At 41.8% G+C, this 144,179-nt stretch overlaps 7 protein-coding genes and 2 pseudogenes across 13 annotated transcripts in view; 5 read left to right on the top strand and 4 right to left on the bottom strand.

The window, feature by feature from the left end:
• LOC307098940 (14-3-3 protein beta/alpha-like) overlaps positions 1-165 on the top strand; it is a 1,461-nt pseudogene extending 1,296 nt beyond the window's left edge. Inside the window, exon 2 of the transcript in view lies at positions 1-165. This exon is cut by the window's left edge and continues 272 nt beyond it. The product of the transcript in view is annotated as a 14-3-3 protein beta/alpha-like (transcript).
• Positions 166-6,063: 5,898 nt separating this feature from the next.
• LOC307098915 (olfactory receptor 7G3) lies at positions 6,064-7,002 on the bottom strand (the record flags this gene model as incomplete). The annotated part of the gene is made up of 1 exon (XM_079770052.1): positions 6,064-7,002. One exon carries the CDS (start codon positions 7,000-7,002, stop codon positions 6,064-6,066), a length of 939 nt encoding a protein of 312 aa, XP_079626178.1.
• Positions 7,003-34,375: 27,373 nt separating this feature from the next.
• ZNF317 (zinc finger protein 317) lies at positions 34,376-50,930 on the top strand. 5 transcript variants are annotated; one of them, XM_079770038.1, is made up of 9 exons: positions 34,376-34,557; positions 38,873-38,949; positions 43,832-43,907; positions 44,806-44,927; positions 45,466-45,605; positions 46,076-46,202; positions 46,632-46,727; positions 47,204-47,286; positions 47,778-50,930. In XM_079770038.1, exons 4-9 carry the CDS (start codon positions 44,897-44,899, stop codon positions 49,095-49,097), a joined length of 1,797 nt encoding a protein of 598 aa, XP_079626164.1. In that variant the 5' UTR covers positions 34,376-34,557; positions 38,873-38,949; positions 43,832-43,907; positions 44,806-44,896; the 3' UTR covers positions 49,098-50,930. The 5 variants fall into 5 exon arrangements, with proteins under 5 accessions (XP_079626164.1, XP_079626163.1, XP_079626165.1 ...); XM_079770037.1 differs by lacking the exon at positions 38,873-38,949; XM_079770039.1 differs by lacking the exons at positions 38,873-38,949; positions 43,832-43,907.
• Positions 50,869-100,081, top strand: LOC307098917 (olfactory receptor 7D2). The gene is made up of 2 exons (XM_079770054.1): positions 50,869-50,959; positions 99,105-100,081. Exon 2 carries the CDS (start codon positions 99,118-99,120, stop codon positions 100,054-100,056), a length of 939 nt encoding a protein of 312 aa, XP_079626180.1. The 5' UTR covers positions 50,869-50,959; positions 99,105-99,117; the 3' UTR covers positions 100,057-100,081.
• Positions 54,818-56,670, bottom strand: LOC307098926 (U1 small nuclear ribonucleoprotein A-like; annotated as a pseudogene). The gene has a single exon. The product of its transcript is annotated as a U1 small nuclear ribonucleoprotein A-like (transcript).
• LOC307098922 (olfactory receptor 7D4-like) lies at positions 63,846-68,588 on the bottom strand. The gene has a single exon (XM_079770059.1). It carries the CDS (start codon positions 65,156-65,158, stop codon positions 64,226-64,228), a length of 933 nt encoding a protein of 310 aa, XP_079626185.1. The 5' UTR covers positions 65,159-68,588; the 3' UTR covers positions 63,846-64,225.
• Positions 76,531-77,929, bottom strand: LOC307098921 (olfactory receptor 7D4-like). Its single transcript, XM_079770058.1, has one exon. The coding sequence runs from the start codon at positions 77,715-77,717 to the stop codon at positions 76,785-76,787; it is 933 nt and encodes a 310-aa protein (XP_079626184.1). The 5' UTR covers positions 77,718-77,929; the 3' UTR covers positions 76,531-76,784.
• A 13,092-nt stretch (positions 100,082-113,173) lies between the features above and the next one.
• On the top strand, positions 113,174-114,139 carry LOC307098929 (olfactory receptor 7D4-like; the record flags this gene model as incomplete). The annotated part of the gene is made up of 1 exon (XM_079770065.1): positions 113,174-114,139. Exon 1 carries the CDS (start codon positions 113,201-113,203, stop codon positions 114,137-114,139), a length of 939 nt encoding a protein of 312 aa, XP_079626191.1. The 5' UTR covers positions 113,174-113,200.
• A 16,457-nt stretch (positions 114,140-130,596) lies between these two features.
• Positions 130,597-135,814, top strand: LOC307100598 (uncharacterized protein; the record flags this gene model as incomplete). Its single annotated transcript, XM_079773070.1, is given in 4 exon segments — positions 130,597-131,531; positions 134,865-135,106; positions 135,109-135,180; positions 135,183-135,814. Coding segments are annotated over 4 exon segments (1,881 nt in total).
• Positions 135,815-144,179: the final 8,365 nt, after the last annotated feature.

Genomic DNA, 144,179 nt, shown 5'->3' with positions numbered 1-144,179 from the left:
TGCAGTTGCTTAGGGACAATCTCACTCTGTGGACGTCGGTAAACCAGGGAGATGAAGGAGATGCTGGGGAGGGAGAGAACTAATGTCTATTGTGCTCCGTGATCTGTTCAGTGTCACTCTGTACCCTCCACATATATCCCTTTGTGCGATAAAAAAAAAAAAGAATTGTACATTGACTTTTCGATTTTTCACAGCCTCAGCCTAGCAAAAATGGTCCATGGGATAAAAGCTGGTATTTGTATCTTAAACTCAGATTGGTCACATAAATGCCACGGCATTCTGAAGTTTTGATTTTTAACATGGATAGGATTACTGTGTGTTTAATTTTTTTAAAAACTGAACACTGTGATTATGGGGTTTTGTAACTAAGCAGAACTCTTACTGGTAGAAAAAATAGACCTGCATTATCTGTAACTTTGGGGAAAGTTTAAACAGTCACTGAAATACTGCTCCATTGTAAAGTTGTACAGAAAGTTGTAGTGATTATATTGTGATGCTGGGACTTGGAGTGAGATACCTGTCATTTCGCATTCGAGTTTAATGGCAATTCACAGTAATTATGCCTGTTCAGGGCTTATAGACACTTGACCAGTTGGGGCTCTTGCCACTCAAAAGTTCCTGACCGCAGATGTCCAGGGTCTTCCTCTGAGGAAACTTGAAGCCGAAAATTGAAATTCTTTGTGGCAGTTAACTGGGTTAGGACACCATGAGAAGGTCCAGTGCTCATACAACACACGTGACTAAAACCCCTGTCCTACAACAATGTCACTGATTTGCAACTTGTGCTTCAGTCGTGGGATCTATTTTCCTTGTAACCATGAGCTAAAGAAGAAAGCAAGCCGTGTATCTTATGAATGGCCTTATCTGTCTCCGGGGTAGTAACTTTATGAATAATGTTCTGCAGAGATTGCCTTTTCACACGAGGAGTACTCAGTCTTTGGGTTCTTCCTAGCTCCGGGCTTTTAAATTCTGAAATCTAAACAATTCTTTCCCACTGTCTTTTTGACTGTTGTTGACTTTGTTTTTTTTCTCTTCCTTTTTAAGTTTCTGTCCTGCTGTTTTACCTTTTTTTTTTTTTCTTTTTGAAATTTATCTTTATTTTTCTTTTGTTCACAGTTTAATGCTATATAGACAGGGATAGGAGGCCTGGAGGGGGTGAGAAGGGAAATTGGTGAGCACTTTGGTGAGCAGGCCTTGTTTCAGTCAAGAAGAGCTTCCAGCACCGCAGCTCTGTCTTCTTCCAGTTTTCAGCACAGTTGTTCTTCCGTCACCAAGATCTGAATCAAAAAGTATTTTTAAATATCCATGACTCCTCTCTGTATTAACAGCCAGCCCTGATAATGCTTGTTGGTACCTGATCTCCCAACTGTACTCATCCAGCCAAGTTCACAGACGTGTTTAAACAAGACCCTCTGATGCAGGGAAGTTGCATGATCACTGCATTGGGGAGAATCCAGAATACCCAGGCCTACCAGTCTCACAGTATCCCCCCTCTCTTTAACATTCCACATAGCTGTGTTGTGGGGTCAAACCCTGGAGTCAAAAATAAGACCACCGGAGGCTGCTGATTGATTAAAAAAAGCAGGCAAGGATTTATTGAACTGGCCAGGACGGCCGCGAGAGCACCACCCGCAGGTGGAGTCCACACGACCGCGCTGTCCCAGGTGTAGGCAGTCCTTTTAAAGGTCCAAACCACAAAAATTTTCCTTTGTTCTAAATTCTAAATTCTAAAGTCTGGGAACAGCCTGCAGGGGGGTTCCCAGCCCCTGCTGGACATTATTGGAATGTGGCCCTATCTTGGGAAAGCAGGTTTTTACAGAAGCAGACCCAAGCGGAGTCAGTAATCTCTAAAGGTTATCTACAGTTTCTACTCCTGGAGCTACTGAGTCAGTGGGAATCAATCTCCTGTAGTCCTGGTCCACAGGCACAGGAAAATTACCTCTGTGAGTCTCCAGGTCTCAGTCTGGAAGCTGAGGTAACCACCCTATTGTCCAAGCAAGCAAGTGTGTACAGAAGCCAGAATAGCAGGGTTAAAATTCAAACAGCAGTTTTTACCTAAGTATGGTTGCTACCATACTTCAGCTGTAGTATCCATCTGTTTGTCCATCTGCTGAAATGAGAAAAGAAACCTTCATGCACTGATGAAAACAAACCAAAAAAAAAAAAGAAAAAAAAATTCCTCCTTTCTAGCTGAACAAAAATGTGCAGTTAAATACTTGGCACTTGAAAATGCAGTAGTGAACGTGGAACGAGCCTGTCTGTATATCTGGTAGCTCTTTCTTGCTTTGTTTTTCCTTACCAGTATTCTGCCTCACGTTTGCTTCTGTGATGGTTATATTGCCTAGCAAGCACACCTGTGGTTGTGAAAATAGTATAGCAAAAAAAGAAAATCTCCGGTTATTGATGTATTAGATTTGTGTATGTCTTTTAAACAGTTCTAGTTTCCACCTTACACGGAATAATCAGGAAATGTGTAAAGATTCAAAAGTGAAAACAAAATTTTTTTATCAGTTAAAAAAAAAGAAAAAAAAGACATTATACAGATGGCCAGCAGGTATATGAAAAGATATTGAACATCACTAATCAAAACCACAAAATATTATCTCATACCTATTAGAATGACTTTCATAAAAAAGACAAAAGGTGCTCTAGCCTGTTTAGCTCAGTGGATAGAGCGTTGGCCTGTGGACTGAAGGGTCCAGGGTTCAATTCCAGCCAAGGGCACATGCCTGGGTTGCGGGCTCGGTCCCCAGGAGGGGGCATGCAAGAGGCAGCCAATCAATGATTCCCTCTCATCATTGATGTTTCTATTTCTCTCCCTCTCCCTTCCTCTCTGAAATCAATAAAGAAATATATATATTTTTTAAAAGACAAAAGGTAAAATTTAGTGAGGATATGGAGAAAAGAGAGCCCTTGTGCAATATCGTTGGGAATGTAAATTAGTACAGTATGGAAATAGTATGAATGTCCCTCAAAAATTAGGAATAGAACTACCATATGATTCAGTCATCCCCTGCAGAGTATATATCTAAAAGGAATAAAAAAAAATCTTGAAGAGATAGTTGCATACTCGTATTCTTTACAGCATTATTCACAATACCTAAAATATAATAAAAGCTAAGTGTCCATCAATAGATGATTATATAAAGAAGATATATAAGTCAGTCATGAGAAAGAAGGAAATACCACCATTGGTGACCCCATGAATGGAATTTGAGGGCAGTATGCTAAGTGAAAGACAAATATTATATATTACTCATATGTGAAATCTAAAAAAGCTGAACTCATAGAAAAAGAGAATAGCATGGTGGTTACCAGGGGCAGGGCGTGGATGAAGGATATTTAGGTCAAAGGCACAAACTCCCAATTGTAAGATGGGTAAGTTCTGGGGAACTAAGTCACAGTATACTGATTGTAGTAAATAATATTGTATTATATACTTGAAGGTTGCTAAAACAGTATATCTTCAAAATCCTCATTACAAAAAGAAATGGTAATGATGTATGGTGATGGAAGTGTTAACTAATCCTATTGTGGTAATCGTTTCACAATATATTTGTGTTAAATTAGCAAATTGTACACCTTAGGACTTCCCGTCAAGATGGCGGATTAGGTAGACACTTTGCTTTCCTTTTGGGGGGTCCCATGTGTGGACTTGCTCCCTGACAAACTCACTCACTCTGAGCTTCCGCCCTGGGGCAGTAGCTCAAAACCACCAGGGACATACAGAAAGAGCTAAATTGTGTGGTGTCAGGGTGAGAGCTGATGGGGCAGCTCTGGCTGGGACAGAAGTGTTGACAGGCGATATTGTTCCTTTGTGAGTCCTTCTCCCCTCAACACACAGCAGGCAGGCAGGTACCATTGTTTCTTTGCTGAGCTGTCACTCCACTGGGCCTGCAAGTGCAGGTAGGTCCAAATTTGCATCTCCTTCAAACTCACCTCACCCTAGTAATTTCCCAAGGACCAACCCCACCCATCTCACACACAGGCCTGAAATTCTTTCAGTAGCTGGTCCTCACAAGCTCAGCTCAAGCTGAAAACTTTCCTAAAATCTCTCAAAGGTTCACAACCACAAAAAAGCAATAGCTGGACTTGGCATGCCCTTTATCACTTGCTAAGATGCCTCAAGAATATAGCAATACTGCTAGGTTCAAAATCACTATACAAATACCAGTTCCTTTTTTATAAGGTGAAATTTGTTTAGAATTGTGATAACTTTAACAACATTAGATAAATACTACCTGGAAATTGTTGTAAAAAAAAAAAAAAAAAAAAGATGTGATAGCCTGGCTGATTTTGCTCAGTGGTTGAGCATCAACCTGTGAACTAGAAGGTCACAGTTAGGTTCCTGGTCAGGGCTCATGCCCAAGTTGTGGGCTCATTCCCCAGGGGGTGGGGGGGACCTGTGGGAGGCAGCTGATCAATGATTCTCTATCATCATTGATGTTTCTATCTCTCCCTCCCTCTCTCTTTCTCTCTGAAATCAATTAAAAAAAATATTTTAAAGAAAAGAAATGAAAGTATACTAAGGGAAAATCTCTAACATGTTACTGAAGGACATGTTATAAAGAAGACCTAAATAAATTGAAAGAATATTTTCTTTTTGAAAAAATATATATATACAAATAATAGCACAGAGCTTTTATTTGCCTTAAATATCATTATAGATTTAATAATGAGCCGCCTTTCTGCCTTCCCATGCTGCCCAGAGGCCCGGAACTGCTAGGGGGATGCAGAATGCCGACGAGGCAAATATCCCGCCCCCGGCCGCTCAGTGTCTGAGTATGCAAATTAACCCACCATCTTTGTTGGGTTAATTTGCATACTCACTCCTGATTGGCTGGTGGGCGTTGTGAAGGTATGGTCAATTTGCATCTTTCTCTTTTATTAGTGTATATATATATATATATATATATATATATATATATATGAGCAATGGAGAAAAATATTTGACTTGATGGCAAAGAAGAGCAAAGTAGAGTAATCGCTTTACAAAATAACAAGATTAATTATGGTGCTATAGCAATATTGAGGATGGGGGAACTTTCCCTTTTCCCTCTTAGTTCTTCTGGTGGTTGAATACTTTAAATTACATTAGGCAAATTAACAGGATAATATCATCTTTTAATATGTAAGCAAGGAGAATTCACATTAGCATGAATATTTCCAAGACAGTAGGCAAAATGAGGTATGTATATCATTCTGGATTAAGAAGGGTAAGGGAGGTGTCCAAGATTTATTACTTGAGATGCGAAACAATAGCTATTCAGGAAGCAGTGATTTAGGCAGAAACCAAAATATTGTTTCAACTAGGAGGTAAAGGTATGGGATATTTATGAGAAATGAAAGGGGAATATTTACATGAAAAGAAGGAAGTAATTTCTATGGGTGCTAATAGGCTACGGAAGGAATTTCTCCAGGTCTAAATAAACTCACAGTGAAGGTGAAAATGGACTCTGTAATAAATGTAATTGAAAGTAACCTCACGGGGTGACCTGATCATAAATTCCTCACTTGGCAAGTCATGATGGGTAGTCATGACTCAAGCCTATACAAAGCTTATTTTCAGCTTAAGCAGGGCAGGCCCTGTCCATTGTTTTGTGCATCGAGGAAGAAGCCAACACATGGCAGAGTGAAGTGCAGCCCTGTGGTTTTGTGCCTGGACCTACCTGATCTCAGAAGTTTTTGTTGGGGAAGATACTTGTTTTTATCATTTGATGCTATTGGGGTTGAGACTTTTGCCTTATTACAGCTGAAGACATAAATCCTCACTGATAGAAATGAAGTATCTCAAATATTCTCAATATGTAAACTACTGTAATTATGCCAATTTCATAGATGAGGAAACTGAGTTTAGAGAGTTGAAATAAATTACCAAAGACCCAGAACTATGATTTAACAGAGGGAGGATTCAAATTCAGAGGGTCTGATTCCAAAATTCTCACCCTTAACCAATTGATCTCTGGTATGGGGAATTCAGAGGTTGGTTAGGTTCTCTGGATCTCTCATTATTTCTTTCTCTCTGTCATATTCCAGCAGTGTAAGCCCAAAGCAGCTGATGTATCAATGAAAAGATGATATTCTAGAGATGAGCTTACTCAAAGCCCCTATCATGTCCTTGTTCCTCAGACTATAGATAAATGGATTCATCATAGGGGTGACCACTGTATATATCACTGATACTATTGCACTTTTCCTGGAAGAGTGTGTAGCCTCAGAACTGAGGTATACCCCAAAACCCGTCCCATAGAACAAGGAAACAACTATTAAGTGAGACCCACAGGTGGAAAATGCCTTATACTTTCCACCAGCTGATGGGATTTTCAAAATGGAGGACACAATTCGGGTATAAGAGAAAATTATCCCAGAGAGAGGAACAACACCCAACAAACTGGTCACTAAATACACAAAGATGTTATTGATGAAGATATCTGAACAAGCGAGTTTAAGAATATGAGCTAATTCACAGAAAAAGTGGGGGATTTTCAGGTCTGTGCAGAAGGACAGCCGTAGTGCCATCAAAGTGTGGAGCAGAGCATCCAGAACACTAATAAGAAATGACAGCAGAACCAGCAGCCCACAGAGTCTGGGGCTCATGATGATGTTGTACCTCAGTGGGTGGCAGATGGCTACAAATCGATCATAGGCCATCATTATCAGAATTCCATTTTCCAATCCAGCAAAAGTCAGGACAAAGCAGATTTGGGTGAGGCAGCCCGTGTAGCTAATGGCTTTGCTCTGTGTCTGGATGTTCACCAGCATCTTTGGGATCGTGGTGGTGGTGAAACAGATGTCAACAAAGGACAGGTTGGAGAGGAAGAAGTACATGGGTGTGTGCAGGTGGGAGTCATAGATAATGGCCATGATGATGAGTAGGTTGCCAAGCACAGTGACCAGGTACATGGACAGGAACAGGCAGAAGAGGATGGGTTGCAGTTCTGGATCCTCTGACAATCCCAGGAGGAGGAATTCTGCAGTATCAGAGAGGTTTCCTGATTTCATGTTGTTGATGATCCTGATAGAAAAGATGGAGGTGATGAGAAAACACTACTTAAGGAAACTTCCTTAAACTTGTCTATATTTTTAGACCAAATCAGTTACAGATGTCTTCTCATGCTTCCTTCTCTTACTCTCTCTTCTTCTTTCCTTGCTTTATATTTCCATACAACCTACCTCATACCAGCCTCTGTCCCAAGGTTTTATTTTCCATCTATTTTTTGTATATTTAATTCATCAACTTTTAAAAATATATTTTTATTGATTTCAGAGAGGAAGGGAGAGGGAGAAAGAGAGAGAAACATCAATGATGAGAGAATCATTGATCAGTTGCCTCCTGCATGCCCCCTACTGGGGCATGCAATCCAAGGAATGTGTCCTTGACTGGAATTGAACCCAGGACCTCAGTCCGCAAGCTGACGCTCTATCCAGTGAGCCAAACCAGCTAGGGCCAGCAACTTTGTTTTTGGCTTAACATTGTGGTTCCTATATTTATCAAGATTGATATAAGGAGGTCTGGTTCATTAATTTTAACATACATTCTCTCACATCAATGGAGAAGTATTTATAGAGACACATTCACATGTAATAATAGTGTTAGAATAAGCATGGCAAATACCCACCAAATTCCACAGAGTGGTAACATCTGATGAAAGGAGGAAATAAACAATAATAAAGAGGACTTTTCCATGATGACATAAGTTATCCCTGTATGAAGGCAAAGAAAGGCCTTTCTGTGTAGATGTTGGATGTCTGAAACTCAGTTAAAAATAAAATAAAATAAAGAAGACTTTATGTAATGTGTAATACTTTATTATTTTTAAACTAGTGGCCCAGTGCATGAAATTCATACACATTAAAAGGGGATTAATTAGAGGAAATATTTTAATATTGCTATTTGCCCTTTCTCTATAATAGAAGTGTTGGAGATGAAAGAAAATTAGTAAAATGTATATGAAAATCCTCCTGTCAGAATCTGGGGCACACCATGGGACCCAGAGTCAAGTTCCCGTCCACCCACAGTACCTCAAAATCATGCAAGACCCAGACCCAGACAGCTTTACCCCCATTGGGCAAGATTCAGACCCGGCCGGCCCCACCCTTGTCAAGCCCTGCCTGGCAAGGGGCGCAGCCTCAGGTCCCCCGGCCTGGCACTGGGTGGGGGCGTGGCCTGAGGTCCCCCATTAAGCCCTACCGGGCCAGGGGGCACAGCCTGAGGTCCCCTGGCCTAGTGCTGGGGAGGGGTCGGGTGCGGCCTGAGGTCCCCTGTCAAGCCCTACTGGGTGGGGGGCCCAGTGCCACACATCCTCAGGTCCCTGCTGTTTGCTCATTAAGGCTCATTATGGGAACTCGACCTCCGCTGTAGGCGCAGCCATCTTGTGTTACAGAATCCCTGCCTCCGCTGTGGGTGCAGCCATCTTGATGGTTATGGCATGATGGTCAATTTGTATATTCCCTCTTTATTAGATAAGAAGGTGCCTGAGGCATATAGGGCAAAATTTCAGCATTAATTCTGGAAAGTGGTTGCATACTGTTTATTTACTGCTCATTTGCTCTGGTGGTTTAAAATATTTATTTTTATTTAAAATAATGTTTTGTGTAGGTTTTTGTTTTTGTTTTTGTTTTCAAAGAAAGACTGAAAATGTAAAAGAGTGAATCTCAATCTCCAATCCTGGAGTCCACACAGTAAAGAGATAGGGATGAGACTTGATTCTCCTCTAAGAATGAAATCTGAGGATCATACCTCAACATAATAAAAGCCATATATGATAAACCCACAGCAAACATCATACTCAATGGGCAAAAATTAAACCATTTCCTCTAAGAACAGGAACAAGACAGGGATGCCTGCTCTCACCACTTTTGTTTGACATAGTACTGGAAGTATTAGCCATTGTGATTGGACAACAAGAAGAAATAAAAGGCATCCAAATTGGAAAAGAAGAAGTAAAGCTGTCCTTATTTGCAGATGACATGATATTGTACATAAAAACCCGAAAGACTCCATCAAAAAACTAACAGACTTAATAAATTAATTCGGCAATGTAGCAGGATACAAAATTAACGCCAAGAAATCTATGGCATTTCTATACACCAATAGTGAACTTACAGAAAGAGAGACTAAAAAAGCAATCCCATTTACCATTGCACCAAAAAAATTAAGATACCTAGGAATAAACTTAACCAAGGAGGTAAAAGACCTATATGCGGAAAACTACAGGACACTGAATAAAGAGATAGAAGAGGATGTAAACAGATGGAAGAACATACTATGTTCATGGATTGGTAGAATTAACATCATTAAAATGTCCATACTACCCAAAGCAATCTATAGATTCAATACACTCCCCATTAAAATACCAACGGCATATTTCACAGACCTAGAAAGAACTCTCCAAAAATTCATCTTGAATAAAAAAAAAATCCCCAAATAGCCACAGCAATCCTGAGAAAGAAGAACAAAGTATACGGAATCTCAATACCAGATTTCAAGCTGTATTACAAAGCCACTGTTCTCAAAAGAGCCTGGTACTGTCACAAGAACAGACATATACCAGGGGTCCTCAAACTTTTTAAACAGGGAGGCCAGTTCACTGTCCCTCAGACAGTTGGAGGGCCGGACTATAGTTTTAAAAAAACTACGAACAAATCCCTATGCACACTGCACATATCTTATTTTGAAGTAAAAAAACAAAATGGCAAAAACACCCTCATGTGGCCCGCGGGCCGTAGTTTGAGGACGCCTGATATAGACCAATGGAATAGAATAGAGAACCCAAATATCGACCCAAACCACTATGCTCAATTAATATTTGACAAAGGAGGCATGAACATACAATGGAGTCAAGACAGTCTCTTCAATAAATGGTGTTGGGAAAATTGGACAGATACATGCAAAAAAATGAAACTAGATCACCAACTTACACCATACACAAAAATAAACTCAAAATGGATACAGGACTTAAACATAAGACGGGAAACCATAAAAATACTAGAGGAATCCACAGGCAACAAAATCTCAGACATATGCCAAAAGAACTTCTTCACTGACACTGCCCCTAGGGCAATGGAAGCTAAAGAGAAAATTAACAAATGGGACTACATCAAAATAAAAAGCTTTTTTACTGCAAAAGAAACCATCAACAAAACAACAAGAAAGCCCACTCTATGGGAGAACATATTTGCAAATGCTATCACTGATAAAGGTTTAATCTCCAACATCTACAGGCAGCTTATGCAACTTAATTGAAGGAAGATAAATGATCCAATAAAAAAATGGGCAACAGACCTAAATAGAATCTTTTCAAAAGAAGACAGAAGGAAGGCCAAGAAACATATGAAAACATGCTCAAAGTCACTAATTATTCGAGAGATACAAATCAAAACGACAATGGGGTACCATCTCACACCTGTCAGAATGGCAATCATCAACAAATCAACAAACAACAAGTGATGGCGAGGATGTGGAGAAAAAGGAACCCTCGTGCACTGCTGGTGGGAATGCAGACTGGTGCAGCCACTGTGGAGAACAGTATGGAGTTTCCTCAAAAAACTGAAAATGGAACTCCCATTTGACCCAGTAATCCCACTTCTAGGAATATATCTCAAGAAACTAGAAACACCAATCAAAAAGGATATAAGCACCCCTATGTTCATAGCTAAGATTTGGAAACAGCCTAAATGCCCATCAGCAGATGAGTGGATTAGAAAACTATGGTACATCTACACAATGGGATGCCACGCTGCTATAAAAAAGAAGGAATTCTTACCATTTGCAGCAGCATGGATGGACCTGGCTAGTATTATGTTAAGTGAAATAAGTCAGGCAATGAAAGGAAAATACCACATGATCTCACTCATTTATGGAAAATAAAGAACATTATAACCTGATGAACAAAAAGATAGATACAGAGGTAGTAAAGCACTGAACAGACTGTCAAATTACAACGGGAAGGCTGGGAAGTGTTGGGGAGGTGAGGAAAGAGATCAACCAAAGGACTTGTATGCATGCATATAAGCACAACCAATGGGCACAAGACACTGGGGGGCGGGGGTGGGATGAGGGCATGGGGAAAGGGGTCGGGGAGGCTGGGGAAAAGTCAATAGGGGGGAAAAAGGAGATATATGTACTACTATATATAATACTTTAAACAATAAAAAAATATCTATTCTCTCAAAAACAAAAAAGAATGAAATCTGAACCAAATATGGAAAAATTGAGAAGCCAAACTTACCCCACCCTTGCCCCACTCAAGACCAAATAAATGAGGGAAACCAGAGAATTGTAGAATATGTCTGGTTTTTGAAGAGGCTAAGTCATGCTCAGGTAGGGAAAGAGTCCCTAGAATTTAGAAGACACAATAGGAGCCAGAAATGATGAAAGCTGATTGCAAATTAGATGAAAGAGGGAAAGTAAATATATGAAATTAGTTTCAATTTTTACTTACAAGTTAATCCTACTGAACTTTCTCTTACCTCTTGGATGCCCTCCAGATAGGCTGGTTGAAAAAACAAGACAAAACAAAAAAAACCACAAAACTGGCCAATATCTCATAGCATTTACTGGGGTACTTAAGATTACCTAGGAACCATCAATGAGTAACTCATCTTTCCTCTGGAAATTCAAGTGTGTAGATGGGAAATCTGTCCCCAGGAAGGGCAGGTGGACCAAGAAGGTAGCTGGGCTTCTGGGAAAGAAGGATCATCTCAGGAGACTCGGGTGTGCTGGTTTTTGACCTGGGATGGGCTGTTGAGTAGAAAGGTCACAGGTAGACTATTTGTGGTCTTGGGGGCTCAATTCCCAAAACTCCTCATTATCCAAATGTGTACTGTCATATTTCACCCAAGGCAGTTCATATCCTAAGGAGCACAGCTCATAGAAAAGAACTCCTGGGTGACTGATTGCTGACCCTGAGAAGACAGGTATATACGTAATTCTCTTCCTACATGTTTCCTCTTACCTCCAGGGAATCTCATGCTTGAGGGAACTGGTAGGCTTCTCCTTAGACCAATTCCCAGCTTTATCTGAGTATCATTAAAGGACTAGAGAACCAGAGTGTATGTCTCCACAGAGACTCAGAGATGCAGAGAAGGTATCATGGGACCATCTCCACAAAGTCACTCTAAGAAAATTTTCTCTTTTCTTAATTAAAGTCCTTTCATAAATGAGGTTGGTACTATTGCAAAAAAGGGGGCGCAAAGAAACCAATTTAGTAGTTACTTGGCCGGGTTTTTAGAGGTTGCCTGAAAAATAGATACTAAAACCAACACTCTTATAGAGATCACAAAAAAGCACTATCTATAAAGGAAGCAATTGATAAAATGACTGCATTAACACTGGTAAACTTTGAATAATATAAAGGAACTCTCTGTATTATTACTTCAACTTTTCTGTATGTGTGATAGTAGTTCAATAAAAGTTTTAAAAAGTCAAAAAAATTAAAACCCAAAGTTGTAGTCCTGGCCCTGACCAGTGTTATGGGGTCGAACCCTGGAGCCAAAATAAGACCACCGGAGGCTGCTGATTGATTAAAAAAAACAGGCAAGGATTTATTCAACTGGCCAGGACGGCCTCGAGATCACCAAATGCAGGTGGAGTCCACACGACCGCCCCGTTTCAGGTCTCACCAGACTTTTTAAAGGTCCAAACCACAAAAATTTTCCTTTGTTTTAAATTCTAAATTCTAAATGCTGGGAACAACCTGCGGGGGGGGGGGGGGGGGGGGGAGGGGGGGGTGGGAGGGGGGAGGGGGGGTTCCCAGCCCCTGCTGGACATTATTGGAATGTGGCCCTATCTTGCGAAAGCAGGTTTTACAGAAGCAGACCCAAGCGGAGTCAGTAATCTCTAAAGGTTATCTACAGTTTCTACTCCTGGAGCCACTGAGTCAGTGGGAATCAATCTCCTGTAGTCCTGGTCCACAGGCACAGGAAAATTACCTCTGTGTCTCCAGGTCTCAGTCTGGAAGCTGAGTTAACTACCCTATTATTTAAGCAAGTAAATGAGTGTAGAAACCAGGATAGCAGGGTTAAAATTCAGACAGCAGTTTTTACCTGAGATGAATATTCTTAAGGTCTTACTTCACCAGGTAGCTCAGTTATTAGAGTGTTCTCCTGATATACCATGGTTTTGATTCCCACTCAGGATACATATAAGAAAGAAGTAGAACAATAAATTGATATCTCTCTCTCTCTCTCTCTCTCTCTCTCTCTCTCTCTCTCCCTTCTTCCTCTCTCTGTCTTTTCCTCTCTATCTCTAAAATCAATAAATTAAAAATTTTTTTCAAGTGGTATGGCTACATACTCATTAAAATGGCCAAAGTGAAAAAGACAATGTAAAATATTGGCAAGATAGTGGAGTTGTATATTGGTTGGTTTCCAAACTACTTTGGAAAATTGTTTGGTTGTATTAATTAAATGTGACCATGTGTATTCCCTGGGCCCCATAAATTGCACTCATAAATATATTTCCAACAAAAATACATACAACTGTGAACCAAAAATATGTATACAAATGTTTATAGTAGAACTATTTGTAAATTACTCCAACTATAAACAACTTAAATGCCCAAAACAATGGAATGAGTAAATTGGGCTGGAATCAAGCAGAACCTGACAGAATCCTCTCCCTCATCCCACACAACAGTTGAAATTTTAAAATATAGGCATACATTCTCCCCACCCCCCAAAGGCAGCAGCAGTTAACTGAAACCCAAAACCTTCCCTTGATAGGCTTCTCTATCCAAATACTTGGCAGAAATCAATTAAAATGCAGACATTCAGACTACACCAAGCCACACCCTTCTCTCTCTGTGCACATGGGTAAGTATTTCTTTTTGTGTTTTCTGTCCATTCAAATGTCATTTCATCAAAATTACATTCATTGTGAGCCCAACATCCAATATAAAGCCAGTCTTCTCTTATTTCACTGAGAGCTCTCTCTTCTTCCTATGTAGCCCTTGTCATGATATGTAATTATACATTTAGTTCTTTGTTTACTTATCATCTTTCTCTTCCTCTAGATTGCAATGTCCAAAAGTATAAAATAGTGGTCTTTTCGCTTTAAAATCCTATACCCAATCACCAGCACATCATTAGCCATATGGTAAGTGTCCAATATTCTGAGTGAAGAAATAAATGGGTCACCAAATGATCAATTCTGCCTTCCATCTGGCCCCCAAATCATCCCTTGGTTCTACATTGCAACCATCAAGAATCTTCCTAAACCCTGTGGACAAAAACGGGGTCACATACTAAACCTGACAATCTCAGAAGAGGCCAGCATGGTAGGATTTATAAACGCAGAGACTGAAATTAACCACATTGGGTGGTCTAAACATAAAATTCTCTAACTAAAAGCAACTCATGGTGTTATTGTCTAGTTATTAGCTAGTTATTAATATTAATAATAGAAAGCAAAAGGGGAAAATGGACACATGGGCAGTGAAGTCAGGGATGATGTAGGAAAGTGCTTGTCTGTCAGTCTAACCTGGGAAAAAGGTAAGTGGCTAGAGGGGTGGAGGAATCCTGAAGGATTCATTGGTTAAGCTCCCAGTTACAATCCCCAGACAAAGAAGTCTCTCTCTCTCTCTCTTGCTTGTTTGCTCTTGTGCTCCTGTTTCTCTCTTGCTCTGTGACCTACCCTCACCTGTGCCCCTCCTTAGCCATGTGGCCATGCGGACCCCACATGCAGTGAACTGAAACTAGCCTAGCAAATGTTGGGCTCGACTGTGCTTTAATATGGAGCAGAGACCCTGGGCAGTGGCTTTAATCCTAGCTCTGCTGAAAACAGATGGACTTTTATGGCCAGGTGGAAGGAAATTGGACCTTCAAAACCCAAGGGTTTAATTCCACAGAAATAAATAGCATTCATCTTCCCATGTGAATCTCAGGAAATTCCTTTTCTTGTGGCATCACAAGAATTCCACTTCCACAGGCAACAGGTGGGGACACAAAGGACACCCCACCAATAACAATGATGGGGGTCGTGGCCTGGGCCTGTAACTTTTGACAAAGGTCACTCTTTACCTTAAGTAAACCTGCCATTGGCTTTTTGCATTTAAGATAAGATACCCTTGGAATGTCAGAGTAATCCCCTATTTCTGAACCCCTCAGGGTATGTCAATGTGAGAAACATCTAAACCTGTAAGAATTTTTTAGTTTATTTGAGCCAAACTGGTGATCAGTGCTGGAAAGCAAAATCTCAACAGAATGAGAAAATGCTTCAGAAAATGTTATTTTTTGCACCTTATCTTATACATTAGAATCAAAAGAGAAGATCCAAGTGGACTCCATGAAATCCATTGATGATAGATGAAGGAGGTGGGAGAATGCAAAGTGGGGAAATCTCTGGGACTGGGTAAAAAGTAAAAGGAATAGATGCATACTTCTTTTATATAGGTGGGTACAGAATAGTTAACCGTTAACAATTAACTTGATAACAATGACAGCGAGGGGTTCTGTGGTCTCCTGCTCCGGTGGGAGATTGTGCCCAGTGGGGTCTGGAAAAGGAAATTACCCTGACAATTCCAAAGGTATGTTATCAGTTGATGCAAAAAGTCAGGTAGATGCAACAACACAATAGACAGGCTAAGTTAAGATAAAGATTGACCTTTGTTGAAGAAGATACCTGCCATGATTCTTTTAGGTAGGAAGTGTTTTTGTTGTTTTTTAATATATTTTTATGGATTTCAAAGAGGAAGGGAGAGGGAGAGAGAGAGATAGAAACATCAATGATGATAGAGAATCATTGATCAGCTGCCTCCAGCACACCCCTACTGGGGATCGAGCCCGAAACCCAGGCATGTGCCCTTGACCGGAATTGAATCCAGGACCCTTCAGTCTGCAGACCGACGCTCTATCCACTGAGCCAAACCAGCTAGGGCTAGTTAGGAAGTTTTAATTCCACGACCATCCTATGTGGTTACTTTAGGTCTCTGAGTTTGTAAGACTCACTATGAAGGCCTCCCCTGAGCTTGTCAGATTTAGTAGGTAGCCTCTTTTTCATCCACAGTTACAAACTCACACCAGAACACAAGATGACAGAGCCCCTCATTGTTATCTTGGTCCAGGAATACCAACTCTAAGTGCTGTAAATGTTTAATTAGCGCCGAAACTGGTTTGGCTCAGTGGATAGAGTGTCGGCCTGTGGACTGAAGGGTCCCGGTTCGATTCCAGTCAAGGGCACATACCTTGGTTGCAGGCACATTCCCGGTGGGGGGTGTGCAGGAGGCAGCTGATCGATGTTTCTAACTCTCTATCCCTCTCCCTCTCTGTAAAAAATCAATAAAATATATTTTTTTAAAATGTTAATTAGCAACTACCCTGTACCCACCAATGAAAAAGAACCTTGAAAGTAAGTTAAGGGCTTAATTCTAAGGCTAGTGGGAAGCCATTGTGAGCAGGGTGTCACATGGTTAGACTTGCATGTAGCAGAGCTAGTTCATGGTGAAGATGGAACACAGGAAGAACAAGCTTGACTTCGTTCTACTCTGTATCCAATCTCAGATATTTCCCCACTTCGCTTTCTCCAGCCCCCTTAACCTACCACTAAAAGATTTCATATAACCTCCCTTGTCTCCTCCTTTGATTCTAATGTATAAAATAAGCTGCAAAACTGTCAATCTTTGGAACATTTTCTCAATCTGTTGGGTTTTGCTTCCCACCAATTGCCATTAGTTTGGCTCAAATAAACTCATAAAGATGACCCACAGGTTTGGATGTTTCTTAGGGATGTTCCACAACTCTACTATGAAACCTTAAATCTTTTCTACATTCAGCTTATTCTTCCTTCGTTCCATCTTCACCATGCAGCTAGCTCTGCTACATGCAAGTCTAACCATGTTAAGAAGGCTAACCCCTATTTTGTAAAACTGCTGTTTGGAATTCTCTGCTATTATTTAGACGGCCTCTTATTCTAAAAAAAAATAACTTTGCTTTCTAGCCTGCTTGAATAATGAGGAAGATAAACTTAGCTGTCTGACCTTGTAGGCCAGAGACTAGATATGCCCATACTCTCAATGCCATGCCAGGTGTATTTTTTAATTGGATAGAACTGTGTTGTTTTCAAGGCCACGAGCAAGATAACCACTAAGCACACATAGGGCTGGCTCTTTAATAAAAAGGGAAGTTCTGCTTGTAGCTTTGCTTGAAATTTGAATTCCTTTTCTCTAAGCCCACCACGGTGAATAAAATGTAACTCAAAACTCTGAGCATTGCTTGATTTATTCCGGTTCTCTGTAACATTATTGGTTCCCTGAGACTCCCGGAAAACCAACCCATGCTTGGCCTTTTGGCCTCTGGTGAGTGGACCGGGTTTGGGGCCCGGGGACGCTGGACAGGCCTCCGGGAGGCACCACTCTGCTGATTTAGCAGAATTAAACCAGAGGACTCTGGGCGCTCCTAGACCTCAGCCTAGGACCCGGCCGGCATCTGGAGAGAGTGGACGGACACTTCTGGACCTGTCAACAGAATCAGTAAGGTAGGGGCCCCAGTCAGTCAGGCCCACGCCAAGTGAATGGAAGGGGGAGCTTGATCACCTCCCCAGAAGCCATAGGGCTTCCTTAGGCAATTAGTCAGGAATTGGGTGGATTGTTTAAACTCTGAGTGAATGACTGGTGAAAGTGTGTGAGTGTGAAAGGAAAGAGCCTGCCCTCTTCTCTCCTTTGTGTGGCTCCACAACTTCAGTTACATAGTCCGAGTGGGCCCCAACCTGTGGTTCCACGATTTGTCATATGGCATAACGGTGACTCACCCCCACTCGGAGGTGACCAGGCCCTGGGTTTATACAGGTGCACCTTAGCTAAGACGAATCTAAGCTCCCAAGGGACACGGCCAGGTGGGCATCTGAGTGAGGATCTGTGAACACAGGTCACCCCCTCCCTTGTCTGTCTCTCGACACTGATCATCATGGGGTCTGGACAGAGTAAATCCACTGTTCTTAATTGCATGTTGAAAAATTTTAAAAAGGGATTCAACGGGGATTATGGAATTAAAATGAATTCTGAAACACTGAGGAAATTCTGTGAAGTAGAATGGGCAGCCTTCGGGGTCAGCTGGCCCTTGGAAGGCTCTTTAGATGAAGGATTGGTCAGGGCGGTCTGGAAAGTAGTCACCAGAGACCCTGGACACCCAGATCAGTTTCCCTACATAGACAGCTGGTTAGAAATTGCTCAAACCTTGCCGCCTTGGGTCCAGTTCTGCGTGTGTAAGAAGGGACAGAGTAAGGTTTTAGTAGCAGGAGTGAAGAGGCAGGCAGGGCAGGTGCAGGCTAAGGAGAGGCAGGCAGGACAGGAGCAGGCAAAGGAGAGGCAGGCAGGGCAGGAGCTGGCTAAGGAGAGGCAGGCAGGGCAGGAGCAGGCTAAGGAGAGGCAGGCAGGGCAGGAGCAGGCTAAGGAGAGGCAGGCAGGGCAGGAGCTGGCTAAGGAGAGGCAGGCAGGGCAGGGGCAGGCTAAGGAGAGGCAGGCAGGGCAGGAGCAGGCTAAGGAGAGGCAGGCAGGGCAGGAGCAGGCTAAGGAGAGGCAGGCAGGGCAGGAGCAGGCTAAGGAGAGGCAGGCAGGGCAGGAGCAGGCTAAGGAGAGGCAGGCAGGGCAGGAGCAGGCTAAGGAGAGGCAGGCAGGGCAGGAGCAGGCTAAGGAGAGGCAGGCAGGACAGGAGCAGGCTAAGACGAGGCAGGCAGGGCAGGAGCAGGGTAAGGAGAGGCAGGCAGGGCAGGAGCAGGCTAAGGAGAGGCAGGCAGGGCAGGAGCAGGCAAAGGAGAGGCAGGCAGGACAGGAGCAGGCAAAGGAGAGGCAGGCAGGACAGGAGCAGGCTAAGGAGAGGCAGGCAGGGCAGGAGCAGGCAAGGGAGAAGCAGGCAGGAGAAGAAAGGCAGGTCCCTCAGAAGGAAGCTCAGCCCCCTATTCTACAGAACCCGCCCCCCCCCAAGAAGTCCCACCAGTTTTACCACCTCCATATGAGCCACAGGCAGCAGCAAGTGCTCCCCCTGCTAGCCTGGAAGGTCCGGAAAGTCTGGAAACACTGCCTCCCCCGCCCCCCACCCACCCAGTCTCTCCTCAACCAGGCTCTTCAGAGCTGGTTGGGCGGCTTTGCACTCAGCTGATCAAGGGCCCAAACAACAACCAGCACATCAGATGCCTCTCAGGGAGATTCGGGGGGCCCAAGTGCTTGGCAAAGATGGGACCTTATAGGAAGGAAGGCCTGTCTATTATTATCAGCCCTTTACCACAAGTGACATTCTGAATTGGAAGCAACACATCCCAGCTCATTCTGAAAAACCTCAGGCCATGGTAGAATATGCATGGTTAAAGCAGACATCCCTGTGTTGTTCCTGATCTTAAGGGAAACACTTTTAGCTTTTACCTGCTGAATATGATGTTGGCTGTATGTTTGTTATATACTAGAGGCCCAGTGCATGATTTAATCATGCACCTGGTGCACCAGCTGGCTGGCTGTCCGCCGGTGCACCAGGCCTTCCGAAAGCCTCCTGCGCGGCGGAGGCTTTCGAAAGGCCTTGTGCCGGAGCAGACAGCCGGCCAGCTCCCCCGCTTTGGCTTTTGATCGCGGGGGAGCTGGCCGGCTGTCCGCCGGTGCACCAGGCCTTCCGAAAGCCTCCGGCGCAGCCATGGCACGGACGCTGAGCTCGCGGCGCCAGTGGCGCCACGAGTTCAGCATCCTGCTGGCCCAATCAGCTACCCCGGCCACCCTGAGTCCCGCCCCCTGCGCCTCCTGCTGGCCCAATCGTGGGCGTAGTGGAGTGATGGTAATTTACATATTACCATTTTATTATGTAGGATGGCTTTATTATATTGAGGTATGTTCTCTTTATTCCCACTTTGCTGATAGTTTTTATCATAAATGGGTGCTGTACTTTATTAAATGCATTTTCTGCATCAATTGATATGATCATGTGGATTTTATCCTTTATTCTGTTTATGTGGTGTATCATGTTTATTGATTTGTGGATGTTGTACCAATTTTGTATCCCTGTAATATACCTCACTTGATCATGGCATATGATCTTTTTTATGTATTGCTGGATCCAACTTGCTAAAATTTTGTTAAAGATATTAGCATCTATGTTCATCAGAAATATTGGCCTATAATTTTCTTTCTTTGTAGTGTCTTTATTTGATTTTGAAACTAGGATAATTCTGGCCTCATAAAATGAGCTTGGGAATTTTTCCTCCTCTTGAGTTTTTTTGGAATAGTTTGAGACGGATAGGTATTATAGTTCTTTGAATGTTTGGTAAAATTCACCTGTGAATTCATCTGGTCAAGGATTTTTGTTTGTTGGGAGTTTTTAATTACTGCTTCAATTTCACTAGTTGTAATCTGTGTAATCCAATTTCCTGACTCAATTTTGGAAGATTATATCTTTCTAGGAATTAATCCCTTTCTTCCAGATTTTCCAATTTTTTGGTATATAATTACATCTCCTCTATGTTTCTGATCTTATTTATTTTTTTCTGATGATTCTGGTTAAAGGCTTTCAATCTTGCTTATCTTCTCAAAGAACCAGCTCTTGGTTTCATTGATCTTTTATATTGCTTTTTAGACTCTATTTGGTTTATTTCTGCTCTGATCTTTATTATTTCCTTCCTTCTACTCACTTCAGGCTTTATTTTGTTGTTGTTTCCAAGTTCCTTTAAGTATAAAGTTAGAATGTTTGAGTTTTTCCTTGTTTCCCGAGGTAGGCCTGTAATGCTATGAATTTCCCTCTTATGACTCCTTTCACTGTGTCCCATAGATTTTGGGTTGTTGTGTTCTCATTTTCATTTGATTCAAGGTACCTTTTGATTTATTCCTGGATCTCATTATTAACCCATTCATTGTTTAGTAATATGGTATTTAGCCTCCATGATTCTGTGTGTTTTTTTTCAGTTTTTATTTCTTGTGGTTGATTTCTAGTTTCATAGCATTATGGTCAAAGATGCTTGATATGATTTCAATCTTCTTAAACTTATTGAGACTTGTATCGTGTCCTAATATGTGGTCTGACCTAGAAAATGTTCCATGTGCACCAGAGAAGAATCTCCATTCTGCTGCTTTGGTGTGCAATACTCTGAAGATATCAATTGAATTGATTTGATTTAGTGTGTCATTTAAAGCCACTGTTTTCTTGTTGATTTTCTGTCTAGAAGATCTATCCAGTGATGTCAATGGAGTGTTAAAATCCCCTACTGTGACTGTATTACTTTTATGTCCATCAAGATTTGCTTTATATATTTATGTGATCCTCTTGTTGGATTGTTCCTTTTAGTATCAGTATGTAGTGTCCTTTGTCTCTTCCTATAGCCTTTGTTTTAGTCTATTTTGTCAGATATAACTATTGCTACCCCAGCTTTTTTTCTATTTGCGTGATATATCTTTTCCCATCCCTTTACTTTTTAGTCTGTGTGTATCTTTCATTCTGAAGTGGGTCTCTTGTAGAGAGCATATATATGGGCCTTCCTTCCTTTCTTCCTTCCTTCCTTCCCTCCCTCCCTCCTTCCTTTTTTTTTTTCTTTCTTTTGTTAATCCTTACCCAAGGATATTTTTCCATTGAATTTTTTTTTTTTTAGAGAGAGTGGAAGGAAGGGGGAGAAAGAGAGAGAGAAACATTGATGTGAGAGAGACACATCAATTGGTTGCCTCCCACACACACCCCAACCAGGGCCAGGGATCAAAGCTACAACTAAGGTACATGCCATTGACTGAAATCGAACCTGCAACCCTCCGGTGCACAGGCTGATGCTCTAACCACTTATCCATGCTGGCCAGTTGCTACCCGATGTATTTTGATTGAAACGTTAAAGTGATTATTGATAGGTACGTATTTGTGACCATTTTATTCTGTGGGAGATTCTCCTGCGTCTGAGATGTTTAGCTGCATTTCCAGATTCCACCATTAGATGCCAGTAGCACCCTACCAAAACCCAGTTGTGACACCACAAAATAATCTCCAGCACTACAAAATGTTCTCAGTTGAGAACCACTGCTCAAAAATTAAATAAAATGTTTTCATTGAAGACAGGTAAGGTGTCTCAGAGTAAAGTAGGCATTTGTATCTGTGTTTCAAATAAGGCAGAGGAACAGTATTGAACTTTACCTGTGCTGTTGGAAAACCACGTTTCAGGAATGACTTACTACTATAAAGAACCTCCCTTTCCCAGGTGACATGGATAAGACTCACTGATGACCAGCTTGTTTTCCTATAACAGGGCCAGACACACCCCCTCCAAATTCCCACTCTTTTGTCTCATAAATGAGTAGGTGAAATGTTTGTCCCCTTTCCGACAAACCTTCTAGACCTGTGGTCGGCAAACTGCGGCTCGAGAGCCACATGCGGCTCTTTGTCCCCTTGAGTTTTAGCAAAGGCCAGCTTAGGAGTACCCTAATTAAGTTAATAACAATGTACCTACCTATATAGTTTAAGTTTAAAAAATTTGGCTCTCAAAAGAAATTTCAATCGTTGTACTGTTGATATTTGGCTCTGTAGACTAATGAGTTTGCCGACCACTGATCTAGACACAGTGGTAAACATTTCTTGTTCAGCTAACAGACTCCCCTGATTACAGTAATAATTCCAAATGTGCAATCCTTTCACCTATAACTCGCCTATTTTTTCCTATAAAAGTTTAAAACAAAACCACTCTTCGGATACACTCTGATTTTCAAATATGGGTAGTTTTCCCTATTGCAATAGCCTTTAAAATCAATCTTACTTGCTCAGTTTTGTTGTGGAGCGAACTCGAGTAAATGACCACTGGAGTCCAGACAAAATTCAAATTTAGGGAGCCTTTTAATAACTGGCCAGCTGACTGCTCTCTCTCCACGCAGCCCAGAGAGCAGCCCCGACCCTTTGTGTTCGACCGTGTTTAAACCCATTCACTACCTCCTGTTTTTGTAGAGCAAACAATTTAAAACAAAGTACGGTAGTTTTTCTTAGATAATGTCAACATGTCATTTACATGGTCCGGGCACCTGGTGGAGTAAGTAACTGCATCTCGTTATCAGGAAAGTTGACAGGGATCTATCTTGTAAGGCTATTTTGTTAGTTGCAGCTGGGATTTATGGCCAAGTCGACTAGGAGAAAGCATGCTCAAAAATTCCCACTCTCTAAATGTTTTTGTTGTTTGCCTTTGACAAAGAAAGGAAGGAAGGAAGGAAGGAAGGAAGGAAGGAAGGAAGGAAGGAAGGAAGGAAGGAAGGAAGGAAGAAAATACCACAAAATGAGGTGAAAGAGAGAGTGAGCTCAACTGAAAAAAGCACAAACTTACAGTTACCAGATTAACAACTTTGGGGTTGTAATGTATAGCAATGCAATTATACTAATAATGCTACATCTTGTATTTGAATGTTTCTAAAAGAGTAGATCTCAAATGTTCTCATCATGAAAAAATAAATGGTAACTACATGGCTATGTGATAGGATGGAGGTGGTAGCTAATAGTATGGTGGTGTGAAAGAAAAACACTAGCCCAAAATGGAGTCACTTGTGCTAAAGCTAATGCTACCAAACCTAGATTTAATACCTCACCTAATTGCTGCTTCAACCTCTCCCAGACATTTAATAAAAAAACTCGAATTTTCTGGTCAACACCATGATATCACCTGTCACATGGGCCCTCTCTAACCCCAATAGAAATAGCAGGAAATCCATATGATGAAAATGGTTACCATTCCCTTCCCCCCAGTAGTAGATGTCCTGGTCTAAAAGTAACCCATTCTTTTCTTTTGTTAGTAACCCTCTTGCCCACCTTTCTTCCTATAAAAACCTTCCATTTTGTACAACCCCTTGGAACACCCTTCTGGTTGCTACATGAGATGCTGCCTGATTCACGAATAGCTTATTAAAGCCAATTAGATCTTCAAATGTACTTAGTTGAATTTTGTTTTTTAACAACTATTATTAGTATACTCAGAAAATATCATTGCAGTTGTTCTTTTCTTTTATTGGAGGTGAGATTCACAACTTTTAATATTTTCCTTTTCCTGTGTGTGTGTCTCTCTCTGGCTGTCTTAAGCGAGGGATTCTACAAATATTATAACATGACTAGAGGCCCGATGCACGAAATTCATGCAAGAGTAGGCCTTCCTTCTCCGGGCTACTTGCACCAGTTTCCCTCTGGCACCCAGGACCCCAGCTTCCCTCACAGCCCTAGCTTCATCCTGAAGGACGTCCAGTCTAATTAGCATATTACGCTTTTAGTATTACAGATTATTGCCACAGCAATGAGTGGGTACTGCATCACTTGCTTTTCCAGTGCTTTCACCTGCACCTCATACAATACTAACATTGATGATAACTTGAGTAATTGTGATGCCACTTTCTGCTATGTGTTACCCATGCCCCATTTTCCCCTCACAAAGAGGTTATTCCTAAGCTTTTCAAAGTATAACCAACCCGGTCCTAGACTCCTATTTTGAGAGTTTCTTTTTTGGTGCCAATCCTGCTACCCTTTACCATATCCATCAAGTCCCAATAGGATTCAGATGACACACTGAATTTAGAATAACTTGAGAAGAGTTTAACAAGACCATATTTACAAAAGTATAGTCAGGGTTTAGGGAAATCACAAGGCATTGTGCAGTAATTTATGGCTATTAAGAGGAATTTGCATTACAGGAGTAGAGAATTTGGTCTGATAGATGCAGCCAGCCCTCAGTGACCTGCAGGGAGGGAAGGGAATAAATATCTAAATTTCACTCTTCTTCCCTCTGGCTAATCCTACCCCATTGACACAACCCAACAGGAAGCCAGAGGGCAAAGAAATCTCTTGCTGTAGACTATAAGATTAGCCTTCCTGGGCAGGGTAGAATATGAGCTAGTAGCAAACAGAAAATACCCAACATCAGTGTGAGAAATGCTCACCTGTCTGAAATAAAACAATGGACTCGGAGACAGAAGTATGATGAAAACATGACTTTTAATAGTTCTTGAGAGCAGGCACACCTCGAGTAGCGAGCACAGCCTATTTATCTAGTCCCTCCTCCGGTTCCTCATTGGCTGCGTGATATGGGGTCACCTATTTCCTCCTATGTCACCTAGGTCTTATTGTCTCCCATTGGACCATTTTTAAAAATTGGGCAAATTGGGCTGAGGCTTTTACTAGTTGCCTCCCCCTGTCTAGTTGAGGCAGGTGGTGGTAGGTGGTGGGGTGGTGGGGCCTACCATGATGCTAGCTCACATCCAGTTTTTTGTTCTTAATGTCCTCTTCCCTTCTCCCTACCTTCTGTTTGCCCTGGGGTAATTCAGTAATCGTTTCCATTAAAAGTTGACTTTGTTGGAGATGGACCACAGGGGCCTTTTCCTCCAATCAGTGAGAAGCCAGTGGAGAGAGCCTGGGTGGGGCTGCTTTGGCTCACTGAGAAGTCAGAGAAAAGGGGCCTTGGAGACATGGTCAGGGGTTTAGCCCGGGGTGAGCTGCCTCTGCCTATCGCTATCATTGGTTGCAAGTCCCTCGGGGACCCTTAAAACTTAGCAGATGCATGCCTGTGAGGGAAGAAAGGTGTGGACATCCATGCTCCCAGGAGGGAGAGCGTACCAAGAAGGACTCCTTTTTCATTTGAACTGATAACAGTTGCCATTTTCTGAGATGGGGAGAATGTAGAGTTTAGCGGGTGGGGGTAGAATTAATTTTTTTCTTGAGCTATAATGTACATTCAGAAGAGGACACATATAAGTTGAAGAGTTTTTACAATCATGTTATCAGCATCCATCCAGATCAAGAAGTTGAACTCTATCAGCACCCAGGAAGCCCTCTGTTTCCCTTGCAGTCAACATCTCCCTGCCCCCCAGGTAATGACCATCCTACTTTCTAACAGATTATTTGGCCTGTTTTGTACTTTGTGTATCAATGAAATCATACACTGTGACTGGGTTTTTTACTCAACTCGTGATGTTTTGTGGATTAAAAGGGGCCACATGCTAGCCTGACTAACTCAGGGAAGGCCTGCATGGCGGCCTTGCAAACTAATAGGCCTAAAGTAACCACAAAGGATGGTCTGAAATTAAAACCTTTTGATTAAAAAGCAGTTTATAGGGGTAATCGTGTCTTAGGCCAGTATCTTCCCTGACAAAGATCAACTTCGATCTTTACTGAGCCTATTGTCTTTTTGCATCTAAGATAACATACCTGTGAAATGTCAGGGTAACTTGTAACTTCTCTTTTTCCGGACCCCTCAGGGTACAACCAAATGCGCCTGAGAGCTGGGACTGAGACCACAAATTCCTTCATTGTTATTGTTATCATTTTAATTGTTGACTATTAACTATCCTGTATCCACCTAAGTAAAAGGAATATGTGTCTATCATTTTACTTTTTATCCAATCCCAGAAGTTTCCTCCCCACCCCAAATCTATCACCAATGGATTTCAAGTAACCCACTTACTTACATCTCCTCCTTTGATTGTAGTAATGTATAAAACAAGGTAAAAAAAAAACCGCCATTCTATTGAGCACTATCTCAATACCTTGAGATTTTTGCTTCCTGGCAATTGTTGACAGTTTGGTTCAAATAAACTCACAAAAATTCTTCACAGGTTTGAATGTGTTTTACATTAACAGTTTCCAATATTCACTCAGAATTTACATATAGTGTCTGTCAGCTTGTTCATTCTCAGTGTGTGAATATGCTGCAATTTATTTATCCGTTCTTCTGTTAATGGGCACTTGGATAGTTTCCATATTTTGGCTACTAATTGTAGTGCTGCTGTGAAGATATTTGCACCTGTCTTTGGTTGAGGACTGGGATTTCTGGGTTATGGGAAATACATATGTGTAGCTATAGTAGATTCTGCCATTTTTCCAATGTGACTAACAAATTACCAGCATCCTGTGAGTTCTTCTTCCTTCATGGCCTCACAAACACTTGGCATTCTCAGCCTTTTTTCATTACAGTCATTCTTTTGGGTGAATAGTGCTCCCTTATTGTGGTTTACATGAGCACTTAATTAGAATTTCCCCCTTAAGTTGAAAACTTAAATATAAACAATATATTTACAGGCCATTTGGATATCATGTTTTGTGATGGGTTCAAACTTTGTTTTCTGCCTATTTTTAAGCTGAGTTGTTCTTTTTCTTTCTTTTTTTAAAATATATTTTATTGATTTTTTACAGAGAGGATGAGAGAGGGATAGAGAGTTAGAAACATCGATGAGAGAGAAACATCGATCAGCTGCCTCCTGCACACCCCCTACTGGGGATGTGCCCGCAACCAAGGTACATGCCCTTGACCGGAATCGAACCTGGGACCTTGAGTCCGAAGGCCGACGCTCTATCCACTGAGCCAAACCGGTTTCGGCTTCTTTTTCTTATTGATTAGTGAAAGTTCTTTACATATTCTGAATATAAATTATTTTTTCAGATATATGTGTTTTTCTTCACTTTGGTTGCTTTTCACCCTATCAATGATGTCTTATGATGAGCAGTTCTTAATTTTAATACATTACAGTTTATCAAGTCATGCTTCCCTTTTACCTCCTATTAAAGAAATCTCTACCTACTCCAAAACCATGAAGCCATGTTTGTGTCTCTTAATTTTTATGTTTTACCTTTCACATTTAGTTCTGCCATTATTCTGGAGTGATTTCTATATGTGGTATGAGAGTGTGATTGATTTAGTTTTTTTCCCATGTGAATATGCAATGAACCCAGCTTTATTGAAAAAACCATTTGTTTGGGGTTTTGGGGTTTGGGGATTTTCCCCCCACTGCAATCATTGCCATCATGCTCTTGGTGGCGCTGTGTGTGCTGGTCTGGTTTTTTATTTTTTGCATTAGTCGGTTTTCTTTGTTTAAATATATTTTTATTGATTTCAGAGAGGAAGGGAGAGAGAGATAGAAACATCAATGATGAGAGAGAATCATTGATTGGCTGCTTCCTGCACGCCCCCTATTGGGGATTGAGCCCACAACCAGGGCATGTGCCCTTGACCGGAATCAAACCTGGGACCTTTCAGTCTGCAGGCTGATGCTCTATCCACTGAGCCATACCGGCTAGGGCTTCATCAGTCAGTTTTCTACTCTTGCAAGAAAGGGGTTTAATTCTATTTAAAATTTAAAATAAAATATAAAACAACAGGCAAACTCTTCTATGATGTGTGTGTGCGTGCATGCAGGGTTTGGGGGGGAATCTTTCCTTCTACTCTTCTTGGCTAGGGTTCTGTAATAAAAGACAGATTAAGAAGAGGAGGGAAAAAGCATACAAATTTAAGTTTTACATGGCACTGGGTTTCATAGGAAATGAAGACACAAAGAAATGAGTGGTTAAATCTGACCATTTCTATGCTAGTTTTGAAAAAGTGGAAAGTTGTGGAAAAATGTGATGCACAAAAGGATATGAGCTAAGGGTAGTGAACGGAGGGAAATTTAACAGTCTTATTCATTTGTGTCCCTCTGATACGGAATTTTTGGACTGGAACCCAGATTCTTTGTCCGTTGGAGTCCCAGAATGAATCCACGGACTGAGGATGGTATAGCAAAGGTGGAGATTTATTGAAGAACAAGTACAGACTCCAACGTGAGGAGGGGGGAAAGGGTCCCACTGACTTCCTGTTTCCATGGTTTATAAAGGCTGCAGTTCCTGTGTCCTGATATCCCCTCTGATTGGTCAATATTCCCTTTTGAATTGGTTACTATAGTGATTCCTGAGGCCCTCCTCCCTCATTGACCACCTATTCCCTCTGGGCTTTCTTCCTCCTTCTTTATTTTGTAAATATAGACCTTTTTTGGCTACTCCCAGTTCCCTTGTCTTATGGAAATGTAACTGTGCCTAGCTTCCTTGTGCTATGGAAACCTCCATCTTCAGAGATCAGGGTGCTCCTTTCCTCTGGGGATAGAGAGGACACCTATCACATGGGGGTCTTGTGACCTGCTTCTGGGGAAGGTCAGAGTGTCCTAACATTGGAGGCAGCAGTAGAATAGTGGGGACTAGCTATGGTTATAAGAACTCATGCTCTGTTACCTGTGATTGTTTTGTTCTAATTAAAGACAGCACATTCTAACCTGGCTGGGAGTTGTACACCCTGGGACCTGAGTTAACCTTAGAATGCAGTCCATTCTCAACCAAAAACTGCCTATCATCATGGAAAGATTAAAGTGCTTACCCCCAGCCTGCATGGCCTATTATCTGTAACCATAATACCCATTCTTATTCCATTTGCCTGCTTCTCCATGTAATCTTTGTCCTTCTACTCAACCTAAGCGGCTGGCTTATGGAGGAGAGGGCAGAGCAGATTTTCATGGGAGACCTACTGCCAGCATTATTGGAATCAACACTCATATCTAACAGATTATTGGCTCAAGTAGTGACAGGCAGCCCAGACCCATTGGTTGTCCAATTTCACTTCATGAACCTGTCATTTATCAAGTTCCTTCTGCTCAAAATATTCCATATGCTAAGGATGCCATTAAAATAAACCTAGTTATTAATAACCAGAAAGGAGCAAAGGGGAGGCCAAATAGCAGAGGCATGCCATCTGTGCAGCTTTGCCAGGAAGCTGCTCTTCAACTCTCCCCAGGCAGCGACCAGTCCATGCCCCACAGATCCCAGGGGGGGAAGGGACTGGGCAGGGGACAAATAGATGCATGCCAGGAAAGTCTGGGTAGTACTTGTCTGTCAGTCACACCTGGGAACAGGTCACTGGCCAGAGTAAGCATGGCCAAAACAAGCATGGGAAGATTCGAGATACTTAATGTCCTAAACAAAAGAGTTCAAGTTCTTGCACTCTTGACTCTCTTGGGACTCTTGCTGCAGGGGGCATGATCTCTTGGCTCCCCTGCATTCACCCACATAGCCCACAGCCATGTGGACCCCACACAATGGCCTAATGAACTGCAACTAGTCTCATGCTAAACTGGACCCAACTCAACATGGAAAGGAAACTTTGGATGCTGGCTTTGCTTCTAGCCCTACTAAATCCCCAGCTGTATATCTTCCAGGACCGGATTAAGGGAAATGAGACTTTGGAAATCCAAGGATGTAAATCCACATAAAAATCCCTGTCCTCCCGTATGAGTCTCAGGAAATTCTTCTTTTTCTCAAGATTCATAAGAACCCCACCCCAAGCATGCACTTTCACCAATAACACCATATTTTAGAGTAGGTGTTTTGTAAACCCTATCAGGTGTTATAATAAGTCATTATAGGGTTTCTCGAGGAGGATGAGAGGTTGTAGTGACCAGCAGGACCATGACAAGGGCTTCTGGGTTATGGGTAATTTTTTTTTTTTAAACCTGGGTAGTGTTTGCATAGGCATGTTAATTTAAATATAAAAAGTCAACGTGAGAGGCAACAAGCGTTTTTTTGAGATCACAGCATTGCAATTCCAGGACACAAATTCAGGAGGAAACCCAAATGTGTCCAGATTTCAGGGTGAAGGCAAAAGGAGTTTTTATGGGGAAAAAAAAAAAAAAGGAACAACATTTTTCACTGGTGCTAGCAAGCTAAGTTACTCTTTAGCTACACATGGCTGGTTACTGATTCTAAAGAATGTCTGTAATAATCTGTTCTTGTAGTCAGGATGTCTGCTTTTCTGTTAGCTTCAAAAGCAGTTGTTCTAAAGACAATGTTGCTATGGTGCAGTTCAAAAGTTATTTTGCTCAGTTCAAACATTCTAAAGGTTCAAGGACCAAGACACAAGGTAGTTCCTCTGGAGTGGCTGCGATGGCTCCATTTTTTTTTTTCTTTCTTTATTTTTGTCACAGAGGTAGAAGAAGTGAATTTGGAAGAAGTGAGTCAACTGGGCTGCTTGAACTCAGGAAACAAGTTACAGAGGCAAAAGAAGGGCCCTAGGAGTTAAGGAAAAAGAGAGGAGAGAGAATGAACCTGGGTAAGAGAGAGGAAAAAAGCATGGTGTGTGTGTGTGTGTGTGTGTGTGTGTGTGTGTGTGTGTGTGAGAGAGAGAGAGAGAGAGAGAGAGAGAATCTCTGGCTCCATTTTAAAATGACTCCACTTATGTCACCATTTCATAGGCATGTGCCCTTTTTAGGATTTGTGCAAAATGTATGTGTTGACTTTCTGTATGTTTGTTATAATTAAACAAATATTTCCTTATTTTTAAATTACAGTTGAACTCAATATTATTTTATTTTAGTGTCAAGTGTATAGCATAGTGGTTATGTTAGACCAGTGGGTCAGACTGGGCCTTGGTTCAGCAACACCAATACTTGAGTTCTGGCTAGGAAAGAATTGAGAGCCAAGACTCAAAACTATAAGGACTGTTTATTTAGACAATTACCGAGGTGGAAGAAGTGAGTGGTAGAATAAATGTGTTTAGGAAACAAGTTACAAAGGCAAAAGAAGGGCTCTTAGATCTTGGAAATGAGGAAGGTAGTGGTAACACACCTGGGGGAAGAGAGAGGAGAAGGGGAGGGGGAGGCAGAGGAGGAAGGTACAGGTGTGCTCCCAGGAGGGAGGGCACCCTGGGTCCTCCATCCTAAGGGTTCTGAGGGTGGAGATTTTAGGGGAGGTCCCAGGGGAAGATCTCAATAGACTATTCAGCAGCTTTCCAGGTGTGTTCTTTCAGGGTTGGGGTCTCCACTGATTGATTCCTCGGTGCCAGGATCATTTATTCAATGCAGCTGGTCCTGAGGTCAACCTTGTCTGGTTTTGCTGCTTTGCTGGGCCTGGAGCTGAAATACAACTGAGACTTAGATGTGATCTCTAAGGAGGAAAGGTCAGAGGGTCTAAACGGAATGACCAGCATTATGAAAAGTGGGGGTTGGAGGTCTAAGCCGAATGACCAGAGATATGCTAGGGGGCTGAGGTCCCACTCTATAATAAGCAACTGAGGCTTTTTGCCCTGGTGACCTTTAGTACCTGGCTCATCTTCATTGCTTTGCTCATGTCTGTCTAATTGCCTATCATAATTAGACAGTTATATAATTTACTAGATGATTTTCCTGATAATTCTAGTACTCACCTGTCACCACATAGTTATTAAGGTATCATTGACTCTATTCCCTATGCTGTACTTTACATCCTGGGGACTATTTTGAAACTGCTAGTTTGAACTTCTTAACCTCTTCACTTTTTTCACCCAGACCTCCAACCCACTCCAATCCTGACTCAGCATTGTTAACTAATTTTAACTACCCAGTTTCTTCCCCGGGTCCTGCATGAATCCTAATGAACATTTTTCTTTTCTTCCTCCTTTGTCCTGGCTCCAGATCTTGAAGATCTGATCCGTTACCTCTCCAGGAGTTTTCCCAGCCTAACACTGAAACACCTTATAGGAACCACGCCAGGACCCCGGATAGTCAAGGCCAATGGGAGTACAGAGGCCTTGTTATCAATACACCAGAATGGCCAAAGGCCACTCTGAGCATGTGCCTAATCGGGATGTCCAAGGACTCTGAGCTTGGGAATCCTAATCAGGCCAAGATATCATGAGCGGGTGCAAGGAAACACGGTACACTGTGCCCTTCAGTAGCCAATATGATTGGTATAACTATTGGCACGAGGCCTACTTTGTCTAAATAGTGTAAAAGTAGGTTACCGACTAGCTAGTAGCCTGGAGTGTGTGAAGACATCTGCTAGAGAGAACAGCTGGGCAGAGCAGAGCTAGAGAGAGCTCAGAGTAGCAGAGGCGATAGGCATAGAGAATGTAGCTCCTATGTGTGCAAGGGAGACTAGAGAGCTCAGATGGAGCTGAGAGCTGGTACTGCTACGATGTAAAGCTAAGAGCTCACGGAGAGCTCAGATATAGCTACCATGTTAACCAGCCAGTGAGCTGGGCAGGGGAGACAGGAGAAGCTGCTGAACCAGAGAGCTCAGGTGCCCCTACAGTGTAAGGCAGTGAGTCTAGAGGCAGCATGCGGCTGCTCAGATAACAACTGGGTACAAAGACTGATGCTGCTTTATGGGAAAGATATGTATTTACCAGCCGGTGTCCGGCTGCCTGCCTTTATGGACTTTGCTGTGAGGACTGTTCTTGTCTGATGGCTATGTGGCCACTGGCTTCTGCATTAAAGACTCATTCTTATTTACCCCCAACCTCTCATGGCTTCTCTGTCTGCCCCGCCACCGAGAATTGATCTGTGTCTCTGATACTTGGTAATGGAGGAACTTGGACTAAGTTCCCAACAGTTAGTACAGTAGGCAGGGTTCAAGAAGGAATCTGCTGTGTGCTTGGCGAAGTCAAATGGGAGAATTTAGAAGAATATACATGGACTCAAAGCCAGTCAGACCAGCAGTGCTGAGCAGTGCTCCTGCTGTCTCTGACACTCCTGCCCCGGAGTCTTTCCACCTTTGCTCACCTCTCAAATTGGGCTTATGCTGCCAACTTCTGATGAGAAGTAATCAGTTATTTGCATTTCTCATTTGAGTCTTGCAACAACTTTAGGATGTGGACCTTTTATACAAAAGGAGAAACAGGTGGTAGGCAATTTACTGGAGATGTCAGTCTCTTGGTAGAGTTAGGGTTAGAACTTTTGTTAGGAGGTGGATTTCTCTTTGTGCTCCATTAATGCTCACACCACCTAGATAAACGTCTTTACCTGGAAGTTGTGCCTCCTAAATTTCTGGCTCAGATATTATAAAAGAGGACCATGAAATGCTAACCCCGACTTTTCTGAGTCCCGCCATGACCTCTCTTTTTTTTTTTTTAAATATATATTTTATTGATTTTTTACAGAGAGGAAGGGAGAGGGATAGAAAGCTAGAATCATCGATGAGAGAGAAACATCGACCAGCTGCCTCCTGCACATCCCCCACTGGGGACATGCCCGCAACCAATGTACATGCCCTTGCCCGGAATCGAACCTGGGACCTTCCAGTCCGCAGACCGACGCTCTATCCACTGAGCCAAACCGATTTCGGCGCCATGACCTCTCTTGAGTTGGCACAGGGGCATGGAAAACATTTATGGCAAAGTGATCAGGTTCTGGGTTACCAGTCAAGGTAGAACTAACCATTCCCTGATGGATCAATGGGACAAACAAAAGGGTCGAGGGTGTTGCCCAGGTTTACAAGTGGAAAGATAAGGTTCCTGTTATTTGAGTTTGAGAAGGTGGAGTCTGGAGTTGGACGTGTGACATTTTAAAGTGTTTATAAAATATCCAAGTGGAGAATGTCTCATTCTGTTTGGAATTCAGGTTAGAGTTGTAGGGCTGTAGGTGGACATTTGAGTCTTAAGTGTATATATTGTATTTAAAACAGTGAGACTGTTGCGAGCATAGACAGAACAATGATAAGAAGCTTGAAAAGTGAGTCCCAAGGCTCTCAAACAATTAGCAGTTGGGGGCAGGTGCTCAACCATCAGAATCCCCCTGGGCATACTGACCAGCATGCCCGCCTAAGCTCAGAACTACATTTCCCAGAATCCTCTCCGCCCTGTGCTTCCGGGTTAAAGCAGCCAATGAGTCACGCGTGACTTAGAAGGCGGAAGTGAAACGGAAGCCATTATTCTCGGGAGGCGATAGTCGCTTTACACATAGGCTGTAGAGAGCTCCCCTGCGATTTCCTCCAGTTGTTGGTGACCTTCCGCCTCCCTGCGGCAGACTGGACCTTCCGTTTGAATTTCTCGGCCCTTCGGCGGCAGCTTCCGTGACCTCTGCTCCCCCCGATTTTACCCTCAGTAGGGTAAGCCCGGCTTTCCTCCTTTAACCCTTTACTCCCGGCTTTTCTGAGAACACCAGAGGCCTACAAGGCAAGGAGTTATGGGGGACCTGGGCTTGGGACTGGGAAGCCAGGTAGCCCCGCCAGTAGTGTGTTTTAGTCCCTGTGGAGACGCCAGGACTGAAATTTAGAACCATATTTAGCGACATATTTGGGCGCTGATGACTGGTCAAAAAACAAACAAAAACCCAACACCTGACACCTTGGGGTGGAGACAGAAAAGCCAGGCCCAGTGAGTTCAGGATATTATGGAGGCTCAGGAAATAGAGACCTTGAGGATGAATTACCTTTCTTTTGCTTTTGTGGTCAATTTTCTTTGTGGTTAGTTTTGTCTTAATATTAATACAGGCACATTGTTTTTGGCAGCATTTGTCCTTAATGCTTTTTATACTCAAACTTTTGGTGCACTTGTCTATTTTTATGTTACTAACTTTAGTTGACTCGCATGTAAATAGCCTATAACTAGATTTAAAAATTCAGTTGGGCATTGTTACTTAACTTGAGAGTTAGTCCATTAATAGTTATTGTGATTACTAACACTTTGCATTGATTTTTACCATCTTATTTGGTTCCATTTATTTATCTTTCTATAGGACATATGCGCAAAAAATGTATGAAAACACATACTGGTACACACAGTTAAAAGGACAGCAATAAAGCAAATCAGGCCAAGAAAATATTATGAAACCTCAGAAACCTGTGTGCTCCTGAATTGCATCCTCCTCCAAGATTTTCTTTATGGATTCTACTGTTTATATGCATTTCCCCCAAAATACATTTCCTAATTTTAATACTTTTTTTTAATGTACTCACACGCTAAAGTATTTTCATACACATCCTTTTTCCATACTGATGCCACTACACATTCTAATTTAGAGATTTCTAAATATCTTGTAGGTGGAATTTGTACACATACCCATTGTTTTTTAGTACCTTGTGACTTAAATTTTATTTTCTCAGAAAGTTTTTATTGATTTTGAGAGAGAGAGAAACATCGATTTGTTGTTCCTCGTATTAATGCATTCATTGGTTGTTTCTTATATGTGCCCTGACCAGGGATGGAACCTGAAATCTTGGTGTATCTGACAAAGCTTTAACTAATGGAGCTACCCGGCCAGGGTCTGGAAGCTTTTTTAAGATAGTATTTATTAGGTCAAGGAAGCTCCCTTCTTTCCCTGGTTTAAGAGCTTTTCTTTTTTCTCATGAGCAGCTGTAGCTTTTTACCAGTGATTATTTTTTTCTAGCATCTACTTGGATATCTGTTGATGTATTTCAAACACCTAGGGATGCCTGGCTTGTGATAGGTGCATGGAATGAATGAGTGAATAATATGCTTTTCTTATTTGTCTGATAGAGTGGTGAATTATATCAATGAACACTTCTAATATGACATTAAAGATGCATTGGTAAATAAATTACTTGGAAAGGATACTTATTATTGTATCATTTTTTGGTGATTTGTGCTTGTGTTTGTGATTTGTGTTTTCCTGTCCTATTCAGGTTTATGCCAGCCATATAAACTTTTTTCTAAACCCTGGAGTATTTTGCCTGAGAATAGATTGACTTGTTCCATAAAGGGAGCTGTACCAAGAAAAACCATTTAGGTCTGAAGTTTTCTTTGTGGGAAGTTTTAAAGCTGTTGTTTCAATTCCTTTAAGGTCATAGGGCATCTAAATTCTCTATTTTATTATGGTAAATAAAATTTCTTTTCATTCCATCTAAGGTTTAAATTGCATAGTCAAAGTTGTTAATAATGTGCTCATATTTTGAAATGCTTGCTACATCTGTAATGTTATCTTTTTTCACACACACACACACACACACACACACACACACACACACACATTTCTTTTAATAATATAAATCCTGTCAGAATTTGGTCAATTTTGTTTTCTCAAAGAACTTTTGAGTGATTGAGGCACTTTATAATACGTGTTTTATTTTTAATTTCATAACTTTCTATTCTTTATAACTTTCTTCCTTTTACTTTATTTGGGATGTTTCTAATTTCTTTCATTGGGTATCTGTACATCCCACAGAAGTGCAGTATGTAGTATTAGATTTCAGTTCTAAATATTATGACTTCCTTGACCTATGAATCACTTAGAATTTTCTCTTTTAATTTTCAAACTTTCATTCCTATGACTTTGTTGTTGTCGTTGTCTTTAGTCATAGTTTGCTTAACTTCATTGCACTGGTCAGACTGATGCCATTTACATTGTGCTTGTATGATTTTATAGTTAGGAAATACTGTTTCATCTTAATCAGACTATGTATAGTTATTGAATTATCTGCCTGAACTATATTAGTGAGAGCTCTGGTGGTGCTTTTTAATTTTTTTCATACTTTTGAGACTGTGTCATAACATGCAGGTATACACAGCATTTTCTTCAGTTATACTTTTCACTGTAATATCTTGGTTTTCTCTCTGAGCTTTATTGCCTTAATCCATTTTGCCTTGTGTTAATATTTTTAAACCAGCTTAAAAAAAAAAGTGTGTGCCTTATATATTTTTTTAATTTTCATTCTTGTTATATCCCTATGTGTTAGATATTTCTTAGAAACAGCATATAACTGAATTACTTTTAATCCATTTTGAGAATATCTATCTTAGTTGAAGCATTTTCATTTCTTTTTAAATTTTTAAATATATTTTTATTGATTTCAGAGAGAGGAAAAGAGAGGGAGAGAGGGGCCAGGCCAGGGAGAGGGAGAGAGAGATAGAAACATCAATGATAAGGGAGAATAATTGATGGGCTGCCTCCTGCACACCCCCTACAGGGGAAGGAGCCTGCAACCTGGGCATGTGCCCTGACCGGGAATCAAACCGTCACCTCCTGGTTCATGGGAATCACTGAGCCACACCCTCCGGGCTGAAGCATTTAGTCCATTAACATTTTATGTGTTAATATATTTGGTTCTTGAATTTGCCTTATCTTTTTCCATTTATTTTTTCTTCCTTTGATTTGAGTATTTTTTATTCTACTTTTTTCTTTGAACATTTTGAATTTATTTTACATACGTATTTACTCTGAAGACATTGGCCTTAGAAAGGAGAGCAGACATCTCTTGTTTGTAATAGGAGAGGAGAAGATAATAGATTAGTTGTGGGAGGAATTTTTGTATAACTAGAGACCAGAAAGTAAGAAAATTTTCTTTTAACTTTTAAGTATAGATTACAGGAAAATGCACAGATCTTAGGTGATCAGTTTGATTAATTTTTTTGATAGTTGTGTACATTGTATAACCACTAACTAAAAAAATACATGTAGTTTTTCCTCAGTTTATCCAATACCATCTCATGTTCTCCATCAAGGCAACCACTTTTTTACTATGGACTTAAACAATTTTTTTCATTGACTTAAATAAGTTTTGCCTATTCACGAACATCATGCAATTGGAATCAGAAAATTTCTTGTATCTATCTTCTGTTTGTCAGCATATATTGTGTGTCTCGGTAGTTTCTTTTTATTGCTGAGGAGTATTTCATTGTACATGTCACAGTTTGTTTTTTCTCTCGTTGATGGATATTTACAATGTTTACACCTTTTGGCTATTGTGAATCAGAATGTTTCTTGGGTAAATATCTAGATGTGGAATTAGTTGGCCAAATAGTAGGTCTACTATTTAAGAAACTGGCAAATTGTTTACCAAAATGTTTGAACCATTTCACATTTCCACCATCATTATATGAGAATTAGAGGCCTGGTGCACGAAATTTGTGCACAGGTAGGGTCCCTAGGCCAGACAGGTGATCAGAGCTGATCTGTGGGGCGATTGGCAGGGTGATCGGGGGACCCTGCTGGCACCTGCCTTGGCCGGCCTGGCACCACCTGCTCGCCAGTCCTACCCCCCCCCCCCCCCGTCCGCCCCCCTGCTGCCGCCGCTGGTTGTCTTCCTCTGCGGGGTGACCAGAGGGGCGATTGGGGACCCCTGCTCACACCTGCCTTGGCTGAGGGCAGCTCCTGCGTTGAGTGTCTGGCCTCTGGTGGTCAGTGCACTTCATAGTGACTGGTTGTTCTGCCGGTCGTTCCACCATTCCGTCGATTTGCATATTAGGCTTTTATTATATAGGATAGGGTGTATGCCACATCCTTGGGAACATTTAATGCTGATGGTCTTTTATTTTGGCAACTCTGGTGGGTTGAAATGCTATATCATTAGTTTAACTTGCATTTATCTCATAACAAATGATGCTGAGTACCTTTTGTCATGCTTATTTTATTTGTCATTACATTTCATGAAGTGTCTTAGTTCTGGCTTTTTATTTGTTTTGCAGGAGTGCTTTAATCTGAATATGAAATTTTTGTCATCACCATACATAGTTTCAAGATCCACTCTTCTAGCTACTTTCAAGTATGCAATACAGTATTATTAACTACTAGAAGCCTGGTGCATGAAAATCGTGCACTGGGGGCGGGGGGGGGGTAGTTGTCTCTCAGCCCGGCCTGTGCCCTCTTGTAGTCCGGGAGCCCTGAGGGGATTTCTGACATCCTTAACACTGCTGCAGAGGCGGGAGAGGCTTCTGCCACTGCACTCACCAGCCGTGAGCCCGGCTTCTGGCTGAGTGGTGCCCCCTGGTGGTCAGTGCGCATCATAGCGACTGGTCATTCTGCCGTTTGATTTGCATATTAGCCTTTTATTATATAGGATAGTCACCATGCTATATATACATCACGTGACTTATTTTATAACTGGAAACTTGTACTCCTTTCCCTCCCTCTTTTTGTTGTTAATTCTCACCCAAAGATTTTTTTTTTTATTGATTTCTAGGCAGATTGGGGGGGGGGGCGGGGGGAGAGAGAAACAGGATGAGAGAGAGACTCGTGGATTGGTTGCCTCCCTCAGGCCCCCTGACCTCTTTTACCCATTTTACCCACCACAACTTCCTGAGGCAACCACCAGTCAGTTCTCCATATTCGTGACCTTGGTTTTTGTTTTGTTTTGCTTTTTTTACGTTTCTATATATAAGTGAGAATTTTTTTGTCAGACTTATTTCACTTAGCATGATATCCTCAAGGTTCATCTATATCACAAATGACAAGATTTTTTTTATAGCTGAATAGTATTCCATTATGTGTGTGTGTGTGTGTGTGTGTGTGTGTGTGTGTGTGTGTGTATTTACTTCACATTTTCTTTGTCCATTCATTCATCAATAGACATTTAAGTTGTTTCCATGCCTTGGCCATTTTAAATAATGCTGTAATGAGCATGGAGTTGGAGATATCTTTTCAAATTAGTGTTTCCACTTTTAGATAAATACCCAGAAGTGGGATTGCTGGATCACATGGTAGTTCTATTTTTAATATTTTGAGGAAATTCCATACTGTTTTCCATAGTGGCTGTACCAATTTACATTCCCACCAAACAGCACAAGGGTTCCCTTTTCCCTATATCCTGGATAACACTTGCTGTCTCTTGTATTTTTTATAATAGTCATTCTAATAGGTGTAAGGTTTTGATTAGCATTTCCTGGATGATTGGTGATGTTAAGCACCTTTTCATGTGCCTTCTGGCCATTCGTATGTCTTTGGAAAAATATCTGGTTAGGTCCTCTGCCCATTTTTATTTGGATTGTTTGTTTTTTTGCTATTGAGTTGTATGAGTTCTTTACATGTTTTGAATATAAACCCCTTGTCAGATAAATGACTTGCAAATATTTTCTCCCATTCAGTAGGTTGCCTTTTCATTTTGTTGATGGTTTCCCTTGCTGTACAGAAACTTTGTAGTTGTTTTTTGTTTGTTTATTTTCTTTGTTTTATCTTCTCCCAAGGATATATTTTTAGGTAGTGGAAAGTAGTGATAGAAACATCAATCTGTTACCACCCATATGCACCCTGACTGGGGATTGAACCCGCAACCTAGGTATGTGCCCTGACAAAATCAAACCCACAATCTTTTGGTGTATAGCATGACATTCCAATCAACTGAGCCACAGGCCAGGGCAACCTTTTTTTTTTTTTTTAAGAAAAATTTTAAAAATATATATTTTTACTGATTTCAGAGAGGAAGGGAGAGGGAGAGAGAGATATAGAAACATCATTGAGAGAGAATCATTGATTGGCTGTCTCCTGCACGCCCCCTACTGGAGATTGAGCCCGCAACCTGGTCATGTACCCTTGACTGGAATCAAACCCTGGACCTTTCAGTCTGCAGGCCGAAGTTCTACCTACTTAACCAAATCAGCTAGGGCAGTGGTCGGCAAACTCATTAGTCAACAGAGCCAAATATCAATAGTACAACGATTGAAATTTCTTTTGAGAGCCGAAAACCAACTTCTGCGCATGGGCCATGAAGTTTCGCACTGTGCGTGCGCGCCCGCATGTGGTATTTTGTGGAAGAGCCACACTCAAGGGGCCAAAGAGCCGCATGTGGCTCGTGAGCCGCAGTTTGCCAACCACTGAGCTAGGGCAGGGCGAGCTTTTTAATTTGATGTAGTCCCACTTGTTCATTTTTTCTTGCTTTTGGTGTCAAATCCAAGAAAATCATTGCCAAGACTTTTGCCAAGGAGCTTACTGCCTGTTTTCTTCTGGGACTTTTACGGTTTCAGGTCTTACATTCAAGTGTTTAGTCTGTTTTGAGTTAATTTTTGTGTACAGTGTAAGATAATGGTCCAGTTTCATTCTTTAGCACATGGCTGCCCAGTTTTCCCAACAGCATTTTCTGACTGTCCTTTCCCATGGTATATTCTTGGCTACTTTGTCTTAAAATTAGTTGAGCATGTATGTGTGGATTTATTTCTGGGCTCTCAATTCTGTTTCATTGATCTGTCTGTTTTTATGTCAGCTTATTCATTTTTTAAATAATGTTATTTGATGATTAAAATTTTTTAAATTTGGTAGAGTTCAGCTTATTGCTTTTTTTTTAGTCTAGTTCTATTTGTGTCTAGTCTAAAATATTGTTATGTAACTCAAGGGTCATTAAAATAGTCTGTGGATTTTATTTTCTGGTGTCTAATTCATCTTAAACAGTTTTTTTTTAACTCAAATTTTTGTGTATGTAGTGATAATATAAGTCAAAGTTTCTTTTTTCCATTGAGTCTTTCAACACCATTTATTAAAAAGATAGCTGTCCTGTTTTGCTCTGTTAAGTCAATAATCCTATATAATAAAAGGGTAATATGGAAATCTACCAAACAGTGGAATGACCGGTTGCTGTGACGCACACTGACCACCATGGGGCAGATGCTCAACACAGGGGCTGCCCCCTGGTGGTCAGTGTGCTCCCACAGAGGGAGCGCTGCTCAGCCACAAGCCGGGTTGATGGCGGGTGAACGCAGCGGTGGTGGCGGGAGCCTTTCCTGCCTCCACGGCAGCTCTAAGTATGTCCAACTGCATCTTAGGCCCGCTCCCAGCCTAAGCTGTCAGTTGGACATCCCCCGAGGGCTCCTGGACAGGTAAAGGTCGCAGGCTGGGCTGAGGGCCCCCCCCCCCCACCAGTGTATGAATGTCATGCACCAGGCCTCTAGTATTGTAATAACTGTGTATGGTGTTAGATGGGTACTAGACTTATAATGGTGATCACTTTGTAAGTTATGTAAATGTTTGATCACAATGTTGTACCCCTGACACTAATATAATATTACATCCTATAGAATAAAGAGGTATAATGCAAATTGACCATCACTCCAGCACACAAGATGGCCGCCCCCATGTGGACACAAGATGGCCGCCACAAGATGGCCAGCAGGGGAGGGCAGTTGCAGGCGATCAGGCCAGCAGGGGAGGGCAGTTGGGGGGAACCAGGCCTGCAGGGGAGGGCAGTTGGGGGCGTCCAGGCCTGCAGGGGAGAGCAGTTAGGTGTGACCAGGCCAGCAGGGAAGGGCAGTTAGGGGCAATTGGCCCAGCAGGGAAGGCAGTTAGGGGCAACCAGGCTGGCAGGGGAGGGAAGTTAGGGGTGACTGGACCAGCAGGGAGGGTAGTTGGGGGTGACCAGGCCTGTAGGGGAGGGCAGTTAGGGGCGACCAGGCTGGCAAGGGAGGGCAGTTAGGGGTGATCAGGCCAGCAGGGGAGGGCAATTAGGGGAAACCAGACCGGCAGGGGAGCAGTTAGGCGTTGATCAGGCTGACAGGGGAGGGGTTAGGGGGTGATCAGGCTGGCGGGCAGAAGCAGTTAGGGGCAATCAGGCAGGCAGACAGGCAAGCGGTTGGGAGCCAGCAGTCCTGGATTGTGAGAGGGATGTCCGACTGCCCATTTAGGCCTGATCCTGGGCAAGTCAGACATCCCTCGAGAGGTCCCAGATTGGAGAGAGTGCAGGCTGGGCTGAGGGACATGAGAGACACTCCCCCACCCCACCCCCCTGCCACGTGAACGAATTTCGTGCATCGGGCCTCTAGTGTCAAGTATAATTTTAAAATGAATTTTTTAAAAAGACGGCTTTCCTACCCAGCCAGTGTGGCTCAGTGGTTGAGTATCGACCTGTGAACCCGGAGGTCATGGTTCAATTCCTGGTTGGTCAGGGCACATGCCTGGGTTGCTGGTTCAATCCCCATAGGGGGTGTGCAGGAGGCAACTGATCCATGATTCTCTCTTTTCACTGATGTTTCTCTCTCTTCCTCTCCTTTCCTCACTCTGAAATCAATAAAAACATATATATATATATATATATATATATATATATATATATATATATATGTGTATATATATATATATATATATATATAAACATATATATATATATATATGTGTGTGTATATATATATATATATATATATATATATATGTATATATATATATATTTAAAGACTGCTTCTCTTATCGAATTGCTTTGTTCTTTTATCGAAAATTATTTGACTCTGCACTTGTATTTCTATTTCTAACTCTCTTCTGTCCTGTAGACCTATTTATCTATACTTATTTCAATAACGCTTCATTACTGGTGAAGTTCATAGTATGAATCATTCAAGTTTGTTTTTCTTAATATTGTTCTGGCTCTTCTAGATCCTTTGCATTTTAATACACATTTTAGATTTGGCTTGTCAATTTCTAGAAAAAAGCCTGTAGGGGTTTTGCTAGGAACTGTATTCTATCTGCAGGTGAATTAGTATAGCATGAATACTCTAATAATGGCTCTTGTAGTCCATGAAAGTGATATTCTTCCCCACTTATTTAGGTCTTTAACTTCTTTCGTCAGTGTTTTCAATTTTTTATTGTAAAGGTCATACACAGATTTTGATTTATTACTAGATACTTTGCTTTCTGCTATCATATATGGAATTGTTTTTTGTTTCATTTTCTAGTCCTTGCTGAGGTCCATTTTCCTGGTTGTGATTACTATGAAAGGAACATAAGATTATTTGCTGAAAGAGGATAATGGTAAGACAGTTCTTTTTTTGTTTGTTTTGTTTAGTTGTTTTTTTTGTTTGTTTGTTTTTTCAGAAAAACTGTTGAGATTTTTACCTGGTTATGGGGATATTGGAAGATTGGATTGCCTAGTGTGCTTTCCTTTAGTGTAGATGCTCCTTTAGGGTTAACGACTTTGAGTTTTGAAGGTGACCAGCTGTGTGTGGACTAATCTTCCCAACTATCTTAATAGAGAGGAGGTAGATGGTTGGAATCATCCAGGGCTGGTCTTTTGCTCATTCAGGGTTATAGGCAGAAGAATTTGGACAGATTGTAGAAGTGATGGATTGTGATGAATCTTGGCTTGATAGGTGGAGCAGTGAGAAGAGGAATTTGCTGTGAGGGAGCAAGATTGTAGAAGCATGAGTGGTTTGGAATCCTCTATAAAGTGAAAGAGTTCATGCAAGAAGAATGTTGTATAGAAGTGCAGAATTCTGAATCATTGTTTGTGAGATAAAGTTGGCAACTAGAGATGACAAGACCTGTGCATTGGCCTACAGTTGTATATGTTGATGTGGAGTGGGGGGGCCAAATAGCATTGGAGATTGGAACATGTAGTCCTAGATAGACCATCCTCATGGATACTTGAATGATCCTAAACCATGGCATGTATCAAAGTTGAAGAACAGAAGTCTGGGGCACAAATATTTAATGAGCGAGGGAGTTTAACAGAGTTGCTGACACAATACTTTGGAGTCAGGGTTGTCCACCGCATTGCCTGGAGGTTTTGCCTAAGCAAGGGAAAGGCTTAGGATCAGACAGAATTTGCTGTTCAAAAGGAGAAATACTGGAAAGCAGAAGTCAGATTGTCCCGTGAGCAGGAGAGATAGAACGCCTTGACTTCTAGTAATCTTTTTCTCATTTACTACAGATGCCTGCTCAAAGAGTCCCATAAGAACAAGAGAATAGCTTTCTGATACTAGTGCCCTGTTGTTCAGGCAAATTTATATCATTCTCATAGGATGGCAGCTCTTGATCTCTCTCCCACATGTGGTAAGTTCTAGGGGTGAAGAATGCTCTCAGAATTCAAGCTTAAGTGGCTACTGCCACTTCCCAAGGACAGAGGGAGGGTTGCCAGGAGATGAATCAACTGGAAAGTAGTGGGAGCAAAGTCCTGGGAGAGCCCCTTGAGGTGACTGTCTGATTTAGGCAAGCTCTTTGTGAGTTTGGGTGAGAGAGGGGAGTGTGTGTAATTGGTGTGAAAAGAAAATCACAGTATGGGTAGTAACCCTGAACTACCTCATTTATTATTTTGATAAATCTGAGCAAAGCTCTATCTCTTAGAGATTTAATTTCTTCTCTCATAAATTGAGAAAACATATTACTTTTGTTATAGGTATATTGACCCACCTCACTTTTCCTGTCCTTGAGTAGAGCAGGGCTGCTCTGGATTCTTACCAAATGTGGTGGTGGTGGTGGTGGTGGTGGTGTGTGTGTGTATTTTGATTGGGAATGTGCACTACACACTTATAGTTTAGTAGTTTGTGAGTGTTAAGCAAGCTTTTATTCTCATGGATTGTGTCTTCTCTAGCTATATCCATCCAGGAACCTGCCCATATCCAGGAGTCAGAAAGTCCTCTTGCTTCAAAAGACCATTCTTGTCACCAGAATGTGGACCTGTTTGCCTGTAATGGCCTGGAGCCTCATATGCCAACTAATGTTGTTTCCCAGGTACACCAATATCTCTGGGCCCCTGGAGCGGGGAGAGGCACTTCCTTGGACACCCCCAATATCACATAATGAAATTCTTTTAGATTTTTATTCTGGTTAATTGATGCCTGATCAGGGATCAAGAGAAAGAGCCAAATAATGTTTCAAGGCTGTCACGGTATCAAAGTTGTTAGGGAAAATGACTTACATACTAAATGTTTCTCAATAATATAGTTCAAGTGCTCAGGCCAGGCTAAAAGTGGAAAGAGATTTTGATCCCATGTCAGAGTTGCATTTGAAGCAGTGAGACAAGATAAGATCACCTCATAAGGAAAACAGAACAGCTGTTGACTGGCTTCTGGAATAAATTTTGAGACACCAGAACCCCAAACTGGAAATTCTATGATTTGAGTCTTTCATATTCAGTCTTCAGCCTCTACCATCTTTGAACACAAGCTATTTTCTCACTGACCCCAAATGTGGTGTTTCAGGACTCAGTGACTTTCCAGGATGTTGCAGTGGACTTTACTGAGAAGGAGTGGCCCTTGTTGGATTCTTCTCAGAGAAAACTATACAAAGATGTGATGCTGGAGAACTATAGCAACCTTGCCTCAGTGGGTAAGACCGGCATCATTTCTTCATTTATTAATCAAATGATTTTGTTTTAAGTAGTTGGCTGTAACCTAGGAGCAGGGTGGGGATTTGGAACACAATTGTTACCTGGTGCCTACCCTCTTGGTGTCTCCCATGGATATTGAGATCTGTTTATTGCATTGACCTTGGAGGTTGTCAAATGTGTCTGAGCTTGGGCATAGGTTTCTGAATTAAGAAATCCTTACCTTCTGAGTTAAGAAATCTTTTGAAGGGCAAAACATGTGGGTATTTGTGGTTTTGTTTTTTATGACAGCCTTTAACTGTGTCCCTTAGAAATTTGTCACCATCATTTTACTGCTTCTAAGTCAGTCTTGTCCATCTTCAGAACTCTGACTTCAGAACACGTGTCCTCTGCACAATTCTCCCTCAACATGTGTCTTTCCCCATGAGTAGGGTGTCAGGTGGGGAAACCCAGCCTCATCTTCCACTTGGAGCAAGAAGAGGAGCTGAGAACAGAGGAGAAGGGACTTCCCCAAGGCACATGTCCCGGTAAGGACCTGTAATCATAAGTGCTTCTTAGTAGTGGTTATTCACAGTATTTGGGGTGGAGGGAGATCCATTAGGAAATGTCACCCAGGGATATATAATATGCTCATTCCTTTCACTGCTCCTCCATTCTCTGACAGATTCTTTGGTTTCACTATCCTTTCACCTTTAAATTTGACATGTCCACACAGAACTTTTTTCTGTCCTTTTAAATTCAACATTCCTGATTATATTTTTTCTTTCATTAATGTTGGTCTTTGAAGAATGACTTCTTAGTGTGCTCACATGAATGTCTACCCCTTGTCATTGCCAAATACCACACAGTCAAATATTTCAGTCATTTTTACTCATGCATTCTTCCTTTTCACCTCATCTTTCCTTTTTAGGATTAGTATTTTTTTTAAAATTACCTATTTTTGTCACCAGCATTCTACCATTTTCTTTTATCAGCAAATTTACTTTTTTCCAATTTGTTTCAGATTGGGAGATTCCTTCTAAAATCAAGTGGTCTATTCTCATGGAAAATATTTTGGGGAATGAAACACCTAGTGGTGTGACAATGGTAAGATTTTTGGGGGGATAATTCTGGATCTTCCATATTAGGAGATGAGTGGGGCAGCTTAAGTTAGAAAAGGAGCTCAAGAACTAGGCAGGTGGCATTCCCCAAGAGGAAGCAGTGTTAGAGACACTAATATTACCAATTACTAACCCAAAACTTTCCACTTAGAGTTCTGATGAGTAAATATTTTTATAGCTATGTCTTAGATAATTGAGTGTTAGAGTTCAATTCAGATTTAAACAGTTAAAGTCTATTTTGTAAAAAGCTTTGTTATAGTTACACACATGGTACCTTAGGGCATACATAACATTCACCTATTCTACTTGATAGAACCCACAGGGGCAGGAGTAGTACTTTTACATCTATAATCATAATGATGACATCTATAGTCATAATGATGTGCTTTAATTTATGTCAGTTTATGTGGGGATAATTCTTAGGAATGAAATGAATATTGGAAATGCCTTAGTCAGCACACATCTTTAAATCAACAGGAAAGAACTCATCTTGGAGAGAAATCCACTGAATATGCTCACCTGTTTGAAGTCTTCAGTATGGGTACTCATCTTACTCAGCAAATGGGAAGACACACTAGTAAGAGGCCCTATCACCGCCGAGACTATGGGGTGGTTTTCAAGAACAGGCCACATCTAACACAACATGTGAGCATTTACAATGGGAGAAAAATGCATGAATGTCATCAGTGTCAAAAAGCCTTCACCACAAGTGCTTCTCTTACACGGCACAGGCGAATACACACTGGGGAGAAACCCTATGAATGCAGTGTCTGTGGGAAAGCTTTCAATGATCCCTCAGCCCTTAGGAGTCATGCAAGAACTCACCTCACAGAGAAGCCCTTTGATTGCAGTCAATGTGGAAATGCATTCCGAACCCTCTCCTCCCTAAAGATACACATGAGAGTTCACACTGGGGAGAGACCTTACAAGTGTGATGAATGTGGGAAGGCATACGGCAGGAGCTGCCACCTCATTGCACACAAAAGAACACACACTGGAGAGAGACCCTATGAATGTCAAGACTGTGGGAAAGCTTTCCAGCATCCGTCACATCTCAAAGAGCATGTCAGGAATCACACTGGGGAGAAACCCTATGAATGCACACAGTGTGGAAAAGCCTTTCGATGGAAGTCTAACTTTAATTTGCACAAGAAGAACCACATGGTAGAGAAAACATATGAATGTAAAGAATGCGGGAAATCCTTTGGTGATCTCTTATCACGGAGAAAACACATGCGAATTCATATTGTAAAGAAACCCGTTGAATGTAGACAGTGTGGGAAAACATTCAGAAACCAGTCCATCCTTAAGACACACATGAATTCTCACACTGGAGAGAAACCATACGGGTGTGATCTATGTGGGAAAGCCTTCAGCGCCAGCTCAAACCTAACAGCACACAGGAAAATACACACTCAAGAGAGACGCTATGAATGTGCTGCCTGTGGGAAAGTCTTTGGTGATTATTTATCCCGAAGGAGGCACATGAGCATTCATCTTGTAAAGAAACATGTTGAATGTAGACAGTGTGGGAAAGCCTTCAGAAACCAGTCAACTCTTAAGACACACATGAGAAGTCACACAGGAGAGAAGCCGTACGAGTGTGATCACTGTGGGAAAGCCTTCAGCATAGGCTCAAACCTTAATGTTCACAGGAGGATACACACTGGGGAGAAGCCCTATGAATGCTTGGCTTGTGGGAAAGCCTTCAGTGATCATTCATCTCTTCGGAGTCATGTTAAAACTCACCGGGGAGAAAAACTCATAGTGTCATCAGTGTGGAAGAGGCTCCAATGATACACCTTCTTTAAGAAACACAAGAGCTCAGACTGGAAGGAAACCTTGTAAGTTTCAGGAAGGCAGGAAAGCCTTTATTAACTCATCTTACTGAGCACAAGGGAATACATGTAACTGGAAGAAAGCTAGTTTGTGTAATGACTGAAATGACGAGTTTTTTTCTCATCTCTGAGAATTGACGCTGAGGGAGAAAATGTGTCTATGTTGTGGAAAAGCCATCAGTGTACATTTAGGTCTTAACAAATGTGACAGCTTAGGAAGAGAAACCCTAGCCTGATACTTAATGTTGAAATTACTGTTGTACCACCTGACACCTTCTGAGCATAGGAGTCAAGTAAGCACTCTAGGGAAACATGGAAAAGTCAGTAATGGGTCAGGAAACTACAGCCATCTGTCTATTTATGTACGGTTCTCAAGCTAAGAATAGTTTACATTTTTAAGGAAGAAAAATATGTGACAGAGACTGTGTGGCCCACAAAGTCAAAAATACTCATTGTCTGGCCCTTTACAGAAAAAAAATTGCCAATTCCTGTTGCAGAGCCGTGGTTATTACCAGGGAGTGGATATGCTCCCCAGGAGACATTTGGCAATTTCTGGAAACATTTTTGGTTGTTAAAACTGGGGAAGGCATTACCTTCATATAGTTGGAAGACATCAAGGATGTTGCTAAATAGACTACAATGCAGAGGAGCCCCCCAGAACAAAGATTTATATGCCCCAAAAGGTTAATATTGCCAAGGTTGAGAAACCTTGTCCTAGAAGAGCTCCTCGATTTTTATGAAACTTGAGTACTCTAGTACTCACGGTAGGTGAATTTCTATTTAAAACTTCAAAAGTATAACCAATGTAATTCAAGAAATGCAAGAACCCACACTGCAGGCAATCCCTATGTGGAAATGATTTCAGCCACAGCCCCCTCACTTTGCTTATGAGAATTCATTCACACCCCAAAGGAATTTTCTAGTGAGTGTGAAATTGCATTTGATGTATTTCATCATGAAAATAGACACTAGCTCATAAATATTTAATCTTTAAGGTTATGCTCTTAAATTACCCTTATACACATCACAATATGTTTGTATGTAGTATTTTAATTATAATTTCATTCTTAAGAATGTGTTAACTTCCTTTTGAATTATTTACTTGACCAATAGACTCTATAGAATCTATGTACTGTGAACCATTGATATTTTTAGTGCCTGTTTGTTTGAGTATCTAAATCAAATGCATTGTGATCAGACTATGATGTCTTCATCAGATGAGTCCTTTGGGATGTTCCAGCCAACAGTGGTATATACTTCTAGTTGCTTCTCTAATATCTCATCTTCCATGTCAAGAAAACTCAATTTTTGTCAGATTAGTAAGGTGTACTATTTTTAAAATCTCTTACAAGTTTCCTTACAATTCGTACAGTCCATGTTCCACAGCCTGTCTTATCAAATAAGCAGATGTTACTATACAGGCTTTGAGAAGACTCCTGAAAAAAGGGCCATTCTTACCTCAGTTATTCTCCACTTATTTTTTTTATTTTTGTTCTTCCCCCCACTTCTCATATAGTAAGGAGATCCAGTACCTAGTGTTAAAAGATCCATCTTGTGACCATGAGGATGCACAGGCTAAGAAAATTCACAAAGGATTCTGGCCTCCCCAGGGGCTTCTTTAGGTGTCTATACTAGCCCTAAATTTACTTCCAGACTTCCTATTACAAGGAAAAATAAAACTGATGATTGGTTTAAGCTGCTTTGGATAGTCTTTTTTTTTTTCCTATTAGTTTTTTTATTGGCAGAGGGAGGGTTCTGCCTCATCAAGCTGGATGCTGTTTAACCCATTCACCTGTGACAGAGACTGTGTGTGGCCCATAAGTGAGTTTTTATAACTGCTACACATGTGGGTATAATCTGCTTATGCTTTTAACTGTTGGATATGAACTTTTAACTTCTTCAAGCCAAGTTTTAAAATTGCATTTCATATCTTTGATCTATTTAAACATCTATTTTCCTTTATTCTTGTATTGAAGAACTGTATTTGTTTTCACAGAAGTGCTAAGTGGACATCTACTTTATTCAGTTTCTTCTTAAGGTGAAGAAAACTCTTTGTAAATGTCCTAGAGAAATATAGTAGCTTTCTGTTCACACTTTGCAAGTAAAAAGGGTGGATCGTTCCACTACTGACATATTAAAAAAAAAAAAAAAGTGCTGAGAAGCAGGTGCCATCAATTTCTTTTGCACGTAGAGAATTTGAGGCAAGGAAGTTTAGGTGACTTGTCTGAGGCCAACCTGTTAGCAGGCAGTAATGCTTGTATTTAAACTCTGGTGCTGGATTCCAGAGTCTATATTACTATCTCAGGCCTTGTTCTATGCCCCAGGTCTGTAGTGAATCAAGATATTTGCCTTCAGGTTGCTTACATTCTACTTGGGGTCGAGGCACCTGGTAAATGAGTAAATATATCTCTGATGGTGGTCAGTGTATGGAGGAAAAATTAAGCATGTGATAATGAGAATGTGGGATTCAGTGGAGTTGTGGTGTGTGTAAGGAAAACCTTTTGTGTAAGGTGATGTTTGCACAGATGTAAATGAGCTGTAAGTGTGGGCTGTATTGTAATGTGGGGAGGAGCACCTTCAACAAAAGTTCAAAGGCCATGAAAAATTTTGTGCTTGGGACAAAGGGGCCAGTGTGACTGGAGTGGATCAAACTTGTAAGTTGCTAAAGGTGATGTCAGAGCTAGATCAGGGTCCTGATCATGGGGACATCCTGTAGGTTTAACTGGAAGGACTTTGCCTTCATTCTCAATTTGGAGGGCTTAGAATGTGGCAAGTGTCCAACTTATAATTTTAAAAGATCACAGTCGCTTCTGGGTTGATAGGCTAAATAGAGGGACAAGGTACAAACTGTTAGGCCATTGCAGAATTCAAGTTACATATAATGGTGGTCAGATTAGTAGGGGTAGTGGTGGTTTGAGAGTCACATTAATGACAGTAGCCCTAGTTTCATTTTCAGATTTTGATTCTTTCTATTAGTATACCACAGTTATTTACCTGTTCTGCTAATGTACAGTTAGTTACTGGATGTTTTCACTTTTCTCAGTTATGAGCGATGCTGCTTTAAGAAATTTTGTCACATGTCTTCTGGAGTATTGGTGAATTATTCCAGGAGTGTGAAACTGCTGGGCTATAAGGTCTGCGCATGTTCTGTTTATTAGTGTAATGCCAAAGTCATTTCTAAAGTGTATAATGATACTTTGTGTATGTGTGGTAACATTTTAAAACAGGTTTTACTAAAATGCAGAAAAATACTTAATTCATACATGTACAACAGCTAAATTATCACATGAACACATCCATACGATCAGGCCAGAAAAAGTGCTACCAGCATTCCTGATACTCCTTCTTGCCTCTTTCAAATGACAAACCCTTCCCTACTCTCCGTAGGTGACCAAATATTCTGACTGAAAATATGGCTTGGGGTTTTTGTTTCTTACCCCTATACAAGTGGAACCATATAGTATATGTTCTTTTGTATCTATCTTAATTTTCCCTAATGTTTTGGTGAAATTGATGCATATTGTTTTGAGTATCTCCAGCTAGTACATTTTATTGTGTTGCATTGTTTTGAATATCCCACATTTTGTTTAAGCAGTTTGTGTTGATGGGCAGACATTTGACTTTTCAGCTTGGGACTGTTATGAATAATGCTGCTATGAGCATATTTTAATATTTCTGATAGTGCACAAGTGTATGTATTTCTCTTGGGTGTATACCCTGTACTGAAATTGCTGGTCATATAGGATGCATATGTTCACTTTTCATAGATGATGCCAATTTTCCAAAGTGGTTGTGCAAATTTGCTTTCCAAGAAGCTATTTTATTGAATTAACCTGCCTTTTTCTTACTATGAGCCCTATGGTTGGATATATTTTACAAATATTTTCTCCAACTTTGTGGCTTGTCTCTTCATTGTTTTAATTGGTATTTTTTTATGAAATGAATTAATGTTAATGTCATCTAATCTTTATGGACAGTACTCTTCTGTTCCTGAGTATTTGCCTACCCCAAAGGTAAGAAGCTATTCTACATTTTTTTCTGTAGTCCTCTATTGTTTCAATATGTACATTTAGATCTACAGTTCACCTACAATTGATTTTTGTGTATTTTTATCTTTTCCACATTGACCCAGATCATTTATTTTTTAAAAAACTACATCTTTACCCCAAGGTTTTGAGATACCACCTTTGTCATATACTGAGTTTTATGTGTTTTTACCCTAATTATGAACTTTATTTTTTTGCCGCAGTGTTTAAATTATAAGAAGCTTTGTAATACGTTTTAATGTCTATGTGAACGGGTTTCCCCTCACGGTTTTCCTTTTTCAGTGTTTCCCTAGGTATTCTTGCCCTTTTTTATATGCACTTTCATATTGTCCAACTCCATAAAATTAGCTTGTTGGTACTTTTATTGGCATTGCCTTGGATTTATAAGTTCACTTGGAGCGAACTAACATCTCTATATTGTTAAGTCGTCTTATCCAAGAACAGGGGATGTCTTTTCATTTAAGTCTACTTTTGTGTTTGTCAGTAATGTTTAAAAATATCTACTTTAGTGTTTGTCAGGATGTTTAAAAATTTTCCTTGTACAAGTTTTCCTTATAACAAATTTTTGTTGTTTCTCTTAATATTTAATTCTTTATTTAAGTGAGATTTTTCTATACCATTATGATTTCATAGTTTCTGTATATGAAAGCTACTGATTTTGTATCTTAATTTTATAACTTGCTACTTGACTGAATTCTTTTACTTTTTAAGTTTTGTTATTGCTTTTTTTTGGAGTTTTCCAGGCATAATACTGTGTCATCTGTAAATTATGATAGCTTTACTTGTTTACCAATTCTTATGCCTCTGATTGTTTTTGTTTGTCTAATTGCATTGGCTAATACCGCTAGTGTAGTGATAAGTAGTAGCAGAAATAGTAGGCATTCTTGCCTTGTTCTAGGGGTAAGGTCCCTTTTGTTTTTCTATTGATTAAGATAATGTTTTAGAGTAAATATTTATTTTATCATATTAGAAGGTACATTATACTCTTGGAAGTTTACCATGAATGGGTGGTGAATTTTGTCAAAGTTTTTCTGATTTATTAATAATAGTATATGATATTAATAAATTTCTCAGCATTCAAAAAGTCTTACATTCTGAATGACTTTCACTTGGTCATGGTGTATTATTTTCTTAATGTGGTTTTGGAATCTGTTTGTTAGTATTTTGTTTAGATAGAATTTGTTGATTTTCATGAATGATAATTGGTCCATAGTTTTCTTTGTCTTTATCTGGTTTAGGTATTTGTATTATACTTGCTTCATCAGAAGATATAGTAATATTTCTTTTTTTCAATGCTCTGGAATAGTTCATACAGCGTTAGTACTCTGTGGTTTTGGAAGATTTGGTAGAACTCACTGTGAAACCATCCTGGTCAACTGCTTTTCTAGTGGGATATTTCCTTAGTAACTTTATTTCTTTTATGGACATTGCTCTGTTTTAAGCTTTCTAACTTGAATGATGTCAATGTTGGTAATCTGTATTTTCCTAGGAAATTGCCTAATTTATCTAGTGTAGAGGTCAGCAAAATCATATTACGATTTAAAAAATGTTTTCTGACTCCGTGTGTCAACACCTGTTTTGTTTTTTTGTTTTTATATATATATATATATATATATATATATATATATATATATATATATATATATTTTTTTTTATATATGTATTTTTTTTTTATTGATTTTTCACAGAGAGAAAGGGAGAGGGATAGAGAGCTAGAAACATCGATGAGAGAGATACATCGACCAGCTGCCTCCTGCACACCCCCCACCGGGGATGTGCCCGCAACCCATATACATGCCCTTGACCGGAATCGAACCTGGGACCTTTCAGTCTGCAGACCGACGCTCTATCCACTGAGCCAAACCGGTTTTGGCTGTTTTTGTATATTTGCCTTTTCTTTTTCTGAATCAAATGAGTGGCTTATTTGTTTTAAAAAATACGGAATTTTGACTAGTTAGATCGATTGCTTTTCTGGTTTCCTCATTAATTTCTTTTTTGTTTTTCCAAACAAAAACCAAAAACCAAAATACCTTAATTCCAGCCTAACAGCACCAGGTTGCAATGTGTGGGGACAGATAAGGTACAATGCTGTGTGGCCACTCACTCACATGTACAGCTCTAAGAAGGCTCCTGAGGGGAACTTACCTCCAGGGGGCTGAATGAAGGGGAAGAGGGGAGTCCCCAATGAGGTATGGACAGGCATGGGGAAAAGGCGCTACTTCTTGACAAAGGAGATCTTTACGGGGTAGTTCTGGGTGATCTTGAACCCCTGTAGGGAGTCGCAAAGGGCCCCTGCATGTACCCCATTGTCAGACTCCACAAAGGCCATGTCATGCTGCCCTGGGACCAGCCAGACCTTGAAGATAGAGATCTGGTTGAAAAACATGGACAGCATGATCTTGTTGGTCTCTGGCAGGTTGGTGAGGAACAAGATGTTATTTAGTGGGTTTTCTGTAAGAGGCTGGGTAGGTGGCATCTGACCTGGCATAAACTGCTGTGGGGGCAGTGGCTCTCAGTGGGATCCGGCCATGTTAGAGACCTGGAGATGGGATCATGCCAGGGGACAGCATGTAGGGAGGCTGGTCCCAAATGTGCATGATGCGGGGCACCTGAGTCATGGCCCCATGCTCAGGACAGGCCCTGGGTCAGCCCCCACAATGAGAGTGACTGCCCTACCCTGTGCCACTTTCTTGGCAGCTGGGGTCTCCTGGCTCTTGGGCTTCCTCTTCTCCCACTTCTAGTCCTGCTTCACAAATGCGCCCTTCATCTTGGCAACGATATCCGAGTCAGTATTGGCATACGGGATGTGCATGGGTTTGTTGTAGAAAGGAAAACCTGCATGGAGCGCAGGGCACTGGTGCTGGCCTTTTTGAAGATGACAAGGGCCTGGCCCTCATCTTCAGGCTCTGTGACAGGATATTCAGAATCTGGCCAAACTGGGAGAAGATAGCATACAAGGACTTCTTCAGCTCATCCTTCTTGATCTTCTCATTGAGGTTGACAGTAAGGCTGGGGCAGGTCTGAGGAACTTCCATGAAGGGAGGTGTCATGGTAGGGTAACATAGTCACGAGTCTGGCAAGTGGCTTCTCAGTGCTCAGTGCCTTCCTCATTAATTTCTGCTTTTATCTCCATTATTTCTTTATGCTTTCTTTTGATTTATTTTTTTAAAAACTGGTAATTCTTTTTTTAAAAAAATACATTTTTATCGATTTCAGAGAGGAAGGGAGAGGGGAGGGAGATAGAAACATTGATGAGAGAGAACCATTGATTTGATCAGCTGCCTCCTGCACACCCCACACTGGGGATCGAGCCCACAACCCAGGCATGTACCCTTCAGTCCACAGGCCAATGCTCTATCCACTAAGCCAAACTGGCTAGGGCTGGTAATTGATTCTTAAATCTTTTTATTTTATTGACAAGTATTTTGTGCAGTGAGTGTCAAACTACAGTGGGAAGGTAGGGGAGGGTAAGTGATCAACCGAAGGACTTATATGCATGCGTATAAGCACAACCAACAGACTCAAGACACTGGGGGCGGGGGGACGAGGGCAAGTGCGGCGGGGGGGGGGGGGGGGGGGGGCGCGAGGAAGGTCAGTGGGGGGGGAAAAAAGAGACATATGTACTACTGTTTGTAATACCTTAAACAATAAAATTAAAAAAAATGATCACTGCTTTAAAATGCATCCTGTAGATTATAACATATGTCTTGGAAATCATTATTTCTTTAAAATTCTGTAATTTTAGTTTGTATTTCTCCTTTTGCTCAGGAGTTAATAAGAGGTTTTTAAATTTCCAGATAGAAGAGCCTTTTTTGTTTTTGTTAATAAATTCTAGGTGTATATATATGTTGATTTTCTGCAGTCTACCTAATAAAAGAGTAACATGCTAATTGACCGTACCTTCATGACGCCCACCAGCCAATCAGGAGTGAGTATGCAAATTAACCCAACAAAGATAGTGGGTTAATTTCATTCACAGGCACTGAGTGACTGGGGGCAGGGCGGGACGCTTGTGTCATCGCCATGGTGATGACACAGGCGTTCCGCACCACCCCAGCTGCTCCGGGCCTCTGGGCAGCATGGGAAGGCAGAAAGGCAGCTCCAGCCCGAGTGAAGGTGGTGCCTGTAGCCAGGGGAATGAAGGCCCATTCTTGCATAAATCTTCATTCGTGCATCAGGCCACTAGTTTAAATATAATATGCCTCAATGTAAATTTTCTTTGGTATTGATTCTGCTTGTTGATCTCTTAGCTTCCTGGTTTGGTGTTTGTAATTAATTTTGGAAAATTCTCATTCATTCTTACTTCAAATATTCTGGTCCTTTCTCTCATTCTTCTCCTAGTATTCCCATGACACATGTCACACCTTTTATAATTGCCCCACAGTTCTCAGATATACTGTTCATTTTTTTCTCTCCTTACATTTTCATTTGGACATTTTTTATTTCTAACATTTCCTTTTGATTCTTTCTTAGAGTTTCTCTTTGCTTACATTACCCATTTGTTTTTGCATGTTCACTTTTTCTATTAGAATCCTTTACATATTGACTATAGTTATTTTAAATTCCCCATCTCATAATTCCAAAATCTCTGCCATACCCAAGTCTGGTTCTGATGCTTGCTTGCCTTCTCATTTTAGACTTATTTTTTTCTCGCTTTTTAACATGCCTTGTTGAAAGCTTGACATGATGTGTTAGGTAAAAGGAACAGCAAGTAGACAGGCCTTTAGTGTGTTTTTTCTTGCTAGATGTTAGTCTTTTTACTGGTTGCTGTAGCTACTGTGTCAGAGACTAAAGCTTTCTCTAGTGTCCTTAGTTTTGTCTCCCCTGTTTTCTTTGGGTTCTTCTATAGACTCCTTAAATAGGGGCTAAGACTAGCAACTTTTTCAACTGTATTCCCATTATATAGGAGCTTAGACAAATCTTCTCACCCTTTAGTGTAAGCAACACAAGCTCTGTTATGTATTTAACTAGCCTACTGCTACTTTTCTGAATTCAGAATAAAAGCTGACTTTTTTCCAGCCTACCCAGTTACTCCTTGGGAATCTAAATAAATAAATCTGCTTCCTAAAGACAAGTTCCAGACTCAGACCCTTGACAATTGTTTTGACATAATGTTTTTCATAATTTTTAAAAACTGCCTTCCACACACCACAATAAGGTGATCATTCATCTGTAAAAGACAGGTGGGAAGAGTCAGCTTATCAGCTAGAAACGGACCCTTTGTCAGAGTGCTTACTCTGTTCAGACCCTGCTTCCTTTCTTGACTGCTCTGCTTTTCATGTCTGTATCAACTGATGAATCGGTTGGGCTGATGGTGCCTGATGTGGGGGGCACACAGTCACAGGTCACATGAATACATTAAAGCATTAATATCTTACACCTGCCTTTCTGAAATCTCTGCAACCTTCCTTTTCCCTTGGGATGCTTGTGTGTGCAGGTCTTTGGGTGAGTGGTGGGGGCACTTTCTCATCCTTGAATGAAGGTGCTGAATGTTGCATAAGCCTTAGTCAAAAGTTTTCCATACTCATTAGTGAAGAAATAGCAATCATTGCCGAGCTCTTGCGTAGGAAAAAGTAAATGTGTATACCCTAGATGTCAGGCCTAAGGGGAATAGAGCACTTCTCTCAGCATTGAGTAAAATAGGACTACTTCTTTAATTAGGAGCCTTGGAATCTAATGTAATTACTCCCTCTGTGCCCAATCTCTCTCACATTAATTAGTACAGGAGGAAACTCAATTCCCATCTCCACCTAAGTGTCCCAGAGCTCTTGAATCTCATTGCACTGCCTGCTAGTTCTTGGGACAGATGTCATAATCTTGCTCAATCTCTCTGGAGGGGACTTCTAATTATACTCTTACTTAGTGTTGCCTCATTATGGCTTTTTTCTTTGGGCCTCTCAGCAGTAAGCAGCTCTGCCTTGTGTAATGTTTGGGTAACACCAATTCACTCAGGATTTTTCCCTCTCTAGAGAACTAGTGAACATCAGTTCAGTGTCTAACATGTACTTAGGCTTTGGGAAAAAAGACAATAAGACATACTATTGTCCTTAAAGGAATAATGGTCAAGGTGAGACAGACATAAACAATAAATAAAATAGTCCATCCAGGAAGTCTCCATGAGAGGGTGCTGCGTGTGGAGTGGTCAGGGAAAACCATAGGGAGCAGGTGGTGCAAGCCAATGTGGATGGCTTATGTATCGTGTTGAATGAATATGTCAATCCCGAGTATAAGGCATGACAAAAACACATCACATTCTCTGACATGGAAAAGGACAATCTTAGAATTAGGAGATAAAGCTGAGGGGTAAAGTGAGATAGATTATAACACACACACACACAGAAACATACATTTACACTACATACCACTCAATTTAAATGTTAAAGTTGATGGAAATCCATTGACATTTGATGAGATTTTCAGTTGAGAAAGGTGACCTGTACCCCATAGTAGAATGGAATAAAGGGGTCTGTTTGTATTTGCTGCATAGTGAACTGCCCAAAGCACAGTGCTTTAATGCAACTACACTTTCTTTAGTTAACAGTGGTGTTGGCTGACAATTTGGGTTGTGCTTAGCTGGGCTTAATCATGTGTCTGTGCTCAGCTGCCAGTTTGGCTGGGGGGTTACTTGCTCTTTCCTGAGGTCGATCCTCCAGCCATCGAGGTGGGGCCTGTATGCATGCTGCTGGAAGGTTCAGGACAACTCAGGCTCCACTGTTCACGTGTTTGTCAAGTCCCTGCTTGTGTCCCGTTTGCCTTGTACCCTGATGCTCAGTGCAATCACATGGATAACCCCAGAGTGGACAGGTATTCAGAGTTATCCAGAAGGGGCGTAAACACAGGAAAGTGAATAAATGATAGCTATTTTTGCAGGCACCACAAGGCCAGTGTTTGTATGGCAAATGTCCAGTGGAGAGAGGATAGCTTTATATAGTTAAAATGGACATATAATAAATGTTAGGGGTTTGGCCAGTGATGCAGAGTGTGAAAGAATTCACAACTAAAAGAAGAGATGCAGAGAGGAAGTTTATTTTACTTTCCCAAAGGGAGGGGAAAGGGTGCATTGCCAATCAATACAAGGACAAGAAACAAAAAAGCAGCTTCCCCCTTTAAGCCCTGGTTATTGCTAAACGACAAGGGACAGAGGAGGATTTGGGGGCTGGAATTGAGCAGACATCAGGGTGGGGGGGTTTGGGGTTGTAGTTTGTTTGTTCTTCGGGAGACCGTCTGGGCAGGGCAGATGTCCTAGGGAGGTGTTTTACTGGTATTTTCCCCTCGCCTTTAAAACATGCTTAGAGCAGAAGTTATGAAAATTTCAAAACAGGCTTGTTTGAAGGGGAAGGAAGAAGGAAACTTTCTACTAATTATCCCTGAGTTGGAAAAACTGCAGGAGGCATATGCAGTACTGACTATAACCTTGAAAGTAACTTGTTCCTCAGTTTGAACGGAGGGGCTGTTTGAATCAGAGGAGCTAATAATCTTGAGATTTAATTACCAGGTGCTTCTCATAAATTGTGGAAGGCTACAGTAAGGAAAAAGAAAGGCCTTTTTTAGTATACTGATAAATTGCATTCTTAAAATATGCCACCTGATTAGCTTTGACCTCTGTGTACACTTGTGAAGCCATCACCACAATCCAGTGGTGAATTCCCACAGTCTCCTCATATCCCTTTGAATCCTATCAAGCAGCCATTGAACAGGCAAGGTTCTTGTCCTCTGAAGTTTTGAGGCACTAAAATTTGTTCATCTGTTTATTCAACCAGTGGCAGTGGTGCTTCTTTTCCAGACCTGAGGCCTTCTCCATGAGGACTCTCCTGACTAGAGACTGGTATCTTAGTTTTATTCTATTCTGGGCCATAGGAAGACCAAGGTCTTTCTTCCCCCTCACTTTATTTTTCCTGCACTTTCCGTTCCTCGAGTCTTCTGAGTTATGGTAGATCAGTGGTTCTCATCCAGCAGTGGTTTTGCCCCTTAGGGGTATTTGGCAATGTCTGAAGACATTTTTAAGTATTAAGACTGGGGCGTGAGGGTGGGGAAGCCACTGGCATCTAGTGTATAAGGCCTTGGATGCTGCTAAATTTTCTATGCATGGGATAACCCCCACCATAAAGAATTATCTGGTCCCAAATGTTGAAACAGATTGAAAAACTGTGATAGAATAATAATATTCCCTACCAGGAGCTAGTTGAAAGATGGGGGACAAATCAGATAGTGCTGTAGGTTCATTAGTATGGTCCTATGCTCTTGGCTTTATCTAATCTGCCCAAGGCACCAGGAACAGATGCTTGGTAAAATGGCTGGTAGTAAGACCTTGCACTGAAAAATGGGTTCTTTTTTTGTAGCATCCCGCCAATAGATCTACCTCTTTTTGGCATAAGATGGGATCACAAATAAATGCTGTATTCATAAATACGATGTCCACTACTTTTTGAGAATTTATATATTAGACAATAATAATTTTACACCCCAACTATTTACACATAAAGAATCTGAGGCTGGCCCTAACCGGTGGCTCAGTGGATAGAGCGTCAGCCTGCGGACTCAAGGGTCCCAGGTTCGATTCCGGTCAAGGGCATGTACCTTGGTTGAGGGCACATCCCCAGTAGGGGGTATGCAAGAAGCAGCTGATCGATGTTTCTCTCTCATCGATGTTTCTAACTCTCTATCCCTCTCCCTTCCTCTCTGTAAAAAATCAGTAAAATAAAAAATAAAAGAATCTGAGGCTGCATCCTAGCTGGTTTGGCGCAGTGGGTAGAGCGTCGGCCTGTGGACTGAAGTGTCCTGGTTCGATTCCAGTCAAGGGCATGTACCTCAGTTGCAGGCTTGATCTCCAGCTAATTGGGAGGTGTGGGGGACGCAACCAATCGATGTGTCTCTCTCATATCGATGTCTCCCCCTCCCTTCTGCTCTCTCTCAAAAAAATAAAAAAAGGAGGAAATATCCTTGGATGAGAATAAAGGAAGGGGGGGAGGGAGAATCTGAGGCTGCTTAGAGATAGAGTTCTAATAAGTGGTAAAGTGAGGATTCAAACATTGGAATCTGAAAACAGTGACCACCAAGAGGGTTCCACAGGCATCAAGACAATCCAAGACAGATATTTTGTTAAGTTTTTAATTTTTGCACAGTTTAAGAGATTCTTCCCATGGAGCTGAACCAGTATAAAGGATGCTTTGTTTTCCCAGGTCCCTGTTGTAGGGAGTCCTTGTCTGGGGCCATTTCCTGGTCTAATCCTTCGTCTCTAGGTCCAGTCTCTGACCAGCATGTGGTGCTCTTAGGATTGAGCTTGCACAGGACTCAGTCTCCTATGTGGCTTTCTTGGTGCTCAAAGTCAGAGTTCTGGAGATGTACTCAATCAACCCCATCTAAACCCATGGCCTGATAAACTCCAGCCAGTTTTTCTAACTCTGTTCTGCTGATAATGGATCCCTCTCCTGTATTGTGTGCCCCTTTTCTTCGCTACCCCTCTTCCCCCTTCTCCCCCCCCCCCCCCACACACACACACTATACATACACACACACTCACACGGCAGTGCAAGCTATAGTAGTTAATAGAGTTTAAGGGAGAAAGAGTCCCTGGCTGGCTGTTTATCATCTCTGCACCTTTGTGTGGTCAACGTAGACCTCCTCGGTGGTCCTCATGGCCTTATGATGGCTAACAATTACTGAGTGCTTGTGTCAGACACTGTTCTGAGCTCCCTTATGTGTAACATTTAATCCCTGCCAGAACTCTAGGAAATGTATTGTCATCATTATTATGGATGAGGCTATGGAGGCAGAAAGAAGTAACTTGAGCAAGATTATGCCACTTGTTAGTGAATGATGAAAATATTTGAGCCCAGAGCCCTCTTAGTCACTATGCTATGCTGCCCCTCAATATATAAGTGCTATGAAAACTGGAATGAGTAGGAGGATGGTGGCCAGGGTAGGCCTCTGAAGAGTGGATAGTTTTTTGTTTTGTTTTTAAATCTTTATTGTGGAAAGTACTACATATATGCCCTTTTTGCTCCCATTGACCGCTTATAGCCCGCCCCTGCTCCCGATCCCCCACCCCAGGCCTCCACGACCCTACTGTCTGTGTCAGAGTGGACAGTTTTGATTTGAAGCCTAACTTGTGAGAAGAAGCCAGGCACGAGCAGATTTGGTGAAGCATGATTCAGGCAAGGAAGGCAGAAAGTGAATTGCTTTGGACTCTCATTTCAGATCCGCTGGCTCATGAATCAACAAAAATCAGAATTTTCTCTTTTACAGTAGACACTACAAAGAAGTTTCTTATTAAAGTCCTCAATGTAGGTCAGTGGCCACCACATGCAAGATACACTAAGTAAAATTTTATGGGGTCACAGAGGTCAGTATGAGACAGTCCAGATAACAGTTCCAGACCAAGGAAAACATGGCCCAGCGGACATGGTGATTTGTTCTAGCTAGAACATAGCAGAGGGGTAAAGATGAGTTAATATGTGTAGACTTTGTTGTCATTCTCTTCTCCCTTGCTGCATTGCTTTACTTGCTTTCTCCTCCTTTGATGCTTGCAGGAATCTGCATTCTTTATTTTTTATTGATTTTAGAGAGAGGCAAGGAGAAAAAGAGAGAGGGAAGGTGGGAGGGAGGAAGAGAGGGAGAGAGAGAGAGAAAGAAAGAGAGAGAGAGACAGACAGACAGACAGACAGACAGACATTGATTAGCTGCCCCAGAGTGGGGATTGAACCCACAAACAGGGTATGTGTCCTGACTGGAAATTGAACCTCCACCTTTTGGTGCATAGGACAACGCTCCCACCAACCGAGCTGCACTAATCAGGACAGGAGTCTGTGTTCTTGAAATAGTTTATTTCCACAAGAGGTGTAGTAATTGGTTGGCCATTCTTTTTCCTTGGTAGATGGTGAGCCTTTGGGTGTGCTACTTCCAAGTTTGTCTTTGGTCAGGAATATCTTCTAGTATGTCATGATGATATTTCTTCTCTATGTCTTCAGGCTACGTATTTAGGAATACTAATTATCAGCCCTTTGGATCTCTGTTGTCCTTAACTTGCATGATCTCATCAAGATTATGCTCTGCTGAAAAATCTCCTCAGAGCTTCTTTTATGTCCCTGTTCCTCAGACTGTAGATGAAGGGGTTCAGCATGGGGGTGACCACCGTGTACATCACTGAGGCCACTGAACCCTTTCTGGAGGGTTGGTTTGTTCCAGATGTAAGATAGACAACAAGGCCGGCACCGTAGAACAAGGAGACAACTGAGAGGTGAGACCCACAGGTGGAAAAGACTTTATACTTTCCCCCAATAGATGAAATGCCCATTATGGAGGAGACGATTCTAGAATAAGAAAAAAGAATCCCAGTCAGGGGAATAACACCCATCAGGCTAGTTACAAAGTATTGTAGGATGTTGTTGGCAAGGGTGTCAGAGCAAGCAAGCTTGAGGATCTGAGCAAGTTCACAGAAGAAGTGAGGGATTTCTGTCTCTTTGCAAAAGGACACCCTCAATACCATCAGACATTGCAACAAAGAATAGCTCAGGCAGATTAACCAAGAAAGCAGAAGGAGGATATTACAAAGGCGAGGGTTCATGATGACTGTGTAGTGCAAGGGGTGACAGATGGCCACAAACCGGTCATAGGCCATCACTGTGAGGAGCAAATCATCTAGCCCAGCAAAAAGATTGAAGAAATACATCTGGGTGAGGCAGCCTTCAAACGTGAGGTCTTTGCTCTGTGTCTGGATGTTCACCAGCATTTTCGGGACAGTGGTGGAAGTGAAACAGATGTCAGTGAAGGACAGGTTGGAGAGGAAGAAGTACATGGGCGTGTGGAGGTGGGAGTCGGAGCTGATAGCCAGGATGATGAGCAGGTTTCCTATAACACAGACTAGGTACATGTAAAGGAACAACCCAAAGAGGAGGGGCTGCAGGTCCACATCTTCTGAAAGTCCCAGGAGAATGAACTTTGAAGTGGCTGTTTGATTTCCTGCTTCCATATACATTTATGGGAACTGCCTGGAGAGAGGCAACAACTATGTTAAAACAGTAAAAAGCAGGAATGTGCCATCTCTTTCAAACTTATTAAGTCTTAGGTTTTATCTGAGAGTTTTATTTTCTTAAGTTGATGAAAATGTCGTCAATAATACTGCTCCTTTCCTGCTTCCATCACTCCTACCTGGAACAGTGACTCTTTTTTTAAAATATATTTTTATTGATTTCAGAGAGGAAAAGAGAGGTAGAAACATCAATGATGAGAGAGAATCATCCATCAGCTGCCTCCTGCACGCCCCACACTGGGGATTGAGCCGTAACCCGAGCCTGTGCCCTGACCTGGAATGGAACCATGACCCCCTGGTTCATAGGTCGACACTCAACCATTGAGCCATGCCAGCTGGGCTGGAACAGCTACTCTTTAAAATTAATGTCCCACACTATTCAGGGTTCTTCTTTGCATTGTCCCTGACTACTGGCTAGTCCACCTCTATAATTCCTGTGAAAGGACAATCAGCCTCCTGAATGTCTCTTTTCTGCCTTGTAGCTGTGGTCCCTTTGGGTCCCAGGGAAATGTAGAGTATGGGAAGATCACTGGGAGTTGCATAATTTAATGCTTTTTAAAAAAGATATATTTTTATTGATTTCAGAGAGGAAGGGAGAGGGAGAGAGACATAGAAATATCAATGATGAGAGAATCATTGATCAGCTGCCTCCTGCACGCCCCATACTGGGGATCAATTCCGCAACGTGGGCATGTGCCCTTGACAGGAATCAAACCCGGGACCCTTCAGTCCACAGGCCAACGCTGTATCCACTGAGCCAAACCAGCTAGGGCTTTAATGCTTTTTTTGAAGAGAAAATTTATTTAGAAAGTTAGAGGTACTAAAAGTGAGCCTTAGAAGAAACGGGCTTGGGAAACCTGTTACAGAGGCAAAAGAAGGGTCTTGGAGCTTAGGAAGATACGTTCGAAGATTCCAGTGGGTGTGCTCTAGGGGGAGGGGGAGAGAGACACAGAAAGCTAATTGTGTTTTTTCTTTGCCCTCATGACATTTGCCAGTATCTTGAACTAGACCATTCTCCATCTCAAGATTGACCCAGAGTAGGTTATTGGGGAAAGATTTTATAGATAATTCTTACAATATTACAGTTACTTTATTACTGTCCCAATTTATTCCTCTGCCATTGTAATGATCAGTGTACCATAATACACTCAATTCCCAAGACAAATCAGACCATTTTGTGTCCTGTATGGTTGTGTTGTAGTTCTTTAACTTTCTTTAGGTTGGGAGAACTATGACTTTTCTGTTTCATTTTCATTCATATCCCAAGCACTTAGCACAGTACCTGGTACATAACAGGGGCTCATAAGTATGTGTTAGGAGAGATTTTCAGGGCAGAATAGAGGCAATTCCCTATCAAAACCCTTTAATCAAGAACAAAGACACATTTATCACGAAGGCTTTTCAGTTGAACTTAATGAGAATGAGAGCGTCCTTCCTAAGGAGACCAGTGAAAGTAATTACAAAGGAATAGATCAATAAAGTACATACAAGAAAGTTTTTAAAAGAGTAATGATGAGGAACAGGCACTTTAAGAATGGGAATAGACATAAATACAGGGATTGGCAAAAGTCGATTTATGGTTGTATGTGGAACAGTTTATTCTTTTTTTGTTGTTAGGATTGCTTGGTTAATATTCTTTTGTTGGAAAGGCATGGTTTGGGCAAGGGAAAAAAGGAAACCAGCCCTATAAAAGGGAATGTTTGATTGGACCGTTGCCACAGCAGAGAGGGGCAGGTGTGGTAAAGGTTCAGGCTGTCCCACAGGCAAGGATGTCTGTGTGTATGGGACACCAGAGGACACCTGTCACACTTGAAACACAATTGCAGAGCTTAGGAAGAATCACTGTTTTTAAAACTATTATTTCCCTGACATATAAAATATGCATACATATAAATATACATAACCTGTTCTGAGCTTCGCCTGCTCTCCACTTAATATTTGGCTATGGCCTTCTTTTCATGTCAATGAATTGGATGTACAGACAATTTTTAATGGCTAAAGTGTTATCCCTGACTGTTTGACATTACTATATGGTTTACTTCACTAACCCTTTATTGTGGGGCAGGTTGTTTCCGGTTTCCCCTGGCATCAACAACTACAGTAAACATAATTGCTTATTTGACTGTTTACTTAGGACACATTCACAGACATGGAACTCCTGGCCCAAAGCTAATTCACTTGAATTTTGATCCACATTCCCAAATTGACTTTCTAGAAAGTGCTTCTGTTTGTTTAGTCTAGTGGTCGGCAAACTCATTAGTCAACAGAGCCAAATATCAGCAGTACAACGATTGAAATTTCTTTTGAGAGCCAAATTTTTTAAACTTAAACTATATAGGTAGGTACATTGTTATTAACTTAATTAGGGTACTCCTAAGCTGGCCTTTGCTAAAAACTCAAGGGGCCAAAGAGCCGACGTTTGCCGACCACTGGTTTAGTCCATTGATTTTAAATCAGATTACACTCCCACAAACGGTTTAAGAGAAAACTGTTTAACGCGCCTTGGGCAAATTGCAAACTTGCTGAACTTGAGCAGCCCCGGGGCGCGGGACCTGGAGGATCTGGGCTGAAGGGAGAAGTCCAGGGTGGCGCAACCAAGGGCCCTGTGTGGGTGCGAACTTGTGAGTGTGTGTTGCTCAGGTCCACGCTTATGAACACACCCACACGCCCTCACTCCCACTGTGCACCCTTGGCCACCAGGAAACTCCGTGGAGCTTGCCATGAGTTCGGATGCATCCAGTCCCAGCACCATGCAAGTCTGAGAAAGTTTCCCCAGACTGACTCCCACCCGCACGGACGGGAGGTGGGACCAGGAGGGTCCGGGCTGTAGGGTGAAGCCCAGGGAGATGCTGGTGGCATTGCCGAGGGTCCTGTGTGGGTGCAGGCGTGTGAGTGTGTTTCGCTTGGGTCCACGCTCATGCACACACCCACACTCTGGCTCTGCACCTTTGGCCACCAGGAACCTCGTGGAGTTCAGCCCGCTTGCCAGTCCCCTCCCACTTGGTTGAGCCTTCAGTGGTTATGGACCCTGGCTCTTTATATAAATAGATAATTTGCAAATTGTATGATTTTCCATACAAACTACTGTAAACCTACCTTTGCCCACACCTGTATATAGAGGGATCAATGGAACAAATTGAACAGTCAAGGAACAGATACTAGCCAATATGAGAATTTAGTTTAATATATATCACAAATCACCCATAAAAGGTAAATGATATAATTAACAATGTTTAGAAAACTCAGTAACTTTTTAAACACCTCAAAATAACTAGTAAGAAAGAGAGTGACTGGCAACATTGAGAACAGAATACTATACTAATAAAAGGATAATATGCTAATTAGACCAAGAGACCTTCTGTACAAAGCCATGGTGGCGGGGCTGAGGCAGAGGCAGTTAGGGGCGATCAGGCCAGGAGGGGAGGGCAGTTGGGGGTGATCAGCCTGGCAGGGGGGGCAGTTGGGGGCGAGCAGGCCTGCAATGAGGGGCAGTTGGGGGTGATCAGACCAGCAGGGAGGGCAGTTGGGGACAAGCAGGCTGGTGGGGTAGCAGCTGGGGGCTATCAGACAGGCAGGTGAGTGGTTAGGGGCCAGCGGTCCCGGATTGCTAGAGGGATGTCCGACTGCCGGTTTAGGCCCAATCCTTGTGGTATCAGGCCTAAACCAGCAGTCAGACATCCCCCGAGGGGTTCCAGATTGGAGAGGTTGAAGGCCGGGTTGAAGGATACCCCCCTCCCCTGTGCACAAATTTTGTGCACCGGGCCACTAGTAGATAATATATTTATGTGACTTCCTGAAGTGTAAAAACTTCCTAAGTAGACCAGTGAAAGTAATTACATAGCAATAGATCAGTAGTTTAAAGTACATACAATAAATCATTTGTTTGTCAATGATACATGACATGAAAAGGCAAATTCAAATCTGAGGGAGGGAGAACTTATAACTTATGAGAAAATATAAAAGGGCAGTAACTTACAAAGCTCTTAAAAATAATAAGAAATAGAAAAAATAAGAGGATAAATACAAGTAGATAAAAACATGAAAAAGTGCTCAAATTTCATATTAAATCAATGAAAACTAAAATAGGACAAGGAATCAGGAATAGATGAGGATGGCTGTTGTTACAATACTTTTTCATAAAATAGATGAGTATACGAAGATTATTTAAGAAGACTCTGTCTATGGTATCAAAATGGCAAAATAAACTGCCACTGGACACTTTCTTCACTCCCAATGCTGCTTTAATCCAGGTCCTGCTAACCTCTCATCTGTGCTGCAAATAGATTGCCACCCATTTGGCTCATTCTGCAGGGGATGTCAGGATAGTTCCAATCTCAGCATTGTATGCATCTTAAAAATTACTCAGCGGCTCCTGATCCCTCTAGGGGAGAGCCCAAACACCATTGCCCTCCATGATCTGGCCCCTATCCTATTGCTCTGTCTTCATCTCCCATTCCGCCACCCCTTTTCCTGGCTTCTAATCCATCCTTTGCATTAAAGAGGGAATTCCCCAGAACTTTGCAGTGAGACAAAAGGATGACTCACTGAAGTGTCCCATGGCCTAATTCACTTTCTGATGGAATGTTCCTTTGTCTGCTTGGGACCTAGCCACTGAAGTTCCTAAATTGCTCATAGGAATTTAATATATTGCAAGTGATTTTTGTCCAGCATACATGCAGATTATTTTCAGGTAAAAGGATTACCCCAAAGTTATTGTTTATTGCCCTATGGGAGAAAAGATGACCCCAAAAGCTTTGATTTTATTTTTCTATATTTTTGCATCTAACTTAGCAAACTAATTCCATCATTTCTTTCCTGCCTATATAAATTTCTGTTCTTCAAATGCTCCTCAAACTAGCTTCACTCCCCTTCTCATTAATAAGTCTTTGGCATATGCTCTCTATGTATTCGTGTGAGTCACATTTTTATCCACATTTTATCCAAAGTGATGCTTTGACATTAGATACTCAACATCTTTTAATTCTGGGAACATTCTGTGCAGTTTCATACCTTTGGGCCTTTGCATTTACCAGTCCCTCTCACCCTGGATCCTCCTCCCTTCTTCACATGGAAGAGTCCTATTCCTCCTACCACACTGTCCTGAAATCTTTATTGACCTCCATGCTGCACTAACCACTCTCTCTTTGGACATTCTCTGTACCCTGGTAGACTAAACTGCACATGGGGCAAGCCATTACATTGCTTTATTGCACATACTAGAATTTTCATCCTCCCAGGAGAGCAACACATTACAGCTACCTCTTTATGTGCAGCACCTAGCTCAGTGTTAGGCACAGAAAGATGCTCTATAGATGTAGAAATGTCCCATTGGAGAAAAAATTGGGTGAGGGAAAGTTCAAGTGAGTGGAGAGAGGATTGTGAGTGTAAGACCCAGAACTGAGAGGCAGTGAAGGACAGTAGACATAAAGATAGAAGTAAGAGAACATGAGGTCTAGTGAGGCTTGGAAGAGCCCTGTCCAGAGCCGGGGACTTTTAACTTGATTTTGGCGGGCTTTTCCTCCTGTACATCCCTGCCTATGTGCCAGGAGAGCATGCAAGTAAAAATTTTGTCCCCCTCTTACCTCTTTGCCACAACAGTTTCTGAGAATGCTGGGGCATCACAATGGAATTTCTGAAGGTCTGGGCTCTATTATCTTTACTTCTCCCAGTGGAGGACAAATAATAAGGACAGGAAAAGGGATGAAACGCTAAGCACAGGGCCCAGGGATAGACTGACACCTGACGTAGCTCAAGGGAATTTCCTCCTGGCCTGGGAGAGGCGAGCCTGAAATGAAAGACACAAGAGGATTATTTGGTTCTGAATCATCTTGCTTCTCATTAAAGAAAATGCCGTTTTGATTGTTTGTTTCTAGAGACCTCCTCCCTGGTCAGTGGAGTGATCTCTTCTACCCACTGGGAGGAAGAGGGAGCCACGTGTTGGATCCTAAGTGCCAGGCTTTGAGTTCTGTGTACTATGTAACTTGTTTCATTTCATCTGCAAAATCTCCCTCAAAGTCTGTGCACAGTTTATTGTTTTATAGATTAGGAAAGGAGCATAGCATGTTTATGTAATCTGTACAGCTCATGAGGCAGAAAGGCGTAAAGCCAAGTTAAAATCCTCAGTCTGACTCCGGACCTGGGGCACCTGGCCAGTGTTCTGCCTCTGCCAACCCAACTAAGTTACTTCACTTCCCGGATGCTCTAGGAAGAGATCACCTATTCATTGTGCTCTTCCCTTTGGGGCTTTCTGGTAGACCACAGCAAAGAGCAGTGAGGGGTGCCTGCTGCATCAACTATATAGGATGTATGGATGGCTGAGGTCATAGGCAAAGAGCACAGAGTCGGCACACAGTAATTTAGGGCAAAGCCCCTGCTCCTGGATATCCCAATAGAGTTGTCCACTTCTTCCAGTCATGTAATTGGCCCAGACAATCTCAGAGAGACATAACATCAGGGTCTTAATCCTTGTCTGCTTTACTTGTCAGCTTTGTGACATGGGGCAAGTTCTTAATATCTCTGAGCCTGACTTGATTCCGAGTTGACACAACTGCATTGAGTAATGATTGACAGATAGCAATGTTCCCTGTGTGGTCAATATGTGGTGGGTGCATAAAGTAATGGGAAAATAAGTTTTAGATATTATCTTTAACAATATTAAGGCTGATCCTCATGTCATTTAACTTAAAAGTTCTGTGACCTGAAGTTATGATATCCTTTGATCCCTGAGAGGACATTTTATTTTTGTTCTCGTATAACTAGATATTTACTATTTGGAGAAAAGCTACTGAGTCTCATTTATTTTTTATTCTCTAAGCTTTGAATACAAAACAAAAATCTCAAATATTGAAAACACCCCTCTTCAGTTAATAAAAACAGCATAGACAGTATGGCTCCCACAAATTAGGTTCCTCCTTTTCAAGGATGCCCCATAGAACTAGAGAGAAGATAAAATAGTGTTTGCTTTAAATTGTCTATGTAATGGACACATTTTTGATGTACCAATGTAACATTATATCTTTATATAAATATAAAGCACAAGTTACAGTGATATTATGCACATTGTAATTGCTAATAAAATTGAATATTTTAAAATTACAATAAAATTAAACTTTTTTTTAATTTTAAAAGTAAGTATGAGTAAGATTTTGAATTTCAATTGAAGGCACACTAATGAAGAATTGAATGGAGATGCAGAAAGAGAAGGTATGTTGTAATTGATGGCATTTACAATTTTCTGCAACAGTGCAAAATGAAAAAGGTGTGTGTTTTGTAAAAATTTTTCAGAGACAACGTGGACACGAGGTATTTTTAAAGAAATAATTATTAAATTGGATAAGATTTCTAGTACCAGTCAAATAATTGATTAATTTTGGAGGAACCAAGATGGCGGCATGGTTAAACAACTAATCTGCTGCCTCGAACAACAATTTCAAAAATACAACTAAAAGACAAAACGTCTATCACCCAGAACCACGGGAAAGCTGGCTGAGTGGAAGATTTACAACTAAGGAGAGAAAGCACAAACGCTGAAAAGCTGAGGTACGGAGGCGTGCGAATCAGGCTGGCGGCGGGCGACTGGGCGCGCGGTTTTTCTTCAACCCGCAGGGAGACAAGCTCCCGATCACTCTGAAACCCAGTTTCTGGGGACTCGCGGGGGACCCAGACACCTACGGGGAAAAGCTGGACTCTCGGCCATCGGGTCAGAAAGTGAGAGTGACTTTTTTGCAGAGGTGCGCCCAGTAATCATTGTTTTACTGCGCTGGAACGCGGGGCGCAGGGACTTGGAAACATGGAAAGGCAGAGAAGGCTGACGCCAGCCATTGCCGTTGGCCACGCCCCAGCCTAGTGACGCCCTGAGACCCCGCCCCGCACATTCTACAAACCTGCCCAGGCTCCACACAGCGGCTTTTGCATATAAATGGCCTGTTCTGTGGCAGCTTAACCAAATAAACTGCAGCTCCAGTCAGACTGCTCCAAAACCGCCCAAGCAAAGGAAGAGAAAACTAGTTCTTGCTGTAGCTCCTGCTGGGGGGCACACAGTACACAAGGGTACACCAAGAGTGTCCACCTCAAGTAACTGAGAGGCTGACCCATTGAACCAATAGGACATCTAGTACACAAAGCTACCCTACCAATTCAGGGAAGCAGCGAAATGAGGAGGCAAGGAAACAGATCACAAACCAAAGAAATGGAGGAGAACAAGCGACTGGACATAGAGTTCAAAACCACGGTTATAAGGTTTTTCAAGAATTTCATGGAAAAGGCCGATAAATTCAATGAGACCCTCGAAGATATGAAAAAGGACCAACTAGAAATTAAACATACACTGACTGAGATAAAAAATATTATACAGAGACCCAACAGCAAACTAGAGGATCGCAAGCATCAACTCAAAGATTTGGAATACAAAGAGGCCAAGGACACTGCTCCAGAGAAGTATGAAGAGAGGAGAATTCAGAAAGTTGAAGATAGTGTAAGAAGCCTCTGGGACAACTTCAAGCGAACCAACATCTGAATTATGGGGGTGCCAGAAGAAGAGAGAGAGCAAGATGCTGAAAACCTATTTGAAGAAATAATGAATGAAAACTTCCCCCACCTGATGAAAGAAATAGACTTACAAGTCCAGGAAGCACACAGAACCCCAAACGAGGAATCCAAAGAGGACCACACCAAGACACATCATAATTAAAATGCCAAGGGCAAAAGACAAAGAGAGAATCTTACAAGCAGCAAGAGAAAAACAGTTAGTTACCTACAAGGGAGCTCCCATACGATTATCAGCTAATTTCTCAACAGAAACCATGCAGGCCAGACGGGAGTGGCAAGAAATATTCAAAGTGATGAATAGCAGGAACCTACAACCAAGACTACTCTACCCAGCAAAGCTATCATTCAGAATTGAAGGGCAGATAAAGAGCTTCACAGATAAGAAAAAGCTAAAGGAGTTCATAACCACCAAACCAGTATTATATGAAATGCTGAAAGGTATTCTTTAAAAAGAGGAAAAAGAAGAAGAAAGATAAAAATTATGAACAACAAATACATATCTATCAACAAGTGAATCTAAAAGTCAAGTGAATTAAAAATCTGAGGAACAGAATAAACTGGTGAACTTAATAGAATCAGAGGCATAGAATGGGAATGGATTGATAATTCTCAGGGGGAAAGGGGTGTCTGTGTGGGGGGTATGGGAAGAGACTGAACAAAAATCATACACCTATGGATAAGGACAGTGGTGGGGAGGTAAGGGCAGAGGGGGGGTGGGAACTGGGTGGTGGGAGATATGGGGGGAAAAAGGAGAAACAATTGTAATCTGAACAATAAAGATTCATTAAAAAAAATAAATAAATAAATAAAAATAATAATTGATTAATTTTGACATCAGAAGCATGGTGGTGTGAGAGGTCTCGGTCCCTGGAGTTACAACAGTTTTAACAATTATAATTCAACACAGGATTCGCTGCTCAATACACAAACATCTGAGAGATCTGCACATTGAAATATCTGGCGATGGGAAAATGGGAGCCAAGAGAAGGAGGGAAGGGTAAAGAGCAGAGCCTGGTGCCACAGACGCAGCCCAGTGCTCACTGCAGGGCTTGGGAGAGGGGAGAAATCAGGTTGTAGTCTGCACTCTGAAGAGCAGAGAGGTAGAGGAAGCATCTCTGCCTGAGTGGTCAGCACATACTTTGAACCCAGAAGACAGCAGTGCAAGAGAAACCTAAAAATTTGTACTTCGGCCGAAACCAGTTTGGCTCAATGGATAGAGCATCGGCCTGCGGACTCAAGGGTCCCAGGTTCGATTCTGGTCAGGGGCATGTACCTTAGTTGCAGGCACATCCCCAGTAGGGGGTGTGCAAGAGGCAGCTGATCGATGTTTCTCTCTCATCCATGTTTCTGACTCTCTATCCCTCTCTCTTCCTCTCTGTAAAAAATCAATAAAATATATTAAAAAATTTTTTTGTCCTTCCGCGCCACCTACTGGCAAACAAAAGAAAGACTATCAACCTAATAGAGAAGTGCTTCTCTCTCTCTCTCTCTCTCTCTCTCTCTCTCTCTCTCTCTCTCTCTCTCTCTCTCTCTCGGCAGTGCAAGCTATAGTAGTTAATAGAGTTTAAGGGAGAAAGAGTCCCTGGCTGGCTGTTTATCATCTCTGCACCTTTGTGTGGTCAACGTAGACCTCCTCGGTGGTCCTCATGGCCTTATGATGGCTAACAATTACGGAGTGCTTGTGTCAGACACTGTTCTGAGCTCCCTTATGTGTAACATTTAATCCCTGCCAGAACTCTAGGAAATGTATTGTCATCATTATTATGGATGAGGCTATGGAGGCAGAAAGAAGTAACTTGAGCAAGATTATGCCACTTGTTAGTGAATGATGAAAATATTTGAGCCCAGAGCCCTCTTAGTCACTATGCTATGCTGCCCCTCAATATATAAGTGCTATGAAAACTGGAATGAGTAGGAGGATGGTGGCCAGGGTAGGCCTCTGAAGAGTGGATAGTTTTTTGTTTTGTTTTTAAATCTTTATTGTGGAAAGTACTACATATATGCCCTTTTTGCTCCCATTGACCGCTTATAGCCCGCCCCTGCTCCCGATCCCCCACCCCAGGCCTCCACGACCCTACTGTCTGTGTCAGAGTGGACAGTTTTGATTTGAAGCCTAACTTGTGAGAAGAAGCCAGGCACGAGCAGATTTGGTGAAGCATGATTCAGGCAAGGAAGGCAGAAAGTGAATTGCTTTGGACTCTCATTTCAGATACGCTGGCTCATGAATCAACAAAAATCAGAATTTTCTCTTTTACAGTAGACACTACAAAGAAGTTTCTTATTAAAGTCCTCAATGTAGGTCAGTGGCCACCACAGGCAAGATACACTAAATAAAATTTTATGGGGTCACAGAGGTCAGTATGAGACAGTCCAGATAACAGTTCCAGACCAAGGAAAACATGGCCCAGCAGACATGGTGATTTGTTCTAGCTAGAACATAGCAGAGGGGTAAAGATGAGTTAATAATGTGTAGACTTTGTTGTCATTCTCTTCTCCCTTGCTGCATTGCTTTACTTGCTTTCTCCTTTGATGCTTGCAGGAATCTGCATTCTTTATTTTTTATTGGATTTTAGAGAGAGGCAAGGAGAAAAAGAGAGATGGTGAGGGAGGGAGAGAGAGAGAGACAGACAGACATACAGACATACAGACAGACATTGATTAGTTGCCCCAGAGTGGGGATTGAACCCACAAACAGGGTATGTGTCCTGACTGGGAATTGAACCCTCCACCTTTTGGTGCATAGGACAACGCTCCCACCAACCGAGCTGCACTAATCAGGACAGGAGTCTGTGTTCTTGAAATAGTTTATTTCCACAAGAGGTGTAGTAATTGGTTGGCCATTCTTTTTCCTTGGTAGATGGTGAGCCTTTGGGTGTGCTACTTCCAAGTTCGTCTTTGGTCAGGAATATCTTCTAGTATGTCATGATGATATTTCTTCTCTATGTCTTCAGGCTACATATTTAGGAATACTAATTATCAGCCCTTTGGATCTCTGTTGTCCTTAACTTGCATGATCTCACCAAGATTATGCTCTGCTGAAAAATCTCCTCAGAGCTTCTTTTATGTCCCTGTTCCTCAGACTGTAGATGAAGGGGTTCAGCATGGGGGTGACCACCGTGTACATCACTGAGGCCACTGAACCCTTTCTGGAGGGTTGGTTTGTTCCAGATGTAAGATAGACCCCAAGGCCGGCACCGTAGAACAAGGAGACAACTGAGAGGTGAGACCCACAGGTGGAAAAGACTTTATACTTTCCCCTAATAGATGGAATGCCCATTATGGAGGAGATAATTCTAGAATAAGAAAAAAGAATCCCAGTCAGGGGAATAACACCCAACAGGCTAGTTACAAAATATTGTAGGATGTTGTTGGCAAGGGTGTCAGAGCAAGCAAGCTTGAGGATCTGAGCAAGTTCACAGAAGAAGTGAGGGATTTCTGTCTCTTTGCAAAAGGACACCCTCAATACCATCAGACTTTGCAACAAAGAATAGCTCAGGCAGATTAACCAAGAAAGCAGAAGGAGGATACTACAAAGGCGAGGGTTCATGATGACTGTGTAGTGCAAGGGGTGACAGATGGCCACAAACCGGTCATAGGCCATCACTGTGAGGAGCAAATCATCTAGCCCAGCAAAAAGCATGAAGAAATACATCTGGGTGAGGCAGCCTTCATATGTGAGGTCTTTGCTCTGTGTCTGGATGTTCACCAGCATTTTCGGGACAGTGGTGGAAGTGAAACAGATGTCAGTGAAGGACAGGTTGGAGAGGAAGAAGTACATGGGCGTGTGGAGGTGGGAGTCGGAGCTGATAGCCAGGATGATGAGCAGGTTTCCTATAACACAGACTAGGTACATGTAAAGGAACAACCCAAAGAGGAGGGGCTGCAGGTCCACATCTTCTGAAAGTCCCAGGAGAATGAACTTTGAAGTGGCTGTTTGATTTCCTGCTTCCATATACATTTATGGGAACTGCCTGGAGAGAGGCAACAACTATGTTAAAACAGTAAAAAGCAGGAATGTGCCATCTCTTTCAAACTTATTAAGTTTTAGGTTTTATCTGAGAGTTTTATTTTCTTAAGTTGATGAAAATGTCAGTAATACTGCTCCTTTCCTGCTTCCATCAGTACTACCTGGAACAGTGACTCTTTTTTAAAAATATATTTTTATTGATTTCAGAGAGGAAAAGAGAGGTAGAAACATCAATGATGAGAGAGAATCATCCATCAGCTGCCTCCTGCACGCCCCACACTGGGGATTGAGCCGTAACCCGAGCATGTGCCCTGACCTGGAATGGAACCATGACCCCCTGGTTCATAGGTCGACACTCAACCATTGAGCCATGCCAGCTGGGCTGGAACAGCTACTCTTTAAAATTAATGTCCCACACTAATCAGGGTTCTTCTTTGCATTGTCCCTGACTACTGGCTAGTCCACCTCTATAATTCCTGTGAAAGGACAATCAGCCTGCTGAATGTCTCTTTTCTGCCTTGTAGCTGTGGTCCGTTTGGGTCCCAGGGAAATGTAGAGTATGGGAAAATCACTGGGAGTTGCATAATTTAATGCTTTTTAAAAAAGATATATTTTTATTGATTTCAGAGAGGAAGGGAGAGGGAGAGAGACACAGAAGTGTCAATGATGAGAGAATCATTGATTAGCTGCCTCCTGCACGCCCCATACTGGGGATCAATTCCGCAACGTGGGCATGTGCCCTTGACCGGAATCAAACCCGGGACCCTTCAGTCCACAGGCCAACGCTGTATCCACTGAGCCAAACCAGCTAGGGCTTTAATGCTTTTTTTAAAGAAAAAATTTATTTAGAAAGTTAGAGGTAGTAAAAGTGAGCCTTAGAAGAAACGGGCTTGGGAAACCTGTTACAGAGGCAAAAGAAGGGTCTTGGAGCTTAGGAAGATACGTTCGAAGATTCCAGTGGGTGTGCTCTAAGGGGAGGGGGAGAGAGACACAGAAAGCTAATTGTGTTTTTTCTTTGCCCTCATGACATTTGCCAGTATCTTGAACTAGACCATTCTCCATCTCAAGATTGACCCAGAGAAGGTTATTGGGGAAAGATTTTATAGATAATTCTTACAATATTACAGTTACTTTATTACTGTCCCAATTTATTCCTCTGCCATTGTAATGATCAGTGTACCATAATACACTCAATTCCCATTTTGTGTCCTGCATGGTTGTGTTGTAGTTCTTTAACTTTCTTTAGGTTGGGAGAACTATGACTTTTCTGTTTCATTTCCATTCATATCCCAAGCACTTAGCACAGTACCTGGTACATAACAGGGGCTCATAAGTATGTGTTAGGAGAGATTTTCAGGGCAGAGTAGAGGCAATTCCCTATCAAAACCCTTTAATCAAGAACAAAGACACCATTTATCACGAAGGCTTTTCAGTTGAACTTAATGAGAATGAGAGCGTCCTTCCTAAGGAGACCAGAGAAAGTAATTACAAAGGAATAGATCAGTAATTTAAAGTACATACAAGAAAGTTTTTAAAAGAGTAATGATGAGAAACTGGCACTTTAAGAATGGGAATAGACATGAATACAGGGATTGGCAAAAGTAGATTTATAGTTGTATGTGAAACATAGTTTATTCTTTTTGTTGTTGTTAGGATTGCTTGGTTAATAGTCTTTTGTTGGAAAGGCCTGGTTTGGGCAAAGGAGAAAAGGAAACCAGCCCAATAAAGGGGAATGTTTGATTGGACCGTTGCCACAGCAGAGAGGGGCAGGTGTGGTAAAGGTTCAGGCTGTCCCACAGGCAAGAATGTCTGTGTGTATGGGACACCAGAGGACACCTGTCACACCTGAATCACAATTGCAGAGCTTAGGAAGAATCACTGTTTTTAAAACCATTATTTCCCTGACATATGAAATATACATACATATAAATATACATAACCTGTTCTGAGCTTCACCTGCCCTCCACTTAATATTTGGCTATGGCCTTCTTTTCATGTCAATGAATTGGATGTACAGACAATTTTTAATGGCTACAGTGTTATTCCCGACTGTTTGACATTACTATATGGTTTACTTCACTAACCCTTTATTGTGGGGCAGGCTGTTTCCGGTTTCCCCTGGCATTAACAACTACTGTAAACATAATTGCTTATTTGACTGTTTACTTAGGACACATTCACAGACATGGAACTCCTGGCCCAAAGCTAATTCACTTGAATTTTGATCCACATTTCCAAACTTACTTTCTAGAAAGTGCTTCTGTTTGTTTAGTCTAGTGGTCGGCAAACTCATTAGTCAACAGAGCCAAATATCAACAGTACAACGATTGAAATTTCTTTTGAGAGCCAAATTTTTTAAACTTAAACTATATAGGTAGGTACATTGTTATTAACTTAATTAGGGTACTCCTAAGCTGGCCTTTGCTAAAAACTCAAGGGGCCAAAGAGCCGACGTTTGCCGACCACTGGTTTAGTCCATTGATTTTAAATCAGATTACACTCCCACAAACGGTTTAAGAGAAAACTGTTTAACGCACCTTGGGCAAATAGCAAACTCTTGCTGAGCTTGAGAAGCCCCGGGGCGCGGGACATGGAGGATCTGGGCTGTATGGTGAAGTCCAGGGAGGTGCCGGTGGCATTGCCGAGGGCCCTGTGTGGCTGCAGGCGTGTGAGTGTGTGTCACTCGTTCCACGCTCATGCACACACCCACACTCCAGCTCTGCACCTTTGGCCACCAGGAACCTTGCGGAGTTCAGCCCGCTCGCCAGTCCCCTCCCACTTGGTCGAGCCTTCAGTGGTTATGGACCCTGGCTCTTTATATAAATAGATTATTTGTAAATATTATTATTTTTCATACAAACTACTGTAAGCCTACTTTTGCCCACACCTGTATATAGAGGAATCAATGGAACAAATTGAACAGTTAAGGAACAAATACTAGCCAATATGAGAATTTAGTTTAATATATATCACAAATCACCCATAAAGGTAAGTGATATAAGTAACAATGTTTAGAAAACTCCTTAACTTTTTAAACACCTCAAAATAAATAGTAAGAAAGAGAGTGACTGGCAACATTGAGAACAGAACACTATACTAATAAAAGGATAATATGCTAATTAGATCAGGAGACCTTCTGTACAAAGCCATGGTGGTGGGGCTGAGGCAGAGGCAGTTAGGGGCGATCAGGCCAGGAGGGGAGGGCAGTTGGGGGTGATCAGCCTGGCAGGGGGGGCAGTTGGGGGCGAGCAGGCCTGCAATGGGGGGCCGTTGGGGGTGATCAGACCAGCAGGGGAGTGCAGTTGGGGACAAGCAGGCCGGTGGGGTAGCAGCTAGGGGCTATCAGACAGGCAGGTGAGTGGTTAGGGGCCAGCGGTCCCAGATTGCTAGAGGGATGTCCGACTGCCAGTTTAGGCCCGATCCTTGTGGTATCAGGCCTAAACCAGCAGTCAGACATCCCCCGAGGGGTTCCAGATTGCAGAGGGTGCAGGCCGGGTTGAAGGATACTCCCCTCCCCTGTGCACAAATTTTGTGCACCGGGCCTCTAGTAGATAATATATTTATGTGAGTTCCTGAAGTGTAAAAACTTCCTAAGTAGACCAGTGAAAGTAATTACATAGCAATAGATCAGTAGTTTAAAGTACATACAATAAATCATTTGTTTGTCAATGATACATGACATAAAAAGGCAAATTCAAATCTGAGGGAGGGAGAACTTATAACTTATGAGAAAATATAAAAGTGCAGTAACTTACAAAGCTCTTAAAAATAAGAAACAAATAGAAAAAATAAGAGGATAAATACAAGTAGATAAAAACATGAAAAAGTGCTCTAATTTCATACTAAATCAATGAAAACTAAAATAGGACAAGGAATCAGGAATAGATGAGGATGGCTGTTGTTACAATACTTTTTCATAAAATAGATGAGTATACGAAGATTATTTAAGAAGACTCTGTCTATGGTATCAAAATGGCAAAATAAACTGCCACTGGACACTTTCTTCACTCCCAATGCTGCTTTAATCCAGGTCCTGCTAACCTCTCATCTGTGCTGCAAATAGATTGCCACCCATTTGGCTCATTCTGCAGGGGATGTCAGGGTAGTTCCAATCTCAGCATTGTATGCATCTTAAAAATTACTCAGCGGCTCCTGATCCCTCTAGGGGAGAGCCCAAACACCATTGCCCTCCATGATCTGGCCCCTATCCTACTGCTCTGTCTTCATCTCCCATTCCGCCACCCCTTTTCCTGGCTTCTAATCCATCCTTTGCATTAAAGAGGGAATTCCCCAGAACTTTGCAGTGAGACAAAAGGATGACTCACTGAAGTGTCCCATGGCCTAATTCACTTTCTGATGGAATGTTCCTTTGTCTGCTTGGGACCTAGCCACTGAAGTTCCTAAATTGCTCATAGGAATTTAATAAATTGCAAGTGATTTTTGTCCAGCATACATGCAAATTATTTTCAGGTAAAAGGATTACCCCAAAGTTATTGTTTATTGCCCTATGGGAGAAAAGATGACCCCAAAAGCTTTGATTTTATTTTTCTATATTTTTGCATCTAACTTAGCAAACTAATTCCATCATTTCTTTCCTGCCTATATAAATTTCTGTTCTTCAAATGCTCCTCAAACTAGCTTCACTCCCCTTCTCATTAATAAGTCTTTGGCATATGCTCTCTATGTATTCGTGTGAGTCACATTTTTATCCACATTTTATCCAAATGCTTTGACATTAGATACTCAACGTCTTTTAATGCTGGGAACATTCTGTGCAGTTTCATAGCTTTGGGCCTTTTCATTTACCAGTCCCTCTCACCCTGGGTCCTCCTCCCTTCTTCACATGGAAGAGTCCTATTCCTCCTACCACACTGTCCTGAAATCTTTATTGACCTCCATGCTGCACTAACCACTCTCTCTTTGGACATTCTCTGTATCTTGGTAGACTAAACTGCACATGGGCCAAGCCATTACATTGCTTCATTGCACGTACTAGAATTTTCATCCTCCCAGGAGAGCAACACATTACAGCTACCTCTTTATGTGCAGCACCTAGCTCAGTGTTAGGCACAGAGAGATGCTCTATAGATGTAGAAATGTCCCATTGGAGAAAATATTGGGCGAGGGAAAGTTCAAGTGAGTGGATAGAGGATTGTGAGTGTAAGACCCAGAACTGAGAGGCAGTGAAGGACAGTAGACGTAAAGATAGAAGTAAGAGAACATGAGGTCTAGTGAGGCTTGGAAGAGCCCTGTCCAGAGCCGGGGACTTTTAACTTGATTTTGGCGGGCTTTTCCTCCTGTACATCCCTGCCTATGTGCCAGGAGAGCATGCAAGTAAAAATTTTGTCCCCCTCTTACCTCTTTGCCACAACAGTTTCTGAGAATGCTGGGGCATCACAATGGAATTTCTGAAGGTCTGGGCTCTATTATCTTTGCTTCTCCCAGTGGAGGACAAATAATAAGGACAGGAAAAGGGATGAAACGCTAAGCACAGGGCCCAGGGATAGACTGACACCTGACGTAGCTCAAGGGAATTTCCTCCTGGCCTGGGAGAGGCGAGCCTGAAATGAAAGACACAAGAGGATTATTTGGTTCTGAATCATTTTCCTTCTCATTAAAGAAAATGCCGTTTTGATTGTTTGTTTCTAGAGACCTCCTCCCTGGTCAGTGGAGTGATCTCTTCTACCCACTGGGAGGAAGAGGGAGCCACGTGTTGGATCCTAAGTGCCAGGCTTTGAGTTCTGTGTACTATGTAACTTGTTTCATTTCATCTGCAAAATCTCCCTCAAAGTCTGTGCCCAGTTTATTGTTTTATAGATTAGGAAAGGAGCATAGCATGCTTATGTAATCTGTACAGGTCATGAGGCAGAAAGGCGTAAAGCCAAGTTAAAATCCTCAGTCTGACTCCGGACCTGGGGCACCTGGCCAGTGTTCTGCCTCTGCCAACCCAACTAAGTTACTTCACTTCCCGGATGCTCTAGGAAGAGATCACCTATTCATTGTGCTCTTCCCTTTGGGGCTTTCTGGTAGACCACAGCAAAGAGCAGTGAGGGGTGCCTGTTGCATCAACTATATAGGATGTATGGATGGCTGAGGTCATAGGCAAAGAGCACAGAGTCGGCACACAGTAATTTAGGGCAAAGCCCCTGCTCCTGGATATCCCAATAAAGTTGTCCACTTCTTCTTGCAGTCATGTAATTGGCCCAGACAATCTCAGAGAGAGATAACACCAGGGTCTTAATCCTTGTCTGCTTTACTTGTCAGCTTTGTGACATGGGGCAAGTTCTTAATATCTTGATTCCAAGTTGACACAACTGCATTGAGTAGTGATTGACAGATAGCAATGCTCCCTGTGTGGTCAGTATGAGGTGGGTGCATAAAGTACGGGGAAAATAAGTTTTAGATATTATCTTTAACAATATTAAGGCTGATCCTCGTGTCATTTAACTTAAAAGTTCTGTGACCTGAAGTTATGATACCCTTTGATCCCTGAGAGGACATTTTATTTTTGTCCTCGTATAACTAGATATTTATTATTTGGAGAAAAACTACTGAGTCTCATTTTTTTATTTTCTAGGGCCTATACTTCCTGGTACAGAGGAAGCTTTGAATACAAAACAAAAATCTCTCTCAAATATTGAAAACACCCCTCTTCAGTTAATAAAAACAGCATAGACAGTATGGCTCCCACAAATTAGGTTCCTCCTTTTCAAGGATGCCCCATAGAACTAGAGAGAAGATAAAATAGTGTTTGCTTTAAATTGTCTATGTAATGGACACATTTTTGATGTACCAGTGTAACATTATATCTTTATATAAATATAAAGCACAAGTTACAGTGATACTATGCACATTGTAATTGCTAATTAAATTGAATATTTTAAAATTACAATAAAATTAAACTTTTTTAGTTTTAAAAGTAAGTATGGGTAAGATTTTGAATTTCAATTGAAGGCACACTAATGAAGAATTGAATGGAGATGCAGAAAGTAGTACTGTGCCTAGAATATAAAAGAAAGAGAAAGAAGGTATGTTGTAATTGATGGCATTTATAATTTTCTGCAACAGAGCAAAATGAAAAAGGTGTGTGTTTTGTAAAAATTTTTCAGTGACAACGTGGACACAAGAGGTATTTTTTAAGGAAATAATTAATAAATTTGATAAGATTTCTAGTACCAGTCAAATAATTGATTAATTTTGACATCAGAAGCATGGTGGTGTGAGAGGCTCCCCTGGTCTCTGTCCCTGGAATTACAACAGTTTTAACAATTATAATTCAACACAAGATTCCCTGCTCAATACACAAACATCTGAGAGATCTGCACATTGAAACATCTGGCGATGGAAAAATGGGAGCCAAGAGGAGGAGGGAAGAGTAAAGAGCAGAGCCTGGTGCCACAGAGGCAGCCCAGTGCTCACTGCAGGGCTTGGGAGAGGGGAGAAATCAGGTTGTAGTCTGCACTCTGAAGAGCAGAGAGGTAGAGGAAGCATCTCTGCCTGAGTGGTCAGCACATACTTTGAACCCAGTGACCTGGGCAGAGATGGAGTGTAGATATGCAGATGCATATCTGGTTGTCTGGCAGCTGCTCCTGGTTGGCAGAAAAACAGCCACAGAGCGTGGATGCCGCCCCTCACACTCCCAGAGCTAGCAGTGGGCCCCAGAAGAAGCTGTAGCAGTGAGTGTTGGGCTACAGAGCACACTATGCAGCCCTGAGAACTGGAGAGGCAGGAGCGTTTTCCCCCGAGGGGAAGATGCTTGCTTGGGCTAAATCTAGAGACGGGTGGAGACACAGAGGTAAGGGAGCTGAGGTCAGGCAGTTGGCATTACTGGGAGGAGAAAAAGCCACAAATGTACCCGCCAGCCTATCTCAGCTCACCCCTCACCCATTATGGCTGAGCCTGGTTGGGCCACCTCAGACTCCTCCAGCAGTGCAGCACTGCTGGCAGCATCTGGCTGCAGGGGACAGCACTGGGATTTCATGGGATCAGAACCCCATAGTCTATCACATTCCCCCACAGGGATGGTACCTTGAGACCTAGTAACCTGGTCACAAAGGAGGTACCCACCTCCCCAGGGAATCAGCTTTTTTCCACCTCTGTAAGGTAGCAGAGATCCAGAGAAGACAGCAGTGCAAGAGAAACTTAAAAATTTGTACTTCACCGCCACCTACTGGCAAACAAAAGAAAGATTATCAACCTAATTAGAGAAGTGCTACTCAAAACACACACACACACACACACACACACACACACACACACACACACACACACACACATCACATTTTATTCCCATGCTTAGGCAGAGAAAGAATTCATCAAATACTAGGAATAACCAAGGTAACAAGGCAGCTTAGAAAGAAAATGAAAATCTCTAGAAAATAAAAAGAGGATATGTAATTCAAAGGCAGAGAATTCAAAACTGAATTTCTAAAAAAACAAGGTACAAGAAAACATAGGAAGTTTAATGAACTCAGAAATAAAATTAATGAACCAAAGGAGTACTTTACCTAAGAGATTAAAACTTTAAGAGAGAACCAACTAAATCCTGGAGATAACTCAATAAAAGAGATGAAAATGAACTAGTAAGCTTAGGAAATAGAGCTAACCAGATGGAAGAAATAGTGATATTGAAGATAGAAATCTAGAAATGATGCTGATGGAAGAAGAGACTTCAGAGTAAAAAAAAATTAACTCTTGAGATCTGACTTCATCAGAAGGATATATATCATTTACATATGAAGGAGAAAGAAAGACTTCCAGACATACAGAAGCTGAGTGAATTTACCACCAGACCTGCATTTTAGGAAATAATAAAGGATCTATATATAAAAGGCTAAGTGTCTGTCCGTCTGACCAGTAGCTATGACGTGCACTGGCCACCAGGAGGCAGATGCTCAATGCAGGAGCTGCCATGATGTGCACTGGCCATTTAAAAATAAACTTCACCACAGACCTGACGCCAATAAACCAGCACTCGGCTTCCCCCTAGTGGGACACGGGCCCTGTTGCCACACCAGAGCAACACCGCACCACATCACAGCCACTGCTGCCAAGACCCCATGGTGCAAAATGCAGCCCCAAGCCCAGCCCAGCCTGGAAACAGTCACTGTGGGTGCCGGGTAATGACGTCACATAGCAACGCCAGGCTTCCTCCCCCTAGTGACTAGCCGCCTTGGAGTTTTTTCAGCCCAGGAACCCAACTTGCTTAATAGCTAGGTGCAAACATTTACAGTTTAACAAATGTTTGTGAAGCATTTTCACATGCCTCATCTCATTTGATCCTCACAGAAGTTCTGGAGTAGGTAGATAGGAGACTTGGTAGAATCCTATTTTCTTTTCATTAGCCAGAAAATAAAGATTTAGAACATTTAGAAACTTGACCCGACTTCAAATAAGTAAGAAATGGTTGAACTTGAAAATGACTTCAGGTTTTCTCACTGTGCAGAATATAATCAAACAATGCTGCAGTTAAAGATTTTACACTTTGTTCTCCCTGCATGATCTAAAATAATCTGTTTTGTGTTGATATTTACTGCTGTGTTGCTGACAATTACCTGAAAGAGAAGTTGGGGTGCTTCACTGGGCTGGAAAAAGTTTAGCTAAATCAGAAAGCAGGTCTAGTTAAGCAAGTTTATTCTCTCTATATAAAAGGCTAAGTTGACTCGCACATACACAATACATATAAGTTCTTGCTGGTGCCAATTGCACGCATGTGTTTTGATCTGTCATTGTTGATCATGAATTTGGTTGACACTTATAGAGAAAGGGTGAATAGCGATATTAAAATATTTCTTCTAATTAATTTCCTTTCAGTGTGCATGAATCTGTGCACTGGGACACTAGTGTTATTTGATCTGAAACAAAATATCAAAAGGTACAAAACTGTGAGTTAGATAACTAGCAGCCAGAAGCAGGAAATTGCAACTTTTATTCAGAATAGGGTATTACACTCTTAAGTATAATATAAAGGTTAAAGGAGGTAAAAATATTTTTTTCTAAGAGAAGAAAATTAGCTACTGCAGTTGGGAAATAAACTTAAGGCATAAATAGAGCTAATTTGTGACAATAAAAACAAAAGAGGAGAGAGCAAAGGTCTGAATTTATAAGGGAAATGGAGATTAAATGCATTCAAAAGAAAAAGACTGCCGTATTTATGGAACATTATTTTTTTTACATAAACCTAGTGGTAAACACACACAGACCAAAACTGAAGACATTTAACTTCAAAAAGAGGAAACAGAGGAAAAATTATGGAATACCACCAAACACAACTAACAGACAGAAACACAAAGGAAAACAACCAATGAGGCCATAGAACTACCAGAAAACAAAAGATAAAATGGCTATGTATCTTTATACAGCAACTAGAGGCCCAGTGCACGAAATTCATGCATGGGAGGGGGGGTGGTGGGAGGGAAGTTGTCCCTCAGCCCAGCCTGCACCCTCTCCAATTTGGGACCCCTCGAGGGTTGTCCGACTGCCCGTTTAGGCCCGATCCCACAATTCAGGACTGCTGGATCCCAACCGCTTACCTGCCTGATTGCCCCTAACCGCTTCTGCCTGCTAGCCTGATCACCCCCTAACCACTCCCCTGCCAGCCTGATCTACGCCTAACTGCTCCCTGCCTGCCCGATTGCCCCCAACTGCCCTCCCCTGCCAGCCTGGTCACCTCTAACTGCCCTCCCCTGCTGGCCTGGTCACCCTTAACTGCCCTCCCCTGCCAGCCTGGTCGCCCCCAACTGCCCTCCTCTGCTGGCCATCTTGTGGTGGCCATCTTATGTCCACATGGGATGAGGGTGGCCATCTTTGACCACATGGGGGTAGCCATCTTGTGTGTTGGAGTGATGGTCAATTTGCATATTATGCTTTTATTATATAGGATAATTACCATAAATGTAAGTGGACCGAATTCACCAATAAAAAATGGCACCAAGTAGCACATTGAATTTAAACACACACACACACACACACACACACACGTGCTGCCTTTAGGAGACATCCCGGCTGCAATGACAAATATAAACCCAAAGTGAAAGGGGGAATAATGATTCTCTAAGCAAATGGCATCCAGAGAAAAGTGGGTGTAGCCAGACTTAAATCTGACAAAATAGATTTCAAGATTTAAAAGAAAACGGTAACAAGACAGGTGGACATTTTATTATGATAAAGGGTCCAATACATCAAGAAGACATAACACTAATATATATGCACCAATCAGGGAGCACCAAAATATATGAAGCAACTATTAACAGAACTAATGGGAGAAGCTGACAAAAAAACATCAACAACCCACAATTATAGTAGGGCATCTAAATACCCCATTGACAACTATAGATCGATCATCCAAACAGAAAATCAATAAGGAAATACTGGCCTTAAATAATACATTAGATCAACTGGACATAATCAACATTTAAAGGGCCTTTCATCCTAGGACACCAGATTATACATTCTTCTCTAGTGCACATGGAATGTTCCCAAGAATGGACCATATTTTGTGACACAAAACAAGCCTCAACAAACATAACATTTAAATCAACAATCATATTCCCCTCACCACAATCCTTGGAAATTGGGAATCAATGCAAAAGGAAAGCAGGAAACACCACAAATATAAGGAGATTAAACAATATGCTACTAAAGAATGATTGGTTCAAGAAAAGATTTCAAAAGATATATAAGAGACGACAACACAACATATCAAAAACTTTTGGGATACAGCAAAAGCTGATAGAGGATTAATATCCAAATATGTAAAAAAAACTCATGCACCTCAACAACCAATAAAACAATCCAATTAAAAAATGACTAGAGGGTCTGAAGAGACACTGCTCCCAAGATGACATACAAATGACCAACAGATATATGAAAAGGTGCTCAACTTCACTCTGAGAAAATTGTAAAGCAAAACTACATTAAATGCTTCTTCACACCTGTTAGAATAGCTATTATCAACAACACAGGTAATAACAACTGTTGGAGAGGTTGTAGAGAAAAAGGAACCCTTATCCACTGGTGGTGGGAGTGTAAACTGGTACAGTGACTACAGAAAGCAGTACAGAGCTTCCTCAAAAAAGGATCTAGTTACCATATGGCCCAGCAATCTCTTTTCTGGATATCTGCACCAAAATTTAAAAAACATTTATTCGCAAAGATATATACACCCCTATGTTCATTACAGCATTATTCACAGTGGCCAAGACATGGAAACAACCAAAGTGTCCTTTGATAGATGATTGGATAAAGAAGATGTGATACATATGTACAATAGCATACTACTCAGCAATAAGAAAAGATGAAATACTGACATTTTTGACCACATGGATGGATCTTGAGAATATCATAGTAAGCAAAATAAGAAAAAAATCAAGAACCAAATGATTTCATTCATATGTAAGATATAAAACTGAAAGCAGCAAATGAGCCATCAAGAAAAAAAGTGCTCATAGACACAGATAACAGTATGGAGGTCCCCAGAAGGAAAGGGTAGGGGCGAGGTAGGAAAGGAGATTAAATATATAATGATGGAAGATTTGACTTTGGGTGGTGAACACAATGCAATATGTAGATATGTATTATAGAATTGTACACTTGAAACCTATATAATTTTATTAACCAACTAGAGGCCCAGTGCATGATTGAATCATGCACGTCTAGGGTCCCCTACATGCTTTCGCTTTTCCCGGTGGAGCTGGGTGCCTGTCTGCTGGTGCACCAAGCCTTTCAGAAGCCTCCGGCTAGCTTCTGAAAGGCCTGGTGCCAGAGCAGACAGTCACCCAGCTCCCCCACTTTTGATGGTCCGCAGCGGCTGAGGGGGGCTACCCTGCTGTTGAGAGGCGCAGCTGGCCGGCAGGGACGTACGGCCCTGCCCCGTCTCCTCTGGTACATCTGCCACCGGCTGTTTCTGGTTGAGCTTCTGGATCATTAAACCACAGAGAGCTTCCAGAGGTGACGTCACAGCAGCACCCCCAGGACCACCTCGGCGTGCGGCGACGGCGTGGCCCCCTGGCGGGTGGGAGCGGGTCAGTTAAGGCCACGCTTCCTCTGACCAGGGGGCTCCGCGGCCTTCCAGCTGGTGTGAGGACAGCGGCATGTTCCGCAGGCCCGTTCCTGTGCCAGCAGCCAGCAGCCACCGGAGTCCGGGATGTTCCGGGCCCCGTACCTGAGCAGTCGGTGTGTGAATTAACGCACCCGGTTCTCACCCGCCTGTCCCGGGGACGTTGGGTTTCTGTTCCGGCTCCTGTGGGCACTGCCTGGAGCATCTGTGTTCCGGCTACCGTGGGCGCTGCCTGGAGCATCCGTGTTCTGGCTCCCGTGGGCGCTACCTGGAGCGGCCTTGTGCATGCTTTCGTGACGCACGTTTGCAGTTCTGTTCCGAGGGTTGACTTCCTGGCTCTTGGGGCGACTAACTTCGTGGACCGGCCGACGCTGGCTCAGCGGGTCTGTTAAGGCCATGCTTCCTCTGACCAGGGGGCTCCACGGCCTCCCAGCTGGTGTGAGGACAGGGGCATGTTCTGCAGGCCCGTCCCTGTGCCAGCAGCCAGCACCCTGCCATTGAGAGGCACCGCTGGGTGTCCGCAGCAGGCCCCCTCAGCGGCCATGGATCTGGCTGTTGAGAGGCACAGGGGGCGGGAGTCCCGCCCCCTGCGCCTCTCAACAGCAGGGTAGCCCCCCTCAGTGGCAGCAGATCCGTGCCTCTCAATGGCCAGATAGGCCACCCCGAGTCCCGCCCCCAGCCTCCTGCCACCCAATCGTGGGCGTAGCGGAGTGATGGTAATTTACATGGTACTCTATTATTAGATAGGACTAGAGGCCCAGTGCACAAATTTTGTGCACAGGAGTGGGGGTCCCTCAGCCCGGTCTGCACACTCTTGCAATCAGGGACCCTTGTGGGATCAGGCCTAAAGTGGCAGTCGAATATCCCTTTCGTAATCCGGGACCTGCCTGCCTGCCTTATATGTATTATAGAATTGTACACTTGAAAGGAACCCTTGCCTGCCTGCCTGATTGCCCCTAACCACTCTGCCTGCCTGCCTGATTGCTCCTAACCACTCTGCCTGCCTGCCTGATTGCCCCTAACTGCTCACCTTCCTGCCTGATTGCCCCTAACCACTCTGCCTGCTTGATTGCCCCTAACCCCTCTGCCTGCCTGCCTGATTGCCTCTAACTGCTTGCCTGCCTGCCTGACCACCCCTAAACACCTTTGCCTCGACCCTGCTGCCATGGCTTTGTCCGGAAGGTTGTTCAGAAGGACGTCCGGAAGGTCGTTCGGCTGTCTGGTCTAATTAGCATATTATGCTTTTTTTAAAATTCTAGGTGTTACCTTAATAAATTCAATGAAATTAAAAAAATTTAAAAAATATATTTTATTAATTTTTTACAGAGAAGAAGGGAGAGAGAGAGTTAGAAACATCGATGAGAGAGAAACATCGATCAGCTGCCTCCTGCACACCCCCTACTGGGGATGTGCCTGCAACCAAGGTACATGCCCTTGACCGGAATCGAACCTGGGACCTTTCAGTTCGCAGGCTGATGCTCTATCCATTGAGCAAAACTGGTTTCGGTGAAATTTAAAATTTTTGATTAATTTTGTCACCTGAAATCAGATGACTAATATCCAGCAGAATTTAAAAATATATATATTATTGATTTTTTTACAGAGAGGAAGGGAGAGAGATAGAGAGTTAGAAACATTGATGAGAGAGAAACATCGATCAGCTGCCTCCTGCACACCCCCTACTGGGGATGTGCCTGCAACCAAGGTACATGCCCTTGACCGGAATCGAACCTGGGACCCTTCAGTCCGCAGGCCAGTGCTCTATCCACTGAGCCAAACCAGTTAGGGCAGCAGAATTTTTTTTTTTTTAAATCCTCGCCTGTGGATATGTTTTGTATTGATTTGAGAGAGAGAGAGAGAGAGAGAGAGAGAGAGAGAGAGAGAGAGAGAGAGAGAAAGAGAGAGAAAGAGAGAGAAAGAGAGAAGCATCAATGTGAATGAGAAGTATCGATTGGTTGCCTCCCCTATCTACCCCAACCCGGAGCCAACCAACAATCTGGGTATGTGCCTTGACTGGGAATCGAACCTACAACCTTTTTGGTATATGGAACAATCTTCCAACTGAGCCACCCGGCCAAGGCAGAAGTTCTTTTTTTAACTTGCTTTTTTTTTTTTTATTGTGGTAAATATATATATAAATATAATGTAAGAATTACCATTTAAGCAAATTTTGGGTGTACAGTTTGTGGCATTAAGTGCATTAACATTGTTGTAACATCATTACTACCTTCCATCTTCAGAACTCATCTTTTCCAACTGAAAATTCTATCCCCATTAAACACTAACTCCCTATTTCCTCTCACCCCAGCCCTGGCCACCACCATTCTTTCTGTCTTTATGAATTTACTACCCTAGGAACTTCACATAAGAGGAATCATACAATATCTGTCCTTTTGTGAGTGCCTTATTTCTCTTAGCATGATGTTGCATCAGAATTTCCTTCCTTTTAAGACGGTATAAAATTATTTTGTATGTATATACTATGTTTTGTTTACCTATTCATCTGTCAAGATACTTGGGTTGCTTTCACTTTTGGATGTTGTGAGTAATGCTGCTATGAACACGGGTCTACAACCAACAAAAGTTTGAAACCTTTTTTTATTTTTTTCACTGATCTGAGCTTGTGACTTCGGTCAGCTATAAAATGGCTTGGAATCTTGCATATAAAATAAAGAAAAGCATTTTTTTATAGATGATAAAGCAAATTATTTATTTCAGTTATTAAAATTTTGTTAGGAAATTAACAGGAAAAGAGTAAACAAATTTTTAAACATGAAAAATTTAACTTAGCCACTGAACAATTGTCCATAGAATAAAGACCTATCTTAGCATATCAGAGAACAACTGATTCAAAATTTGAAAAATTGCAAATACTTTTCTTTTACTGGGTGTTGCAGTATAAGAGACCCTGTCCAATTAATATTTTGATAAACTTTATCTCAACGAGTTTACAAATTTATTAAGAAGCGTGTTCAGCAATTTTTCATGGAGTATGTAAAGATTGCATCAGAATTTTCATGAATTTATTGTAGTTTGCAAATTCTTACTAATTGAAGATATAAAGGAGTTAATGTAAATTATTTCTTATCTTTTCAGCAATTTATATTTTTGTGATTTTATGCAACCATATTTTTACTTTGTTTTGACAACTGAAAGATGTATAAGGGTTTTTTGACAGAAATGTACTATATACACAATTTTAAATATAACAGATTTTACTGATATGCAAAAATTTTGCCATTAAAATAAATGATTTCTCAAAAAAAAAGTATGTTCAGTTTATAGCCACAAAATATGAATTCATAACATACATAATTTTGAATCTTGCCATGGTGGAGTTGTTGCACTCTAAGACTTTCTAGATGGAATGATGAAATTACTTATATAATATTTAAAGACTTGTATTTATATTTCCAATGGCTTTTGAACTATGCCATTGAGATTATAGGGGTTTTTCAAGAACCAAAGTTCTTGATAGTGTTCTACACTCACAAGGTCAATTTCCTCATTGCTAAGTCACTCCCATGCCCAGCAAAAGTAGACTCTTCCCCATCACTCTACCAAAATTGCTCTATTGCAACAATTTTCAAATGGTGTGCTGTAAGAATTTTTAAAACATGCAATACCTGACTACTTAGTCAGGGCACTAGCCTCTTTTCCTTTAGATTGTCAAATAAAAAATGACAACAGCCAACACAACATCTGGTGTGAATGAATCACAATTATATCTATTTTCTTGGTCAGATCAACAAAAATTCTGGTGTGCCTCAGAATTTTAGTAATTAGTTTATGTGTGCCCTGAGATGAAAAAAGTTGAAAATCTCTGCTCTATTGTTTTCCATATCACTAACCCCAAGACTTATTGTTCAGCCTGTATTTTACTTGCCTTCAGATCATCATTTTACAGGGTTGACTCTCCCTCTCTTGAAACATGACTTTATCTCCACAGCATGTTCAGCACCACATACACAAGGGATTCACTGAGAGATGCATCTCCATTTTCTTCTGTGTTACTTTGAGACCCTAAGTACTGTAGCCACAGGGAGATGGATCTTTGCAGCACAGACACATTCCTGAGGGGGACTCTCTTCCTCAAAGCCAGATAAACAGTGATGAAAGTGAGGGAAGAGGGGTGTGTGTGTGTGTGTGTGTGTGTGTGTGTGTGTGTGTGTGTGGTGTGTGTTTGGGGTGGGAGGGGGGGTGGTGGTATGGGTCCGTCTGGCTCCAAAGCTGCCTTCCTGGAGACAGAATAAGCACAGGCTTTCAGTTCTGCCATTTGCTCTGCACCCCAAGGGAGCCGAGTGACTTCAAGAGTAGAACATCAGAGGAACAATTTTTTTAATGAGGAATGATGAAAAATCATTCTCCTGGGGCTTGAGAAACCATAAATACTTCCTAGCATCCTCACCCATAGTTCAATGAGGCCTGTCCAGGGGAAGACCACACCTGTGCCTCTCACAGACATGACTTTGTGACAAGTTCTATCTCCCTACCATTCCCTGGGTGAGTCTGTCTTCAGCATCCAACAGTCAGAGAAAGAGTTTGTATAAATATTTCTTTAAGCAATGCCAGTGGAGTGAGTCCCCTGGCCTAGTGAATACGGCATATGAATAGACATATTAAAAAAAATGGTGAGGGGTCCCTGGCCAGGTAGCTCAATTACTTAGAGCAGTGGTCGGCAAACTCATTAGTCAACAGAGCCAAATATCAACAGTACAACGACTGAAATTTCTTTAGAGAGCCAAATTTTTTAAACTTAAACTTCTTCTAATGCCACTTCTTCAAAATAGACTCGCCCAGGCCCTGGTATTTTGTGGAAGAGCCACACTCAAGGGGCCAAAGAGCCACATGTGGCCCGCGAGCCGCAGTTTGCCGACCACTGACTTAGAGCATCATCCTGATACACCAGGGTTGCAAGCTTGATCTTTGGTCAGGGCACATACAAGAAGCAACCAGTGAATGCGTGAATAAGTGGAACAACAAATCGATGTGTCTCTCTCAAATAAATAAATTAGATAAAAAGTGGTGAGGGAAAGAGAGATCATGGTTGATGATGTCCCATGGAAATTTTATTTTAATCTTTGGAATTTATTTTCCTGGTTATGTATGTCTTTTTAGATTCTGTTGTCTCTGTTAACTCCAGCTCCGATGGAAACTCATTCAGGAACCAGTAACTTGCTCAAGTGTCAGTAGGAATTGGCACTTTCTCCAGTATAAAAAGTTTCCACCCACCTGCTCAGAGCTTTCTGTCTTCTTGTAATACAGTAATTCTCCAAGTGTGGTGCCTGAAGCACTGGCATCAGCACATCCTGGGGAGCTTGCTGTAAATGCAGAATCTCAGGCCCACCCAAGACCTGCTGACAGAAATTCCAGGGATAAGACCCAACAATCTGTTTTAACGTATCCTCCAGGTGATTCTGATGCCTTCTATAATTGGAGAACCTCTGCTCCAGCAAAGTGTCTGCTTCTCCTCTCCAGCCCCATCATCATTTGGTTTTTACGAGGTTATATACACTATTTAAAAAAATAATAATAATGTATTGATTTTTAGAAAGGGAGAAGGAGAGAGAGAAACATCATTATGAGAGCTGTAACATCAATCTGCTGCCTCCTGCATGCTCCTCATCAGGGATGGAGCCCCCAACCTGGGCATGTGCCCTAGACTGGGAATCGAACCAGCAACCTCTTGGTGCATGGGATGATGCCCAACCAACTGGGCCACATTGGCCAGGGCTTATATACACTCTTCGATTAAAAAATATGTACTGAATGGTGACTATGTGTCAGGTATTATCTATGTTGTCATTGCAATTGTGAATGGACCTATTTTCCCTCTTTCCTAAAGATTCTTTGCAGAAACAAAGAAAGCTGATGATACTGATTAGTTCTAATTGTGTTTAAATTGACTTTAGTGTTCCCAAGTAGGTAATCATATCAGCAGCTGATTGTGACCAATTTTGTTTTTGGTTTTCAACTATTATATCTGATCTACTTTTCTTGTCTTATGGTATTTCTTTTGAATTATTAGGTACTATATTAAATAATTCTAACAATAGGCATAATTTCTTCTTTCTGCTTCTTATGAGTTTGTTTTGTGTTTTAGGGTTTAATGATGGATCTTGGATTAATACTTAAAATTTTACTGTTCTCTTCCCATCAATGACTATTAAATTTTATTACATACATTTATGTTGAAACTATCATTATTTCTGCATCAGTCTGTTCATGCAAATACTTTGTTATCTGACTTTCTAATATTAAATATTTTATAGGTTTCAAATGAACATTACTTCATAAGGGAATATGTTATCTTTATTAAGCAGATAGCTTCATCTTACTCCTTTTTCAGTTTGCTGTGTCTATAGTCAATGTGAGATTAACTTGTAGATTTCTTGTTTATATTATATATTGCTCTTGGTTTCAACCTTCATTCAACTTTTCCTGCTCTTTGAGAACAAACCACTGGAATACCAGGATCAGTAAATTTTATAACATGTGAGCTGAAATATATAGCTTATGTTTCAGTCATGAGAGGGACAGATTTTTAAAAAATATATTTTTATTGATTTCAGAGAGGAAGGGAGAGAGAGAGGAGAGAGAGAGAGAGAGAGAGAGAGAGAGAGAGAGAGAGAGAGAGAGAGAGATCAATGATGAGAGAGAATCATTGATTCACTGCCTCCTGCACAACTCACCATGGGCATTTGCCCAGACTGGGAATCGAACTGTGACCTCCTGGTTCATAGGTCGATGCTCAACCACTGAGCCATGCCATCTGGGGCAGGGACAGATAGTAATAAAATAATTTCATAAGTAAATGCAAAAACACAACAATGACTTAGACAATGAAGAAGACTCTAGGAGGCTATAAAAGCTTGAACTAGGGGGACTGCACTTGCTGGGCAGGGAGGGTTCAGGAAGGCTTCTTTGAGGAAGTGATATTCCATATAAGAGATAAGGATAAGAATTATCACAGGAAGACAAAGGCCTGGAGTAGCACCCCAGCTGGGAGGGCAGCACTTACATAAGCATGGCTGGGGATGTTTAGGATTCCTAAGAAGGCAAAAGTGTTAGAACTGCAAGAGTGAAAAGCTAGTGTTGTGCTTAAGACTGGGAAGGTGGAAGGAACCCGCATGTACTAGCAAACCTGGAAAGGGTGTTAAAAGAAAGAAAAGTCATAGACACTGAGGCAAAAATCTTCAGATGAAAGTTCATATTTGTGTTTGCTTCTGCCTGGGGCCTGGGTATGTGCCATCCAGGACCACTTGAGACTGAATTCCTCTGGCTGAGGTTCTAGGTGAGTGTGAGTGTGGGCTCTAAACCTGTGAGTGGCCACCTCAGCTACAGTGATTTTTGAAGGCTGACTCTTTCTGACATTTCATGGATGGATGTTCTTTCTTTTTTTCTACCCAGTACTATTGGGCATTGTGTGAAAGTGTTTTTAACTTTTAATTTTTACATTATTTCAGGTTTGAAGAAAAGTTGAAAGAATAGTTCCTACGTATATCCTTTGCTGGATTCCCCAAATGTTAACATTTTTACCACCTTAACTTTTATCTTTACCCCATGTTCTCTGTCTTCCTTTTGTGTGCATGTGTGTTTTCCAAACCATTTGAGAATAAGTTGCACCTCTAAATCATCGGTATTCCCTAAAAACAAGGAAATTTTCCTCACACAACCTCAGTACAATGATCAAAATCAGGAAATTAACATTGATATAATACTGTTATTAAAGTTACAGACATCAGTCCTATTTGGACAATTATTCTAATAATGTCATCTATAGCAAAAGAAAATCCAAGATCACACGTTATATTTGCTTGACATCTCTTTAGGCACTGTTAATCCAGAACAGTTCCTAGACTTTCTTTGAATTTGAATGCCCCTCAATTTGGCTTTGTCTGATGCTCTTTAATCTGTAGATTGAAGTCCTGTATCTTTGGTCAAAGTCCCACAGTAGTCGCATTGAGTCCTTTCTAGTGCCTCAGACCAGGAGGTACATGATGTTGATTTGTCACATTTTGAAGCTTCATGACCTTCTGAAGGGGTTGTTATAAAATGGATACTTAAGATAGGTGGTCAGGAATTCTATTTTGTAGAATTCCCTTTTGGTTTCATTGTTATAAAATGGATACTTAAGATGAGTGGGTGGGATAAGAGACTCCGTTTTTTAGGATTCCATTTATAAGTGAATAGAGACCCGACTCTTATATAAGATGACAGTCTTTATAAATAACTTGTGTGAAAGGCATCGTCAACATTTCTGGTATGTGGAGGGTACCAGTTTGTGCTAATTCATGTTGTTCCGGTCTCTTCCTTCATAGATATATCAACCACATGAAAGCAGGAAACAAAACAGGAATTTTAGTGTTCACCCTCCTTGGACTCTCTGAGGATCCAGAACTGCAGCCCCTCATCTTTGGACTGTTCCTCTTCATGTATGTGGTTACTGTGCTTGGGAACTTGCTCATCATCCTAATCATCAGCTTTGACTCCAACCTCCACACCCCGATGTACTTCTTTCTTTCCAACCTGTCCTTGGTTGACATCTGTTTCAGCACCACCATAGTCCCCAATATGCTGGTGAACATCCAGACAGAGAACAAAGCCATTTCCTACATGAACTGCCTCACTCAGGTATATTTTTCCATGTTTTTTCCTATCCTGGACACCCTACTCCTGACCATGATGGCCTACGACCGGTATGTGGCCATCTGTCAGCCCCTGCATTACATGATCATCATGAACCCTCGTCTCTGTGGCTCGCTAGTTTTTATTACTTGGTTCATTGGCGTCATGACATCCCTCCTCCATATCTCTCTGATGATGCATCTGAATTTCTGTAGAGATCTTGAAATTCCACATTTCTTCTGTGAGGTGACACAGATCCTCAAGTTGGCCTGCTCTGATACCTTCCTAAATAGCATAATGTTATATTTTATGACTGGTGTGCTGGGTGTGTTCCCTCTATTGGGGATCCTATTCTCCTACTCAAGAATCACTTCATCCATAAGGAAGATATCCTCATTGCAGGGAAGGCAAAAAGCATTTGCCACCTGTGGGTCTCATCTCTCAGTCGTTTCTTTATTTTATGCAACAGGCATTGGGGTCTACTTCACTTCTTCGATGATTCACTCTTCCCAGAAAGTCTCCGTGGCCTCAGTGATGTATACCGTGGTCACCCCTATGCTGAACCCCTTCATCTACAGCTTGAGAAACAAGGATGTGAAGGGCGCCCTGGGAAGGCTTCTTAGCAGAGCAGTCTCTTGTCTGTGATAAATCCATTGGTCCTAGGACTGAGACGTTTTGTGAGTATCAGTGGCAAAAACTTTTATTCTGAAGTTCGTACTCTTGAATATCTCAAACGATCTTATTCTTTTATCCCAATTCTTAAGGATCTATGAATTTGCTCTCTCATAGTTTTTTACACACATTTAAACAACTAATCTCGGAGTGATTTCTTTAATGACTTTTTTGTCCTATTGGTTGTCCAAAAATTATGTCCTTGGTCTTATTCCTTACCTTCACACTGGTGAGTTCTAAACTTAGATTTAAGGCATTTACTATATCTTTGTTATCTCAAATGTTGGCCTTAGAGAGCTTAAAGTGATTGTTCACTTTAATTTATTTCTATGTGTTTGATTGTGAATTGTGTTATTTGTGTGTATCACCAACAGTGTTGTTGTTGTTTTTACTGGATAAAGTATAATTAAAATACATATCAAAATATAGTTGATGTATTAGTGCTTATTATATGATAAGCATGTGCTAATTTTTCTCTGTTATGTAATCTTCTGAATAGGAAAAATTACTGTCCCCATTTTAGAGGTGATAAAAATGAGACTCTGAGAAAGCTAAAAACAAAAGAAAACTTTCCCAAAGTTACAGAGGGACGAGGGACCAAGTGGCAAAAGAAGGATTCAAACCCAGAACTCTAACTCTGAGCCCATAGTCTAATCTAACAGTCTTCACAGTTTTTCACATGGATTTTGATGTTGTGCACATCTGTATGGTAGATTTTACTGCTGATTGGCAATATTTCTAATTATTCTCTCCTATTGGATACCCAACAGAATTGCACTTCCTTTTTCCTTGAAGGTAAAAGTGGCAATATATTTTTATCTGTCCAGTAAAATATGAGTGGAATTGATGTGTCCCTTCTAGGCTGGTATATTTAAGGGCTGGTAAATTATTCTTTATATTCACTTTGCCTTTGATATGGCTATTATGGAATAAGGGTATCATAAGTTTAAAATAGTCTAGAAAGCTGGCAAGTACATGTAGGACTTGCCTGGATAGTTACTCAAGTCCATATATAAATGATTTTTTAAATGTAGAATACCAGGAATTCCATTAGTGCCACAATTCATAATCTTTCAGTGTGATATATCTGTGATATGATATGAGATGAGTATTTTCAGCACAGCCAATTGCTACTTTATTTACCCAGAATATTGCTATGTTTTCTTAGGGGTCTACTCCTACCTCAACATGTCAACATCTTGGTCCCTCTCCCATGTCCAACATTAATAGTTCAAAAGTCTCAAGACTTTACCTATCATCCAGTGATGGTGATGTATTCAGTGACAAAGACACATGAGATTACCACCAAGTTACTTTGTTTAAAGGAAAAATTAATATTCAAGAAAAACTTGTTGTACAGCTTAGTGCTAATATATGTAGTATATCTATATGTCTGTCTGTCTATCTGTCTATCTATCTATCTATCTATCTATCTATCTATCTATCTATCTACCTACCTACCTACCTACCTACCTATCTATCTAATCATGTAAAATTTCCCAGGGCTGAGAGATGGGAGAAAGGGGCTGACAACTCTGTCAAAACATTGAGAGTTCATGAAGGGAGTTTGCATATAAGGCTTGCCTTGTGCGGCAGCTAGGCAACATGGATATCGTCCATGCTATGTGGTAGATGCTGAGTTACATAGGATGGGGCAAGATGGATGGAGTATTGAGGCATGACCTGCGCCAGATAAGGAGAAAAAACCTTAACCTTACATGCTTGCCTGGGGAAGGGCAACAGCCTATTCCAGGAAATGGCACTCCTGGGGTATATACTGAGTGGCCAGATTATTATGATCTCTGAACGCATAATAATCTGACCACTCAGTGATGTAATAGAAGGCTAATATGCAAATTGTCCCCTCGACCAGGAGTTCGACCAGCAGGCAGGCCAGCCAACTGCCCATGTCCCCTCCCCCTGGCCAGCCTGGCCGGACCCCACCCATGCACAAATTCATGCACTGGGCCTCTTATCTCCTTGATAGTAGCTGTTCTAGCAGGTGCAAGTCAATATGTCACACACTCACACACTGAGTGGCCAGATTATTATGCGTTCAGAGATCATAATAATCTGGCCACTCAATGTAGGGGAAGGGTCAGACAGTCTCTGAGAAGATTTATGGGGAGCAATTTCCGTTCTGTCCGGAATCTAGCTGGATCTAGATTAAGGTCCAGATACAGTTATGTTATTGAATAGCCCTCCTATCTATCTATCTATCTATCTATCTATCTATCTATCTATCTATCATTTATCTATCCTAGATTTCAGCCTAAGGCACCAACATGTCCCTGAGCTCTTCCCTCTCCATGTCTTAGTAAATGAGGAAGTTTTTGTGGAGAAGATGAAGCAGGGTGTGTCTGAGTATGGACAAGCCAGTGGGCACAATGAAATATTTTCAGGGACCAAAGATGGTTCAATGATTAAAAAAAAAAAAAAAAATCACACAAAAATATATGAGTGAGAGAAGTGGAAATGATAAAAGAGTAGAAAGTCAACACTGGAGAAAACAAGATGGCGGCATAGGTAAGCACCTAAACTGCTGCCTTGCACAATTTCAAAACTACAACGAAAAGACAGAACGGACATCATCCAGAACCACAGGAAAGCTGGCTGAGTGGAAATTTTACAACTAGAAGGAAAGAGAAAAACTCATGGAGAATCAGAGGAGCTGCAAAGGGTGGAGGTACAGAGACACACGCACAGAGAGGAAGGGCGGCTGAGTGCCTGGCTGGCTTTCTCTGGCGGGAGGGAGAAGGAAGCTCCCGACTGCACTTAACCCCAGTTCCGACTGCACTGAACCCCAGTTCCGGGCGAGCCCCTGGGGACCCAGGCTCTTATGGGGGCAATCTGTACTGTCAGGCAGAAACTCAGGGGAGCCGCGAAAGGCAGAGGTCTGGAGGTGCGCAGAGAGGACTGACTGCTAAGTGTGCCGCTGGCTTTCACTAGCTGGAGGGAACCAGAAGCTCCCAACTGCGCTGAACTCCAGTTCTGGGTGAGAATCTGGGAATCCAGATTCATTGGGGGAGAAACTGGACTGTCTGGCAGAGGGCGAAACTCGAGGGCGGCTTTCTCTCAGAGGTGCTTGCAGGGATTACCAAGGGACACTGAGACCCAGGGGCCTCACAGGGCAGGGCTGACGAGAAGCCAAGACTGTCTGCTCAGCCCTGAGACTCCGCCCCATCCAAGCTGAGCACAGAGGCTTTTGCAATTTTGCAAGTCTTGTTTCATAAGGCTGTCTCCATCTCAGCACAGAAGTTCTCCCGGTGTAGACACAGCTGATCCTCACAGCCAACTGGCCTGGAGGTCAATTCCTCCCAGGGATACCAACAACAATCAAGACTTAACTACAACAAGGCTAAGCACACAGTCCACAAAGGGGTGCACCAAGAGTGTCCACCTCAGGTGACTGGGGAGGCTGAGCCACTGGATACTATAGGACACCTAGCACACAAAGCTACCCTACCAACTCAGGGAAGCAGTGCAATGCAGAGACAAAGAAACAGATCACAAACGAAATAAATGGAGGAAGCAAATGACTGGATATAGAGTTCAAAACCACGGTTATAAGGTTTTTCAAGAATTTCCTAGAAAAGACCAATAAATTTTGCAAGACCCTCGAGGATATGAAAAAGGACCAACTAGAAATTAAACATACACTGACTGAAATAAAAAAAATACAGAGACCCAACAGCAGACTAGAGGAATGCAAGAATCAAGTCAAACATTTGAAATACAAAGAAGCAAAAACACTCAACTGGAAAAGCAGAAAGTAAAAAGAATCCAAAAATTTGAAGATAGTGTAAGAAACCTCTGGGACAACTTCAAGTGTACCAACATTAGAATTATGGGGGTGCCAGAAGAAGAGAGAGAGCAAGATACTGAAGACCTATTTGAAGAAATAATGACTGAAAACTTCGCCCACCTGGTGAAAGAAATAGATTTACAAGTCCAGGAAGCACACAGAACCCCAAACAAAATAATCCAAAGAGGACCACACCAAGACACATAATTAAAATGCCAAGAGCAAAAGACAAAGAGAAAATATAAAGGCAGCAAGAGAAAAACAGTTAGTTACCTACAAGGGAGCACCCATACGATTCTCAGTTGATTTCTCAACAGAAACTATGCAGGCCAGACAGGAGTGGCAAGAAATATTCAAAGTGATGAATAGCAAGAACCTACAACCAAGATTACTCTACCCAGCAAAGCTATTATTCAGAATTGAAGGTCAGATAAAGAGCTTCACAGATAAGAAAAAGTTATAGGAGTGCATCACCACCAAACCAGTATTATATGAAATGCTGGAAGGTATTCTTTCAGAAGAGGAAGAAGAAAAAAGTAAAGATAAAAATTATGAACAACAAATACATATCTATCAACAAGTGAATCTAAAAATCAAGTGAATTAAAAATCTGATGAACAGAACAAACTGGTGAATATAATAGAATCAGGAACATAGAAAGGGAGTGCACTGATAATTCTCGGGGAAAGAGGTGTGGGGGGTGCGGGAAGAGACGACAAAAATTGCACACCTATGGATGAGGACAGTGGCGGGGAGGTAAGGGCAGAGGGTGGGGTGGGAACCGGGTGGAGGGGAGCTATGGGGGGAAAAAAGAGAAACAATTGTAATAATCTGAACAATATAGATTTATTAAATTTAAAAAATAAAAAATAAAAGAGTAGAAAGTCTTATGTGGACATGTGTGTTTAATATTTAATACTAGAGGCCCAGTGCACGAATTCGTGCACCAATGGGGTCCCTTGGCCTGGCCTGAAGGATTGGGTCAAAACTGGCTCTCCGACATCCCCCGAGGATTCCCAGATTGCGAGAGGGCGCAGGCCATGCCAAGGGACCCCACTGGTGCACAATCGGGGCTGGGGAGAGACACAGGTGATTGGCCAGCCAGGGAGGGACCACAGGAGGGTTCCAGGGTGTGTCTGGCCCGTCTCACTCAGTCCCAATTGGCCAGACCCCAGCAGCAAGCTAACCTACCATTCAGAGTGTCTGCCCCCTGGTGGTCAGTGCACATCATAGTGAGCAGTTGAGCAGCCTTAGCATATTGCGCTTTGATTGAACTGCTGATCGGTGGACCGGACACTTAGCATATTAGGCTTTTATTATATAGGATCATAACTGCCATAATAACTATATTGACTTTGTAACTATGTATAGTCAATAAATCATACTTAATCTAAATATTTATTGTTTTTAAAATTAATTGATTTATATTTTTATTTTAATGTTTACTGACTCATTCTTTTATTAGATTTATTTTCTTAATTTTTCTAAATATTTAAAACAACACTTTTAAGTGCTTGATGGTAAAAAATGTAATATATAATGATGTTAGAAAACTTGGAAAATGCAAATAATGAGAGATATGGTAGGAAACCAAAAGGATAACCACAATTTGCATTTTGAGGAATTTCCCATCTATGTGCACTATATGTTTACAAACAATACATTCTTTCTGATTATTCTTTCTAGGCTGCAACTGGGTTAATAAGTGTTCTCCCATCACAGATGAGTTTGATAAATTTGATTATTGTTATATTAAAATACTTGTACTTTCAAAGATGAAAAGGAGAACTTTAATTTTGTTTCTATTCACTGTTATTTTTAGTTAAATTGCACAATGTTTAATACTAGTTGAACTATGGAATTATTCACTTTAAAAAAGGCATGAGCCAGGGTACCGGGGATTAAACCCCCATTTTTAAAAATCTTACTGGGTATATGATCTTAGGCAAGTCATCTGACTTCCCTGGTCCTCAGAAATCTCTGGGAGGAGAGTTTGGATCACTCCACCAGGTAAGCCATTCAGAGATATTACTCAAGGGTGAGGGGAATTGAGAAAGGATAGAGGAGAGAGACACTGAGTATCAGTTGTGGCTTTGAGACCACATATAGTAGCAGAAGCTATAGTTCTTCCCACTGATCCTCCTCTTCTTAGTGCATCTCATTCACCCTCTCCCCTAAAACAGACACATTGAAACCTTGGAAGAGCTTCTCCCAAAACTTATACAAAAAGTTGATTCAAATAAAGGCAAAAAACAAAAAACAAAAAAACACACCACACACCAAAATAAGCAAATGAGCCCATATTCAACCCAAAAGGTTCTGCACAGCAAAGGAAACCATCAACAAAATAATGAAAGCTTCCTACCAAATGGGAGAAAATATTTGCAAATCATATATCTGATAAGGGGTTAATACATAATATACATAAAGGATACATACAACTCAATAGCAAAATAATAAAAAATCCAGTTAAAAAACAGGCAGAGAATCTGAATAGATATTTTCCCAAACAAGATATAGTTGGCCAACAAATACTTAAAAAGGTGTTCAACATCACTAATCTTCAAAGAAATATAAATTAAGGGGAGGGGTGAGGGTGACTGGATAAAGAAGGTAAAGGAATTAGCTAAAGAACATATATGCATACCCCATGAATATGGACAATAGTGTGGTGAATGCCAAGAGAGGGGGAGGGAGGAGTGGGTGAAAGTTGGCAAAGGGGGGAAAACCGGGACACCTGCAATAATGTCAATATTAAAAATTTTTAATAAAAAAAAATGACAATGACATATCAACTTGCACCTGCTAGAACAGCTACTATCAAGGAGACAAGAAATAATTAGTGTTTGTGAGGATGTGGAGAAAAGGGAACCCTTGTGTCCTGTTGATGTGAATATAAATTGGTACAGCCACTATGGAAAACAAGTTATAGGTTCCTCAAAAATAAAAAAATACAACTGCCATATGACCCAGCCATTTCACTTCTGCCTGCTGGCCTGGTTACCCCCAACTGCCCCCCTCTGCCAGCCTGGTCGCCCCTCACTGTCCCCCTCTGCTGGCCTGGTTGTCCCTCACTGCCCGCCCCCCCACCCCCCCGCCCTGCCCGCCGGCTCGGCCACCCCATGCAGCCTACTTTTCAGTCATTTGGTCGTCCCTCACTGCCCACCCTGCTGGCCTGGTCACCCCACGCAGCCTGCTGTTCAGTTGTTGGGTCGTCCCTCACTAACCTCCCTGCCGGCCTGGTCGTCCCATGCAGCCTGCAGTTTGGTCATTACTGTGAGGGCGTCCTGACCAATTTGCATATTACCCTTTTATTAGTATAGATTGAATGTTAACTATAATTAGAAAATAAAAAAAAAATTGTAAAGAACTATAAAAATCTTGTAAGGATAAAATAAAATAAAAAGTTGGTTCAAATGTCCCTAGGGATGGACTATAGATGGAATGCTGTGCCATTGCCCAGATCCTAGCTTCAGGATTAAGGGCTTATTGTTCCAGGCACAGGGAGGGCAGCCATTTGACAGCACTCAGTCTGCTTTGCAAAGACCCATCAGTTAAAGGAAGCTGCCTCACCCAGGAGACCCCACTCAGATCTCTTGCTGTGGGCAGCATAATGGGCCAGACATTTGCATTCACCACTATATTTGCACTGTGGTTGCTCCTGAGCTGCACCCAGTCACTTAGTGAGAACAGCAGAATGCCAGTGCATGCCCATTGCCATGGTCACGATGACACTGATGACCAGGATCAGTTACCCCTGCCAGAATGGTGACTCCTCTTCTTGGCATGAAGGAACTGAAGTGCCAGGCAGCATTAGAGCTTGAAATTCAATGGGACTTTTGCCATGTGTCCGGAAGTGTATCTTTTTAGGAGTCAAGACCTCTTGACCTGCAGAGGCCAGAGTTGTGGAGATCTGAAGCACAAACTCCCAAGTGACTCAATGAAAGTGTGAAAATATTTTACAAATCAGAGATACAGCACACTGTCAGTGATTTAGAATGTATACTGCATCCTGTGGACTATGTAGTCAGAACTTCCTGTGTATTCAAAGGTCTGCACTAAATTTGGTCATTCTCTTTAAAACTATATCTGTCCCTATACGTTCCATTAAAATTTTTCTTAAACCTTTTCATGTTCCACACTGTCTTTATACTCTCTCCTCCCCTTTCCCACAATCATTATAGGTGGATTATATTTGTCACCTACACTGAGTGGCCAGATTATTATGCGTTCAGAGATCATAATAATCTGGCCACTCAGTATATATATTAGAGGCCCGGTGCATGAATTCATGCATGGGTGGGGTGCGGCCAGCCTGGCCAGGGGGAGGAGACTTGGGCGGTTGGCTGGCCTGCCTGCTGGTCGAACTCCTGGTTGAGGAGACAATTTGCATATTAGCCTTTTATTATATAGGATATACATTGGGTGGCCAGATTATTATGCATTCAGAGATCATAATAATCTGGTCACTCTGTGTATTTCCCCAATACTCATTCTTCAACCCCCTCCACCTGTATTGTTTCTGCCTCTAGCCCTCTATTTAGAGGTAATAAGTGGAGCCCTCATTAATGCCAACAGAGGGTCCCTGTCACCATCAAATGCAAAGAATATTTTTCAGCCCTTGTTTGGTTGGTCCTTTCAACAGAACCAAACTATTTTACAACTCTGCTTTTTTTTTTTTTTTAAAGTGATCCATGAGACCTCCAAAGGTTCTTTAATGGAAGAACAGAAAGTTGGTTTCTAGCTTTGGTTCCTGAGCAATTAAACATTCCTTAAGGATACCTTGTCACTTTTAAGTCAGAAGAAATAATTGTTTCTCTTTGGAGGAAATCAATTCATCTCCCACCTCTGATGCTTGTAGAGACACAAAATCAGGTATCTTTGCTCCCCAGGGGATCTGAATTGTTTGGAGAGTAAAAGACAATAGCACAACTGATTTAATGAGGAGCTCTGAGAATTCAACGCTTGAGATGTTGGAAACTTTAAATGTGTTCCTTTTGCCACTTTCCTTAATTCTCTGGTCCCAGCCAGATAAAAGCTCAAGTGGGCTTCCCAGGGACAGACCTTGTAGAACAGACAGCTTCAGGGATATCTTGCAGAGAAGGTCATCGTATTCCATCCAGTAAGGGCTGTTGGAATGAAAGGGAAATGAGACAACGTGGGTACTGGGCTTTACCTCTGGAATAATTAGACTGAGACAATCCTGTAGTATATAGTTTACAACAATCAAGTCTCAGTACTTGAAGGTACTTCAGTTCCCCCTGAAACCTGTCTTTTCAAGCCTTTGTTCTGTCCTTCTCTCTCTTTTTGGAATCTAGAGGTCTCTATAAAAATATTTCTTTTCCATAGAATCTCCACCTCTTTTCTACTCTTTTCCATAATTGTAAGCTTCTCTTGTTCCCCGCCCCCCCCCCAATCATTTATTCATTAACTACTCACTGAATATCTACTCTGCATAAGGTATTGTCTATTTTGTTCCTAATGTGATTGGGTATCTTTATTGCATTTCCTAACCTTTTTGCAGCATATCTGACTCACATAATCGTTCTATATTGATGTTATTGTTGTTTCACCTCAGTGTCCACAATAGTATCTACAAATAATATAATTATTTCTGATGTTCAGTACTCAGGCGAATTTTCTTTCCTCATCTTACTTGTCTCTTTAAATGCTCAGCAGAATATCAAGTGATTGAATATCAATGAGTTGACTTCATTGGTCTCTTCATAAATTTAACTCAAATGTTTTAGTGAGTAATGGAGAATATTCTGTTGTCTGCAGTTTTAAAACAACTAGTCTTTACTGAGTTAAGAAATTGCCATTGGTTTCCTTATTTAGCAAGAGCTTGAAGATTTCTTTTTTGTGTGTTATAGTTGGCACTTTGGTCTCAAATTTTATTATATGCCTAACATTTGTATACGTTGAGCATCTGCTATATGCCAAGCACCAAATAAACCCCTGGAAGGACTGACAATGATGAGCAAAAACAATCACAATTTCTAACCCACAAATGATCATAAAATTACCAACATGAGAGGCACTTTAAAGAATAGTACTGGTTGCTCAAACTGCGGGCCTCACATACTCTGTCCATCCTGACCCCAATTATCTGTTCACTAGCTCACTGGTCTCTCAAATCACTTCTGTTACCAAGCTTACCAGGACAAGTGCAACTGGTTATTCTGTTCTCTTAGCCCCCAATGCTTGCCCTTTTTTAATTTCTCCTAATTCACAATTACCCATCTTTCCGCTCACAGCGCAAGTATTTTTATTTCAGAGAAGCCTTTCCTTTTTATTATTTTTTAAAATTTATTTATCTTCACTGTTGAGGATATTACAGATGTCCCTCATTGCCCTGCTCCACAGAAAAGCCTTTTCTAACAACCTCCCCAAATCAAATGGGTCGTCAGTGATATTTTTCCTCTCCTTAATTAATTAGCATTCTCTAAACATTAATAATAGTGAAACTTTTTTATCATTCAGAATGTAAACTTTTATTTACTTTCATTTTAAAATTAAATTTATTGGGACAACATTGATTAATAACATTTATAAGATTTAGGTGTACAGATTTATATTATGTCACCTGTATATCTTATTCCATCACTATATGTTTGACCCTTTTTATCCTCCCCACAACCCACTTACCCTCTGGTAACCACCATACTATTGTCTACTTCTACAAGCTTGTTTTGTCTGTTTATTTGTTGATTTCTGTTTTCTATTTGACATACAAATGAAATTATATGGTTCTTGTCCTTTTCCTTTTAACTAATTTCACTTAGCATGATACTCTCAAGATCCATCCATGTTGTCACAAATGGCAGTATTTCATCTTTTGAATGGCTGAGTAGTGTAATTTTTTCTTTTTAGTGTGTATGTACCACATTCTCTTTATCCAATCATCTGTTGAATAACACCTAGGTTGTTTCCAAGTCTTGGTTATTTATGAATAATGCTGCATTGAGCATCAAGTACATGCATGTATATTTACAAATAAGTGTTTTCAAAAATTTTAGGTAAATATACAGAAGAGGAATTTCTGGGTGATAAGGTAACGATTCTTCCTTTTTTTTAGTGAACCTTCATATTATTTTCCATAGAGGCTACATCAATTTTCATACCCTCAAAGGTTCCCTTTTCTCCTCTACATCCTCTTAAAAACTTATTTCTTGTCTTACTGCTAATAGCCATTCTCACAAGTATGAGTTGGTATCTCATTGTGGTTTTGATTTGCATTTCCCTTATAACCAGTGAAGTTGAACATTTTTTCATATGTCTGTTGACTATCTGTATGTCTTCTTGGGAAAGTGTCTGTTCAGGTTCTTTACCTACTTTTTAATTGAACTGTTTGTTTTCTTGATTTTGAATTGTATGGGTTCTTTATATATATTGGATACTAGAGCCCCGGTGCACAACATTTGTGCACTGGGGGGGTCCCTCAGGCTGGCCTGTGCCCTCTCGTAGTCCAGGACCCCTTGGGGAATGTCCAACTGCCAGGTTAGGGGTCCTTAACACTGCCATGGAGGCAGGAGAGGCTCCCACCACCACTGCTGCGCTCACCAGCCATGAGCCCAGCTTCTGGCTGTGACCATCAGGGGCAGCAATTACGTTGAGCGTCTGTCCCTTGGTGGTCAGTGCACTTCATAGCGACAGGTCATTTTGTTCAGTCAATTTGCATATTAGCCTCTTATTATATAGGACTATAGGACCTATGCCTGAAATATTGCAAGAGTAGGACTTCCTCCTCCCGGCTGCTGGCACCGGCTTCCCTCTGGCACCCGGGACCTGGGCTTCTCTCCGGCCGCCTGCAGGCACCTTGGACCTAGGCTTCCCTCCGGTTGCCAGCAGGCACCCAGGACCCGGGCTTCCCTTACAGCCCCGGCTTCATCCAGAAGGATGTCCAGTCTAATTAGCATATTATGCTTTTATTATTATAGATTAGAACCTTATTTGAAGTATTATTTGCAAATATCTTCTTCCATTTGGCTTGTTGCTTTTTTATTTTCAAATCTTAAAGTTGCCTTGCAATTTTTAGGATGATTTCATGTATAAACACTTTGAATATTTCTTAATAAAATATGTAAATTTTTTTCAGTTCATGCCACTGATTTGAATGCAATACATCTCCACTTGAGAGCATGTTCAAATGAGCTCATGCTCTCACACATGCTTTCTGTTTTATTATGATGGTAGTGTGCTTCTGTTTCCCCCTATTATCTCTGAAGTCAATGTGCATCTTCCTCTTCTTAGAAGAATACACTTGGCAGGCAGTCTCTGAAATAGAAAACCATAAGGATCTTCATTAATTAGAAATTCTGCATGGTGATAAAAAAATAATAATAGACCTGTTGTGTTTACAATGATGACTGCCAAAGTTTAAGAGAAATACTAAACATGATTACCATGTAAAGTAGCTTTATTGTGATGTTAAGAACAGAAATTCACTTTTATCATGTGCCCACTGTATATCACAGGAACAACACTAGAAAAATTATATGCATCATGCCATTTAATCACACATCTGTCCTACAATGTAAGGAATATTTAGTACTCTCATTGTGGAGGTAAAGTATCTGTAGCTGAGGGAGATTAAATAACTTCGTCAAGGTCACAGAGATGTAACATGGTAGATCAAATTCTGTTCCAGGAAGTCTGACTCACATCCTATTTCTAAATCACAGATCTATACTGTACTTTGGAAGAGTTATATATCAAAAATAATTGTAATGAAAGAATAGATTAATAATGATAATAATAGCTATACCTTAGAAAGATCTTACTGTAATTAAAGGCATTGTATTACCTGGTAAAAATGGTAATAGCAGAAACCACATTTTTAGAAACACAATAAGGCACATAAGAGAGTTAACTGTGACATAAACATAAAGCATCAGGTCATAGAACTAAGGTTGTTTGAGCTGAAAACACATGTTTTAATCACTATTATGAAATGCAAGTATTATGGAGATTGTCAAAGTAAGCACCTTAAACATCTTTAGTTAATTTGGAAGGCTGGTATGAAAGAAAAAAATTGGTTTATGTCCATAGATTTCAATAAGTGAATTAGAACCAGTGAGTTGAAGATAAAAAGAGAAAGACTTCTGCTAAATTAAAGTCTGCATGTTTACATCATTTAAAATAAAAATTGGTGTAACCACTTAAATGAGTGAATGACTGGCATTGGAATGACTACTAGATCATGAATGATGCCCACACAGAGGGGGACTGAAAAGGTGATGACCAGCTGAGATGCCATTTGGCTGTTTACTGAATGTTGCTTTTTCCTCCTTTAGAATACACACCAGCTGCATGGAAGCTGAAAACCACACAGAAGCATCACAATTCCTGCTCCTGGGTCTCTCAGATGATCCTAAACTGCAGCCCGTCCTCTGTGGAGTGTTTCTGTCCATGTACCTGTTCACTGTGCTTGGAAACCTGCTCATCATTGTGGCCATCATCTCTGACTCCCACCTCCACAACCCAATGTATTTCTTTCTCGCCAACCTGTCCTTTGTTGACATCTGTTTCACCTCCACCACGGTCCCAAAGATGCTGGTGAATATCCAGGCACAAAGGAAAACCATCTCCTACATTGGGTGCCTCACTCAGGTGTATTTTACTATGATATTTTCTGGAATGGACCACTGCCTCCTGACTGTGATGGCCTATGACCGGTATGTGGCCATCTGCCACCCCCTGTACTACACGGTCATCATGAACCCACGCTTCTGTGGCACTCTGGTTCTGATATCTTGGCTCATCATTGTCTCGGTCTCCCTGCTTCATATTCTACTGATGAGGCGGCTGACCTTCTGTGTCGGCACTGAAATCCCACATTTCTTCTGTGAACTGACTCAGACCCTCAAGGTGGCCTGCTCTGACACCTTCATCAATAGCATCGTCTTGAATGTGGCTACTGCCCTTCTGGGTGTGATTCCTGCCACAGGAATTCTGTTTTCTTACTCTAGGATTGTTGCCGCTTTAATGAGAATGTCCTCTGCAGGAGGGAAATATAAAGCATTTTCCACCTGTGGGTCTCACCTGGCTGTAGTCTCCTTGTTCTATGGGACAGGACTGGGGGTCCACCTCAGTTCTGCTCTGACACATTCTTCCTTACAAAACTCAATTGCCTCAGTCATGTACACTGTGGTCACCCCCATGCTGAACCCCTTCATCTACAGCCTGAGGAACAAGGATGTGAAGGGGGCCCTGAGAAGGCTCCTCAACCTAGCAGCACCTTGTCTGTGATGGATCTCTGGCCTCAGAACTAAGGGTACATTGAGGGCCCCAAAGATAAATGTTGCAAATTTAAATATCTGGTTCTTTTTCATTCCTCAAAGCCAGGCTTGATTTCTTCTATTTCCAAACATGTGTGATTTTGCTTTTGTTTGTTTTTGTATTAGTTTTCCTCAGAAATTTCTTTTTTTACTTTTCTTCCTTATATGCAGTCTACAGTGTTCCATGTTTGGTCAGCATTCCTACAGCTATTCTTAAGATTTCTCATTTTAAATTTAAAGCACTTATCATTTCATGTGCTGACTTAGTTTCCCAAAAAGTTGTCCTTATATGTAGCTGATCTTCACCTTAATTGGATTGTATCCTTTTTTTCCCCAGATAAAGTTATATGAAAATCCTACAGTAATCAGAACAGCATGATAATGCTATCAGGACTCTTAAGTTTCTTCACATGAATGATTCAATTTCATCTTAAATACATTTTTTTGAGATATTTTCTCTCATTCACTTTACTTTTCAAAAGAAGAGACAGAATTGAAGTTGGACTACAACCTGGAAAGCTTACTTTCCTTTCCTACCTTTCACAGGAACTGTAAAGTGATTTTCAAGTTGAGTATGAATCTAGATTTGAAGGATGGCTTCTTCAGATATCATAGAGAAATTTACTGCCTCAAAAACTGAGAAGTGTCATTTTTTTGGTGATCCTTTCTCCCTTTCCTTTTTTATTTTACTTATATTTCCCATTATTGCAATGTTGATATACACCTTCTAAGATCCAAAGCCATGTAATAATGAGTAAAATACAATAAGAGTTGTTTTCTCAAGTGATTTAGTTATTTTCTGGAACTCTGTGGGGATGCCTCAGGAAGAATAGTTACACATTTGTGTAACATGTTTAGAACTTAATTCTTTTGGGGGGAAGAATGTTGACAGAATTGATTCTGCAAGGAAGCATGGAGGAGTACTTGCTGTCAACATTCCTCCCATGTTACCTGATATCCTCTCACCAATTTCCATTGCATGACTGGCAACATCCAGTACCAGCTGGACCCTACTTTGCCCAATATGTGGTAGCAGAAGTGACAGGGAATTATGTCCCATCAGAGACAGCTCTTGATGGAGAGGTGTAGAGTACAGCATGTCTTTCATCCTTTATCTGGAATAATGCTGAGGTTTATGTTTTTTACCATTTGCTGGAATTTCCCCTGGAGATGAAATCTCTGTTTATTCACAGTGGTAGGTGCCATAATGCAAGCTTCATTCGATATATTTTCTCGTGTGTCAGTTCCCCTCTCTTACATCCATGTTCCTAACTCCTTCCAATAGTGTTTGAACATTAACCCTTGGCTCAGCATCTGCTTTTGTATGAACAAAAATCAACACAGGGGATAATATGTGATGTATTAAGATAATATCATGATATTAATTAGGGACTTTGGAGAAAAAATAGAAACGAATTATTTGGGACATAGTAAGGATTGTACAATTATTCAAAAGGCATTTTTTTTTTTATAGAGGAAAGACTTATTTGAGGTGACTTTAATTAATCTCATTTTCATTAAGTTTAATCCAATGTGTATTTATTGTCTACTCGGCATACTGAGGAAGAAGCCAGAGAGATACAGATGATGCACTGTGTAGTGTTGAGCATAACAATATTGGTGTGTAGCAGATCCTGTTCAAACACAAGTTTTGAACTCACATTGAATAATTCCAGGAAAAACTCTTTAAAATTTATGTTTTAATATTTTTATTGAAATAGTAGAGGCCTGGTGCATGAAATTTGTGCATGGGTAGGGTCCCTAGGCCTGGTCCGCAATCAGGGCCAATTAGGGCCTTCAGGCTGCCAGTCAGGGCCTTCCTTCCCCGGCTGCCGGCTGCTGGCTACTGGCTGCCCCCTGGGGCCTTCCTTCATCCTGCACCACCCCCTGGTGGTCAGTACACATCATAGTGAGTGCTCGAACTCCCAGTCTCCTGGTTGAACTCCCGAGGGGACACTTTGCATATTCACCTTTTATATATAGAGACTAGTGGACCTGTGCATTAAATTCATGCACATTAAAAGGGAATTAATTAGAGGAAATATTTTAATATTGCTATTTGCCCTTTCTCTATAATAGAAGTGTCAGAGATGAAAGAAAATTATTAAAATATATATGAAAATCTTCCTCCTGTCAGAGTCTGGGGCATGCCACGGGACCCAGAGTCAAGTCCCCACCCACCTGCATGTGCCTTGAAATTGCGCAAGACCCAGACCCGGCCAGCCCCACCCCCATTGGGTGATATACAGACCTGGCAAGATCCAGACCTGGCCAGCCCCACCCCCATCAAGCCCCACTGGGCAGTTGGCACAGCCTCAGGTTCCCTGTCCTGGCGCCGGGCGGGGGACGCAGCCTCAGGTCCCCCAGCCGAGTGCTGCGGGAGGAGGCACAGCCTCAGGTCCCTGTCAAGCCCCGCTGGGCAGGGGGTGCAGCCTCAGGTTTCCCTGTGCACCCTCAGGTTCCCCGGCCTGGTGCCGGGCAAAGGATACGGCCTGAGGTCCCCCAGCCCGGAACTGGGGCGAGGGGTGTGCCTTGAGGTCCCCCATCAAGCCCTGCTGGGTGGGGGCATGGCCTGAGGTCCCCCATCAAGCCCCTCCGGGTGGGGGACATAGCCTGAGGCCCCCCAGCTGGGCGCCAGGTGGGGGGTGAGGCCTCAGGTCCCCTGGCCTGGAGCAAAGGGCACGGCCTGAGGTCCCCCATCAAGCCCCGCTGGGTGGGGTGTGTGGCCTGAGGTGCCCCAGCCCAACGCTGGGGCAGGGAGCGCTGCCTGAGGTCCCCAGTCAAGCCCCGCTGGGCTGGGGATACAGCCTCAGATCCCCTGTCCTGGCCCAGCGCCACACAGCCTAGGTCCCTGCTGATTGCTCATTACGGGAACCCTGCCTCCACTGTGGGCGCAGCCATCTTGTGATGGTGTGATGATGTGATGGTTAATTTGCATATTACCTCTTTATCACAAAGGATAGTTAACACACATAAAATTCACCTATTGATATAATAAGTTTGATTATCTTAGTAAATTTCTAGTGTTATGTATGTTAACAAAATCCAGTTTTACAATATTTTTATCACCTCAAAAATATCTTTTTGCCCACTTACAGTTAATTACCACTTCCCCTTTAGCATAGGAAACCCATGATCACTTTATGTCTTTATACATTTGTGTTTTCTACATATTTCATATAAATTGAATCATAAAATAGGTGGCCTTTTGTATCTGGCTTCTTCTATTTGGTGTATGTTTTATACGGTTATTCATGTAGATGTATGTATCAATATTTTATTCCTTTTAATTTCAGAATAGGCTTCTATTGAATGTTTATACCACAGTTTGCTTATCCATTTACAGCTGATGAACAGTTAGCTATTTCCAGTTTGGAGATGTTAATAATGCTGCTGTGAACATTTGTGCACATTTCATTGTCCTGATACACCTTTTCATTTGTTTTGGGTAGATACCTTGGACAGCAATTACTAGGGCATAGTGAAATTTATGTCTAATTTTTAAAGAAACCGCCAAGTTTCTTTTTAAAGTAGTTACACCAGTTTTATATTCCCACAATGAATTCATGAAGGTTTCATATTTTCCACATCTTCACCAACACTTAGTATTCATGAAAAACTGCTAATAGGAGAATATGCTTGACTATTAAATTAAAAAATTAGAAAAAATTTAACTGGGAAATATGTTAGGTAACATTCAAGAGACATTCAAGAGTATGACAATAAGGAAGCTATATGGAACTATGGCTGAGTTACTAGAAATCAGTTAGATACATAGATGGACATCAGATCATTGTGGTCATTATAATCTTTTCATTTGTTTATACAGCAAATGACATTATTGCTTCTATTCCAGCACTAAGTCCTTCTTCTCCATGCAAAGACTCTCTTGACTAGAGGTTGATGTTGTAGGTTCATTCTGTCTGAACCAGAGGAAATCCAGGGTGTTCCCCTCACTCCATTTTTATCTGCATTTTCTTTTTCTTGAATCTTGTCAGTCATGGTAGATCAGTAGTTTTCATCCAGTAGTGGTTTTGCTTTTCAAAATAATATCGCACCCATTTGCGTATCAGTTGTGAACTTAAGACCACCTACGTAGCAGATGTTATGGATTGTCCCACTGACCCTCTTCTTATTAGTGTACCTCATTCACTGTCTTCCATCACAAAAGACTAATAGAAATCATAGAAGAAGTCCTCCCAAAAATACAAAAAGAAGTTAACCAAAATAAAAGCAAAATAATCAAATATAAATAAATTGGAGCACATCCAACTAAAAAGCTTCTGCACAGTAATGGAAGCCATCAACCAAATGAATAGGCAAACTAACAGAACAGGAGAAAATATTTGCAAATCATATATCTTATGAGTGGTTATTATAAAAAATGTGTTAAAATCTCACACAAATCAATAGCACAATCTAAACAATCTAATTTAAAAATGGGCAAAGAATCTGAATAGACATTTTTCTGAAGATGACGTACAGATGGACAAGAGGTACATGAAAATGTGATGGGTTCAAGATGGCAGCAGAGTAGGTGCAAGGTACATTCTCCTCCTCCCAGGACCAAACTTGAATTACAACTAAAATATAAAACAATCAACCTGAATAACCAATTGAAGACTAGCTGCACAGAAGTTTTATAACCAATAATTTACAAAACAAGCTATATCCAGACTGATAAAAAAGAGTGGAGACATGAAAATGGCTGTCCTCACACTCATGGGCAAAGGCTGAGGTTCTGGAGGGATATCTCAGCTGCAAAGGTTCCTGCTGAGGATCATGGGGATCTCAATCCCATGCCAGGCTCTGCAGCCCAGAGAACCAGAGCCAGGAAGAGGTGCCCACATAACAAGTGGCTGTGAAAATCAGCAGGGATTCTGTATGCTAGCGAGAAATGAGAGTTTCACAGATGCCCTCTTAAAGGGCTAATCCATAAAATCACATTCATAGACATTCACCCTGGTCTATGAAGAAGGGAGAGCAGATTGGAGTAGAGTCATATGAGGAGAGACTCGGGTTTGTGGCTCAGGAATAGAATTAATGGGATAGCAGCTGGGTCCCCTGTACTGAGTCACTCTCCTACACTGTACACACCATCTGTCTAGGGTGCAACATGCCCATCCATGTGGTATTAGCATGGGGAAAAGCAATAGCCTGTATCCCCTGGACTCATTGTTACCCCACCCTGTGGAGGTCACACCCTGCTGAGGTGTCATCTGCTAGGCTGGAGTAATAGGTCTGGGCAGAAACCCAAGATGTCAGTGACTGAGTTGTGTGACCTCGGGGGTAGGACCATACCCCACACTTTCCCACAGACCTGAATTGCACCTTCACTGCATGGGACATCCACTAGCCCCACCCTAATAATACTCAGTGGCCCCAACCTTCTGAGCTTGAGCTTCTGACAAAATCTGACATAGATTGAGTTGTGACACTCCAGGATGGGGGCTATTTTTTTCCTTGTAAGCCAAACCAGTGCAGAACCTCCACTTTACATAGCAAAATTTTGGTCTGTGTGAGCCTGATTAACTTTGCTAATCTTACCTTGATGACTCCATGAGACTCCATCCCACCACCAAGGTTTGTGGGCATTCATCAAGAGACTAGTTCTGGTATACCCTGGGACTTTTGTTGAGTGGCCTCAGACTGAGCACTAGCACCTAGTTTGACCTGCATCAATCTGGTGCACACTACTTGTTCCTACCTGGTGACTAACTGAGTACCTACTTCATGCCACTCAAGTATTGCCAAAGGCTCTTTCAGTGATTGAGCCTAACAGGGAGCTGGACATGTGCCTGCCGGGGTCATTCTCAGAATTTAGAAAGGTTCAGGAATCTGTAGAAGGACTATGAGTAAATTAATAAAGAGATTAGACATGAAATATAAATATGGAATACATGGGGGAGCCAGGGAAGGCGTAGCTGTAGTAACAAAGTTCTGTCTTCAAATCTCTGGACCCAGGGCTTTTTATTCACACACTAGAGGTCTGGTGCATGAAATTTGTGCACTCTTGGGGCTCCCTCACCCCAGCCTGCACTCTCTCACAGTCTGGGAGCCCTTGGGGGATGTCTGACTGATGGCTTAGGCCTGTCCGCCATGGGGAGCGGGCCTAAGCCATTGGTCAGACATCCTGAGTGGTGCCGCAGAGGTAAGAGAGGCTCCTGCCACCACTGCTGCACTCACCAGCCATGAGCTTTTGGCTGAGCAGTGCTCCCTTGTGGGAGCACACTGAACACCAGGGGTAAGCTCCTGCATTGAGCGTCTGTCCCCTGGTGGTCAGTGCATGTCATAGCAACTAGTCGTACCACTGTTGGGCCAAAACCGGCTCTCTGACATCCCATGAGGAGTCCCAGATTGTGAGAGGGTGCAGACCAGGCCAAGGGATCCCACCAGTGCAGAATTGGGGCCAGGGAGGGAAGCAGGAGGTTGGCCAGCTAGGGAGGGATTGTGGGAGGGCTCCAGGTCATATCTGGCCCATCTCGCTCAATCCTGATCAGCCAGATCCCAACAGCAAGCTAACCTACTGGTTGGAGCATCTGTCCCATGGTGGTCAGTGCATAGTGACTGGTCCGCCAGTTGACTGTCTGCCCCCCTGGTGGTCAGTGCACGTCATAGCAAGCGGTTAAGTAGCCTTAGCATATCATTATCATATTACACTTCGATTGGTTGAATGGCTGACCGTACGAATGGACACTTAGCATATTATGCTTTTATTATATATGATTTTTGCCTTAAAGCAAAGCAAACACACATATCAAAGGTAAAGTTTGGTATACAGTAAATTATCAGGTTGGGGGAACTACCCTCGGCTGTTCAGCTGTTAGGCCAGCAGCAGGTAATAACATGTAGATTTTCAGGTTTGGGGAAATACTTTCAGCTATTCCAGCAGGCAATAATATGTATCTTCAGCCCTGCTGAATCTTCAAGGTCCACCCACCTTTTGATGAACTTCTTGCATTTATGACCTGCTGGAAGCCCCCAGCATATGCCCTGACTGGAAATTGAACCAGTGACATCTTGGTGAATGGGCCGATGCTCAACCACACCAGCTGGGTGCCAGATGGATTTTTAAAATATATTCAGAGCATTTTACCCAAAAGCAACCTAATATACATTCTTTTCAAGTGCATATATAACATTTTCTAGAATAGACCACATGTTACACACAAAACAAGTCTCAATAAATTTAAGAAGTTGAAATCACATCAAACATCTTCTCTGTCCATATGGTATGAAACTAGAAACCAATTTAAAAAAGAAAACACTGAAAAACAAATGGAGATGTGGAGGCTAAATCATATGTTATCAAACAGTGAATGGATTAACAATGAGATACGGGGAGAAATTGAAAGATACCTTGAAACAAATGAAAATGAGAACACAACAACCCAAAATCTATGGGACCCAGCAAAATCAGTCCTAAGAGGAATTTCATAGCAGGCCTACCTGAAGCAAAAATAAAAATTTCAAATATACAATATAACTTTACACTTAAAGGTACCAGAAAAAGAACAACAAACAAAAAAATCCCAAAATGAGTAGAAGAAAGTAAATAACCAAGATCACAGTAAAAATAAATGAAATGGGGTCTAAAAACCAACCAAACAAACAAACAAACAAACAAACAAAAAACCAACAATACAAAAAAAAAAATCAATGAAACCCAAAACTGGTTCTTTGAAAAGATAAAGATTGACAATCTTTAACCAGACTCATCAAGAAAAGAAAAGTGGACCCAGATAAAGAAAGTCAGAAATGAAAGACAAGAAGTAACAACTGACTCCAGGGAACTACAAGAGATAATAAGACAATATTACAAACAACTATATGGCAACAAATTAAACAATCTGGATGACATGGATAAATTCCTAGAAACATATCATCTTAAAATCCAATACCCATCTATGTTATAAACTCTCAGCAAAGTGAAATAGCAGGAACATACCTCAACACAATAAAGGCTATATATGACAAAACTAGAGCCAACCTTATACTCAACAGGCAAAAACTAAAAGTGTTTCCCTGAAGATCAGGAAGAAGACAGGGATGTCCACTTTCACCAGTCTTATCAGCATAGTACTGGGAGTCCTAGCCACAGCAATCAGACATGTAGAAGAAATAAAAGACATCTGAATTGGAAAGGAAAATGTAAAACTGTCATTATTTGCTCAAGACATGATACTGCATATAGAGAAACCTAAGGATTCCACCAAAACACCACTAGAACTGATAAATAAGTGCAGTAAATTAGAAGGGGAAAATAAATATCCAGAAATCAGTTGCATTTTTATATATCAACAATGAACTATTAGAAAGGAAAACGAAGAAAACAATCTGATTTACAATTGTGTAGAAAAATCCCTAGGAATAAATTTAACCAAGGATATAAAAGACCTCTACTCAGAAAATTATGAGATACTTAAGAAAGAAATGGAAGAAGATACAAATAAATGGAAGCATATACGGTGTTTTGGGTAGGAAGAATTAAGATCATTAAAATGTCCAAATTAGCCAAAGCAATGTATAAATTCAACATCATTCCTATCAAGATACCAATGGCGTAGTTCACAGAACTAGAACAAATATTTCCAAAATGTATATGGAAGAACAAAAGACCCAAATAGAGCAATCTTGATAAAGAAGAACAAAGTTAAAGTAATCATGCTACCTGATATAAAATTATACTGCAAGGCTATAGTAATCAAAACAGCATGGTACTGGCCTAAAAAGAGACATAAAGGTCAATGGAAAAGAATAAAGAGCCCAGAAGTAAACTCATGCCTTTATGGTCAATTAACACTTGACAAAGAAGGCAAGAACATAAAATAGAGTAAAGATAATCTATTCAAAAATGGTGTTGAAAAAATGGGACAGATACCTGCAAAAAACAAAACCAGACCTCCTTCTTACTTGTACAGAAGAATAAACTCAAAATTGATTAAAGACTTTAATTTCAGACTCAAAACCATAAAAATCCTTGAAGAAAACATAGACAATAAAATCTCAGACATTTTTCAGAGCAATATTTTTTTCTGATATGTCTCCTCAGGCAAGGGAAATAACAGAAAAAAAAAATAACAAAAACAAATGAGACTACATAAAACTAAGAAGTTTTTTCACAGCCAAGTATACCATCAAGAAAATGAAAACACAACCCACTGACTCAGAGAACATATTCACCAATGATAGGTCTGGTAAGGTTTACTAACCAAAATTTATAAACAACTTAAACAACTCAACAGCAAAAACAAAACAAAAACAATCCAATTAAAAAACAGGCAAGCCCTGGCTGGTTTGGCTCAGTGGATAGAGTGTCGGCCTGCGGACTGAAGGGTCCCAGGTTCGATTCCAGGCAAGGGCACATGCCTGGGTTGCGGGCTTGGTCCCCAGTGGGGGGCATGCAAGAGGCAGCCGATCAATGATTCTCTCTCATCATTGATGTTTCTATCTCTCTCTCTCCCTCTCCCTTCCTCTCTGAAATCAATAATAAAAACACACACAACACAAACAAACAGGCAAAGTACTTGAATAGACACTTCTCCATAGAGGACATAAGATGGGCAGTAGACATGAAAAGATGCTCAATGTTACTAATCATCAGATAAATGCAAATCAAAACCACAATGGGTATATCACTTCACACCTGTCAGAATGACTATCATCAATAAATCAACAAACAATAAGTGTTGGCGAGGATGTGTAGAAAAGGGAATGCAGGTTGGTACAGGCACTGTGGGAAACAGTATGGACTTACCACAAAAAATTTAGAATGGAACTGTCTGATGGCCCAGTGATTCCACTGCTGGAAGTGTATCTGGAGAAACCCAAAACACTAATTTGAAAGATACTTATGTTCATTGCCACATTATTTATAATAGCCAAGACTTGGTAGCAGCCCAAGTGCCCATTAACATATGAGTGGATAAAAAAGCTGTGGAACACTTATACAATGGAATATTACTCTATTATATTAAAAAAAGAAAAGGAAATCTTACCTCTTGGCTATTTTTTCTTTCTTTTTTTTAAATAAATTTTTTTTTTGTTGCTAGAGAGTATTATGCTAAGTGAAAAACAAGTACCATATAAGTCAGAGAAAGACAAGTAATTATATAATTTCACTTTTATGTGGAATCTAATGAACAAAATAAACTAACAAACAAATTAAGAACATACACATAGATACAGAGAACAGACTGATCGTTGTTAAAAGAGAAGGGGGCCAGGAGTGCGTGTGAAAAAGGTGAAGGGATTAAGAAAACAACAACAACACACAACCTCATGGGCACAGACAACAGAATAGTGATTACCAGAGGGAAAGCGTTGTGGGGGGCGGTAGAAGAGGGTAAAGGGTCCCGGCATAAATGGTGATGGAAGGCGACTTGACCTGCGGTGGTGAGCACACAATTCAATATACAGATGATGCACTACAGAATTGCACACCTGAAACCTATGTAATGTTATTAAGAAATGTCACCCCAAGAAATGAAATTTTTTAAAAGACATGATGACCGCAGCCCTACATTTAGAACACAGGCATCTGTGAAATTCTCTGCAGGATTTAAGAAAATTGTCAATTGGATATATCAAAATAGGTGGTTGTCTAATGTAACAACATACATAATTTCTACAGAAAAAGTAGAACTTTGGCTGTCTTTCAAAATATGAAAAGAAAAAACACATCTCAACACGTGAAACCCCAAAGTTCTTATAGAAAAAAATGAGGGAGTTCTTATTTAGAAACATAAATCTTAAATGACAAACTAGAAATCAAATATTATCTTTGGTATAGGAAACATAATTATCCCTACATAGAATGATTAATTCAATGAATGTGTACACATACAAATACTCATTGCTTTCGTTCATTGAAAAAAATTGTGAGTTTATAAAATCTCTGCAACTTGGAAGTTGGAAATGAGAAGTACAGGGGAGCTTTCTCCTTAGAAGAGGAAGGGCCCAAACCCGTAAAAAGTACATTCCCTTTTCCTCTTCTATTAACAACAGCAAGTCCTCAGAGATTGGGATAACCCGGACCCATTAGACTAATTATGAGCTCTGTGCATTGAGCTCCAGGGCCATGCAACAATAGATAATCAGCTGTGCCTCCAGCCCTTCAGCTTCCCGTCTCAGTCCAGGGGGCTTCACATCTGAGTCTTCTCCTCTCGCATCCACTGCATCAGGAGCCCATGACTAACTCTGACGTCCTGCCAGTCTTGATGGAACCTGAACCTTCATTGCTTGCCAGGCAGGACAGGGGCAGTGGATTCCCACTCCCTGGTCAGACTCCAGCAGAGACAGACCTGCCCAGTGAGTACTGTGGAGGCGATGGACGGAGAAGGGACTGTCAGGAGCATTTCTTTTTCATCATTAGGACAAACAGGGGAGTTGGGACAATCAGCTGGGAGGGCACCAGTATGGGAAGTTTCAGGTATTTTTGACCTTATAGGTAGAATCTGAATAGCTGGAGGGCAACAACTGAGTCTCATTCATTTCTGATCCCCCAGGGCCTATCCTCTGCTTAGCAGAGAACAACAGTCTCTGCTAAATATTGAATAGACTCTTCCTTGGGTCTCAGAAACAGAGTGTGGGTGACATGACTTCCACACGCCCAGTGCTTTCTTTCCAGTAATTTCCCTCCTTTTAGCAATGCCTCCTGGGGCTAGCAGAGGACAACACAGTGTTTGTATGCATCTATGTCAGGGATTTTCTAAGAAACCTATCATTTCCCATTTAATAAAATCCACAGATTTAAATACAAAGAAAAATGGTGGATATTTTCATAAAAATAAAAAAAGAGAGGAAAAGTGAAGTAAATCTTCTTGTGTGGACTGAGACACACTTCAGGATTTCCACTCATTCCATGAGTGAATTAGCTGGGAGGTGATAGGCTTCTACCTCTCTCTGCCATATCATAGAATAAAAGGTAATCCTTCAGCCTTTCCTGGGATTGATTTTCATCAACAAACCCGCTATTTCAATGTGATTTAAAACATAACTGAACATTTATTTAAAGGCAAACCTCTGTTTGATGCAACACATATGCCAGAGACGGGTGTTATTCTCCCATTTCTGTGTAAGAGATACCAGCACAGAGAGGTGGAAGGACTTACCCATACTTCCCACTTGGTGGGTGACAGCTGTGGGACTCAGACACAGGCCTCCTGATTCCCAGACCGGGGCTCTGTCCCCTCCACTGCGGCACAATGATTGTTTCTTTCCAAACAAGGGCACCACCACCAAGTCCTTCTGGTGAGTTCATCTGTGGTTTGCAAGGACCTTTATGGATGTAGAATCGTAGGGTTTTCTGTAGATAGTAATGCATTTTTTAGCACATTTTATAAACGTGAGCTATCAAAACATCATTCCCTATACAAGATGGGTATTTTCATGGCTCTATCCTGAAAAGACTATGGCTAGTAAGACTTCAGGGAACTTTCTAATTTTATACCTTGTCAATCAGAGCATGTAGTTGATTTTGCCTAATTATTCTATTGGGAAAACTAGTATAGGTAATTAATAGTAAAATTGCCCTTATGTCAAAATTTTCAATTTAAACACTTATCTTTTATGCATATGTCTTTAGAATATTTTCACATGTGTGATGTGTAGAAGAGGCTTAAGAATTTTCTTAGCCCTGTCATAATAAAAAATTGAAAAATAAGATGTAATTTATTCCTCAGGTAACACTAAGCATCATTTAAAGTGCTGAAATCGATGTATGTAGTTCACAGAGAGACTTGAAATGCAATGCTGTGGTAAATGAGAACTTAGGGAATAGTATACAAAGGATGAGAATATTTAGGTAAGTTTTCAAAAATACTGCTTATGAATACATAACTCAATACTAATGTTATAAATATATTGAAAGGAAAATGCATCCACCAAATTTATGACAGTATTTGTCTTTGAACAACTGAAGTGCAGGGGAAAATCATGCAGGGATAGCAAAATAACCTCAAGTTTTATCAATGATAAATATGAGTTCTGCCCGGCCAGTGTAGCGCAGTGGATTGAATGTTGTCCTGTGCACCAGGAGATCACAATTGATTCCCAGTCAGGGCACATGCCAGGGTTTCAGTCTCTATCCCCAGTACGGGGCGTGCAGGATCTATATTTCTTTTTTCTTTTTTTTGACATTTTTTTTTATTGAGGTATTATATGTGTACATATCTTACCATTGCCCCCCCATCCCACACCCATACATGCCCTCACCCCCCAGAGTTTTGCGTCCATTGTTTATGCTTATATGCACAAGTCCTTGGTTTGATTTCTTATCTCCCCCACCTCTCCCTAACTTTCCCCCTGTAATTTGAAAGTCTGTTTGATGCTTTACTGTCTCTATATCTATCTTTTTGTTCATCAGTTTATAATGTTCTTTATTATCCATAAATGAGTGAGATCATGTGGTATTTTTCTTTCATTGACTGGCTTATTTCACTTAGCATAATGTTCTCCAATTCCATCCAGGTTGCTGCAAATGATGAGAATTCCTTCTTTTTTTATGGCAGCATAGTATTCCATTGTGTAGATGTACCACAGTTTTCTGAGGATCTATATTTCTTATTGATGTTTTATATCTCTTTTCTCCATTCCTCTCTCTCTCAAAAACCCCAATAAAAACATATTTTAAAAATATGAGTTCTATAGCATATTATTAAATATTTACATTTTAATCTGGGAACTGGCTAAAAATGTACTGATAATAGTAGGTAGTATTAATACAACATTTATTAATAGCCTGGCAATGACTTCCTACACTGGCTATATGTTAATATGCCCAAAGGACTTACATGTAGAAATTCTGGTTTGATTGGTTCTAGGTTATAGCCAGCCCATCATTAAATTTTAAAAGATGGATAGATAATTATAATGATCAAATACCACTGATAACCAATGTTTAAGTATTTTATACTTATAATTTAATTTTATTTTTTACAACAACCCTATAAGGTCAGTTCAATTAATATACCTATTTTACAGATGAACAAACAACCCAAGTGTTTGTAATAGTAGTCTTTGTTTTTTTACCCCTTTTAATTTTTCCCAAATTACATAATTTTAAAAATGCAAAAATAGTTTATTAAAATATTGTTTACTTAAGTAAAGTTAGGTAGTATTTACAAAATAGAAATGCTCAGATATATACATAAGAATCTAGCATGTCACACAAAGGAATAAATATTTTAAAAATTTCTTTATTGATTAAGGTGTTACATATGTGTCCTTATTCCCCCATTCCGCCCCCCATTACCCCCACTCATGCCCTCACCCCCCTGTTGTCTGTGTCCATCGGTTAGGCTTATATACATGCATACAAGTCCTTTGGTTGATCTCTCCCCCTTACCCCCACCCTCCCCTACCTTCCCTCTGAGGTTTGACAGTCTGATCGATGTTTCTGTCTCTGGATCTGTTTTTGTTCATCAATTTATGTTGTTCATTATATTCCACAAATGAGTGAGATATGTGATATTTATCTTTCTCTGACTGGCTTATTTTACTTAGCATAATGCTCTCCAGTTCCATCCATGCTGTTGCAAATGGTAAGAATTCCTTCTTTTTTACAGCAGCGTAGTATTCCATTGTATAGACGTACCACCGTTTTTTAATCCACTCATCTGCTGATGGGCACTTAGGCTGTTTCCAAATCTTAGCTATGGTGAATTGTGCTGTTATGAATATAGGGGTGCATATATCCTTTCTAATTGGTGTTTCTAGTTTCTTTGGATATATTCCTAGAAGTGGGATCACTGGGTCAAATGGGAGTTCCATTTTTAGTTTTTTGAGGAAACTCCATACTGTTCTCCACAGTGGCTGCACCAGTCTGCATTCCCACCAGCAGTGCACGAGGGAGGAATAAATATTTTGACAAAATAATACTTCAGTAATTATATCATATTTTGACCTGACAAAATAAATTACCTGAGTTGCCTTCAGGGGGATGAATTTAGGAGAAATGCAATCCCTCTGTAAGAAAGAATTGACTTGGAAAGCTCTTAAACTGGCATAAAAATGCAAATGTAAGATTTGAGGCCTGGCTTTGGTCCTAAATTTCTCAACTGTTCATTGGAGAGTTGGTTTTGATGAGAAATCAACCCTTCACAAATGTTTGTGATTAGAGACAAATTTAAGAAGTTTTACCAATCCACTCTGAACCAAAACAGAAAAGTGCAAACTCAACCTCAGATGTTTCTCTGAGATTCTGTATCACTAATGGAAAATAACCTTTCAAAAAAAAGTAATTATAGAGTATTCATGAAAGTTATTATTTAACTGCACGCCCCGTACTGGGGATAGAGGCCCAGTGCACAAAATTTGTGCACACAGGTGGTGGTGGTGGTGGTGGGGAGTCCCTTAGCCCAGATTGCAAGAGGGCACAGGCCAGGCCAAGGGACCCCACTAGTGCACCATGGGGGCCTGGGAGGGATGCAGGAAGTTGGTCAGCCGGGGAGGGATCGTGGGAGGGCTCCAGGGCTTGTCTGGCCCTTTGCACTCAGTCCCGATCAGCTGGACCCCAGCAGCAAGCTAACCTACAAGTCAGAGCATCTGCCCCCTGGTAGTCAGGGCACGACATAGCGAGCAGTTGAGTGGCCTAAGCATACCATTAGCATATTATGCTTTGATTGAATGGATGATCAGATGACTGGACACTTAGCATATTAAGCTTTTATTATATAGGATAATTGATGCATTCTAAATTAATACCATCTTTAGGATCAGTGGTTCTGTATGATTTTGTGCATTTAACACAAACATATTTTTCAAAATGTAAAGTCCACCAACAACAAATAATTATATGTGAATTATATTTGAGGGGAATTTGACCAGACAATCCACACATTTAAATAAGCACCTATCTCTGTGGAAGATGGATGTCATAAAACCAAATAAAGATGAAAACCTTAATGATAACTGCCATATAAAAATGCTATCTGATTATGAATATTTTATTTTAAGTTAGAATACAGTTAATGTGGTTTTAGCTCCTCTATACTACATTCCAAGTTAAAAGCATTTCTTATACTGCATTTGGGTGAGATAAAGCACATTCAACCTCTTAGTTTCTTTTTATTATAATGATTTTTGTCTTAGAAAAGAATATTTCTCATTCCATATTTTTCCTTGAAAAGTGAAAGGCTGATATTTTACTTTGTTCATGGAATTGTAGTCTCAAAATGTTCTTTTATCTCTAGTATTTATTGACCCAGTGTCTCTTAAGTGGGTGTATATGGAAACAGGTGAATAGCCCAGACATTAATAAGGAAAGAGTTCTAAAAAAGTTAACAACTGAGAAATGTCACTGAAGGTAATAAAAGGAGAGGGTGTATGGTCCTCAACTGTAAATACTTTATTTATGAATCGCTTGAATCCAAAGTATGGACACCTGTACCCTTGTTCCATTTATTTAATATTTTCTTATTTTTCAAAATGTGTCCTATCTGCATAGAACCACAGAATCAGACAGCTGACTCTGAATTCCTCCTCCTGGGACTCTCAGATGATCCAGAACTGCAGCCTCTTCTGTTTGGGCTGTTCCTGTCCATGTATCTGGTGACCATGCTCGGGAACCTACTCATTATCCTGGCTGTCATCTCTGACTCCCACCTCCACACACCTATGTACTTCTTCCTTTCCAATTTGTCCTTGGCTGACATCAGTTTCAGCACCACTACAGTTCCCAAGATGCTGCTGAACCTCCAGACACATAGCAAGTCCATCACCTATGCAGGCTGCCTAACTCAAGCTACCTGTTATTCTCTTTTTGGATGTTTAGACAGTCTACTCCTGGCTGTGATGGCCTATGACCGGTTGGTGGCCATTTGTCAGCCCCTACACTACCTGGTCATCATGAGCCCTCGCCGCTGTGGCTTGTTGGTCCTGCTGTCATTTTTCATCAGCGTTTTGGACTCCCAGCTGCACTACTTGATGGTGTCACAACTTAGCTTCTGTGCAGATGTGGAAATCCCTCATTTCTTTTGTGAACCTTCTCAACTCTTCAAACTTGCCTGTTCTGACACCTCCACCCATGACATATTGATCTACTTTATTGGAGCCATCTTTGGTGGCGTCCCACTCTCAGGGATCCTTTTCTCTTACTATAGAATTGTGTCCTCCATTCTGAGAGTGCCATCAGCAGGTGGGAAGTATAAAACCTTCTCCACTTGCGGCTCTCACTTGTCAGTTGTTTGCTTATTTTATGGAACAGGCCTTGGTGTGTACCTGAGTTCTGCTGTCTCATCTTCTCTGAAGAAGGATGCAGTGGCCTCAGTGATATACACTGTGGTCAACCCCATGCTGAACCCCTTCATCTACAGCCTGAGGAACAGAGACATCAAGAGTGCACTATGGAGGATGGTCAGAAGAATATTCTAATCTCTATTCCTGTGCTATCATTTTTGTTCATATACTGGAAAAAGCAGCAAAGTCAAACAACAAGAAATTCTGAATATAGCCTTGCCAGTGTGGCTCAGTGGTTGAGTGTTGACCTATGAATCAGAAGGTCACGGTTCGATTCCCAGTCGAACCATGTGTCCGGGTTACTGGATCAATCCCCAGTGTGCAGCATGCAGGAGGTGGTAGCTGATCGATGATTCTCTCTTATTTTTGATGTTTCTATCTCTCTATCATCCCTCTCTGAATCAGTAAAAATATATTTAAAAAAAGAAATTCTGAATATGTAGTCACATAGCGTATACTGTGTACCTATATGGCTCTTTGCTTTCTGTTTACATAATTTTTCCTCTTAGCACAGCTGTAATGGAATTGGGAGATTAATTTGGACTCCTTACTTAATCATAGCTCCTCCAGGATTATGCATAGGCCATCAGTGTACCCTTCTCACTTTGTTTATGTACTACCCAAGATTCTTGGTTATGGGCAGTCTTGTTTCAATCATTATAAATAGATCAGATAGACAGCTTTGTGGGAGGGTGTTGGGGTGGTAGTGGGTGGAGGGATTGAAGAGAAAAGAAAAACAAAAGAGGGAGAACTCATGGACATAGACAACAATGTGGTGATTGGGGTGGCGGTGGAGGTGGAAGACTGCATAGAGGGGATAAATGGTGATGGAAAAAAGGAAAGAAAAATCATAGCTCTCTCTTTCTATTATTTATTCTTTCTTTCTATACTTTCCCCAGATTCTTCTCTATTTTTTCATATTTTTGCTCCTTCATCATTGCGGTCAGATTCTTGAGAAAATGGGGTGATTATTTTATTTCTTGTTCAAATCAGAATATCTTGAAATTGAATGGTTTAATAATGTGTTTGAATAAATTCTTATCAACAGGAGTTTCCTAGCAAAACTGGGATATATGATTCCCAATATTCCTTATAATTCTTTTCTCCATTCTATCTAACATCTCCACATCAATTAGCCCAACATGAAAAGACAAATACTGTATAACTCCACTTATATGAGGCACCAAAAGTAGTCAAATTCATAAAGACATGAAGTAGAATTTTGGTTTCCAGGGTCTGTGGGAAGAGGGAATAGGGAGTTAGTGTTTAATTGGGAAATAAAGAGTTTCATTTTTGCAAGATGAAAAGAGTTCTGGAGATGGGTGGTGGTGATGGTTGAACAGCAATGTGAATGTACACAATACCACTGGACTGAACATTTAAAATGGTTTTGATGGTAAATTTTATGTATGGTTATTTTACGACAATAAAAGAAAAGATGTCCTATTAGGAACGAGGGACATGTTGCTCCAAATTTTGGGTGTACCACTTACCCCTGAGCATCAACCTCCATAGCGATCTGCCTCAACTTCAGAGAGCCGTCTTAACCAAAGTCATGCCTCCTTCTGAAGCATCCCACATCTTGGCACCAATTCCAGCCAACAGTAAAGGATTATCCTCAACCAAGACCTTCTTGGTGATTTTAGGAGGCCTTTGATGGGCTGCAACTTGTCTTGACTTCTTCCACAGCCCTTCCTTGCTTCAAAGAGTTTGTGTAAGCACAGAGACTGAGGGAAGAGTCCCTGTAAGACTGTTTCACTTCAGACACCAGCCACAGTTCAGGAGTCCCCAGGGCCACCCTCACTTCAGACCATTTGGCCACAAATTCAGGGACTCCCTCACATTCAATAATTTGCTAGAATGACTCACACTGGGGCAATTTCCTCAAGTTTAATAATTCACCTGAATGAGTCACAGAAATTAGAACAGTGCTACACTTATGATTACAGTTCTATTATAGCAAAAGAATGCAAATTAGAACTAGTCTAAAGAATATACACATCTGGAAATACCTAAAAGGTCCCACGTATAAAACTTCTTGTTGTTTTCTCCCCATGAAGTTCTGATCCATTACCTCCTCCTGGCTACAATATGAGATAACACTCACAGAGTTGCTAACCTGGTATCACACCTGAGCACTAGTGGCCAGAGGTTTTATTTTATTATTATTATATTTAATCCTCACCTGAGGATATACTAGATTGTTGAAAGAGAAATCCACCCTTCCCCCAAAAAAGAGCTTACCAAATACCATATTTTCCGGCGTATAAGACGACTTTTTAACCCAGGAAAATCTTATACGCCCAGTCGTCTTATACGCCAGAAAATACGGTATTTATTGGTTTGAGAGAGAGGGGATGGAGAGAGCTAAGAGAGAGAGAGAGAGAGAGAGAGAGAAAGAGAGAGAGAGAGACTGATTGGCTGTTTCCCATAGGTGCCCAGACCAGGGATTGAACCCATGACCTCTTTTTTAAAAATTTCTTTATTGATTAAGGTGTTACATAAGTGTCCTTATTCCCCCATTACTCCCCTACACCCCCCACTCATGCCCTCACCCCCCTGTTGTCTGTATCCATTGGTTAGGCTTATATGCATGCATACAAGTCCTTTGGTTGATCTCTTTTATCACATGCCCACTGTATATGACAGGAACAACACTAGAAAAATTATATGCATCATGCCATTTAATCACACATCTGTCCTACAATGTAAGGAATATTTAATACTCTCATTGTGGAGGTAAAGTATTAAATAACTTCGTCAAGGTCACAGAGATGTAACATGGTAGACCAAATTCTGTTCCAGGAAGTCTGACTCACATCCTATTTTTAAATTATAGGTCTATACTGTACTTTGGAACAGTTATATCTAAAAAATAATTGTAATGAAAGAATAGATTAATAATGATAATAATAGCTATAGCATAGAAAGATCTTACTGTGATTAAAGGCATTTTATTACCTCGTAAAAATTGTAACAGCAGAAACCACATTTTAGAAACACAATAAGGCACATAGAGAGTTAGTTAGCTATGACAACAATATAAAGCATCAGGTCACAGAACTAAGGTTGTTTGAGCTGAAAACACATGTTTTAATCACTATTATGAAATGAAAGTAGTATGGAGATTGTTAAAGTAAGCACCTTAAACATCTTTAGTTATTTTGGAAGGCTAGTATGAAAGAAGAAATTGGTTTATGTCCATAGATTTCAATAAGTGAATTAGAACCAGTGAGTTGAAGATAAAAAGAGAAAGACCTCAGCTAAATTAAAGGAAGTCTGCACAATTAAATCATCATTTAAAATAAAAATTGGGTAACCACTTAAATGAGTGAATGACTGGCATTGGAATGACTACTAGATCATGAATGATGCCCACACAAAGGGGGACTGAAAAGGTGATGACCAGCTGAGATGCCATTTGGCTGTTTACTGAATGTTGCTTTTTCCTCCTTTAGAATACACACCAGCTGCATGGAAGCTGAAAACCACACAGAAGCATCACAATTCCTGCTCCTGGGTCTCTCAGATGATCCTAAACTGCAGCCCGTCCTCTGTGGAGTGTTCCTGTCCATGTACCTGTTCACTGTGCTTGGAAAATGCTTTATATTTTCCATCAGCTCTGACTCCCACCTGCACACAGCCATGTACTTCTTCCTCTCCAACCTGTCCTTTGTTGAAATCTGTTTCACTTGCACCACGTTCCAAAGATGCTAGTGAATATGCAGGCACAGAACAAAAATATCTCCTACATTGGGTGCCTCATTCAAGTGTATTTTTTATGATTTTTGGTGGAATGGACAACTTCCTCCTGACTGTGATGGCCTATGACCGGTATGTGGCCATCTGCCACTCCCTGTACTACACAGTCATCATGAACCCACGCTTCTGTGGCACTCTGGTTCTGATATCTTGGTTCATCATCTTATGGGTCTCCCTGCTTCATATTTTACTGATGAGGCGGCTGACCTTCTGTGTTGGCACTAAAATCCCGCATTTTTTCTGTGAACTGACTCAGACCCTCAAGGTGGCCTGCTCTGACACCTTCATCAATAGCATCATCTTGAATGTGGCTACTGCCCTACTGGGTGTGATTCTTCTCACAGGAATTCTGTTTTCTTACTCTAGGATTGTTGCCTCTTTAATGAGAATGTCCTCTGCAGGAAGGAAATCTAAAGCATTTTCCACCTGTGGGTCTCACCTCTCCATGGTCTCCTTGTTCTATGGGACAGGCTTGGGGGTCCACCTCAATTCTGCTCTGACCCATTCTTCCCTACAAAACTCAATTGCCTCAGTCATGTATACCCTGGTCACCCCCATGCTGAACCCCTTCATCTACAGCCTGAGGAACAAGGATGTGAAGGGGGCCCTGAGAAGGCTCCTCAACCTAGCAGCACCTTGTCTGTGATGGATCGCTGGCCTCAGAACTAAGTGTACATTGAGGGCCCCAAAGATAAAAGTTGCAAATTTAAATATCTGGTTCTTTTTCATTCCTCAAAGACAGGCTTGATTCCTTCTATTTCCAAACATGTATGATTTTGCTTTTGTTTGTTTTTGTATTAGTTTTTCTCAGAAATTCCTTTTTTACTTTTCTTCCTTATATGCAGTCTATGGTGTTCCATGTTTGGTCAGCATTCCTGCAGCTATTCTTAAGATTTCTCACTTTAAACTTAAAGCACTTATCTTATCAAGTGCTGACTTAATTTCCCCAAAAGTTGTCCCTATATGTTGCTGATCTTCACCTTAATTGTGTTGTATCCTTTTTTTTCCCAGATAAAATTGTATGAAAATCCTACAGTAATCAGAACAGCATGATAATGCTATCAGGACTCTTCTTGTTTCTTCACATGAATGATTTAATTTCATCTTAAGAACATTTTTTGAGATATTTTCTTTCATTCACTTTACTTTTCAAAAGAAGAGATGGAATTGAAGTTGGACTACAACCTGGAAAGCTTACTTTACTATCCTACCTTTCACAGGAACTGTAAAGTGATTTTCAAGTTGAGTATGAATCTAGATTTGAAGGATGGTTTCTTCAGCTATCATAGAGGAATTTACTGCCTCAAAAACTGAGAAGTGTCATTTTTTTGGTGATTCTTTCTCCCTTTCCTTTTTTATTTTACTTATATTTCCCATTATTGCAATATTGATATACACCTTCTAAGATCCAAATCCATGTAATAATGAGTAAAATACAATAAGAGTTGTTTTCTCAAGTGATTTAGTTATTTTCTGGAACTCTGTGGGGATACCTCAGGAAGAATAGTTACACATTTGTGTAACATGTTTAGAACTTAATTCTTTTTGGGGGAAGAATGTTGACAGAATTGATTCTGCAAGGAAGCATGGAGGAGTACATGCTGGTAACATTCCTTGCATTTTCTCTGACATCCTCTCACCAATTTCCATTGCATGACTGGCAACATCCAGTACCAGCTGGACCCTACTTTGCCCAATATGTGGTAGCAGAAGTGACAGGGAATTATGTCCCATCAGAGACAGCTCTTGATGGAGAGGTGTAGAGTACAGCATGTCTTTCATCCTTTATCTGGAATAATGCTGAGGTTTATGTTTTTTACCATTTACTGGAATTTCCCCTGGAGATGAAATCTCTGTTTATTCACAATGGTAGGTGCCATAATGCAAGCTTCATTCGATATATTTTCTCGTGTGTCAGTTCCCCTCTCTTACATCCATGTTCCTGACTCCTTCCAATAGTGTTTGAACATTAACCCTTTGCACTCGCTTGCTTTTTTCTCGATGCCTGCTACCGATGCTAACCGTGTCGAGTCACACTCGACATCCGAGTGCAAAAGGTTAACCCTTGGCTCAGCATCTGCTTTTGTATGAACAAAAATCAACACAGGGGATAATAATGTGATGTATTAAGATAATATCATGATATTAATTAGGGACTTTGGAGAAAAAATAGAAACGAATTATTTGGGACATAGTAAGGATTGTACAATTACTCAAAAGGCATTTTTTTTTATAGAGGAAAGACTTATTTGAGGTGACTTTAATTAATCTCGTTTTCATTAAGTTTAATCCAATGTGTATTTATTGTCTACTCGGTATACTGAGGAAGAAGCCAGAGAGATACAGATGATGCACTGTGTAGTGTTGAGCATAAGAATATTGGTGTGTAGCAGATCCTGTTCAAACACAAGTTTTGAACTCACATTGAGTAATTCCAGGAAAAACTCTTTAAAATTTATGTTTTAATATTTTTATTGAAATAGTAGAGGCCTGGTGCATGAAATTTGTGCATGGGTAGGGTCCCTAGGCCTGGTCTGCTTCAGGGCCAATTAGGGCCTTCAGGCTGCCAGTCAGGGCCTTCCTTCCAGCTGCTAGCCAGGGCCTTTTCTGGCTGCCCCCTGGGGCCTCCCTTCATCCTGCACCACCCCCTGGTGGTCAGCACACATCATAGTGAGTGCTCGAACTCCCAGTCTCCCGGTTGAACTCCCGAGGGGACACTTTGCATATTCACCTTTTATATATAGAGACTAGTGGCCCTGTGCATTAAATTCATGCACATTAAAAGGGAATTAATTAGAGGAAATATTTTAATATTGCTATTTGCCCTTTCTCTATAATAGAAGTGTCAGAGATGAAAGAAAATTATTATTATTATTTTTTTAAATTTCTTTATTGATTAAGGTGTCACATATTTGTCCTCATCCCCCCATTCCCATCCCACACCCCTCCCCACGGATGCCCCCACGCCCCTGTTGTCCTTAACCATTGGTTAGGCTTGTATGCATGCACACAAGTCCTTTGGTTGATCTCTCCTCCCTCTGAGGCCCGATAGTCCAATCGATGCCTCCTTGTTTCTGGTTCTGTTCTTGTTCATCAGTCTATGTTGTTCATCATTTCCCCTAGATGAGCGAGATCATGTGTCACTAGAAATATACTTATAAGAACTGAATGTGAGACGAGCAATAATAGTTATGCTGACGGGCAAATGAATCAGTCTGTAGTGAGTTTCTTTCTGGACCAACAGTTCTTTTGAGACCCAATTTCAATGTCCACCAGTTCCTTATGTGTACATGTCGGCACTGACTTTTCAGCTCTGGATGGTGGACAAATGGTGGTAATGCAGGTCCGACTCCCTCTGGTTTGGTCTCGGCTGGACCCAGGGGCACGGCTTCACCCGGACTCAGGGGTGCGTGGCCTCACCCGGACCCAGGGGCGCGTGGCCTCACCCGGACCCAGGTGCGCGCGGCCTCACCCGGACCCGGGACCCAGCCTCACCCGGATCCAGGGGCACACGGCCTCACCTGGACCCGGGATCCAGCTTCACCCGGACCCAGGGGCACGTGGCCTCACCCGGACCCAGGTGCGCGCGGCCTCACCCGGACCCAGGATCCAGCTTCACCCGGACCCAGGGGCGCGTGGCATCTCCCAGACCCAGGGGCACGTGGCCTCACCCGGACCCAGGGGCGTGGCCTCACCTGGACCCAGGGGCGCACGGCCTCACCCGGACCCGGGATCCAGCTTCACTCGGACCCAGGGGCGCGTGGCCTAACCTGGACCCAGGGGCGCGTGGCCTCTCCCGGACCCAGGGGCATGGCCTCACCTGGACCCAGGGGTGTGTGACCACACCCGAGCCCAGGGGCGCGCAACCTCGCCCGGACCAGGGACCCAGCCTCACCCAGACCCAGGGGCGTGCGGCCTCACCCGGATCCAGGGGCACGTGGCCTCGCCCGGACCCGGAACCCAGCCTCACCCGGACCCAGGGGCGCGCGGCCTCACCTGGACCCGGGACCCAGCCTTACCCGGGCCCAGGGACATGAGGCCTCACCTAGACCCAGGGGTGTGTGACCACACCCGAGCCCAGGGGCGCGCAGCCTCGCCCGGACCGGGGACCCAGCCTCACCCAGACCCAGGGGCGTGCGGCCTCACCCGGATCCAGGGGCACGTGGCCTCGCCCAGACCCGGGACCCAGCCTCACCCTGACTCAGGTCCCAGCCTCACCCGGACCCAGGGGCTTGTGGCCTCACCCGGACCCGGGACCCAGCGGGGCTTTGTCTTCTTGATCCCAATTCCTGTTGGTCAATTCCCTCTCAGCAATTCCTTCAGCCATTTTCTCAGAGCTCCGGGGCGGCTGCCGCAGAACTCGTTGGGCGGCGGGCTCGGCGAAGCTCCGGTGTGCCTGGTGCGCGGTGGCGGGCTGGTCCGGGGTCGCTGCGTCGGCGCTTGGGTCTGCAGTGGTGGCCGGTCACCGAGCGTGCGCACCTGGCCGCTTCCGGGGCGTTGAGATTCTTGAAGGACTCGGAGGTCAGCACGCGCGGAGTCTCCCACCCCATGTCTCCCAGGGGCTCGTCTGTCTGTGCTCAGCAGCGAGTGGAGCCGTCCCCTCAGCCGGAGACCGCCGGGGGAACTGCGCCAAGCACGTTCCAGGCCGCCATTGTGTCGCCTGAGCCGTAGTTCTTAAAGTGTGATCTTTGGCTCACCGGCATCAGCATCATCCCGCGTACCCCTCTCTTTTATTCTAGTTGTAGAGCATCTGCTCAGCCAGCCCTCCGGTGGTTCTGGATGGTGTCTGCTCTGTTTTCCCGTTGTAGTTTCAAAATTGTTGTGGTAGGCAACAATCAGGCGTCCGCCGTATGCCTCCATCTTGGTCCTCCTTTGTGTAGTTAAGTGTTGCTTGTTGTTGGTGTCACTGGGAGGAATTTTCCTCTAGGCCAATTGGCTGTGAGGACCCGCTGTGTCTATAAAGGAAGAGTTGCTGTGCAGGAGACACGTTTATGGGCCGGGACTTGTTGCAGCAAGGCTTTGGCGCTCACTGAGTCTGCCTCTTGAGTGTATCCCTTATGCGAGTGCTTGAAATCTGGTGTCATCTCACATCGACCACTAGATGCCCTCATTTCTGGGTCTCCAATGGGGTGTAGGTCAGCTACTGTCTGAGGCCACTCAGCAGGAGTTACAGCAAAAACTGCAGTTTCCTCCTCCTGCCTGAGCGGCCCTGGAGCAGTCTGACTAGAACCGCAGTTCATCTGGTGAAGCTGCCACAGGGCAGGCCACCCACATGCAAAAGCCGCTGCTTGGAGCCCAGGTGGGCCTGCAAAACGTGCGGGGCGGGTCCCAGGGCGGGGCGGGTCCCAGGGCGGGGCGGGGTCTCAGGGCGCCACCAGGCCATGGTGTGGCGAACCGCAATGGCTGCAAGTCTGCTTTTTCTGCCTTTCCACGTTTCCAAGTCCCCTCGTCCTGCACTCCAGTGCAGCAAACACTGATTGCTGGGTGCACCTCCGCAAGGAAGTTACTCCCACTCTCTGACACGAAGGCCGAGAGTCCAGCCTCTCCCCGCAGGCGTCTGGGTCCCCCAGAAGCTGGATTTTAGAGTGATGGGGAGCTTATCTCCCTTAGGGTTGGAAAAAAAGCCACGCGTCCATTCCCCCACCACCAGCCTGACCCACGCGCCTCCGCACCTTATCCCCTCCGAGTTTGCTCTTTCCTCTTCCCTCTTAGTTGTAAATCCACCATTCAGCCAGCTCTCCTGTGGTTCTGGGTGGCAGATGCTCTGTCCTCCAGTTGTATTTTTGAAATTGCTGTGCGCGGCGCAGTTCATTTGTTTAACTTTGCCGTCTTCTTCGTTCTCCTCTCTCAAAATGGCTAAAGGACTTGAATGTAAGACGGGAAATCATAAAAATCCTCCAAGTCAGTGTCGGCGGCCACCGGGGCCCCGAGGATCTCACTGGGCAGCTCGGCCAGGTCGGTGACGCGGATGAGCCAGGTCCTGCAGAAAGATGGTCTCTTCCTTCACCAAGAGCCACTGCGCCAAGTCCGCGGCCGTTGCCACAGCAGCTACCGCGGCCGCCGACGAGCCCATGGCCCTGGCTGAGGTGCTGACTGAGAGGAGCAGCCGCCCGACCTGGGGAGACGCGAGCAGGAGTCGCCGCGCTCACCAGTCCATCTTTTAGTTGTATTTCCGAAACTGCCATGTGAGGCAACAGATCAGCCGTTCAACTCCGCCGCCATCTTGAAAGAAAATTATTAAAATGTATATGAAAATCTTCCTCCTGACAGAGTCTGGGGCATGCCACGGGACCCAGAGTTAAGTCCCCACCCACCTGCATGTGCCTCGAAATTGCGCAAGACCCAGACCCGGCCAGCCCCACCCCCATTGGGTGATATCCAGACCTGGCAAGATCTAGACCTGGCCAGCCCCACCCCCATCAAGCCCCGCTGGGCGGTTGGCACAGCCTCAGGTTCCCTGTCCTGGCGCCGGGCGGGGGACGCAGCCTCAGGTGCCCCAGCCGAGTGCTGCGGGAGGAGGCACAGCCTCAGGTTCCCGTCAAGCCCCACTGGGCAGGGGGTGCAGCCTCAGGTTTCCCTGTGCACCCTCAGGTCCCCCGGCCTGGTGCCGGGCAAAGGATACGGCCTGAGGTCCCCCAGCCCGGAACTGGGGCAAGGGGTGTGCCTTGAGGTCCCGTGTCAAGCCCTGCTGGGTGGGGGGCGTGGCCTGAGGTCCCCCACCAAGCCCCTCCGGGCGGGGAACACAGCCTGAGGTCCCCCAGCTGGGCACCAGGTGGGGGGTGAGGCCTCAGGTCCCCTGGCCTGGGGCAAAGGGCACGGCCTGAGGTCCCCCATCAAGCCCCGCTGGGTGGGGTGTGTGGCCTGAGGTGCCCCAGCCCAACGCTGGGGCAGGGAGCGTGGCCTGAGGTCACCAGTCAAGCCCCGCTGGGCTGGGATACAGCCTCAGGTCCCCTGTCCTGGCCCAGCGCCACACAGCCTAGGTCCCTGCTGATTGCTCATTACGGGAACCCTGCCTCCACTGTGGGCGCAGCCATCTTGTGATGGTGTGACGATGTGATGGTTAATTTGCATATTACCTGTTTATCACATAGGATAGTTAACACACATAAAATTCACCTATTGATGTAGTAAGTTTGATTATCTTAGTAAATTTCTAGTGTTATGTATTTGTTAACAAAATCCAGTTTTACAATATTTTTATCACCTCAAAAATATCTTTTTGCCCACTTACAGTTAATTACCACTTCCCCTTTAGCATAGGAAAACCCTGATCACTTTATGTCTTTATACATTTGTGTTTTCTACATATTTCATATAAATTGAATCATAAAATATATGGCCTTTTGTATCTGGCTTCTTCTATTTTGTGTATGTTTTATAGGGTTATTTATGTAGAAGTATGTATCAATATTTTATTCCTTTTAATTGCAGAATAGGCTCCTATTGAATATTTATACCACAGTTTGCTTATCCATTTACAGCTGATGAACAGTTAGCTATTTCCAGTTTGGAGATGTTAATAATGCTGCTGTGAACATTTGTGCACATTTCATTGTCCTGATACACCTTTTCATTTGTTTTGGGTAGATACCTTGGACAGCAATTACTGGGTCATAGTGAAATTTATATCTAATTTTTAAAGAAACCGCCAAGTTTCTTTTTAAAGTAGTTACACCAGTTTTATATTCCCACAATGAATTCATGAAGGTTTCATATTTTCCACATCTTCACCAATACTTAGTATTCATGAAAAACTGCTAATAGGAGAATATGCTTGAGTATTAAATAAAAAAATGAGAAGAAATTTAACTGGGAAATATGTTAGGTAACATTCAAGAGATATTCAAGAGTATGACAATTAGGAAGCTATATGGAACTATGGCTAAGTTACTAGAAATCAGTTAGATACATAGATGGACATCAGATCATTGTGGTCATTATAACTTTTTCATTTGTTTATACAGCAAATGACATTATTGCTTCTTATTCCAGCACTAAGTCCTTCTTCTCCATGCAAAGACTCTCTTGACTAGAGGTTGATGTTATAGGTTCATTCTGTCTGAACCTGAGGAAATGCAGGGTGTTCCTCTCACTCCATTTTTATCTGCATTTTCTTTTTCTTGAATCTTCTCAGTCCTGGTAGATCAGTAGTTTTCATCCAGGAGTGGTTTTGCTTTTCAAAACAATATAGCACCCATTTACGTATCAGTTGTGACCTTAAGACCACCTACGTAGCAGATGTTATGGATTGTCCCACTGACCCTCTTCTTATTAGTGTATCTCATTCACTGTCTTCCATCACAAAAAAACAATAGAAATCATAGAAGAAGTCCTCCCAAAAATACAAAAAGAAGTTAACCAAAATAAAAGCAAAATAATCAAATATAAATAAATTGGAGCACATCCAACTAAAAAGCTTCTGCACAGTAATGGAAGCCATCAACCAAATGAATAGGCAAACTAACAGAACAGGAGAAAATATTTGCAAATCATATATCTTATGAGGGGTTATTATCCAAAATATGTTAAAATCTCACACAACTCAATATCACAACCCAAACAATCTAATTTAAAAATGGGCATAGGATCTAAATAGACATTTTTCTGAAGATGACGTACAGATGGACAAGAGGTACATGAAAATGCTATTGGTTCAAGATTGGTTCAAACTGCAATTACAACTAAAATATAATACAATCAACCTGAATAACCAATTGAAGACTAGCTGCACAAAAGTCTTATTACCAAGAATTTACAGAACATGCTATATCCAGACTGGTAAAAAAGTGTGGAGACATGAAAATGGCTGTCCTCACACTCATGGGCAGAGGCTGAGGTTCTGGAGGGATATCTCAGCTGCAAAGGTTCCTGCTGAGGATCATGGGGATCTCCATCCCATGCCAGGTTGTGCTGCCCAGAGAACCAGAGCTGGGAAGAGGTGCACACATAAGAAGGGGCTGTGAAAATCAGCAGGGATTCTGCATGCTAGGGAGAGATGAGAGTTTCACAGG

The sequence above is a fragment of the Cnephaeus nilssonii genome, assembly GCF_951640355.1.
Source record: "Cnephaeus nilssonii genome assembly, chromosome: 5".
In the NCBI taxonomy this organism is placed as follows: Eukaryota; Metazoa; Chordata; class Mammalia; order Chiroptera; family Vespertilionidae; genus Cnephaeus; species Cnephaeus nilssonii.
The sequence above is the reverse complement of the archived record's forward strand: the minus strand, read 5'-3'. Positions and strand labels throughout refer to the sequence as shown.

Bases quoted from the DNA above. Each gene is read 5' to 3' on its own strand.
- LOC307098917 (XM_079770054.1), top strand. From the start codon at position 99,118: ATGAAAGCAGGAAACAAAACAGGAATTTTAGTGTTCACCCTCCTTGGA.
- LOC307098922 (XM_079770059.1), bottom strand. From the start codon at position 65,158: ATGTATATGGAAGCAGGAAATCAAACAGCCACTTCAAAGTTCATTCTC.
- ZNF317 (XM_079770039.1), top strand. From the start codon at position 44,897: ATGGCAGCTCTTGATCTCTCTCCCACATGTG. The intron at 45,606-46,075 runs GTACACCAATAT...GTGGTGTTTCAG, and splicing joins CAACTAATGTTGTTTCCCAG to GACTCAGTGACTTTCCAGGA. The intron at 47,287-47,777 runs GTAAGATTTTTG...TTAAATCAACAG, and splicing joins CACCTAGTGGTGTGACAATG to GAAAGAACTCATCTTGGAGA.
- LOC307098921 (XM_079770058.1), bottom strand. From the start codon at position 77,717: ATGTATATGGAAGCAGGAAATCAAACAGCCACTTCAAAGTTCATTCTC.